This window comes from Peromyscus maniculatus, chromosome 3 (genome assembly GCF_049852395.1).
Source record: "Peromyscus maniculatus bairdii isolate BWxNUB_F1_BW_parent chromosome 3, HU_Pman_BW_mat_3.1, whole genome shotgun sequence".
Classification (NCBI taxonomy): Eukaryota; Metazoa; Chordata; class Mammalia; order Rodentia; family Cricetidae; genus Peromyscus; species Peromyscus maniculatus.
This window is the reverse complement of record NC_134854.1, coordinates 152,701,357-152,845,535: the sequence shown is the minus strand read 5'-3', so window position 1 is coordinate 152,845,535 and position 144,179 is coordinate 152,701,357. Positions and strand designations below refer to the sequence as shown.

Below are 144,179 nucleotides of genomic sequence, written 5' to 3'. Positions count from 1 at the left end.
CTACCACCATCTACCACACTCTAAGACTGCAGCTATTCCCTGAGACAGAGCCCACTAGCACCAGATGGACTAAGAGCTGCTTCCTAAGACAAAAAGTCTATCAGCATCGACTAGACCAAGAGCTCCCACTGGATCAAGAGTATCAATCAGACCAACAGAGGCTCCTTCAGACACAGACACAACTTACACCAAGTGGAGAAAGAAATGGGTAGATGCCAGTGCAAAAATACAATCAACAACATAAAAACCAATATGGCTCCATCAGAACCTACATCAGCAAGACCTGAACATCCCAACACAGAAGAAACAGAAGATATGTACCATAAAAAGGACTTTAAGAAGGTATTAGAGATCTTAAAAGAGGAAATGAAAAATTCCTTTAAAGAAATCAAGGAAAAGTCAAACAAATATGGGAAAAAATCAGTAAATCCCTTGAAAGCCAAGAGAAAGCTTAAACAAGTAAGGGAAACTGTTCAAGATTTCCAAACTGAAATGGAGTCAATAAAGAAGACGCAAACTGAGGTAATGCTGGAAGTGGAAAATCTGAGTAAATGAACAGGAACAGATGCAAGTATAACTAACAGAATGCAAGAGATGGAAGAGCAGATCTCTGGCATTGAAGATAGGGTAAAATAAATAGATTCATCAGTCAAAGAAAACATTAAAGCCAACAAAGTCATGACACAAAATGTCCAGGAAATTTAGGGCACCATGAAAAGACCAAACCTAAGAATAATAGGGATAGAAGAAGGAGAAGAATACCAACTCAAAGGCACAGAAAATATATTCAACAAAATCATAGAAGAAAACTTTCCCAACCTAAAGAAGGAAATGCCTATAAAAATATAAGAAGGTTACAGAACACCAAATAGACTGGTCAAAAAAAAAAAAAAGTTCCCTAGCCACATAATAATCAAACCACTAAACACACAGAATAAAGAAAAAAATATTAAGAGCTGCAAAGGAAAAAGGCCAAGTAGCATAATGGCAAACTCATAAGAATGACACCTGACTTCTCAGTGGAGACTCTAAAAGCCAGAAGGTCCTGGACAGACATTATGCAGATACTAAGAGACCATGGATGCCAACCCAGATTATTATACCCAGCAAAACTCTCCATCAACATAGACAGAGTAAACAAAATATTCCATGATAAAACCAGATTTAAACAATATCTCTCCACAAATCTAGTGCTACAGAAAGCACTTGAAGGAAAAATCCAACCTAAGGAAGTTAGATACACCCATGAAAACACAGGCAATAGATAGTCCCATACCAACAAATACCAAAGAAGGGAAATGTACAACATTACCACCAAAAAAAAACAGGAATTAACAATAACTGGTCATTAAATCCATCAATATTAATGGTCTCAATTCACCTATAAAAAGACACAGGCTAACAGAATGGATACGAAAACAAGATCCATCCATTTGCTGCATACAAGAAATACACCTCAACTTCAAAGACAGACATCACCTCAGAATAAAAGGCTGGGAAAAGACTTTCTAATCAAATGGATTTAAGAAGTAAGCTGGTGTAGCTATCCTAATATCTAATAGATATCTACAGAATATTCCACCTGAACACAGAAGAATATACCTTCTTTTCAGTACCCCATGGAACCTTCTCCAAAACTGACCACATGCTTGGTCACAAAGCAAATCTCAACAGATACAAAAAAATTGAAATAACCTCCTGCGTCTTATCAGACCACCATGGCTTAAAGTTAGATTTCAATAACAACAAAAATTATAGAAAGCCTACAATCTCATGGAAAATGAATAATGCCCAATTGAGTCACCAATGGGCCAAGGAAGAAATAAAGAAAGAAATTAATGATTTCCTAGAATTCAATGAAAATGAATGTACAATATACCCACACTTATGGGACACTATGAAAGCAGTGCCAAGAGGAAAATTCATAGCACTAAATGCCCACATAAAGAAGTTGGAGAAATCCCACACTAGTGACTTAACAGCACAACTGAAAGCTCTAGAACAAGAAGAAGCAAACTCACCCAGGAGAAACAGATGCCAGGAAATAATCAAATTGAGGGCTGAAAACAATAAAATAGAAACAAAGAGAACAATACAAGAGTCAATGAAACAAAAAGTTGGTTCTTTGAGAAAATCAACAAGATAGATAAGCCCTTATCCAAATTAACCAAAAGACACAGAGAGAGAACATCCAAAGTAACAAAATCAGAAATGAAAAGGGGGACATAACAACAGACAATGAAGAAATCCAGAGAATCATCAGGTCATACTTCAAAAACCTGTACTCCACAAAATTAGAAAATCTGAAAGAAATAGACAATTTTCTGGATAGGTACAACATACCAAAGTTAAATCAAGATGAGATAAATTATTTAAATAGACCAATAACCCCTAATGAAATAGAAACAGTCATTAAAAGTCTCCCAACCAAAAAAAGCCCAGGACCAGATGGTTTCAGCGTAGAATTCTACCAGATTTTCAAAGAAGAGCTAATACCAATACTCTTCAAATTGTTCCACACCATAGAAACCTCGATTTGGGGGATGTGGGGATGTGGGGATATGGGGTGGCTTGGGAAAAAGGGCTAGGGGGTGGGAGGAGGGAGAACGGGGGGTCTGTGGATAGTATGTGGAGTGAGTAGAAAATTTCTTAATAAAGAAAAATGAAAAAAAAAAAAGAAACAGGAATGGTACAGATAGATGCAGCAAGGTAGTAAAATTATCATTGTTTTTCAGGTAAAAAAAAAAGTTCTTTCCTGCCTTGGCCTCCCCACCTATGCCCAGATAAGCAGGTATATGCTCTCTTGTACTGTAAATTAATAAGGCATATTTCATAGTTTTGTTATATAAGTACAGATTTCTAATTAGCTCCATATTTCTTTGCATCTTTTGCTATTATTATTATCATTATTATTCTTTATCTAACTCAAGCTTTTTCATGGATCAGTGGTTCATTATTTTTGTTACAAAGCACTTTTTCATTATTCAAATGTTCCATAATATTTTGGCATTCATGTGTGAATAGATGGTGTGTTTCTAAGTTTTAACAATTATGAATAAAGTTCTTATGCTAATTTGTGTTAGTTACTGTGTGAACATATATTTAACTCATTTTAGTAAAATTCTAGAACTCTGATATTAGAATCTGTGTGTTTGGGGGGCAGGTGATAGAATTCCTGGCCAGTCCCCCAGCTACATGACTGCACATTTGCTGTCCAGTAGCCAAGCAAGAGGCTTAGTCATTCCTTGCCTTATGTCCTACATAATATGTGGGCAGCGTGATCATGTAATCTATGTGCATGTGTGGCGTAGCTACATAAGTTCATATGCACATGTGCAGGGGGAACCTATAAAAAAGTGGGTTCCATCTTATTTCTTCTCTTTCTTCCTGCACAATCATTTCCCATAGGCCTAAGCACCCCCTTCTGTCTCCCTCCCCTAATAAACTCTTATATTGTGTTTTGTTGTGCCTTGTGGCTTTTCTTGCATGGTAAACAGTACTGCTTAATGAATCATACAGCACAGTGTAATAACTAACGGGGCAAAACAGCTTGAACAAACAACTGCCATGACAGGCTTACAGGTTCTGTGACAGGCTTAGTGGCAGACAACACCCAGATCCAGAAGCTATGAGCTGACTCCACCCAGGGAAGGCATGCATCTAGGGAAATACCTGACATTCCAACCATTCCTTATACCCCTAGACAAAGGGCAGCCAATCAGGGTCCTGAACCCTGGCAATCCCCTCACCCCAACCTCTGCTGTGATAAAAGCCCCACCTTCTGCTCTCACCACTGCATAGGACAGAGAGACCAAGCTCTGAGCTTGAAATAAAGGCTCTTTGCTTTTACATATGGGATTCATTCTCTGTGGTGGTCTTTTGGGGGTCCCCATGATCTGGACATAACAGTGTGTTAAGTGCAGTTCATTTAAAAAGAAACTTCTAGCATGTTTCACATGCTTTACATCATCTTACTTTCTCTGCAACATGGGAGAGTTCCCTTTGCCCCTCATCTTTGCTACTTCAGATATTATCAGTGCTTTGGATTTTTACCATTGTGATGAATTGAGGAATTCACATATCTCTAAGAACTAATGATACAAACGATCTTTTTTCAAATACTTACTGGTCACTCATATGTTTTCCTTTGTCAATTATCTGTTTATATATTCTCACCTCCTATTGGCTTCATCTGTCCTCTAATAACACTGTAAGAGGTTTGTGTATAAATATAATTTGTATACATTGTATATGATAGAATTTTGTGCTGTAATATTTTCTACTGTCTAGTCTGCATGTTCTGAAATAAATCATTCAATAAAATAATTTTAACATTTTATTCAAGTTTGACTTACCACTTTTTCATGCTCTCATATTAAGTCTTTTCTTACTATAAATTTGCATAGATTTTATCAGTGTTATTTTTTCTAGATATTATATAGTTTCAACTTACACATTTAGCTCAAGGTAACATTTTTTTCATTTCGGTCTTTTATTTATATGTTTCTGTTATGTGTGCACATGTGCTGTGCATGTGTGTGTGTGTGTGTGTGTGTGTGTGTGTGTGTGATCATTTATCATGTCTGTATGGGTACTTCACAGGCCAGAAAAGGGCATTAGATCCCCTGGACCTAGTCTTTCATGAGTTTTAGCGCCACCCAAATGCTGGGAACTGAACTTAGATCCTTTGTAAGAGTAGCATGCTCCTTCCTTTTTTTGAAAAATCGTAACAAACCATTGGTTCAAATATTAAGGCACTCCATGTAGTTAAAAGGGAGGTTTATTTTGTGGGTTAACTTACAAGTGAAGGGATAGGTCACAGGGTCTGGGAAAGGTGAAGCGCAGCCCAGCGGTGTTCTCTGGAGAACTCTGCTTGGGCTACCTCCAGCATCCAGGGTTCAGGAACCAAGAGAGCAGGCCCATCAGGATCTCAGGTCTTCAGGGTCCTCTCTCAGCTCTGCCTTGTAGTTGTGACAATTACTGAAGCCTCAATGGGTGTGGTACTTCCAGGTCAAAGCTGGAACAGCTACCCACTACATCTCCCTTTTTTGTCTAAATAAGGAGGTTCTAACCTAATACAAGACTATATACAATATGGATGATTATCATATATTGTCCAGGAGTAATAAGGGATAATGACCTAAATAAGATGGAACTACAACCAACCCGAAAAATATCAAACAAGGGACACATACTAAAATCCAGAGATGTCTGGAGCATAGGTAAATGACATGTTATACAGATCATTCCAAAAGGTGTCCTATCCTAAAGAACCTAAATCTAATACTTAATATGTTCTATCTAAGACAACACACACACACACACACACATATACACACATATATGTATACACACACATATATATACACACACACACATATATATATATATACTAAGTTGTAACTATAACTGCTAGTCTTCAATCACATCAAAGACCTGGGAAGGAATAAAATGATACCTGAGAAGTGGAAGATGGATGCAAACAACTTTTGGGAGTCTTTCAAGAGTAGACAGAAACAGCTGGCAGCCTGGACAGTCACCTAATGTTTCTCAGCATTGTTGGCACATTCAAATTAGCTACATGTCTAGAGTATTTGACAGACCATTTTCAGAAGCAGGAATTCTGAAAGATCATCTTACCCTGTCTTGGTGGAGTTCAGTAGTCACTTTTCCTTGTGTCCTGCTTGTCCAGAAAGGACAACATTTGTACTGTCAGCAGTCTAGGCAAGTGTAGTTCTTTGCCCAGGAGGCCATTTTGTGCCAAGAAGACAAACTTCCAAATGGAAAGGTCTTAGAAGCCCAACATTCTCTCAGGATCAAATTGATGCAGCCAGGAGCATTTGTGTCTCATGTCAACAGAATTCAACAGAGTTATTTGAATGCCATATTCTCTAGGTCCATGAAGTGTTTGAAGATTACCTGTCCATCTGACCTATGTATCTGTAAATCCGGATAACCTAACTGACGTAACTATAGAGATGACAAGCATAGGTGACTATAAATCTATAAGTGTTATCTACCTAAATAACCTAAGGACTAAGGCTTCCTGTAAACAAGGTAACAGTCTGTAAGCAAATGTACAGTAAAGGGACAATGACTTCAAAATTGTGACAATACACAAAATATCTTTAACAGAGGTAGGAATGTATAGTGCAATATGCAATATGACAATAATCCTAAATATATATCAATATACAAAATACCCTAAACAGAGGTAGAACATATATCCATACATACAGTATGGCAAATATAAATTTATATTTGTGTCAATACACAAATATTTCAAATAAGAGTAGAAATATATGTACATTATAATAAATATAGTTCTGTATTTGTATCAATATACAAATTATCTTAAACAGAAATATAAAAATAGTTCACATTTGTATCAACATGTAAGAATACATAACAGTGCAAATTATCTAAGGCTGCTATTTTACTAAATTTGTTTACTAGTGTATGTAATAATCTATCATAATATCTTATACCTACCCATTCTACTTTTTCTTTTCTTTTTTGTTTTGTTTTTTGAGACACTTTTACTTTTCTTAAGGATAATACTGAGACTAATATTTTCTTCCACCCTCAACTCTATAACCATCATTCATAACCCTGAGAAATATGAAACCTTTGGGAGAAAGGATGTTGTTTTCTTAGACTTGCTTCCTGCTGTTTATGGGGTGATGGTATCTCTGTTGGATACTGTAAGAAAGCTCAGATAGTTAAGTCTCAGTTATACTAAGCGTAGATTCTGCAGCAAGTCTCAGAGTAATGGGTAAGATTGTCTGAAATTCTGGCTAGAAGTGTAGTATGATGATGAGTACTAGGGCATCATTCTGGACTGGGTAGCGTTATTGTTGGGGCCCCATTTTTCTTCTGGAGACATCAGAGATTACTATTGGAAAAACTTATTTTTTACCATGAAAAACTTGAACATTATTAATATATCAAAATGGAAAGTTTGGATTTAAAGATGAAATGACTCATAAGAAAGGATTCCAAGAAAATCCTTATCAAGAGTAAGCATGGAGAGAATTAGAATCTTGAAGACAATGATCCCTTTTATTGGTCTCCTTCTGTCCCACACCAGAGGACTCTTCTGATATGGGACTGAAGAATCTCTCAACCTATTCTTTTAGCAATATGCTTGGGTTTAGAGAAGGAGTAAGCCAATTCCATCTCCAAGGCCAGCTTGGTTTTTTAATTGAATTGCAACCACAACTTTACTAGATAGAAAGAGATGTAGACATTAGGCAGTGAGATTTTACCGTGTGTAAATTGGTACCAATAGATTCTTTCTTTCTGCTGTAGACATCAAGATATCCAAGGCCTTATGATTTATGGAAGATGTGTATTTCCATTATCCTGGAAAGACAAAAACAGAACCCTACCCCAACCTTTGATTGTTAAATTTTTCTTACAACTTGTAGAGATGTCACATTGGTGGATGTCCTTTTACTTCTCCTCATCAAGGGGTTTCTCCTGTTCGAATTGAATTTTTATTAATTTTGTTGGTATCCATAGCTTTTCTTCTCCTGCAGAAACAAAAGCAAAACCCCTTCTCCAGCGTAGGAGATATCCAGGTTTCCATTCTGAGGTCAACAGATCTTTGAAATAAACCAGTTGGTTTAGCTCAGGAATTTTGTCTGTTGTCCAATGTCTCTCTGCAGCTTTTGTTCCTTTCTCATCAGCATTGAGAAAATTCAAGGTTAATAAAGCACTATGCAATCTATTTCTAGGAGTCATTGTTACCTGTTGCTGTTTATTTAGCATACCCTTTAAAGTTCGATTGGATCTTTCTATGATTGCTTGGCCTGAGGGATTGTGTGGTATACCTGTAACATGCTTTATATTATAATAAACAAAAAACTGTCTCATTTTATTGGAGACATATGCTGGGGCATTGTCTGTTTTAATTTGTACCATAACTTCTAATGGGTGTGTAAACACAAGATCAACCTTTTCAGAACTCATAGGAGTTGCCCACTGAAATGCTGAATAGGTGTCAATGGTATGGTGTACATACTTTAATCTTCCAAATTCTGCAAAATGAAACACATCCATCTGCCAAATTTCATTTCTTTGTATAACTTTTGGATTGCTCCCTGCAGATAATGGAGTTTGGTTATAGAAGGAACAAGTAGGATATTTTTTTTTTCCCACAATATTTTTAGCTTGTTGCCAAGTGATGGAGAAAACCTTCTTCAAACCTTTGCTATTTACATGGTGTTTCTTATGAAAATCTGAAGCTTCTAGCACATTACCTTTTAGTAACTGATCGATCTCATCATTACCTTGTGCTAGAGGTCCTGGCAGACCTGTATGGGATCTGATAATTATTTTACATATATAGGATGTTCCCTTTTTCTGATGATTTCCTGCAATTGTATGTATGGTGATATTTTATTTGTACTGAAATGTGATTTTAATTTTATGTTAATAAATAAAGTTGCCCTGGGGTCAGAGCTATTAGAGCCATAGCAAGAGCGTGGTGGTCAGAAGAACTAGGTAGATTTCTGTGTGTTCAGGGATACAGCCGGTATTGGAGACATATGCCTTTAAGACCTGGAGGGCGGTACTTACAGGCAGTGATGAGGCAGTCATGTGGTTGGGTTTACAACCAATGAGAAGGCAGAACAGAAAGACTATTTAAACACAGACAAACAGGAAGTAGCTCTCTCTCGGGGAAGTTAGGAGCACGGCAGGAGGTAAGATTTTATCTCTGAGTTCTGACCTCTCGGCTTTCTCTTTTACATTGGCTCTGTGTTTCTTATTTTAATAAGACGATTGGATACATCTACATCTGGCGCCCAACGTGACAAGAATCCATTAAAAACTGCTTGGGGCCGGCTCCCTAGCCTGAGCAGCCGGCTCCCTAGCCCCGGCCCAGGTCTGCTTGGCCTCAGGCCAGACTAACTGTGAGCTGCTTGCTTAAAGCCAGTGCTACAAACAACTCAGGCCTGCCCTGCCAAACAGGGCCCCTGCCTGTAAAGCCAAGCCTTGACTCGGCTCAAGAGGGAACAAGTGGCTGGCTTTAAGCTTTAGCTGGCTACCCCTACGCTTTCACTTTCGCTTTTGCTTTCTCTCTTGCTTTCTCTCTGTCTCTCTGTCTCTGTCTCTGTCTCTGTCTCTGTCTCTCTCTCTATCTCTGGATTCACACCTAGGACACTAGGTGGCTGTTTTGAAATTCGCTTGGATTTCTACTGTTCTACGCAGATTTGGTAAGTCATAAAGGAAACTATTTAAAAGACAAATTTTTTCTACATTTAAAAAAAATGGGTTTTCTGTGTACATTGGAAGAAAATTGGGTTTTGTTTGAAATTTTAGGCAGTCTGACAATGGAACAACTATATGAAAAGATTAGTATTATGGGAATTATGCAGTTTATCACCATGCTTATTCTCATTTTACTATTTAAAAAGATAGTCGATTTAAGTGCCAGGATGACAGCTTTAGAAAAACTTGTTAAACCTGTAAAAATTCAGACAGAAGAAATTAACAGTGAAGTTGGTTCAAGATTGGATCATAAGGTTACAGAAAGAAAGCCTGTTTTCACACAGTCACCCTTAATTTATCCTGTAACCGTACAGCAGATGACTAATCAAATGGCTACACAAAATATTTGGGCTCCAATTGAACTGATGGATTTTAAAAGGTTTAAGGAGGCAATAGTATCTTATGGCATGCATTCCCCATATGTAAAGCAAATGTTAAACTCTTGGTCAACATATAATAGGATTGTACCACAGGACTGGTAGTACCTTGCACAAGCTATTCTGGAACCCAGCCAGAGACTTCAGTTTCTAACGTGGTTTAAGGAGGAAGCTAGAAACGTAGAAAAACAATGGAGGGATAAAGGAATACAAGTTTGTCAGGATCAGCTTATTGGAGAAGGCCAATATGCTTCAGTACAAACACAATGTTTATATGATGTTCAAACCCTAATTTTATGTCGAATGGCAGCCTTGAATGCATGGGACAGAGTTGAGGAACCAGGAAAAAAACCTGAGTCATTCACAAAGGTTATGCAAGGCCCAAAATAATCTTTCACAGATTTTTTAGAAAGACTGGCTACAGCAATACACAGAATGGTCTCAGAATCAGAAGCTAGTAAGGCAATAATTGAAGCTTTGGCATTTGAGAATGCGAATGCAGCATGCAAAAGAATAATCAGGCCATTAAAGGCAAGATCTGCACCTTTGGAAGATTGGATTAGAGAAACAATTAATGTTGAGGCTGATGAGCATGATGATAGGTTTGAGGAGTGTTAGATGTTTTGGGTGTGGAAAGCAAGGACATTTTAAAAGGGACTGCAAACAGGTCATTCCTAGAAGCAATGTTTCTTCAAGGAACAATGGCAACAGAATACCCCTTCCTTCTGGAGTATGCAGAAGGTGTGGTAAGGGAAAACACTGGACCAACGAATGTAGATCAACAAAGGACAGACAGGGTAAACCTTTGCCTCAGTTTTTGGGAAACTCCCGGAGGGGCCTCATGCAGGCCCCCATAGCAAAACCAGTTCAAACCTTTCCTGCAGCTGTAGAGGAAATCCCTGCTCTGAGCGATTAAATAACCAAATTACTATTGGAATAAATCATGCTGGTCAGGATGATGAAACAGAGAGAATAGAAAATTCAGGAGAAAACATAAAGAAAATTTTTTGGCAAACTTCTATTAATGAACAGAGACCAAAATTAACGATAAAAATAAATGGTGTGTTGTTGTCTGGTCTGGTAGACACAGCTGCGGACGTTACCATAATTGCACCAGAATTTTGGCATCCAGCTTGGCCTCTTCAGGAGGTAAACGTTCAACTGTTAGGAATTGGGACATTATCTCAGGTGAAACAGAGTGCAAGATGGCTGGAATGTATAGGTCCAGAAGGACAGAGAGGAAAATTAAAACCATATGTGGCTAACATACCTATGAACCTGTGGGGTCGAGACTTGTTGCAACAATGGAATACTCAGATTAAAATCCCTCCAATCTCAGAAACAAATCATAAACTAGCACATGTTTCTGAGAGAAATATTAAAAGGCATTATTTTGAGTGGTCACCAGCCATCCATATTATACAAGAACAGGGCACAATAACTGATGATCTTCCAAAGACACCAACAGCTCTACCTTTAAAATGGTTAACAGACAAGCCTGTATGGGTCCAGCAATGGCCTTTAACAACAGAGAAACTACAGGCTTTAGAAGAGCTGGTAGAAGAAAAGTTAAATGCTCAGCATATTGAAAAATCAAGTAGCCCCTGGAATTCTCCTGTCTTTGTTGTTAACAAGAAATCTGGCAAATGGAGAATGGTAACAGACCTTACAGCAATTAACAAAGTAATTCAGCCAATGGGCTCTCTACAATCTGGAATTCCTTTGCCTACTCTGTTACCAAAAGGATGGCCTCTCATAGTTATTGATTTAAAAGACTGTTTCTTTTCAATACCCTTACAAGAAAAAGACAAAGAAAGATTTGCTTTCACAGTGCCTACTTATAATAATTCTCAACCGGTTAAAAGATTTCAATGGAGGGTCCTCCCACAGGGAATGTTAAATAGCCCAACTCTGTGCCAATATTTTGTACAACAGCCATTGGAAGTGATACGTAAAAAATTTCCTAAATCTATAATTTATCATTATATGGATGATATTTTACTAGCTGACTCAAATGCAGATACTTTAGAAAGAATGTTTGAAGAAGTAAAGAAAATTTTGCCTTGCTGGGGATTACAAATTGCTCCTGAAAAAATACAAAGAGGAGATTCTATTAATTATTTAGGATATAAAATAGAGCTACAAAAAATGAGACCCCCAAAGGTGCAAATTAGGAGAGATAGACTACCGACTCTTAATGACTTTCAAAGATTATTTGGAGATATTTCTCATCTACGAACTATTGTTGGGGTAAAAAATGATGAACTGACTAATTTGTTCAAAACCTTAGAAGGTGACAAGGACTTAAATAGTCCAAGAGAATTATCACCTGAAGCTGAGAAAGAATTGGCCTTGGTAGAAAAGAAAGTACATGAAGGGCACGTGGATCGTATTGATCCAAAGCTGGATTGCATTTTGGTTATTTTACCTTCTAGGCATTCTCCTACTGGAATATTAATGCAGAGGGAAGATATTATATTGGAATGGATATTCTTACGAAATAAACCAAATAAAAAATTAAAAACTTATGGGGAAAAAATCTCTGACTTGATTTGGAAAGGAAAATTGAGACTTCGTCAATTAGCAGGAATAGACCCAGCAGAAATTGTCGTACCTTTAACTAAGGAGGACATTGAAAAAATATGGACAGAAAGTGAACCTTGGCAAAGAGCTTGCAGTAATTTTTTGGGAGAAATTAACAGCAAATATCCCAAAAGCAACAGAATTGATTTTATAAAGAGAGCTGATTGGATCTTGCCTCGAATTGTACGGCAAAAACCCATATCTGGAGTTCGTACATTTTATACAGATGCCAATAAACAAGGTAAGGCAGGTTACAAATCAGAAAATTTAAGTAAAGTGGTTCAAAGTCCTTATAATTCAGTTCAAAAATCAGAATTGTATGCTATTCTGTTGGTATTAATGGATTTTTCAGAACCTCTCAACATAGTAACTGACTCTCAGTATGCTGAAAGAGTGGTATTACATATTGAGACTGCAGAATTTATCCCTGATGCTTCAGAATTAACTTCACTATTTATTCAATTACAAGATACAATCAGGAAAAGGAGTCATCCTTTATATATAACTCACATTCGTTCTCATACTGGTCTGCCAGGCCATTTAGCACAAGGCAATGATGAGATTGATAAATTATTGATAGGAAATGTGCTGGAGGCCTCAGAATTTCATAAAAAACATCACGTCAATAGTAAAGGTTTAAAAAAGGATTTTTCCATAACCTGGCAACAAGCCAAAGAAATAGTAAAGAAATGTCCTACTTGTTCCTTCTATAATCAAACACCATTACCAGCAGGATGTAACCCAAAGGGTACTCAGAGGAATGAAATCTGGCAGATGGATGTGTTTCACTTTGCAGAATTTGGAAAATTGAAATATGTACACCACACCATTGATAGTTATTCAGGATTTCAATGGGCAACTGCTTTGAGTTCTGAAAAAGCTGATTCTGTAATCACTCATTTGCTAGAAGTTATGGCCATCATGGGTATACCTGCACAAATCAAAACTGACAATGCTCCATCATATGTCTCTGTTAAAATGAAACAGTTTTTTGCTTATTACAATATAAAGCATATTACAGGCATACCACATAATCCTACAGGTCAAGCAGTTATAGAAAGATCAAACAGAACTATAAAGGATATGCTAAATAAACAGAAAGGAGTAACAAAAACCCCCAGAAATAGACTGCATAATGCTCTATTAACTTTGAATTTTCTGAATGCCAATGAGAAAGGAACAACAGCTGCAGAGAGACATCGGGTAATAGAAAAAAACTACAGAATTAAATCAGCCTATATACTTTAAGGATGTGCTGACCTCAGAATGGAAACCAGGGTATGTATTATGTTGGGGATGAGGTTTTGCTTTTGTTTCTACAGGAGAAGATAAGCTGTGGGTACCATCAAAATTGATAAAGGTTCGATTTGAACAAGAGAAACCTCTTAATTAGAGGAGGTGATAGTTCATCAACCAGCATGAACATCCAATTTAAACTAACTTGTACCAGTAACACATGCCTTTTCATTTAATCAGATAATAACTTGTCAAAAGGGAATATCCCCAAAATTAGTCTTGGGGAAAGGTTTTTGTTTTTGTCTTTTAGGAGAATGATGGTTAAGGAATCTGAAGAACACAAGACAAATGAGACAACTGAAGAAAAGGGACAAATCATCTATCCCAGGAATCAGAGTGAAACGGCGTATGGGTATATATTATCTAAAAAATTTTATGTCTTATTAAATGTTTGTTTCTGCTTTTCTCTAAAGATTTAACACTATTGGTCTTCTAATAGTCCCAGTTCAATTAAAATTTAAAGCTGACTTTGGAGTTGGAGAATGGCTCTCTCCTTCTTTAAAATCAAGCATGTTGTTAAAAGGAAAATGCACACTCCCTGTATCATGCCAGAATAAAAGAGCCATCTTCTGCTATGGTACAGGACAAAAGCAAAATTAATTAAGGGACTATTCTATTACTAATCTCAACTCTTTGATTCTATTCTGATTCTTTAATTTTTTCTTAAAGTATAAATTTTATATCAAAATTTACAAGATATATATATATATATATACACATTTTAAACTTTGTTAAGATATGAATGGAGTACTAACTAATTCTAGAAAAAAGGCTTCAATTAGCTGCATATATATGTCTTTGTGTTCGAGTCTCTTATCAGTTTTCTGCAGGAAATCATGGCCAGGCCTAACATCAACTGAAGTCTCCAGGAAGAAGATGGGGCCCCACAACAACAACAATTCCACGTGGACAATAATAATATCACTAAGCTGACAAACATCATCTACAGATCAGCTTTGAACTACAAGGTGCTCAGAGCAATTTTGAGATGACTAGCTGAGATGATCCAGTCTCAAAGACTACTTGAATAAGGACTTGAGATAAACCCTGAACTTTGGCTTTATACACAGACTGGATAATAATGAAGGATATAGTTACCTTTCCTAGAATTTGACAATTAACCTAAAATTTTTCTTTCAGGATAAAGATAACTTCGCCCATACCCAACAGGAAGCAATTTTAAGAATGATGCCCATATTCCCAAAGAGGTGGTGTGGGGCGGGTGGTTTTTTTTTTTTGTGTGTTTTTTAATGGGTTTTGGGTCTGGGATAATTTTCATTATTTAGGGGGGTTGTTGTCAAGGGTTAGGAAAAAGGCTAAGCAAAGGGGATTAGATTTAAGGTTCTTGTTTAAAAAAAAAAAAGAAAGAAAGAAAAAAAAAGAAAAAGACAATTACTAGTTTTAAATACTTTACATTATTACCAACTATTAGGATATAAAGAAATGAAAGTTAGTAGTGAGACATTACAATAGAAATTGCAGTCATATTAGATATGTTTTAAAAATTGAGCAGATATATTTTAGACAGGTCATCTTCAAACCCCTCAGAGATCTACTGAATATGGCATTTAAAATGTTTTAATAACTTAGAAATTTTTCTTTTTTGAGACATGTCAGCTCCTGGCAGTACCAATCTACTTCAGAGAAAATATGGGCATTGAAGAAACTGCATATGGAGTTAACTTTCATTGTGGCAAAAGTTAGCCACTGGACAGCAAAGTATCCTCAAATCAACAGGACAAAATGGACAGACAGAACAAGAAACAAAGGACTACCGATTCCTGCCAAAACAAGTGTGGTTATGGCTTTATCAGAAGGCATCTTCTGAGGCCAGGACAATATGGCACCATCCCTGAAGTGGCCTTCACAATCCGGAAAAGGTACAGTGCCCTTTTCTTCGAAGGCAGCTGAACAGGCAGTGGGCCGATGGCTTCTGTTGTGCAATGGAACAGCAACTGAAAGCTCACGCCTCTCAATAGTTGACTGGCATTTAATAGAGGGATGTGGAGAAGAAGGGGATGCTGAGATGAAGCTATATATACACAGCCAAGAAGAATGGACAGCTGAATTCAAAAACCATCAACAATTTCCAGAATTTAAAATCCTGAATCATGACATGACACTAGTGGAATTCAGGTGTTTATGGTACATGGACTGCTCTCACCCAATGTGAGGTTGAACTGTTGACCTTGTGTACAACCTACTTCACAAATGAGTCTGTCAGATACCATAAGCCCATAGGCTGAAGATGATGCCCCAACACTGTGAAGAAACCTCAGGTGACTGTCTAGGCAGCTGGCTGTTTCTGTCAACTCACAAAATTTTTGGAAGTTGCTTTTGTGCACTTCCTGTTTTTATTTTTGTTAGCTAATATTATTCCCTTCTTGGGTCTCTGAGGGAGTTGAAGATTAGTTAGTTATAGCTGAAGATTAATTAGGATAGAAAGTGAATTAGATACATTTTGGACTTACTAAAATAGGATAGATAAGGGAATTATTTTCTCTGATTTGTCAAATACAAATGGACTAGACTTCGTTTAGGTATTTGTTACTTGTATATATTGTATATAGTTATTGTACTTTTGTATATAGTTTTTCTTTTGTTAGTTATAACCTTTTGCCTTTTTTCTTTTTATTAAAATAGAAAAGGGGAAATATGGTGATATTTTATTTGTACTGAAATGTGATTTTAATTTTATGTTAATAAATAAAGTTGCCCTGGGGTCAGAGCTATTAGAGCCATAGCAAGAGCGTGGTGGTTAGAAGAGCTAGGTAGATTTCTGTGTGTTCAGGGATACAGCCAGTATTGGAGACGTATGCCTTTAAGACCTGGAGGGTGGTACTTACAGGCAGTGATGAGGCAGTCATGTGGTTGGGTTTACAACCAATGAGAAGGCAGAACAGAAAGACTATTTAAACACAGACAAACAGGAAGTAGCTCTCTCTCGGGGAAGTTAGGAGCACTGCAGGAGGTAAGATTTTATCTCTGAGTTCTGACCTCTCGGCTTTCTCTTTTACATTGGCTCTGTGTTTCTTATTTTAATAAGACGATTGGTTACATCTACATGTATGAATAATGAAGTTAATTCTATATTATCAGGAATAAATTCAGCAGTTTCAATATGTAAAGCAACTCTCTCTGCATATTGAGAGTCAGTGACTATATTGAGGGGTTTTGTGAAGTCCATCAGTACCACAAGAATGGCATACAGTTCTGCCTTTTGGACAGAGTTATATGGACTTTGTACCACTTTACTTAAGTCTCCTGATTTGCATCCCACTTTCCCTGATTTATTTGCATCAGTATAGAATGTGAGGACTCCAGAAATTGGCTTTTGTTGTACAACAGAAGGAAGGACCCATTCAGTCCTCTTCCTGAATTCTATTCTCTTGCTTTAAGAGAATTTATGGTCATTAATGACCATTAAGAATTTATGGTCATTAATCTCTCCCAGAACGTTACTGCAGGCTCTCTGCCAGTATTCATTGTTTCCATAGTGATGACATTTCCTCATTAGTTAAATATACTTCATTTTCAGCTGGGTCCATTCCTGTCAACTGGCGAAGTCTTAATTTACCTTTTTGAATCAAATCAGAGATCTTTTCTATATAAGTCTTTAACTTCTTATTTGGATTACGTGGTAGGAATATCCATTCCAATATAATATCTTCCCTCTGCATCAAAACACCTATGGGGGAATGTCTGGAGGGGAGCATGACAAGAATGCATTCAAGTTCTGGATCCAAATGTGCTTCTCGAATTGTCTTTTCTACTAGAGCCAATTCCTTCTTAGCTTCGGTTGATAATTCTCTTGGACTATTTAATTCTTTGTCTCCTTCTAGAATATTAGCCAAATTTTGTAGTCCATCTTTGGGTATTCCCATGATACCCAGTAAGTTGGAAATGCTTCCTAACAACTTTTTAAAATCATTAAGAGTCTTCAATCTATCTGTCCTTAGTTGTACCTTTTGGTGTCTAATTTTTATAGCTCTATCTTATATCCTAAGTAATTAATAGAATCTCCTTTGTATTTTTTTCAGGAGCAATTTCCAGTCCCCAGTAAGGCAAAACTTTTTTTTTTTTTTTACTTCTTCAAACATGCTTTCTAATGTGTCTAACTTTGGAACAGCTAATAGGATATCATTCATATAGTGATAAATTATGGGTTGTGGAAACTTTACATGAATTATCTCCAAAAGTTTTTGCACAAAGTATTGGCACAAGGTAGGGCTGTTTAACAGTCCCTGTGGGAGGACCTTCCATTGATATCTCTTGACTGGCTGGGAATTGTTATAATTAGGTACTGTGAAGGCAAAATTTTCTCTATCATTTTCTTGTAAAGGTATGGTAAAGAAACAGTCTTTTAAGTCAATAACTATTATAGGTCATTCTTGGGGTAGCAGAGAGGGTAGGGTGTCCCAGTCTGTAGGGAGCCTGTAGGCTGAATTACTTTATTAATAGCTCTCAGATCTTTCAGTATTCTCCAATACCAGACTTTTTAAAATTATAAATACAGGAGAATTTCACAGCCTTGTAGATTTTTCAATGTGTTGCGTATTTAACTGCTCTTGAACCAGCTGTTCTAAAGTTTGTAGCTTCTCTTTTGTTAAAGGCCATTGTCCAACCCAGACAGGTTTATTAGTTAGCCATTTTGAAGGTAAGGCAGTTGGTACTTCTGAGAGTTTAACAACAGTCGTGCTCTGTTTGTGAACAGCCTGAATGTTTGGTAACTGATTTTTATAGCATGTCATGATATTATTCCTAGAAACATGCATTGGTCTATATTCCTTTTCTGAAAGTGTAGGAATTTTAATCTGGGTATTCCACTGTTGTAACAGATCTCGGCCCCAAAGATTACTGCTACATTTGCTACATATGGCTTCAAACTTCCTCTCTGTCCTTCTGGCCCTATGCATTCAACCCATCTTGAACTCTGTTTTATCTGAGATAGGGTGCCAATCCCTAAAAGTTGGACATCTACCTCTTGAAAAGGCCAATTTGGATGCCATGATTTTAGTGTAATTACAGTCACATCTGCACCTGTGTCTACCAGGCCCCCCAGAACCAGGCCATTAATTCAAATTCTAAGCTTTGGTCTTTGTTCATTTATGGAAGTCTGCCAAAATATTTGTTTTATAGTGTTCTTTGTAAACTGTGATCCATCTATCAAAGCTGTTTTATCATCCATTGCAATATCGGTTTTTACATTAGGCATTGGTTCATTCAGTTGTCCTGGGGAGGAATTTCTTCCACAGTGACTGGGAATGTTCGTACTACATTTGATTTGAGGGCCTGCAAGAGGCCCCCTGAGGCATTTCCTGCCAGTAAAGGGTTGCCTTGTATATCTATTTGTGGTCTGCACTCACTGGTCCAGTGTTGGCCTTTGCCACATCTTCTACTTAATCCAGGAGGTGGTTGGGGTCTCCTGTTTAGGCTATTCCCAGAAGTATTACTTCTAGGAGTACCCCACGTACAGTTTTTACTTATATGACCTGGTGTACCACACTTAAAAATTTTGGTACTACGGGGCCTTCTTTCACCTCTGGGATTTGTCTCTCCTATCCAAGCCTCATTACTGTAGTTAAGAGACTCAACACCATTAGTATATTGAATCCATTCTTCCAAATGAGCTGATCTGATCTTTAATGGTCTAAGTATTCTTCTGCATTCTGCATTAGCATTGTCTGTCACTCTGGAAGCTGACAACACAGTGGTTACTCAGTCCACAAGACTGGGTGCCTTGGTAGTCCCAGTGTGGCACCAAAAATCTTTAAGTTTCCTGGTGAGTAACTGATTCTTAGTCCATGATAGAAGCATGGAAACTGGCTCTAACATCAGCCGATTCTAATTTATGGTGAGTTGAAATGAAAGCCAACCACAGTAAAAGGCCCCCAAGCTGTTAACTCTCAGTAAACTTTTATCTAACTTCTGGATAGCGTTAATCTGCTTGCTCCTAACCGTCCCCTAAGATTTCTGATGTTCAGGTCAAGATTGCAGAATAGGTGTTAGGGTATTTTATATTCTCATCTATGCTTTTCTTTTCCTTTGTATGAATTGGCTCCTGGCATGCTTGACTTTTTAGGCTTGACTTTAAGCAACTTATAGAAAATGCCAATTAGAAAAGTATTGTCCAGTTTTTTTTTTGGTATGGAGATTTCTTTTCTGTAGTTAAATCAGCAGAACAACATTTTTCTTTACTCCTCACTTGAAGAAGCTACATCTTGTTGGTACCCAATAATCATACCTTTATTGAAAGCGTTTATTCTGCTCTCCAACCATTCTTTAAGTTTTTTTTGGAAATTCAGCACCAAGTAGGCTTTCCACACCTTAGCATTTGTTGATAGGTTTTCTTGTTCTTCACCCTTACTGCTGAGTATTGTCTTTGTAACTTAGTCTCAGGTGGACGATATTCATTTTTGTGACAATGGAAACCTTTTATTTGCCACAAAACTTTGTATACATGTGTTCATAGTAAGGAGCTGTGAATTTCAGCACAGAGAGAAGTGTGTTTTGGATGTAATGCAAAAAGGATTCTAATTTCTCACATACAATCTTGAGCATTTTATGACTCTACAGCCAAAGCAACAACAGGGACTAGCAAGAAATAATGATGAAAATGTGTCCATTAGGGTCTCTCATAATATCATAATAATTCATGCAAATACCTTTTTTTCTTTCAGGTTCTGTGCTACTGTGGACTGTGTAACTGTTCACTGTGTAACGGGAAGAGGGCAGGGAAGTATTTCCTCAGTACCAACCTGGGTCTATTTAGGAACATCTTAAAAGAGGTTTTTATTTTATATGTATAGATGTTTTGGTTACATGTATGTTTGTGTATGAGGTATGCTCTAATGCTCCTGGAGGCCAGAGAGGGCATCTGTAACCCTGCAACTGGACTTACAGATAGTTGTTAACCATTTTGTGGGTGCTGGGAATCAAAACTGCATCTGCTGGAAGAGCAGCCAGTGCTCTTACATGCCTAGCCCTCTCTACGGCATTCTATGTCAATATATATATATATATATATATATATATATATATTTTAATCAGGAATATGAATGACAGCAAAGACTATTTGAGTATCCTACTATTAGGCTTCTATGTTTTTACCTAAAACATGTAAGAGCTGTTAATGACTAAGTTGTAAGTTGAACCACAATCTCTGATTGTTTTCATAGCTGTATTCCTAGCCTTAACGGATAATGTGCTAGGATATATATTATATCAAAAAAAAAACATAATCAAAAGTAAACAGATGATGTAACGGCTGGACGTGGTGGCTCACACTGTAATCCCAGAACTCACAAGTTGGAGGGAAGAGGATCAGGATTCCAGGCCTGTCTCAGCTGCATAGTCAGTTCTGAACCATCCTGAACTACATCAAACCACTCCTCAGAAACAAAAACAATTAAAATTAAAAGAAAGAGTGCTTTGAGAAGGATGAGCTGAGTCTTCAGACTCCACAGAGGATGTAATGGAGTTGGAGAACTACTTAATGTCTCTCCTCTGAACTATGATACAGTGAGAGGACAGGAAATGATGAGGCAATAGTCTTGAGGATTGGTGCTTACCCGTTTTCTCCATAAATGAATTTTATCCCCTGATATCAAAGAGCCCAGATACTCATCTGAAGCCCTTTTAGATGTGCCTTTTATCATTATTACTGAGTTCTCAAAGCATCTTTCTCATTTCCTCAATCCCAGTGCTTTAGGCCCAGCAAGGGCTATGCAGGTAGGCATCATAATGCAGAGTGTTAGAACAGCTGTGACTATGAATCTGAGGAAATATAGGGTGTCTATGAGCACAGGAAATATAAAAATAGAGTTTGTTGCTTTTCTTAAGAGCTGTGATATTTACCCTATTTTAGGTTTGTGAAAGTTCCACTTTAAGACAGAAATACCAAGAGGTGTCAAGCTGGACAGGAGAAGCCAGTCTTCACAGCCAGTGCCCACACACATATATATTGTGTAAATGTGTTTTTCTCTACAAAAATGAATTTAGAAGACAAAATTAAAGAAAACAAACACTTCCTTCAAGTTTTTCACATTTCTGTTTTATTGGCTGGTCATGATGAAGTTCAATATTTCCTTGTTAGTGCTTTTCTACAGTGGGTGCATTTTAGGTAGAAAGCCACAACTTTAAAATCACATGTTCAGTCAGGCTGAATGATAGACCTCTGTAAAACTTTTAAAGACCAATGTCCCCTTATTTCCATGCTACACAAAATGATAATTAGTACTGGGACATGCTCTTTTCACAATGATGATTTTCTTTGCTCTGTTTTGTTGATTTAAGAGCTTTCAGTCCCCTGGCACCTCATTGCTATACCTCTGAATCCTTTATTCCATTCTTCCCCTAACAGTTGCAGTGTTGGTGACACACAGTGAGTAAATTGTGTGCATCTTTGTTGCCTTTCTGCCTAAGTAATAACTTTAGCCACTAACTAAGCAGCTAACACACTCTGTCAATGATCCTGCCTGTAATCAGAGATGTAGTCCAGTAATAGAGCATGGCCATCCCCAACATGCCACCAAACAAAATATTGTACTGAGGTTTTATTTCAACATAAACAGCACACATTTTAATGTACTCAATTTGACACATTTGGTTATATGGGCATACCATTGAAGGCATCACCACAATCAGAGGAAAATACTATCACTTTCAAAAATTCCCTTGTGTATCTCTTGCTTATACCAAGGTAAGAGTATCTAATATGGACCACAGCAAAACTCTTAGTGCACAGTAGGATGTGAAACACTGCAGGCACTGTTCATTACTGTGGATCTACAATTTCATCATACTTGTGAATGCCTCTGAGTATCAAGTGCTTGTTTTCCTGCCTTCAAGCTTCTGGTATCTCACAAGCCTCTGCTTCTCAGAGTTTGGCTGTGTTAGAACCCTCATCTGAGTGGAATCATACAATGTTTACCTTAATTGTTCTAGTATAATAAAAACTCAGGAGTCAGAAATTGATATAAAGATCTGATAAATCCAAGAACAGCAGAGTTGATTGGCTGACACTCTCTCCACATTTTGCTCTATTTACCAGTCCTAGAAATCCTCTCTTCTCTCTTCCCGTTCTCTCTACTAGACCTACACAGTCCTCCAACAACTTTATGACTAATCCTGGCCAGCCAATCATTGACTCCATCCTTTAATTCAAGGTGCCTTTATTGGCATGGTGGAATGGCTGTAAGAATAATTCTACATTTCCCTCTTTTTGTATGAATAAAAAGGAAAAGTTTTAACTTTAACATAGTAAAGTTATATACAATAAGAACAACTATTAAGTAAGAAATACATTAACAATGTTCAGTCCACTAGGATTTGGAAAATTCAGAGAAAATATTATATTATCTATCCTATCTTGGCAAGTCCAAAGTTTTGTACCTAATTGATTTTTTATCATGACTAAGGAAAACTGTAACTATAACTATCTAATCTTCAACCTCATCAGAGACCTGAGAAGAATATAATATTACTTGATTAAACAGGAAGTGCAGAGCAGGAAAATTTCAAAACTATAAAAACACAGAGACATCTCTGCCTGGACAGTTACCCCAATGTTCCTCTGCAATGTTAGGGCATCCATCTTTAGCCTAAAGGCCTAGGATATCTGATAGACTTTTGTGTGAAGTAGGAATTTTAAAGGACTGTCCCGACTTCACAAATTTGGAAGTCGTATGTGTGTGTGTGTGTGTGTGTGTGTGTGTGTGTGTCCTGCTTGTCTAGTTTGAATAGCATACTGTCAGCAATCCAGTTTCTTGCCCAAATGGCTATCTTTGTCATATTGAAAGCCAACTCAATATGGAGATTCTTCATTGGCCCTCATCTTTTTTTTTTTTTTTGAAGCAAACTGGTACTTCCAGGAGCAGATGTATCTCACAGTCAAAAAAATTTTTAGTTTATTAAACATCTTAAATGCCATATTCTGTAGATTTCTGAAGCATTTGAAGATCATCTATCTAAAATATATCTGTTTAATCTTCAAAATATACCAAATAAGACTACCTAATAAAACATAGCTAATATGACTATTATAGATACAATACCTCAAAACAAAATGGAAACATATGTACAATATTGCAGAAATAACCTTAAATTTGTATCAATATATAAAAATACCTTAAGAGTAGAAACATGTACAGTATAATAAAAATGACCTTAAATTTTATTAATATACAAAATTCATACCAATGTAAAATATTTAAGATTAGTAGTTGCCTTTTTAGTTTAATTATATATAATAATCTACCATTTTATCTGATCATTCCTATACCCCCTTTTTCTTTACAGAACAAAATCCTAGAATCTAATCTCCTTTGTCCCTTACCATGATCAATAGCAACTTGTAACTATCTACCTTAAATAATGATAAATGTCTACCAAATGAACAAAAGCCACCCACCCCACCTTTTGGGAAAGTGGATGTTATGTTCTTAAAATTACTTCCTGCTGTATGGTATTGATGGTATCTTTAGGGAACTCTCAAAAAATTGAGTTAAAGATCAAGTCCAGGGAGAACTATCTGTTGTCCAGTCCAGAAAATTGTAACTATAACTGTCTAATCATCAACCCTATTAGAGATCCAAGAAAAATATACTATTACCTGAGTAAACAGGAAGTGCAGAGCAAACAACTTCCAAAAGTATAGAAATGACCGAAACAGCTGGACAGTTATCCAAGGTTCCCCTGTAACATTGGAGTATCCAGCTTTAGCCAACAGGCTTAGAATATCTGACAGACTTTTCTGTGAAGTAGGAATTTTGAAAGACTCTCCTACCTTATCTTGGCAAGGTTTGGCAGTTACTTTCTTTTGTGTTCAGCTTGTCCAATTTGGACAGCATACTGTCAGCAGTTCCCAGTCTTACCGAGTTTGTTATCCCCAACCCTATTACTGGGGGAATCAACACCTGGCCTGCTCTGGTTGAGTGAGTTAAATGCAAAGTCCCAAATGTTTTTGGCTTCCTTCTGAAGAGCAATACACTTCAGTAATCAGATGAAATAGGATGCAGAAATCAGAAGTCTTGGTAAGAATGATGAGATCTAATAACCATCATGTTAATGGTACTCAGGCAGGAATCATCATGTAATTAAGGTATCAATGATGCAATGATGTAAGTAATTAGCAGAAACAGGAGGATCAAAGGCCTTGTGATGACTGACATCAGAGTTACTATCTAGGAGGAGCCTGAAAATGGACAAGGTGCCATTCATTTATTTTAGGTTCCCAATTTGTTGTTTTTTCTTTCAATACAGATAGATTATGTTCCTGAATGGTTTGTATAGAAATAACAATTTTCTTTTAACATGTCCTCATACCTCTTTGGTTCTGTAAAAGCAGGTTAATTATCTTATCATATTGTAGAACTATTTTAGTTAATGAATCTACTAGTTGACACATTGGGCCCACTTTCCTGTTATGCCAGTGGACATTACAGGTAGCCATTTTTTCCCCTATACCAGGACATTTCCTTTTGACTCAGCATTTAACTTGTTAAGGGCGGGCGGGCAAGGGACAGTGTTCTCTCTTCTGTAGCTGCTTTCAACTGAAACAGGGCATCAATTGTCAGGGTCCAGGAAGCCTGAGAGGATAGTCAAAGGCTGGGCAATGAGGCATTCATCAGAAGTTATCTGATCCAGCTGAAGAGACAGGGAGCAATCACATTGGCTGGACTGGTCCACCTCAGCCTTCAGCAAGTCCAGGGCTTGTAGTCAGCAGCTGATGCATGGATTTGTCTGTCAGCCAAGTGGAAATCTGCTGAGATAGATATAGACTAGGGACAGAACTAACAATTTAGAAACTTAAAAGAAAGTTATAATTTGAATTTTTTCATTTGAACTGTGACAGGTAGATTCAAGCCTTATGATGTGTTTGACTCATGGGAGGTTACATAGAATTTTAGTTTACCGCATGGGACATTAGTTTTAGATATATTAGCATTACCATTGTATTGAAATCCACATTGTAGACAAAGCAGCTAACAGGTGTCTATAGAACAGATAGAACACATTTACACCTTGAAGGCATAGTGAAAACTATAGATTTGGGTTAAAATGCATGAACATTTCTTTCTCCAATCAAGAGAGCTGGATATATGTTTTAGCCCATGATGAGTACCTTTAAGCCTATATTTAGAAGACAACCAAAGGACATTTAAAATCTTGAGTTTGTGACTGGCAAGTATCAAGACTTTATCAGAGCTAGATTAATAGTTTATCAGAACTTTATTGTTTATTGTTAAAACAGAACTTTTGAAGTCAATGTAATGATAACATAGAGAAGGAAAGAAATCTAAAATACTTTTCATATACCTTAAGATACCTTTTTATATTCTCACAAATCGCATCCAAACACCTCAAGACACCTTCTCTGACCTGCACAACCCAAACTTTCTGTCCACAGATACCCCAAAACTGTATTTACATACCTTAAGTGACTTTCCTATTCACAATTTAATCTTTTATGTCTTCAGACCTTTATAACATGCATTTACATATTTTAAATATTTTCTTAGACTCTCAGAACTCATTTAAGCTTTCATTTCTCAGATCTTTATGTATCTTATAACACTTTCCTAAATCCTCAGAACTTACAAAGACTTTTATATACTAGAATATTTCCTTAAATCCTCAAAACTTGTATACACTTTTAAATCCTAGGCCATTCTCTTTCTAACCAATCATTTATCAGAGACACAGGTAGTTATTACAGAGAACAGTCATTGCAAAGCATGATCCTTTAGTTGAATGTTTGAAACCTGTTTATCCTTTAATATGGAGCCTGTGAGCAAGAGAAACCTGTCTGCCTTTTCTTAAGAAGAGACCTAGTAACTTTAACTAATATACTGACTAGTGAACTAACAAGGTGGCAGTTAAACTGAAAAGGCTATCACTAACTTAGTCATCAATTACAATCAGAAATCTGAAAAGGATAAATTTCATTTGAGAAAGCAGAAGTGCAGACCAAACAGCTTCTGAATCTACTAAAATGACAGAGACTTACCAGCTACCTAGACAACTATCGTGGGTTCCTCTGTGGTTGTTGGGGCAGCAACAGTCTTCAGTTCTCAGGCCCACAAAATCTGACAGACTTTCTTGTGGAGTAGGAACTTGGAGGGACTATCATACCTTGTCTACACAAAGCAGGGTGGCTTCTTTGGGGGAAAGGGCCTGAGAAAAGCAAAAATGGTTCTTCTTGTGGAAAGACCCTGGAGATCCTGACACACTTGGTAAGGCCTGTGGACAGTGCAAAATCAAGGGCATGGCAATAAATAGCCTGTTTGGTTTTGAGACCTGTGTTCTCAGTGACCAGTAATTCCTCCTGAGGTATCTTCAGCTGCCTTGCACTTTGGTTTCAATATAATAATCCATATCTTCTGTATTTCTCTTCTTTAAAGTTACATTTTATTTTTAATTGCATTTTCATGCGATATATTTTGATCAGCTCTTTCAATTTATTCCAACCTCCCTACCCCATCTAATTGCATATTCTCTCTCTCAATCTCTTTCTCTTCTCCTCCTTCAAAACAAAAAATTGAAAATTGAAAGAGGACCCCCAACTAAACAAAATAGAGTCTGTTTTATGTTGGTCCACTCTGAGCTTGCTAACTTGTTGGTTTCCATAAGACCTTCTTATGCTTCCTTAAATTTGGTTAATACAAACCTTGTTCACTGTAATTCTTTGTCTTCCAGGACTAAGTTATATTTAATCCTTTAATGTTCAGAATCCACTCCTCTTGATTTCATATCATATATATTCTATTATTCCTCCAACTTATTGATCTTTTTATAAATACTAAATATTAAAAATTTTCCCTAGTAATTCTGTGTTTGTCCTTAAATAACTTTGTTCACTAGTTACACTTCATTTTAATTTTTGTTGTTTCTTGTTGTTTTGAGATAGAGATTCGTGTCAGCCAAACTGGTCTAGAACTCCTGATCCTTGTGTTTCCATCTCTCAGGTGCTGGGACTACAGACAGGTGTGACTGTGCCTGTCCTGTCCTTTTTCTATTGAAAGATATCAACCATACTTATTAAATATGTTACTTGGTGATTCTGGCATCTGAAATTTTATGGATTTAATATACTGTTCCTGCTGATTTTTGTCATGATGTCATCTTTTGTGGTATTTACTGAATTTCTTCTTCAGCAGCTGCATAAACTATTTGAGGCATTGACAGTGGTAACTTTCTCAGGAACCTTTCATTCAATGCCTCGGAAGATGGCAGGTCTACCACACTTCTACTTAAATGTGGCCCTGCCGGTATGGACAGCTAGGTTTCAAATATGCAGTAAAATAACATTCTCTATTATCCAAAGACACTGTCAAACAGGTTGTCACAGAGGTGGCCAGAGGACAGACAGCCTCACAAGACATTAATGTGTTCAAAGCACACAGAGTATTATTACTGTTACTAATTTTAATTTGTCAATAAGAAGTATAATTTCATACAAGCTAGCTGTGCTCACCCTTCTCTACCTCCCAAGGGCTAGAATTGTTAGTGTTTGCGATGAGTAGCTACAGAGTTAATGAATTTGTTTGTAGCCAGACAGAGATGGGCAGATGATAATAGAGTGAGGTTCCAGGGGCTGAGAGGACACCTGCATCCAGGGTAAATGATATTTGTAGACACTGACTATGCTGTAGAACTGTTACCCCAATGATGGTGGGATTACTAGGCCCAAACCTGAGCCTGAATGGAAGTCCAGTGGTCAGAAGGTTTCTGTGGCTTCCACAAGCATTTTCTCCAGTGGGAAGACAAAGAAGTTGTACACCTGCTTTCAACATCAGGCTGTAATGAACCTAGTAAGCAGCTTTGAGCTTCACCTGTGTTTCTTGGGTAGAAGACTAGGTGGACATCACCATGGAAGGTAAAGTTAAGAGCCCATAATGCAAAATATGTGCTCCATGTATATCTTGTGAATAGTCAGTGTCTGCTGTGTCCTTTAGTCTTTGCCTATGTTCAACACATATGCTTTAATGATTGTGCCCTTAATCAATTCTCAAGGCTGGCTAATGTGTATACTCACTGTATCTTACCTGTTTTGTCTGTGTTTCCTTGTTCTCTTTGTTACATTTATCTCTTTTTTCTTTTTCTATCATAAATCTAAATTCTCTATTTCTCCCTGGCTTAAATTCAGGGCTCAAGAAAGTAAATCTTTTTTGAAGTTTTATCACTTGATGTTCCACGATCCTAAATGACCTTGTGATAAAAAACCCAGAGCCAGGTATTGGGTTAAATGCTGAAAGATCAAAGAGACAAAGGAACAATCCACTAGAGAAATTTCTCACGAGTACCAAATCCTCAGGCAGAATGGAAGGTGAGATTCTATCTCAATGAATCCTCTGAGTGAAAGCCTGAGTCTTCAGCTAAAAAGCTCTAGTTCCTGTCTCTTTAAGCCTTATATTCCTTTCTCCACCCAGCCATTTCACTTCCTTCCTAGTGCTAGAATTAATGGCATGTGTGTGGTGATATATTGTGTGCTCTAATAAAGCTTGTGTGAGGATCAGAGAACAGAGCCAGCCATTAGATTAGACATAGAAGCTAGATAGTGGTGGCACACACCCTTAATCCTATCACTGGGGAGGCAGAGATCCATCTGGATTTCTGTGAGTTCAAGGCCACAATGGAAACAGAGCCAGGCAATGGTGGTACACACTTTTAATTCCAGTCCTGGGAAAAATAAGCCTTTAATCTCAGGAAGTGATTTCTGGGCAGAAAAAGGTATATAGGCATGAGAAAACAGGAACTCTCTCTCTCTCTCTCTCTTTAGGCTGAGGATTTTGTAAAGGTAAGAATTAGTGGATGGCTGTTGGGCTTCTCTGATCTTTCAGCTTTTACCCTGATATCTGGCTGTGGGTTTTATTTTTTTTAAATGAAAGACCATCTAAGATTCAAACAACATGTGTGTGCTTCCCAAATACTGGTAACAAAGGCACAAGATCTCAAGTGCTGGGATTAAAGGTGTGACTCCCAAGTAATGGGGTTAAAGTTGTGTGCCACCACTGATTGGCTCTGCTTCTCTCCTAGGCTGAATCAATCTCATGTAGTCCAGATGACTTTGAACTCGCAGAGATCTCTGGATCTCTGCCTCCTGAGTGCTAGGATTAAAGGTATATGCCACCACTACCTGGCCTCTAAGTTTAATCTAGTGGCTGGCTCTATCCTATGATCCTCAGGCAAGCTTTATTTGATACACAATATATCACCACATTTCCCACTTTTTTTGTCTAAAATAATAAAAAGTTATAACTAATATAAGAAAAACTATATACAATAAGTACAATAAGTATATACAATATATACAGTCAAGAATTACATTAACAATGTCTAGTCTATTAACATTTGATAGATTCAGAGAAAATACTCCATTATTTATCCTATTTTGGTGAGTCCAAAATGTTGTACCTAATTTACATTCTATCCTAACTTGTATTACCAACCCCAAATTATCTTTTGATTTCTTTCAAACTTATACATTTTATACCTCTTTAGTGAGTTTCTTTTCTGAATTTGTTAACAAGGAAAACACCATAACTATCTAGTCTTCAATTCCCTCAGAAACCCGAGAAGGAAATAATATAAACTGAGAAAGCAGGAAGTGCAAACAAGTGACTTCCAAAAAATGTGAGAAATGACAGAAACAGCTGGCTGCCTGGATAGTCACCCAAGATTCCTCTGCAACATTGGGGCATCCATCTTTGGCCCACAGGCCTAGCATATCTGACAGCATTATCTGTGAAGCAGGTTTTTCTGAAGGGCTGTCCTACTTTGTCATGTCAAATTTCAGCAGTCCCTTATTTTATGTCCTACTTGCCCATTTTGAACAGCATACTGTCAGCAGTCAAGGCAAGGGCACTTTCTTCCCCAGTGGCTAACTTTTACCATAGAGAAAATAAACTCTATATGGAGTTTCTTTGATGTCTATCATCTTCTCTGAAGTAGATTGGTGCTGCCAGGATCAGACATGTCTCATAGTCACTAAAAAAAAAAAAAAAAAAAAAAAAAACTATATTATTAGAACATTTTAAATGCCATGTTATATAGATCTCTGAAGTGTTTGAAGATGATCTGCTTATCTAAAATATATCTGTTTGACCTTGAAAACGTACCTAACCTGACAAGTTCCATTGTAATAGGTGACTATAAACTAACCTGCATTTCTTAATTACCTAAATAGTTGGTAATAATAACTTTCAAAGAGTAGCAATTTGCATTACATTGTTAAATGAGCTGCATAGGTACAATACCTTGAATAAGAGTAGAAATATATATATATATATATATATATATATATATATATATATATATATAACATTCTAACAAATATAATCTCAACTTTGTATCAATATATACAATTTGTATACAATATATAAAAATCCAATGTAATGTAAAATATTTAAAACTAGTAGTTGCTTTTTAAAAAGCAGATACAATAATCCAACTATTCATCTTATCATGTCCATATTATCTCTTTTTTCTTTTCAGAGTAGATTCAATAATCTACCCTTTTATCCTATCATTTCTATATCTCCTTTTTTCAGAGTAGATTTAATAATCTACCTTTTATTTTATAATCTCTATACCCTCTTTTTTCTTTCTTTTCAAACAAGAACCCTGAATCTATTCTCCTTTGCTTAGTTTTTTCCTGACCATTACCAATAACAACTTGTAATCAACCACCAAAACGATGACAAATATCCATAACTCATTGAATGACCGAAAACCACCCACCCCACCTCTTGGGAATGTAGGCATTATGTTCTTAAAATTACTTCCTACTGTCTGAGGACAAAGGCATCTTTAGGGGATGTCAAGTCCTTGGAGTGGTAGCTGTATCATTTGTTGTCCAGTCATTGAATAATGGGAAAGTGCAAGACCTGTCTAAGGTCCTGGCTCTAGCATTCTGTGAGGCTGGATCATCTCAGCTAGCCATCTTGAAATAGTCCTGAGACATTTGTAGTACAAAGCTGATCTTTAGGTGGTGTTTTTCAGCTTAGTTTCATTATCATAGTCCATGTGGAATCATTGTTGTGGAATCCAATCATCTTTTCAAAGACTTCAAAGGTCGCTGTTAGGTGTGGTCATAGTTCACTGCAGAAAATCTTTTTTATGTAACAGTTTTTTTTTCTGGATAATTTGTCCTTTTTCTTCAGATGTCTCATTTATCCAATGTTCTTCAGATTCCTTAGCCTTCATTCTCTCAAAAGACAAAACCAAAATCCTTCCCCAACTCTAACTTTTGAGGTTCCCTTTTGGCAAGTTATATCTGATCAAATGAAAAGTATTTGTTCACTGTATAAGTTAGTGTAAATTGAATGGTCACACTAGTTGATAGCTATCACCTCTTTTAATTAAGAGGTCTCCCTTGTTCAAATTGAACCTTTATCAATTTTGACAGCATCCATAGCTTTTCTTCTCCTGTGGAAACAAAAGCAAAAGCTTGTCCCCAATGCAGCATATTGGTTTCCATTCTGAGGTCATCACATCTTTAAAGTATACAGGCTGATTTTATTCTGTAGTTTTTTTTTTATCCAATGCCTCTCCACAACTGTTGTTCTTTTCTCATTAGCATTGAGAAAATTCAATGTTAATAAAGCATTATGTAATCTATTTCTAGGGGTCTTTATTACCCCCTTCTGATTATTTAACATATCCTTTAGAGTTTGAGTTGATCTTTCTATGACTGCTTGGCCTGTAGGATTGTGTGGTATACCTGTAACATGCTTTATATTGTAATACACACACAAAAAAAAAAACTGTTTCATTTTACCAGCCACATATACTGGAGCACTGTCATTCTTAATTTGTATAGGTATAACCATGACAACCATAACTTCTAGCAAATGCATGATTATAGAATCAGCCTTTTCAGAACTCAGAGCAGTTGCCCATTGAGATCCTGAATATGTATCAATGGTATGGTGTACACATTTTAAATTTTCAAATTCTACAAAATGAAACACATGCATCTGCCAGATTTAATTCCTTTAAGTAGATGTAATGGGTAGCCATTCCAGCTTTGATCTGGAAGTTCCAACCCCCATTGAGGCTTTGGTAACTGTCACGCCTACTAGGCGGGGCCGAGAGAGGACCCTGAAGACCCCAGATCTGGATGCGCTGGCTCTCTTGGTTCCTGGACCCTGGACGCTGGAGGTAGACTGAGCAGAGTTCTCCAGAGAACACTGCTGTATTGTGCTACACCTTTCCCAGACCTTGTTACCTGTCCCTTAACTTGTAAGTTACTCCACAAAATAAACCTTCCTTTTAACTACATGGAGTGGCCTTAATATTTTCACCAATAGTACCCTTTGTGTGACTTCCTGCAGATAGTGGAGTTTGATTGTATAAAGAACAAGTAGGATGTTGTCTTATAATTTCCTTGGCTTGTTTCCATGTTATGGAAAAATCATTTTTTAAACCCTTACTATTGACATGATCTTTTTTATGAAATACTGAGGCCTCCAGCACATTTCAATAGTTGATCAATAATATCATTCCCTTGTGCTAGAGGGTCTAGTAGACCTGTATAGAATCGGATGTGTATTATATATAAGCAATGATTCCTATTCCTGATTATTTCTTGTAACTGAATAGATAGTTAATTCTGACTCATCAGGGATAAAGTAAGCAGTTTCAATTTGTAGAATAACTCTTTCTGCATACTGAGATTTCACTCCATTTCATCCCCTTTGACACAGATTCTCATTAGGCTAATCTGGTTCAAATTTGCTGTGTTGCTCAAACCAGGCTTGAACTCCTGATCCTCCCAGTTCTGTCTTCCAAATGCTGAGACTCTATTTGTGCATCACCCCATTTGTCTGCATTTGGTATTTAGTATTTGAATGAGGATTTTCCATAAACTCACTATTCATTTTGCCCTCACTGTTAGGATAAAGAGTGGGTGCCATGCTCTGCTGATTCTCTGGGAGTCTCAGTTTAATTGAAGCCTCAGTCTGTTTAGGAATCTGCTTCCTGCCTTTTTATTAATGTATTGAATAAGGTTTTAATTATTAGTTAATATTTAACCAGGGTCTTGCTCCATAGCCAAATCTGTCCTGGTTTATAATCTTTCTAATTCAGCCACCCAAATGCTGAAGTTAAAGGCATACATCAACTTTCTTAATGTTTTATTTTTTACTCAACATTTTAAAATTTCTTTTTCCGAGGAAGGTAGTTGTGGCACTCAATACAACATCATTCAGAGGCTGCAGTTGTGTTGCATTCAAGGAAGTCAGTCAATTACCATGTTTCAATGAAGTCCCATTAGGCATGAGTTGTGGTCAGAATGAGAAAAACAACCACAAAACAGTAATAAACCCTCTTCTTTGACAATTTCAAATCTCCTTTTCCTTCTCAAGCACAGGTACATGAGGCTGTTGTCGGATAGTTGTACATTGTATGAAGGTGTATTGCTGTGTGGTGTAATAAAAGCTGAACAGCTGATAGTTAGGGAGGAGGTATAGATGGGATTCCCAGGGAAGGAAAGGAAGTGGAGAAGAAATCTAGGTGCACGGGAGACACCAGGAGACGTGAAGAGGAAATAGGAAGTGCAAGATGGAAGAGAGGTAACACCACACGATAGAACATAGATTAACATAAATGGGTTAATTTAAGTTATAAAAGCTAGTTGGGCCGGGCGGTGGTGGCACACAACTTTAATCCTAGCACTCATGAGGCAGAGCCAGGCAGATCTCTGTGACTTCAAGGACAGCCTGGGCTACAGAGTGAGTTCCGGTAAAGGCACCAACGTTACATAGAGAAACTCCATCTTGAAATGCAAACAAAAACCAACCAAACAAACAAACCAAAAACAACAACAAAAGAGCTAGTTAGTGATAGGCTAAGGTTTTATAATTAATAAGAAGTCACCATATTATTTGGGAGCTGGTAGTCCCAAAAAAGACTTATTACCTTTGGTGCCCAAAGCACCACATGAAATCCCCATAGGGTCTGAGGAATTTGGAAAAAAAAAAAGTTCTGAGTATGCTTGCTGTGGATATCATTCTATATAAATAAAACACTGATGGCCAGTGACCAGGCAGGAAGTAGATGGCCAGGCAGGAAGTAGGTGGGACAAGGAGAGAGGAGAATTCTGGGAAGCAGAAGGCTGGGAGAGAGACACTGCAGCCACCGCCAGGACAAGCAGCATGTGAAAACATCGGTAAGCCACCAGCCACGTGGCAAGGTATAGATTTATAAAAATGGGTTAATATAAGATAAAAGAACAGTTAGCAGGAAGCCTGCCACGGCCATACAGTTTATAAGTGATATAAGCGTCTGAGTGATTATTTTATAAGTGGATTGTGGGACTGCAGAGCTTGGGGAACCTGGAGAGAAGCCCTTCAGCAACAAATGGTGCCCAACGGCTCATGTTTCCACCTTAAACCTGACAATATTTAATAACCAATTCTAAACAGAGCCAAAACCAGGTTCCTGCTTTTTGTCTCATACGGGCAGCTAGACAGCTAGACAGTGTTTTCAGCATACATAGGTACAACTCTCTTAAGAGGCCCTGCTACCAAGCACTTGAATGGGGTTTATGAGTATGGGGTGGCACACTACTTGATGTCGGGAGACTAGGTAGAGGTGCCTACTGGAGCTGGGCCAAATAGACGGGCTCCATTCCAGAGCCCGTAGGCATGAGGTTCTGTGCTGATCTACCCGAAGGGGGCAGAGCCAGCTGATAGGCCATATGCTAAACAGAGCCACATGGCAGAAGGTCTAGCTGCCACTTAGCAGTTTAAGGTTTGGCTCACGCAGTCAGAGAATGCTGCAGGTGTTCAAGAAGTCAGGTCCAGACCGAAAAAACCTCTACACAGACATATGGTAAATCTGCAGCTGTGTATGTGAAAAGAGGACGGATAAATTCCCCAATTCAGTGCACAGTGGGAAGGAAAGGGAAACATGGAACCTGGTAAAAGTGCTTAAAATGTATGTTAAGAAATATGCTTAAAATAAAATATGCTTAAAAATGTACTTAAATGCTGAAGAATGACAAGAAAATGGGTATAAACAGTCATAGAAAAATTATAAATAGTTTAAAAATAATAAAGTGCAGTCTTTTTTTGTTTGTTTGTTTTGAGATAGAGTTTCTCTGTGTAGTTTTGGTGCATGTGCTGGATCTCATAGAGATCCACCTGGCTCTGCCTCTCGAGTGTTGTGATTAAAGGCCACTGCCCAGCCAAAGTGAAGTCTTTAAAGAAAGAGCAAAGTAATAAGTAATATAAAAAGGACAAGCCATGTAGGGATGGGAAATACTATAACACAGGGTGTTTGAACCTTATATAGTGTTTTGTTAATTTTGAATATTTTGAATACTAATGAACAGAAAAAGACAGCTGCTGAGAGACATTGGACTGTGGAAGGGACTGCTAAATTGAACCAGCCTATATACTTTAGGGATGTCTTATTATTTGAAGGCTGGCTGGTGGGACAGAAAAACGCTTGTTGCATGTGACCTTTTCCTGTATGCAGCCTATATTTATTATTATTTGTTTTAGTCTTTCTTCATTGCAAAAAGTATCACAAGAAAACAACTTTAGTGTAAAATTATCCTTAAGTGATACTGAAAATGTATTGTTCTTTCTGACCAAAATTTAACAGTATGGCATAGATAAGAAGATATGTTGTAATCAAGAGACCATTTTAATTTTTTTATTTTATTACATTTATTTATTTTTGTGTAAATGTATATGCATGTGCCTGCACAGGTCACAGTACATGTGTAGTTAGAGGACAGTTGAAGGAGTCACTTCTCTCCTTCTCTTGTGTGACACCTGAGGTCTGAATTTTGGTTGTCAAGTTTTGTGGCAACAGACTCTATCCACTGAGCCATCTTTTAATGCTACACTAATGATTAATTTCATAATCTGTACATTTTGGTGAAAAAACCTTTGTTTAAGTAATCATTTCCTCCATGAACATTAACTTCAAATTTTAATAACTGCTCATTGTGTTTTTGTTTTGTAGTGATTTGGCAGTGATGGAATCACTGCACGACACACGAGTCTGTGCATTTCCCAGTTCAGCAGACATAGAGAATGATGGCTGTGGTAAACTGCAGCTATGTATGTGAAAAGAGGACAGATAAATTCCCCGATTCAGTGCACAGTGGGAAGGAAAGGGAAACATGGAACCTGGTAATTTTGTTTGTTTTCTGTGACAATTTATAATTATTTTGTGACTGAACCTTTTAACCCTAGGACTCAATTGATTATACAAAAGTGTGATGAGCTGGAAAGGGAAAGATATTCTGGTATCTGACTTAACAGAGCAGAAGCCATCTTCCTTCCTGGTAAAAAGAGGCAGTTTGTTTAAGGTAAAGGGACCCTTGCTCCCAGGCCTCGAGGAATCATTTTTTTTATTTAAGAAACAACACATAGAACAAAATACAGAACCCTGATAAATAGCAAACAAACCTCATCATCATTAATATAAATATTTTCAATATCTCATTGCTCTAACATCACAATTAAGAACTAGGATATAGTTGTGGGCTTGTTTCTTTTTAGTTGATTGTTTAGTGTTTGTTATATTTTGCAGGCAGAAGAATTTGTCATCTTTAAAAAACATTTATTTGCTTAAAATATAATTTTATACATGATGAATAGTTGCCAGTATAATTCAAGAAACTCATACAGTTATCCACATCCCATATGTGTTCTCATTCTCTCTCTCTCCCCCTCTCACCCTCCCTGATCCATTTGATGATAAGTTGGCAACATTAAATGCAGTAGTATTCATTGAGGCTAGCTGGATATGATGACTCAGACTTATAATCTTATAGGCAGATGAGTTTGAGGGCCACCTATGTTACATAGTAAGTTTTTGACCATTGTGGGCTAGAGAGTGAGATATTATCTCATTAATAATAAAAATGATTGGTAATAATAATAATAATAATAATAATCCATAAATATATTTAGGGACAAGCAATTTCTTATATATATATCCTCATACATAATGATAAAACACAGGAGATTTAGTATTGATATAGGAATATATCCTATCCATAATCCATTTTCACATTTGTCAGTTTGGGAATCATATCATTGTTAATATTTCCTAATGTTGCTTTCATATTGTACATTTTTGTGCCTTCTTTGATTGTTTTTGCCTTGACATTAAAGAAAAAAACCAAGTTTTGAAATTGGAGTGTGTATGTAATATAATGTACCCAAAGAAAGTCATGAAAATTATGAGTTTAACAAATATGTGCACCTCTTCAAGCACCACTATGCAGGCTAGTTTTATGTCAACATGATACAACTAAAGTCATCTGAGAGGATGGAACATTAATATAAGAAAGTGTGCCAATAGCCTTGTGCCTGGTCTCTGGGGTTCAGGATGGTGGTGGAAGAGGAGACTTCTGCCAGAAATGTGTGCCAGGATGTAGCAACAATGAAAGCATAGGCAGGTGGGGTTATGTTGGGTAGGTACAGGTGAGGTGTGGGGGCAGTCTTACATGGGGTTCAGGTTGCTGGCCTGGCCTCTGGTGGAGTGGGAGACTTCTGGAAGGTACTTCACATGCTACCAAAAAAGAAAAGTTAAAAACCAGCTACAAACCTTTCATTCTACAATATTTACCTTCCTGCCAGATCATCTGGTTCAATAGTGGCATAAAACTTGTAGCAGTAACCAACAAATATTATTTGTGGAAGCCATATTCAACACAGCTTGGGTGGCCAAGCATCTGAGACTAGACAGGCCATGGACCCAGGGAAAACCAAATACTACTGTTCTACTAAAGGAACATAACAATAAAATGACTGTTAATGACATTCTGCTCTACTCATAAATCTGTGCCTCATCATCACCAGAGAAGCTTCTTCCTGCAGCAGATGGGAACAAATACAGAGACCCACAAGCAGATATTATACAGAAAGTGAGAGACTTTGAAATGCTCAGTTCTAAATGGATGTCTAAATCAGTTCCTTCCCCTCAAGACTCATGCAACTCTGCGGAAGAAGAAACAGAACGAGTTTAAGAAACAGGATAGAAGACACCAAAAAACAAGTTCTTTTAGATACAACATGTCTGACACACATATGAACTCACAGAAATATGGCATCATGCACAAGGCTTGCACATGTCTGGGCCTGATGTGGTCCCATTGTCAAGAGAGAAAGTGGACACAGCACACAGCCCTAACCAGAGGCTCTCGAAATTGATAACCACTTGAAAATAAAAAATGAATGCTCTAGAATCTCACTGGGTATACAAACCACTCTCAAGGCCAGTCCCCCTGCCCTTCAGTAGAAGGCCAAAGCAAAATGCATTCAATGGTATTTTTGGAGGCTCTTTGTCTCCTAATACTTTGTCAGGATTTTTAGTTTCCTTTAGGTCCTTTGGTTATGTATTATTATTTCCAGTTTTGTGCATATGGGGCTTCTGTGTGTGCGATTGTGTCTGTCTCTTTGTATATTTATGTATCTCAAGCTTTTTATTTATTTGTTTTTTCTTCTGTTTGTTTTGTGAAATTTTAACTTTTTAAAATTCTATCTAATTTCATTTCATTTTATTTTTTAAAATGTCTCTTTGTATCCTAATTAGAGAGAAAAAGAAAGGAGGTGGATTTGTGTGGAAGAGAGAAGTGGGAGGGATCTTAGAAAAAATGTTGATGGGATATCATAATAATAATGTACCGTATTAAACTTCTATTTTCAATTAAAATATATTCAAAATAAAATAAAACTGCTCTGAAAAGCAAACTCTGTTTTAAATGCACAGTACATTGAAGAACACACCGGAAGTATCAAATAAGTGTCTGTTATGATTTTTAAAAGAGAGGGGAGAGCATACTACTCATCAGAGGACCTAATTCAGTTCCCAGCACCTGAGTGGCTCACCATCTCCTGAAACTCCAGCTCAAGGGGATCCAATGCCCTCTTCTGGCCTCTAAAGTACCAAGGCACAAGGCATGTGACCATACAATCACACACAGAGAGAAACACACACACACACACAAAATCAAAATTAAAAAAAAATTACCTTGAGGTAAATGTGTAAGTTGAAACTATATAATATCTAGGAAAAATGACACTGTTAAAACCTCTGCAATTTTATATAAACAAAAACTTATTTTGATAGCATGAAAAAGTGATATGTCAAATTACAATGAAATGTTAAATTTTATATTGTTGAATGATTTATTTCAGAACATGCAGACTAGACAGTAAGAAAATACAATTATATCAAAAGTTTTGTATCCAAATTTTATATATATATATATATAATCTCCCTCTTACAATGTTGCAACTAGGAGATGAGCAGATAAGAATAGATATCTGACAAAGGAAAACATGACTGACCAATAAGTACTTGAAAAAGATGGTTGGTATTATTAGTTCTTAGAGAAATGATAATTCCTCAGTTAATCAAGATGGTAAAATTTCAAGCATTGAATTGTTCCAAGTGTTGGCAAAGATGAAGGGCAAAGGAAGCTCTCCCATGTTGCAGAGAAAGTAAGATGACATAAACTATTCAAAACATGCTATAACTTTCTTGTGAAATGAAACTGCACTTAATACTGGAACACAGAGATCAAAGATCTAGATGTTTACCAAAATAAAAATAAAATAAAATGTATTTCACACAGTGACTTACACACAAAATGACATGAGAACTTTATTTAAAATTGTTAAAACTTGAAACATATCCTATGTTTACGAGTGAATGCAGAAATAGCATGGTATATTTATGTAATACAAAAGTACTTGTAACAAGAGAAATGAAACACTTATCTGTGAAAAATGCTTGAGTTTCCTAAAAAATAATAACGATAATAATAATAGTAAAAGATGCAGAGGAAAATGGAGCCAAATACAAATCTGTGCCTAGTATATGACACACTTGACTATGTCTTACTAATTTACAGTACAAGAGAGCAAATGTCTGCTTTCCAGGGCCCAGGTAGGGTAAGGAGTAGAAATGAAATTTGGGTGGCAAAAGAATGCCCTGTTAGGGTTTGATTATTCTATTAGTTGGGGTTTCTATTGTTATGAGGAAACACTATGACCAAAAAGCAAGTTGAGGAGAAAAAGGTATATTTGACTTACACTTCAGTATTGCTGTCAATCATCAGAAGTCAGGACAGGAATTCAAATCTGGCAGGAATCAAGAGGCAGAAGCTGATGCACAGGACATGGAGGAGTGATGCTTACTGGAAGATTCCCATGGCTTGCTCAGTCTGTTTTCTTGTAGAACCCAGGACCATCAGCCCAAGTGTTTCACCACCTACAAAGTGCTGAGCTGTCCTAATCAATCACTAGTTAAGAAAATGTGCTTCCATGCACACAAATCTTATTGAGGCACATTCTGAATTGAGGTTCCCACCCCTCAGATGTACCAATTTGTGTCAAGTTGACATAAAACGAGCCTGCACAATAGTTCTTGAAGAGATGTATATATTTTAACTCATATTTCTCATGATTTACATTGGGGACATTTTAATTACATACACACTCCAAGGTCAAATTTGATATTTTTAATGTCAGATTCAAAAAACTAAGGACATCATAAGTCTATAACCATGTTAAAACTAAAGGACATTACAAGGGAAAGCACTGATAGTGAATTTGAAGAAATATCAACAGTGATATAACTCAGAAAACTGACAATTATTAATATGAATTATGTAATAGATCATATTACTAGATCAATACTAAATTTCTTGTGTCTTACCATTTTAGTATGATGCTATAATAGAAATTGCTTAGAAAATATTTATGGACAGTTAGTTTACTATTATTATTATGACCATGATTATTATAATGCTTCATGAGACAGAGTCCCTTTCTATAGCCCATGGTGGCCTCAAACATACTATGCAGCCTAGACTGCATTCAAACTCAAGTACCTATAAGATTATAAGTCTGAGTCATGACATCTAGATGGCCTCAGTGAATGTTACTCTATCAGTGGAATTTCCATTAGCCAGCAAATAGGTCAGACAGACAGACAGAGGAGAGAGAGCTGGGAGAGTGAGAGAGAGAGAGAGTGGAGAGAGAGAGAGAGAGAGAGAGAGAGAGAGAGAGAGAGAGAGAGAGAGAGAGAGAGAGATATGAGAGAACATATGGACTATGAATCGTTGTTATGAGTTTCTTGACCTAGCCTAGCAACTACTCATCAAATCTGAAATTGTGTTTAATAGAAAATAAATCCTTTCTAAACATAAATTCTTCTATCCACACACACACACACAAAAAAAAAAACCAAAAAAAACACTAACCAACCAATTGACAAATACAACCTCAAAACTGCATCATAGTTCTTAATTGTGATGTCAAAGCAATAGAATATTGAAATGGTTTGTCCTAGGGATGATGAGTTAGTTATGTGTGCTAATTATCAGCATTCTGGATTTGGTTCCATGTGTCATTCATGAAACAAAGGATGATTCCTCAGGGCTTGGAACAAAGGGCATCCATTCTCTAGATGTGAGCTGCTATGTTTAGTAGGCAGGGAGAAAGCTTCTGGTGTGTTGTTAGATTTCTGTAGAACATCTCTTCTCTTCCAGCTCATTGCTATGTTTGCTCAGCTGACTGAGTCCTTTGGTTAAGACATTCAGTCATCAAGTAGTCACAAATCATCACAGGATACCAGCAAATATGATAAAATGTTCCATTTTTACTTTTCCTTCATACTGTACATGGAACCAGGGAATTTATCCATTCTCTTTTCACAGATACAGGGGTGTTTTCTACCACAGTCATCTTCATGTATACCTCCAAAACTGAGAAATGCACAGTCTCCACTTTCCTTTAATAATTTCACCGTTTTCAAATTACTGTAAACAAAATATATAATAGGCAGTTATTAAAATTTGAAACATATTGATGTGATGAAGGCCATGATTTTAAAAACAATTTTTATTGACCAAAATATACTGAATATAAAATTAGTTGTGTTTTACTAAAGGATTTTTTGTTTTCTCTAAACTCATTTAAAAAAAGGTCTTGGGCCAGTGACACAGATCAGTGGACAGAAGCCATTGCCACCAAACCTGACAACCTGAGTTCAGACTTCGGATACACAGAGTAGAAGAAGAAAAGTGACTCCTTCAACAACCCTCTAACTACAGATGTGCTGTGACATGGGAACACACATGCATACATTCACACAAAAATAAATAAGTGTAATAAAAATGAAAAATTAAAATAAAAATATTCTCTTGATCACAATTCAATTCCGTATCTATTCCATATTGTTAATTTTCCACCTTCAAGTAAATTTAATTTTCAGTATCGCCAAAAGATCATTTTATACTAAGGTTTATTTTCTATGATGCTTTTTGGAATAAAGACATTTTAAAAACAAGAAAAAATAAATGTAGGTGGCACACAGGACAGGGTCTCATGGCTTGGGCAACACAGTGAGATTTAAACAGGATAGGCTGTTGAGAATCTGTATAAAAGGAGATAAAATAGGGAATGAAGTCCACCAAACTCCATTTGATGTCAAAGGGATAAAGCTTCAACAAAAGATCATTATTTGTTGAGCCCTAGATTCAAGCCAGGTAGAAATAGTGTGTTTACCATAGGAACAGCAAGAGAAGATAAATGAAACTAATTGGCCTTTGGGGTATAGACAGAACTAATAAGGTACAGTAGGAATGAGTATACACATTAGAGAGCCATGAGACGTGATTATGGGTACAATCAATAAAGCATATGTGTTGAACATGAGCAAAGAGGAAAAGACCCAATAGACACTTAACTATTCACAAGATCCTCATGGAGTACACATTCTGCATCATGAGCTCTTTACCTCCATGGTGATGTCTATTTGGAGCTCTACACAAGACAAGCTAATCTCACAAGTTGCTCACTAGGTCCATTAGAACCTGACATTGAAAGAGATGTCCAAGCTACTGCCTCTTCCCACTAGAGAAAATGCTTCTGGTGGTGAAAGAAATCTTCTCAACACCAGGTTTTTATACTGAATCCTCAGTTCCGGCCCTAGTAATCATACCATCATCAGGGGGCAGTTCTGTAGCACAGTCAAGGTCTACAAAGATATTTTAACCTGGCTGCAGGCATCCTCTCAGCCACTGGCACCTCACTCCAAATGCTACCACTTGCCCATCTCTGACTCTGTATGGTGCTGTAGGCTGTAAATAAATTCATTAACTCTGTGGTCAGTCATGGTGGAAAACATCACCCATCCTGGTGCTTTGGAGGTAGATGCAGAAGTGGGGCTAGCGTGTATGAAATGATATTTCAAGTAGAAAAAACAAAACTAATATACCAACAATAATAATCCATGTGCTTTGAATATATCAAACCATCTTGTAAAGATGTCGGTCCTCTGGCCACCTCTGTGACAACCTGCTTGAGAGTGTCTTTAGATGAGAGAGAGGAAATTATTTTCCTGCAGATTTGGAACCTAGCTATCCACACTGGCTGGACCACATTCAAACAGAAGTGACCAGACCTACCATGTTCCCAGGCACTGAATGAAAGATTCCTGAACCACTGTGAATACCATGCTTCAGACAGTTTCTGTAGCCACTGAAGAATAAATTTAATAAATGCCTCAAAGAAAACCACATCAAAAAAAATATCCAGCAGAAACAGTACATTCAGTTGCATAAAACTTCAGACATTAGGATTACCATCTAACAGTTGTAAAATAAGAATAGTTGATATCTTTCAAGAGACAAAGAACAGGACAGACACAGTCACACCTGCCAGTAGTCCCAGCACCTGCAAGTTGGACACACAAGGATCAGGTGTTTGAAGTCAGCCTGGGACACATGAATCGCTATCTATAAACAACAAAATAAAAATTAAGATGATATTTAAATGATATAAAAGGTAATTAAAATTATAATTAACTTTTCCATTTCTGGTGAGAGTGAAAAATTATGCAGCCACTTTGGAAAGTGACATGATTGTTTCTCAGAAAATGGTAATCAACCTACCTCAAGACCAGCTATGCAACTCTTGGGCATATATCCAAAGGATGCTCCATCCTACCACAAGGACATTTGTTCAACTGTGTTCATAGCGGCACTATTTATAATAGACACTGTTATAAATTATTGCATCTGGGAGACCCCCAAGAGTATCCCAAGAGTACAGGGAAACATACTGGGCAGATGCAGTGGTGGACTGGGCAGATGAATCCCATGAGGGCATGGTGGATGTGGCAGTGGTGCTGGCAAATAATTCACATCCCAGACACTGCATCCATGTGGAGAGTTTATTATAATAAAGAGATGAAGAGAAAGATAGGAGAGAGAGAGAATAAAAGAGAGAAGAAAAAGAAGAAGAAGGGGAAGGGAAAGGAGGAGGAGGAGAAGGAGAAGGAGAAGGAGAAGGAGAAAAGAAGAAGAAGAAGAAGAAGAAGAAGAAGAAGAAGAAGAAGAAGAAGAAGAAGAAGAAGAAGAAGAAGAAGAAGAAGAAGAAAGAGAGGGGGATCAGGGGTGCATATTCCTTGGAGGAAAAAGATGGAAGAGAGAGAGGAAGGGGCGGAGTTTTTCCTTAGAATGAGGGTTTTACATGAGGACCCCGAGGCTAGACAGTACAGAGACCCAGGACAGACTGAACATTACTGGGGAACAAAGTCAGTCCAATGATTCATAATAATATCCTGCTATACTCATGGGCTGTTGTCTAGCCTAATTGCCACCAAAGAGGGATCACCCAGCAACAGATGGAAACATGAAGAGACACACAGTCAAACCTCAGGAAGACCCTGGGGAATCCTGTAGAATGGGGAAGGAATGATTGTGAGAGTCAGAATGGCACAAGAAAACCACAGAATCAATTAACCCGAGCTCACAGGGACTCACAGAGACTGAACCAAAAACCAGGGAGCCTTCAGGGAGTGACCTAAGCCCACTGCATATATGTGACAGTTGTGTGGCTTAGTTTTCTTGTGGATCTCCTAACAGCGAGAGCAGGGGCTTTCTCTGATACTGGTGGTGACTTTTGGCACCAGTAGATGGACTTTTGTTTTGGGCAATCAGCTCCCCAACAATGACTCATTATCATTGTCATGAGACTTATTATCAATTATGAAAGCTCAACTGAAGAGCTGAAAGGAAGGAGAGAAAGAAAGAAGAGAAGACTGTGGCTAAACTGTAAAAAATTAATTAATTATTTATTTTTGGTTTTTCAAGACAGATTTCTCTGTGTAACAGCTCTGTCTTTCCTGGAACTCCTTTGTGAACAATGTTGGCTTTGAACTCACAGAGAACTGCCTACTTCTACCACCAAGTGCTGGGACTAAAGGCCTGTACCCCTATCCCCCAGCAACAAATTTTTAAAATAGAAAATAAAAGACAACCCCACCCCCCAAAAAAAACCCTGTATTTTTCGGTTTTTATTTGTTTTTGAATGGTCATGTTCTAGGAGTTAGATAATAAACGTTTTTAAATACACGCACACACACACACACACACACACACACACACACACACACACACATACACACACACACTCGCACGAGCGCGCACATGCACGCATGCGTACCAATGTTATTTTTGGACAAATACAGAATTCCTGTGATAGAAATTTCAATATTAGTATTTTTAAAACCATCAACAAGCAGGAGGAATGGTAATGTGTGATATGAAAACAGAGGGAGCAATTCTGAGACTTAAGACATCAAATGTCGATAGTACTTGGGATAAAGAACAGGAGAGGATCAACAGTGGGTTAACCAAAACTAAGGGTTTATCAAAGGCCTTATGGACACCTACTAGTTAATAAGCTTGCATATGACCAACACAAAGTAGACTCTTTGTTCCTTTGATGGTTTGGTGTGTGTGTGTGTGTGTGTGTGTGTGTGTGTGTGTGTGTGTGTGTGTGTGTTTAAATATTTTTTAACTGATTGGGTGCTTTTTTATTTTATTTTCACTTTGTTTTGAGGAGAGAGAAGGAAAGAACTTGACTTTAGGTGGGTAGAGAGGTGAGGAGGATGTGGGAGGTGTCAGAGGGTGGGAAAGCTGATCAAAATATATTCAATTGAAAAATGAAATTGAAAAGGAAAATATAACCATAAAAGAGTTAGAACCACAGAAAATATGAATTATTAAATGAAAATCAAAGTATAAAGCAGGGGATACATCCAGAGGAATTATTGGTTAGCAAGACTACATAGGTCTCCACACCAGTACAGCATATTGCCATTACCTTTGGTTACCAACAATAACTACATGGTTACATGGTAAGACCTGATTGCTGAAGACACCACACACTTTGATGTCAGAACATAGAGAAATCAATTTCAAATCAACCAGGAAACTTCTTTCTTTGAGATATTTTTTAAAGGACGAGAAGGTGATTTATAGGCCACTGGGGGAGAAGAGATATGAATGGTCTTACTCAGCACTGGGGACTGCATGGTTCAATACTGACCTGACAGGCAAGATGTGCCCAGTGGTTATAGGATAATTAAGTGTTTTCTTATTAGAATTGAGATCTTTACTACATAAGTGATTTCATCTTTGCTATTGTAATCCAAATGAAAAGCCCATGATTGTGGAGGTCAAGGGCCATAGTGTGGACACTGCTACAATCACTTTGATAAGTGGGCATGTACTCAAACTGTACTCTTAGTACATGTGTTTACGGTCTAGATCTGGGCTGCTCTCGACCTTGGTCAGAGAAGCTTCTTTTGCAGTAGTCTGTAATCAGTACAGAGTAGCACAACTAGTCAAAGTTCAGAAGGGAAGAGAAAATGTGTTTAGCTCTACGGGGACATCTTCAACTCCCTCCCCTTCAACACCATCCCAAGACTCAGGGAACCACAGGGAAGAGAAAAATGGAAAAAATGTAAGAGCCTGATGAGAGGAAAAGCTCTGTGAAATCCTGCAATGTGGACATGACAAGGCTTTCCTACTCACAAACTCACAGCAGCTGTGGTCACCTATATGAGACCTGAACAAGATCAAGCCAGCCAAAATTCCAGCATAGTTGGGGAGGGGCCCTCTATCTCTTAATGTGCTAGTATTAGGTGACTGCTACTGGAAATGAGAGACACATTCTTTATTAAGGTTGTGGCCACTGGGAAGTATCCTTGTTCCAGTAGATGGCCTACAAACATACACCAGTGGACAGCATCAAGTAAGAAAACATGAGTTAGATGGGAACACCTTAGGTACAGCCAGGGGAAGGTTGAGAGGGCAAGTAGGGGATGATATGATCATATTTCATTCTGTATATATATGAGATTTTTTAGAAATGGTATTAATAAAGAAAACCAATGAACAGTTTTCTACCAGGTCAGAAATGAACAAATTTAGAGCTTATAGACTACAGCAACCTTGAAATGAAAAGTAGATGTGCATTGCATATATATTGTGTTTTTATATTTATAAATTAACAATTAAATAAGGTAACTACAGAAACAAGTCAAGTGTATGTTTAAGATACACTCATAATATCTTTCATGATGATCAAGTTACATCACATGATCTTAAGCTTTGGTTTTTTGTGCCCTCTGCATCTTAGAACACACAACCCTGAGCTGTGTTCAGTATTACGTCACTAGCAGTCAGCTTCTAAACCGTTTCTCTTCCCTGACTAACACTTGCTCAAACACTGTCTGATGCATCTTGTCCTGACCTGTGAGCTCCATAGAAAATGAGGAAAGCCATGTGAAACGAGAGAAAAGCCTTTGCATGACACCCTCCCAACTGTGCACCAGTGTTAGAGTATGAGGGTTCAGGAAACTCACAGTTTAGATGGGACATCTCCAATCCATTGCCATTCCCCTTTGCTTCCATTATATTTTAATCCAATCCAGTATCTGTTTGTAGTAACCTGGGACTGTAAGAACTTCTGTAAGGGAAATAACACATATTTTGATAAAATGTCTGTCTGGTAAGAAAAGAACAGAGTAACAGGCCCCAGCTATTCTTATGTCAGTTCTCTGCTGTCCTGTCCTCCAGCCCTTCAGTCCCTCCAAGTTCATTTTTAAAGTGATTTCCCAGTAGTAGCTCCTTTATGTAACTCCCCCCCCATGACAGTTACATAAGTTATTTAAAATGAAAACTTCAGGTGGCTAGAGATACTGGATTCATGAAATGATTTGTGACCGTGTTTCTCAGAGAAAGTATTACTGTGTAGCCAATGTAGACATTGAACTCAGTCTCCCAGCTTCAGACCCTGGCTCCTTAAGTAAGCCCAACACTTTATGAAATTATTCAAATAGACATTTTAGAAGACCACAGAAGCATGCGGGGAGTGTTCAACTTAAGAGACCCCCTTGTCTAAAAAAACTAATTAATCCAGGTGATAAGTCCAAGTCCACTGTGAAAAGCTGTGTGCTATCCTCCATGTTCCAGCAATGAAGCCATGCTGTTACTTAGATCAAAAGTGACAGAACTTGAGGAAGTGTGAGATACTTGGAAGTAAAGAGTGTGTCTTACATGTGACACATGAGTGGAATGATACCTAATAAAATTACTGAATATATTAAGTTTAAATTTACCCATGTTTACTGTATCAAATGAAAAATTATATCATTACTTGACATTAAGATTTATTTTATGCTATAATTATTCAGACATGTATTAAATTGGTGAAGAAATTGTGCATCATATTCTAAATGATAAAGTTTTCAAGCTGATTATTCAACCATTTCTCTAGAAAAATACCCTCTATGTATTTGAAGAAACTTTTTAGTAATAATACTAAACAGTTAATGTCAGGATTCTGGCCACTTGCTCCCCTTTAAATGTTCATTTCCAAAGATAGATTTTTTATGAAATATAAGAATATTAGGAAGTAAATATTATGGGCAGATTCAGTGAAAATCAACTAACAGGAAAAACTGTTTAATTCCTGGTTCTTATATAATTTCCATTTTGCAGATTGGCCCAGAGCTCAGTTACTTTCTCTATTGTCATCCAGTTACTCATCTCAGACAATCTCACTTCTGGGTTCCGAAGAGCAAACCCTAGACCGTGGCCTCTCTTGGTGCAGTTGACACTCTATGGAGATACATAACTGTCAGTCACAAGATGTGCTATACCAAAGGACTAAACTTATTCAGGTAAAATATGCTTCTTTCCAGGATTCTTTCACAGATTCCTGGCAAAGGGAGGAGATTGCAAAGACAGGACTGTCTCCTTAGTAATGAGTCTCCTTATAACAACCTGTGTCCTAACACTAAATAGGAAGTAGGAAGGAGTGGACTGGAAAACTCTTGCTGTATGATTTTTTCCTTGAATTACAGGAAAAACACATACAACTGCTGAAGGACTCTTTTTTTTTTTTTTTAAATATCTGGGCTCACTATTTCACTATCAAGGGTAAGAGAAGGAGTCTAAGAATAAAGAAGCATGTAAGAATCTATGGTACCGGTTCATCATCATCATCTATCTTCAAAAGGGATAAGCTGCAGTCCTGGCAGGTCTGTTTACATCCGCTCCAGTGTTTATGGTCCATGTCCATGATGAAATAATAACATTTTATGCCGCAGCAGAACAAGTGTCCTTCAACATGCTTCCCTACAACAGATAAGACAATGGTGATTTTTTTTCTATCATTCTATTATTAGGACTATGGTGATATTTTGTATATGCTTGACTGAAGATCTAGGGAAGAGCTAGTCATAGAGTTAGCCATAGAGGCCAGGCAGTGGTGGCACACACCTTTAATCCTAGCTCTATAGGCAGAGGCAGATGGATCTCTGTGACTTCAAGGCCACCCTGGACTACAAGAGATTAATCCAGTCTAAAAGAGAAACAGAGCCAGGCAGTGATGGCTCACACCATTAATCCCAGTACCTGGAAGTCACATGCCTTTTATCCCAGCATTAGGAAGGTTGAGGCAGGTGAGATATGGCTGGGCAGAGAAAAGAATATAGGGCAAGTGGCGATAAGACTCAGAGGCATTCAGTCTGAGGATTCATGGAGACAGGATCTTCCCCCTTTAGCTGAGGAGTTGGTGAGGTAAAAAGTGGCTGTGGCTTGCTTCCTCTGATCTTTCAGCATTTACCTTACTATATGTCTTCGGGTTTCCATTATAAGACCTATTAGGATTTGTGCTACAGAAGAATGTATTTATTATACATCTATAACTAAGTGAAATCTCACAGCTCTCAAAAAATTGAGACACTAGAATGCTGAGACCTCTGCACACCCATTTTCTATGCAGTACTGTTCATAAAAGAGCTGTGGATAAAATTTAAGTGTTTATTATTGATGATCAATAGAGAAAAATGTATCATATACACACAAAGGATTACTATTTATCCTTGACAGGGAAGAAATCTAACCGGGCATGATGACTTATGTCTGCCTACAAGCCCAGCACTCCATAGGCTGAGGCATGAGGTTCACCTCTAGTTTGAGATCAGCCTAGGTTAAGCAGTGAATTCCAGTCCAGCCTTGGCTATATATGGTGAGTTCCAAGGCAGCCTGGGCTACAGAATGAAACCATTTTCACATCTAATCCCCTAAAGAGAAATCCTGACCTAAGTGACCAACTGTGTAGTAAGAGTCTTCCAGATGACTCCTGACTGCTGCTCACTAATTGTCAGGACTAAGTGTCCTGTTATGAGCTGATTCATTACTAATGAGACAGCAGAGCCTTTGCAATAACTTCCCTTTCTCAGAAGTCTACAAGAAAGACTTTCAGAGAAGCGTGGATGAACTTGAAGATAGAATGCAAAGAGTGACAAACTAGGGCCAGGACCATACTTTTTTATTTCACTCATATGAGGTTTATGGCACAGCTCAGTTCTAAGAAGCAGAGGGTTGTAAGATCCCTGGGGCTGGAATGAGGGGAAATGAGCACTTGCTACTCAGAGGCAGTTACATGCATGATGCAATACTAGGTCTGCAGTGATGCAGTGTGTCCACAGTGGCCCACATGCTACTCTACACATACAGCTGTGCTGTGGTCTATGTTAGATGCTCTTACCTTAATAGAAATAAGAGACAGCTAAGGAAGCTTTTGATGGTGACTTCCTGTTCTCTTGCCTTCAAGGGTACACCCACATGTCCAAAGTATCAAATTTGAATACATTAAAACCTGTCTACTTTACATAGCTACAATCTCTCAATAAGATTTATTTGTTTGGTCTGTTCTAGGGGACCCCCCACTCCGTTCTCTATTAATAAACCTTTATGTCCAACTGTTGTTTTTCTGAGGAGAGGTATCATCACTCTGTAGTTCAGGCTGGTTTGGAATTTGCTGGACACCTAGACTGTCCTCAAATTTGCAATCCTCCTGTCTCAGTGTTTTAATCACAAGCATTGCAGAATCATGCTGCCACTTAGAGATGGTAGTTATTTCATTCTAAAATAATAATATAAAACATTTTTGATGAGTCTGGGATGCCTCAATGACTATTTTTGGACTTTATCTTTTTCTCTGTCACATATTTTAGATTTTACCATTTTTAAAGATATTATTAGTCCTTGAATAATGAAGATTGTCAACCCCTGCTATCATGCACAGTGAGATCATATTCAAGAGTTCTTTGTGTACATTAACTTTTGAATAAATTCTTAATAATGAATGATAAACTGTGTCAATTAATGTTAAACAACCATGATGCAAGGAAAGAAAGTTTCCTTGTAACACTTGAAATTTTCATCTCTGTGTCATTCAGTGACAGAGATTCACCAGTATGGGCTCCATGGAGAAGCTCCCATGTGTGCTGCAGTGAGCTTCACTATGGTCAGAAACAGGCCAGCTCTCTGATACCAAGACAGAAGGAAAACACACACACATACACACACACACACACACACACACACACACACACACACACACACACACACATTTTTATGACTGCATCCATGTAAAGGCTTTAAGTCCATTTCACCCTAAGAATTTTGTAAATACTCTCTTACTGGAAACTTCCACATTCTGTCAACAAAAGAAATGGGGACTCAGATTTGACCCCTCATGAAAACGACCTGAGTTCTCAGCTGTGCTGACTGAGCTCCATTCCCTGGAGCAGTGGGAGACAGGATGGCCACTGAGTTCTAGAAACTAAGATTTTCACAATCCACACAGAGATTTCCAGGGTTCCCGGACCCTCCATGAGACAAGGAAACCCCACCCATTTGCTTAGGGATCACCAGCATTGTTAGCTGCTAACTGGTCTTCAAATCTTCTAGACAAGAATCAATACAGAATAATGCAATTCTTTATTCAATATTTCCTTCTTACCTGTGTGCTGTACACAATCTAAAACAACCTTAGTTTTCCCACAGCATCTGTTCTGTTTTCTATTGAGAGTGTCTGGGTCCCTCTGATGTTTGAAGTCATCACACCATGTAGACTTATTTCTCGAAGTTTCATTCAATCTGCTGTTATTTTGCATGGTGATATATCTTTGATTGAGGTTGTTTAGATTTTTCTGTAGTTCATCATTTTCTTGACTATACTGAAAAACTAAAATTAACAAAAGATATAACTAAAAATGGCTATAAATAATAAATATTGAAATTTATGATATAAAAAAGGCCTCATGTTGACTACATATATTATTCCTTCAATTGCTATTTAGAAAATAACAGCTCATCTGACTCATTAACGAAATGGAAACATCAATTTTCCTCTACCAGCATCTTCAGTATAAAGTAAAAGATGAAGCAGAATTAAATTATGGTGGAAGCACATTTCCTTTCAATTCCTTCATTTTTTTCTCTCCATAATACTTACACACACACACACACACACACACACACACACACACACACACACACAACTAAAGAATTCAGTCAGCCTTTAACATCCACTGAAAATGTGAATTAAGAAACATGAAGAAATGGCACAATTCTCAAAGGACAAGATGGAAAGCATAATATCCAGACACATAGCTATATTTTATCTCAATCTGTGAGTGATTTCTTCTATTGATGTAAAGGAATCTAATAGGGCTGAAGCTTTAACATCTCTGTACATTATCTAGTCTTTTTACACAACCATGTGCTCAATACAGACTGAGGAAAATGAAAAGAAGGTCATCATTTCTTTTGCACAGCTGTTTCTCACATAATGTTTACCTAAGATTCACAGTCCCTTCAGCTCAGAAGGCAGACCATCACCAAGTTCTCAGAATGAACATGACCATGGATGGGAAAGTACAAAAGCTCTCAACAGCCCCAAAGTTAATGAATGTAAGAGAAAGGGACACTGTAGTGTGGCAGGAGTGCAAATATCCTAAGAGCTGGGCGGTAGTGGGTCATGCCTTTGATTCCCAGAATGCCAAGTGAAACAAACTTGAACCAGGACCACAATTTTTGGTTTCACTCAGATGAGGCTTAAAGCACAGCACAGTTCTAAGAAGCAGGAGTTTGTAAGATTCCAGGGGCTGGAGGGAGGGGAAATGAGCACTTGCTACTCAGAGGCAGTTACGTGGATGATGCAATGCTAGGTCTGCAGTGATGCACTGTGCCCACAGTGGCCCACATGCTACTCTACACATACAGCTGTGCTGTGGTCTATGTTAGATGCTCTTACCTTAATAGAAATAAGAGACAGCTAAGGAAGCTTTTGATGGTGACTTCCTGTTCTCTTGCCTTCAAGGGTACACCCACATGTCCAAAGTATCAAATTTGAATACATTAAAACATATCTAGTTTACATAGCTACAATCTCTCAATAAGATTTATTTGTTTGGTCTGTGCTAGGGGACCCCCCACTCCGTTCTGGCAGTATGGAGGGAATGAGGTATCTGCCAGCGGCACATTACGCTATGTGGTAGATTTAGTCTTTACTAGTATTAAAAAAAATAAAAGGTTTCTGGGCTACACATGCTTTGATAAAAGCTTAGACCCATTATTTCTGAGACTCGATGACTCACAAAACTGGCAGAAAACACCATATTGGTAAGCTGAAATGGGCAGAGCCAGCAGCCATAGCGCTGGTTCAGTCTTAGAATACTGCAGTTTAAAGCAATAGATTCACAATACGTAGGTTTGAAAGAGACAAAAAAAGATAAATTAATATAAAAAAGCCACGTAAAGATGAATATTACACAGACAATCTGGATTGTGTTGTTTTTGGGATTTTTAACTGCAAAAAAACATTTGATCGAAAAAGATGTTGAATTAAACCAATATGTATATTTTAAAGGTACCTTGACTTCAAAATTTGTATTTAAGGATATGTTGCTTTGGAAAAGAGGTTCTGCTTTTGTTTCCACAGAAAACCAGAGGCTGTGGATTTGTTCCAGATTAAGATACATCAGGTTTTACCAGCCAAGACCCACTGAAAGGTCTCTGATGACACCATGACCCAGATGATCCAACATCCAGAGCGGTTTCAAGGCAACTGGTTCACACAATACAGCCTCATGGACTACCCCATGGGCCTAAAATTTTCTTTGCGTCCCCATAAGATACAGCGCCCCCCTCCAGCAGGAAGTAGTAAGAGATGCTATGCCCAAATTCCCAAATATACCAATCTGGCTTTAGAGGTAGAATTGGCTCACTCCTCCTCTAAACCCAGACATATTGCTTTAAAAAAAGTGGTTAAGAGATTCTTGTGTCCCAAATCAGAAGAGCCCTCTGGGGTGGGACAGAGATAAACCAATATTTTTATTTAAAACAGGTTGATTATAAATGTGATCTCTTTCTAAAAAAGAAAAGGGGATATGATATAGATATATAGGAGGATATAGAGATGATAAGATAAAAAGGTAGATTAATGAACCTACTTTTAAAGAACAACTTGTTTAAAATGTTTTATATTGGTTTAGATTTTAGTTTATGTTTAAAATGTTTTACATTGGTATAAATTTTAGTTTATTGATACAAACTTGAAGTTAATTTTGTTATACTGTATATATATATATATTTCTATTCTTGTTTGAGGTATTATGTTTATGTAACTCATTTAAAATTGTAATGGATAATTAAAAAATAGATTAATAATTAGTCATCTATGATAATCATATTTGTAGTCATGTTAGTTAAGTCTTCTAGGTATACATAGATATATTTCAGATAGATAGGTAATCTTCAAACACTTCATAGACCTAGAGAATATGGCATTTAAATAACTTAGAATTCTGTTGACGTGAGACACAATTGCTCCTGGCTGCACTAATTTGATCCCGAGAGAATGTTGGGCTTCTAAGACATTTCCATTTGGAAGTTTGTCTTTTTGGCACAAAATGGCCTAATGGGCAAAGAACTGCCCTTGCCTTGATGGCTGGCAGTACAAATGCAATGCTGTCCTTTCTGGACAAGCGGGACACAAGGAAAGTGACCACTGTACTCTGCCAAGACAGGGTAAGATGGTCTTTCAGAATTCCTGCTTCTGAAAATGGTCTGTCAGATACTCTAGGCCTGTAGCCAGTTTGAATGCACCAACAATGCTGAGAAATATTAAGTGACTGTCCAGGCTGCCAGCTGTCTTGGTCTACTCTTGCAAGATTCCTGAAAGTTACTTACATCCATCTACCATTTCTCAGGTACCATTATGTTCCTTCTCAGGTCTTTGATGTGGTTAAAGACTAGATAGTTGTAATTTCCTTAGTTATGATAAAAGATAAGGTAGATATAAAACCTTAAACTCACAAATATAAGATAGATAGGACATCTTCTTTAATATTGTAACTGCAATTCTTGCTCGATAATTGTTTTTTTATATGTAATTTTACCATGTTAAAGTTAAAACCTTCCTTTTTAAAAAAAGAAAAAAAGGGGAAATGCTGTGGATATCACTCTCTCTATATATATAACACTGATGGCCAGTGACCAGACAGGAAGTATAGGCGGGACAAGGAGAGAGGAGAATTGGGGAAACAGGAAGAAGGAAGTGAGACACTGCAACCACTGCCAGGAGAAGCAGTATGTGAAGACACCGGTAAGCCACCAGCCATGTGGCAAGGTATAGATTTATAGAAATGGGTTAATTTAAGATATAAGAACAGTTAGCAAGAAGCCTGCCATGGCCATACAGTTTATAAGTAATATAAGTGTCTGAGTGATTATTTTATATGTGGATTGTGGGACTGCGGGGCTTGGTGGAACCTGGAGAGAAGCTCTCCAACAACACCAGAGGAAAATAAAAAACTTACAAATACCATGCCACCTGAAATGTCACTTGGTGACAGTCAATAATGGACAAAGTATGATCTTTGTGGCATAATTAGTATCTGTTGGCATTACCTAGGCAAATGATGTATTTGAATTACTCACTGTATATCAGCCACACCGAGATTGCCATCATCAGAAGTAAGCAGAGGATCCCAAGAGCCACTGCAATGAGATGTAAGGAGACTGAGCATCCCTAAAGACATCAAAATCATCACCAGGACCATTCCATGGTCCACCACTAGCCATGACCTGGGGTATCATATGAAACAAAGGGATGGTACCTATAATGTTTTAAGTAAAATTCCAGAATACAAACCAAATCCTACACCTAAGGTTTGGGGAACCTCTCTAAACAGAGGAAAAAAGATAGTAAAATACAGAGACTCAGGACATCTTTTGCAAGACAAGGAAGCTGCACCCAGAAGATCTCAAGAATGTCATAGCCTAAGCAAGACACACCCAACCACAACCCCAGTGGATGTGCCAATATGGACAGGGGATCTCCACAAGACCCCACTCCTAGATGATGACCTACAGGCTGTGGTGATATTGAGCTCCCCAAAATATCGTGTACCCTAATAAACTTGTCTGCGGTCAGAGAACAGAAAAGCCAAGGCAGTGGTAGCACACACCTTTAATCCTAGCATTCTAGAGGCAGAAATCCATCTGTTCAAGGATGCAGGCAAGCATGGTGATTCACGCCTTTAATCTCAGAAAGTGAGCCTTTATCCCAGGGAGTGACGGCAGATAGCAGAAAGGTATATAAGGCATAAGGACCAGGAACTAGCAGCATTTTGCTGCTTAAGCTTTTAGGTTTTGAGCAGCACAGTTCAGCTGAGAGCCATTTGGATATGAGGACAGAGATGCTTCCAGTCTGAGGAAACAAGATCATTTGAAAAGTTGGCCAGGTGAGGTTATCTGTGGTTTGTTCTGTCTCTCTGATCTTCCAGTATTCACCCCAATAACTGGCCTCAGGTTTGATTTTATTAATAAGAATCTTTAATATTCCTGCTACAACAGGCAATTGATGACAGCTGAGAGAGAAAATAAATCTCTCCTCAGGATGAGCCCATAAATGTATTTCTAATACCAAGTGGTCAGCTCTAAAACATATGTATGAGCACAATGCTAAATGGAATCACAGATTACATATATATACACGTGCAAACATGTAACGAATAGTTAAAGGAAAAAGGAAACTACAGATAATACATCAAAGTAGGACATTTAGGAGGTACTGGACAGGTAACAGACGAAAGGGAAGACAGGATATTTTAATAATGGATTAAAGATGATCAGTAAATTATATGCATATACAAATGTCATAAAGAAACCTATTATTTTATATAATTGATAAATTCTAATAAACTGTAAAAGAAACATTTAAGTCTTAGATTTCTGGATGACACACACCCATTCTGTTTATAATTGATATACAGAAACAGTTCTTTAGGATATCAGATAATTTTTGCCCATTCATCCTTGAACTTTCAGGCTTCCTGACTCAGCCCCACAGGCAGCTGGAAAGACAGGCTCAAGTTGTCTCATCCAGGTGCACACAGTTTCAAAAGTTCATCTTAGAAATCACTGAAGGAATAAGCAAGATGCAGGTAGGAAACTCTAATTTATTTAGTAATTAGCAGCCCAGCAAGAGATCTCAATTCAACACAAAGAGGAAGGAAAGATCAACCAATGGGCTTAAGAAACTGGGAGCCAGTAGAAATATTCTGAACTCTATAAGGAAGTCAGCTCTTTTTTTGTCCATCAGTTCTGTTTTTCAGCAAAATAAGGTATTTATCCTTGTAATTTGAAGTCTTGGGTTCTAGGGTCCCACATCTCATTATCACCACACTAATTTAGCAAAAGTTATCAGTTTAGAGTATAAATATAACAACATTTGAAGGGCATGAAAAATAGAGAGTAGAGAATTAGATCTCCTCTTCTAACCTAACTGCTTTGCTAATGCTTGGCATAGAAGTTTGATGAGACACTTGGTATACCTTGTTTTAGTAAGAGCTGTGTTTTTAACAGATACTATTCATTTCTTTAAGATGGTGTTCCATTAGAAAATTCAGTGTTTCTTCAGACTGCAGTTTCTCCTTTCTAGAGCCCTCACAGTTTTAACCATATTTTGATAAAAACAACTGAAACTTGATGGTTTCTCAAATTTATAAAAATGTATTCAAGGCAGGCAAGGTGGCCCACAACTGTAATCCTAGAATATGAGAGGCTGAGCAGGAAGAATCAAGGATTCTGGGCCACCGTTTAGTACATAGCACAGTCAAGATTGGTCCTGGCTACTTGAGACCCTGGCTCAAAAAACAAACAAACAAAAAGCAACAATTTAAAAAAAACTAACACAAAGCAAAAAAAAAAAAAAAGCAAGATAAATTAGTAACATTTCCAAGTCTCATAGGTTATTTTTTAGAAAGCTTGAAACTCCTCACTTCTTTCCACTATGATCTCCCATTACCAGCTGACCATCAGAAGTTTTCAATGTCTGGTGTGTACAGTGAGTCGGAGGAGAGCATTTACCTTTGTGTCCAACCTCTCTGGGACCGTGAGTCTCATCAGGCCTGATTGGATTCTGTGACTCTGAGGAAGACTCCAAAACTCTTGAGTTTAAATAAGTCATCTCCTGATTGCTCATCTTGGAAGGAAGAAATGAAGATTTAAATTAAAACCTGGTCTTGGGATGATGTCTAGGTAAAGAAAAAAATTAAAATGTCCAAGTTTAGAATATTCTAGAATTTGATGCTGCAGTAGAGTAGAAGTTTATGAACTCCTTTAAAGAGTATGGACAGTAGCTAACTTCCACAAGACATGAAAAACCTTTTTTTTTTTTTTCCAGAGCTGAGGACCAAGCCCAGGGCCTTGCACTTGCTGGGAGAGCACTCTACCACTGAGCTAAATCCCCAACCCCCGAAAAACCTTTTTAACTTGTGGTCACATCAATGATTGTTGAGGGGTATGGGAAAACAGTTTGAATTGCTGAATAAAGGATTGGGTAGTGACATGGCCGTAAGTATACTTGACAAAACTGGTGCCAGCTTAGTAACTGACATGATTTAAAACTATCATTAATATGTCAAAAATTCAAAACTTGCTTAAAACTAAATCTCTTTGCTTTTCAAGTGTTTGTAAAAGTTGTGATACACACATAGATATAAAAAGATCTTGTAGTCTTTTGACCACATTTACAAAGTGTATGCCAGAAATAATGTCCAAAGGATTATATGAAAGGAATACTACAGGAAATTAAAATTCCAGATTCCAGATGTGATAATAAAAGTCTCCTGAGTAAAAGCCAAAACACCTGTATTTATAATCACAAATGATCCCATGGACATGAACATTCCACACAGAACAGTATAGTGTATGATGTTACTAGAGGACCCTATATAAAAATAAAATTTCTACAGTGATACATGCCTTTTGTTCAAACGTTCAGGAGTCAGAAGTAGGAGGATCTTTAAGGCCAGAACATCTAGATATCAAATTTCCAAATATCCAGGACTATAGAAAGGGAATTTGTCTAAAATAAAAAATGAAAATTTGTCAGTAATATCATAAATACTCATAAATTATTTATTCTTAGGATATAAATTATTAAATCATAAGTACTTATGCTTACCTTGCTTATTCCATTAAACATTATTTAAAGAGGCAACAAATAAGCAGGTTATATTAAAAAATTGTTGATGGACTCAATTCATTTATAGTACATCTAACACATTTTAATCGATGAAATTTTCTAAACTCATTTACAATTTCTCTAATTCTCTAAAAATAAAATGGTTTCCTAATATAAAATTCTACAAAGTGCATAAGAAAATATGTAAACTTCTTGAACTAATTACAAAGTAATTAATTTTACTGATCACCTTTTTTTTAATTCACAGACAACAAAAATCGTAACACATAAGAGAAGATACCTTACTTGAAGCTTAACCCCCATGGTCACAGGCAAACTTAATACAATTATAATATTATCAATTGTTCTTCCTATGTATGTGACTGTCATGCAGGCCATTTGTATCTGAATGGCACTTTTCTAGAATAAGTATGATCCTGTGATGGAGCTATCTGAAGGAATCGAAGTAGCTGTTACCTATTCCCCAGTCAGGTGGTGATGCAGGTGGAGGGAACTGAGGATGAGGAACAAGTTGTCCTTTCCAGCTCTGTATCCCCTCAGAGGCTCCAAATGAAACACGGAAGAGTGTGTCTTCTGCATGATACTTCAGCTCTTAAAGTTCTGCCCCTCCTCTTTACCAAAGTGAGAAGAGGAAATTGTATGTTGAGAGCTGATACTGAAAGATAGGAAATGTGAGCTCTGCATTCCTGCATATGAAATGATCCCACTTCACACGCAGCAGAATCATGTCTGTAATCAGTATTTGATGACTCAAAGGATGAAGGAAAATACATTTTGAGAAAACCCTGCCAGGATCTTCAGCTAAAATGTAATCTAATTAGAAGAAGCCATTGGTTAGAAGAGATGACTGGAACAGCTCTATATAATAGGAGGGTGTATAGAACAAATGGGATGACGAAGTTCTTCAGTTCCAAATTTTAATAATTTTCAGGAATAATTATAAGATAGTAAGATTTTTTTAATTATGTCTATTGAAATTAAATAGTGTATATTAGGAATGCTGTAAGACAATCACATTTCCATTGTGATTTTCTTGGTGTGTATTGAGCTACTTTTTTAATCCACACAACATTTACAATGAAAGTTGATGTCTTTCCACATTAGGTGGTTTCATTGCTGTCATTTTTATGAGGCTGGGCAATCAAACCCAAGGTCTTGTTCACACTCTTTAAGAAGAGATGGACCATGAGCTACATGCTGATCCTTTGAGGGTTTGTTTGTTTGCTTATTTGTTTGGTTGGTTGGTTAGTTTGGCTTTTTGGTTTTGTTTCAGACAGGGTCATGTTTTATAACTAATAGTGGCTTGAAACTCAGTATGTAGCCCAGGCTGAATTCAAACTCACTGTTCTCCTGTCTCATCATCCTCAATTCTATGTTACAGATATACATTATTGAAACATTTTATACTCTGTGTGTGTGTGTGTGTGTGTGTGTGTGTGTGTGTGTGTGTGATGTGATGTGATGTGATGTGTATAATGGCTTCAATGTGGCTTATATAAGCAAAAACTTAGATGCAGTAAAGCATGGTTACATACTTCTGCAATCTCAGAAAGCAGGGGCAGGAAAATACTCCAAATTACAAGGACAGCTTGGTCTACTACATATTGAGTTCCAGACCACCTAGAACTATTAAGTAAGACCTTGTCTATAAAACACCCCTCCTTTCTGACAGCAAGTGTCAAAAGGCAGGTCCAATCATTCCATCTATTTTTCTACACATGCCTATCTGCACTATCCTCTTTCATTTTGTGTCATGATTTGGCAAATTTTAGGCCTCAGCCCAAATGATGACACCTGACAATGACATTAATTTTGAACCTTAAGTCTGAACCCAAACAAGCCTCTTTTTGTTATGTTACCCAGACTATTGCTCTGTTATAGCAACTGGAATGAACCAGCTTGCAGAGTGAGCCAGGATCTCCATCCCACCATGTCACTGTGTGTGGTGGTTAATGTTACTGACATGACAAGAACAAGCAGAGGCAAGCCTTGGACACACCTGTCAGAGATTATCTAGGTTAGATTGTGCCTGAACAAGACAGTGAGGGATATCTTTGCTAGGTCAACTGAGGTGGGAAGATCCATCCTTTGTAGTTGGTGCCATTTTCCTAAGCTGGGATTCCAGACTATATAAAGGAAGAAAATTATACAAGCACAAACGCTCATCAATCACTCTCTGTTTCTTGCTACTGATGAAATTTGACCAGATGCCTCAAGTTCTAGCTATAATGACTTCCCTTCCATGAAGGACTATGAGCTGAATAAACACTTCATTCCCTATACTGGTTTGTCTATGTTTTATCATTACAAAAAAACTTAAGACACTGGGAGGCAGGTGTTCTGTTTTGTTTTGTTTTAGAATAGAGACTATAAGTGAAACTGAGGTATTGGGAAATCCACAGCAGTGAGAAACTGCTGTTTTAGAAAGCACCACTGATGACCTTAGGTCTGGGAGTCACATCAAACTGTTCACAGGAGGGTTAATGCTGTTAAGACATTTTTCTGAATTCCATCCTTGATGGGAGGCTGTCCTCCTCACATTGAGCAAGTGCAGAGCACCTTCACATGTCTGAGTGTTGTTTGTCTCCTCTCTCTCAAAGTCTTAGTACATGCTCCAAATCTTTTCCTTCCTGTTTGGAACAGCAGAGTGGACGACAGATATGGTGCCAGCAGTGTGCATGACAGACAAGGACAATAAAGTGAACAGAAACTAAATACAAGGTACAGACAGAATCATAACAATTTTCCAGCTTTAGAGACAGAATCATATCAGTAACTGGAGTGCCAAATAAAGCAGCAGCTGCAAGTTCTGTCTTCTGTTTATTATAAAACTCCAAGCTTTTGATAAAGTCTTCAAGTGAAGATGATTAGGTTAGAAGACAGAGTCTCTTCATAACTAATTGATTGACACACTGCAGTTTTTTGCACAAAGAGCAGCAAAACAAAACAAAATAAAACAAAACAAAACAACAACAACAACAAAAGGAAGTATGGAACTGCATCACAACTAGCCAAAAAACCAGAAAGGTGAGAAATTTGAAAAATGTTTTTCATTTTCTTTAATCTTTTCTTCTAATTTTACTTTTGTGCAAAACTGCACACAGATAAACATAAATATATATTCCAATATATATTGATGTCTCTGGCTCCTTACTTTGTGAACTGATTTTATTTGGGAAACCACATCATGTGCCCACTCTCCTGTGGTAAGACAGATACCAGGAAGCTGTATACATCAGTGCATTCACACCTTCAACCTCTGGTCACACCCTCAGTCCTCAGCAGAGGCTTTATCATTTCACATCTGCAAGCTGCTCTTCCTGCCCAAGGTAGGAATAGCTAACAGTCCATGGAGAATCTTGCTTTGAACCACTTCACTGGGAGGAACTGCCATTATTGACCAGTTTCTGACCTCATGGTAATTCTCTTCAGATGACAACACTAAACATCACAGTTCTTAAAAGCAAGAAAAACAAAAAGAAAAAAAAAAAACCTCTGTTTTGAAATTTCCTGTACTAATAACCAATCCACATCCCCTTGCATTTATAACCACAGTTGTGCTAATACTCTGCATTATCATGACTATCAATGTACTGCTTGCGGGGCCAGAAGCACTGAGAGAACAAAAAGAAATGTGAAAGATATTTTGGAAACTCAATAAGAGTAATAAAAGGGCCCCCCAATAGTTTCAGATGGATATCTAGGCTCTTCCATACTGGGAAATGAAATCCATAGCTAAGCTTTTTGCCTCTTCAGTCCCTGTTACTCGCTATATCATAGTTCAGAGAAGAGACTCTAAGTAGCTCTCCAACTCCACCACATCCTCTGTGGAGTCTGCAGGCTCAGATCACTCTTTTCAAAGCATCCTTTATTTTAAATGTAATTTTCCCCCCTGATTCATGGTGCAATATACTACAGTATGGCCCAGAACTGACTATGTAGCTGAGACAGGCCTGGAATCCTGATACTCCTCCCTCCATCTGTGAGTTCTGGGATTACAGAGTAAGCCACTTGTTCCAGCCCTCACATCATTCTTTTAATTTGTGTTTTGTTTTTTACATTTTGATTAGATGTTTTATCCTAGCTTGTTATCCAGTAAGCCTAGGAATACAGCTATTTAAATAATCAAAGTTATCTGTGGTTCAACTTACTTACACCTTAGCCCTTTATAACAACTCTCATACTTTTAAAGTAAAGACACACATTTCTAAGTGTTGGATATGTAAATAAGGTTAGCTATTGCTCATATTCCTGATAAAAATATTCACATAGTGGACTGGCAAGTTGCCTAAGCAGGTAAGAGCACTGGCTGCTCTACCTGAGAACCCAATTTTGGTTCCAAGCACCCACATGGGCCTAAGAATTATCTGTACCTCCAGTTCCAGGATTTCTGACCTCCTCTCTGGTCTTCAGGAGTACCAGGCTCATATCTGGTACACAAACATGCATGCAGGCAAAACATCCATACCTACAAAACATTTTTTTTTTTTGGTTTTGAATTCAAGATAGGGTTTCTCTGTGTAGCTTTGGCACCATTCCTGGAACTCACTGTGTAGCTCAGGCTGGCCTCAAAGTCACAGAGATACTCCTGCCTCTGCTTCCTGGGTGCTGGAATTAAAGGCATGCACCACCACTGCACAGCTAAAACAAAATTTAAAAAAAAACTATTCACACACAGCCCAGCTTGGCACTGATGAAATACTTCCCTGCCCTCCTTACTGTCCACAGAGGACAGAACCTGGAACATTAGAAGAAAACCATGTGAGTAAGAGATTATGGGAAAACATTTATTTGCTTAAAATATAATTTCATACATGATGAATTTGCCAGTATAGTTTGAGAAACTCATACAATTATCCACATCTCATATGTGTTCATTCTCTTTCTCCCTCTCCTCCTCCCTGATTCATTTTATGGGACGTTGGCACCCCATACATGGAGTAATATTTATTGAGGCCAGCTGGATATGATGACTCAGACTTATAATCTCATAGGCATATGAGTTTAAGGGCAGCTTATGTTACATGGTAAGTTTTTGACCATTGTGGGCTATGGAGTTAGATACTGTCTCATGAAAACTAATAATAATGATGTTGATAACAATAATACTAAACCATCCATAAATATCTTAGGAACAAGCAATTTCTTATATTTGTCATCATACATAATGGTAAAACTTAAGACATTCAGTGTTAATACAGGAATATATCCTATCCATAATCATATTCACATTTGTCAGTTTTGGGATCATATCATTATTAATATTTCCTAATGTTGCTTTCATACTGAACATTTATATGTGATTTCTTTGATTGTTTTACCTTGACATTAAAGAAAAAAAAACAAGTTTTGAAATTGTAGTGTGTATGTACTATAATGTACCCAAAGAACATCATGAGAATTATAACTTTAACAAATATGTATAACTCTTCAAGCACTACTATGCAGGCTAGTTTTATATCAACATGATATAACTAGAGACATCTGAGAGGAGCGAACATTATATGAGACAGTGTGCCATTAGCCTTGTGCCTGGTCTCTGGGGTTCAGGATGCTGGTGGAAGAGGAGACTTCTGCCACAAGTGTGCACCAGCATGTGGGGGCAATGAAAGCAGAGGCAGTTGGGGTTATGTTGAGTAGGTATGGTTGGGGTGTAGGTGCAGTCTTTCATGGGGTTCAGGTTTCTGGCCTGGCCTCTGGTGGAATGGGAGGCTTCCATAAGATATATGTGCTTGGATAAGGCACCAAAGAGAAGAGGGACACTTGGGAGTTTCCTGGCAAGGCACAGGCTAGGGGTAGGTGGGATGGGTGTGGGGTGGCTTACCTGGTTTTTAGGAAGCTGGTTTGGCCTCTGATGGGGTAGAAGCTTTCAACCAGAGGTGTGGGCATGGATATAGTGATGAGGAAAGGAAGGGCAGTTGGAATTATGCTGGGCAAGAAAAGGCAGTGTTGGAGGGCAGTCTTACCTGGACTCTAGGATGCTAGTAAGAGGCTTCCATCAAAGTTGTGAGCTAGGATGTGGTGACAAACAGAGGAGGGGTAGTTGGGGTTATGTTGGGTATGTACAGGTGAGGTGTAGGTACAGTCTTACCTGGGATTTAGGATGCTGGCCTAGCTTCTAATGGAGAGGAAGGCTTCTGAAATATTCTCCACATGCTACCAAAGAAGAAAAGTTAAAAACCAGCTACAAACCTTTTGTTCTACAAGATTTACCTGCCTGCAAGATCAGCTAGTTCAATAGTGGCACAAAACTTGTAACAGTAAACAGCAAATATGATTTGTGGAAGCCATGCTCAACACAGTTTGGGTGGCCAAGCACCTGAAACTAGACAAGCCATGGGCCCAGGGAAAATCAAATACTACTGTTCTACTAAAGGAACATAACTATAAAACAACTCTTAATGACATTCTGCTCTACTCATATATCTGTGCCTTGCTCAGTCATCACAAGAGAAGCTTCTTCCTGCAGCAGATGGGAACAAATACAGAGACCCACAAGCAGATACTATACAGAAAGTGAGAGATTTTGAAATACTCAGTTCTAAATGGATGTCTCATTTAAATCCTTTCCCTCAAGGCTCAGGGAACCCTCAGGAAGAAGAAACAGAAAGAGTGTAAGAACAAGAGAGGATAGAGGACACCAAAAACCAAGTTCTTCTAGATACAACATGTCTGACATACATATGAACTCACAGAAACGTGGCATCATGAAAAGGGCCTGCACATGTCTGGGCCTGAAGTGATTCCACTGTCGAGAGAGAAAGTGGACACAGCACACAGCCATAACCAGAGGCTCTATAAATTGATAACCACTTGAAAATATAAAATGAATGTTCTAGAGTCTCATTGGGTATACAAACCACTCTCAAGGCCAGGCCCCCTGCCCTGCAATAATAGAAGGTCAACACAAAATGGATTCAGTGGTATTTTTGGAGGCTCTTTGTCTCCTACTTTGTCAGGATTTTTTGTTTCCTTTAGGTCCTTTGGTTATATATTATGATTTCCAGTTTTGAGTGTACAGGGCTTCTGTGTGTGCAAATGTGTCTGTCTCTGTGTATATTTATATTTCTTGATCTTCTTCTTTGTTTCTCTTTTCTTCTCTTTGTTTTGTGTTATTCTGACTTCCAAAACTTTATCTAATTTTGTTTCATTTTTATATTTATTTATTCATTCATTCATTCATTCATTCATTCATTTATTTATTTATTTTTCGAGACAGGGTTTCTCTTTGTAGCTTTGTGCCTTTCCTGGAACTCACTTGGTAGTCCAGGCTGGCCTCGAACTCACAGAGATCCGCCTGGCTCTGCCTCCCAAGTGCTGGGATTAAAGGCGTGCACCACCACTGCCCGGTTCATTTTTATTTTTTAAGATGTCTGTTTGTATCCTAAATAGAGAGAAAAAGAAAGGAGTGGATTTGTGTGGGAGAGAGAAGTGGGAAGGATCTTAGAAAAAATGTTGATGGGATATCATAATAAGAATGTACAGTATTCAACTTCTATTTTCAATTAAAATATATTCAAAATAAAATAAAACTGCTCTGAAAGGCAAAGTCAGTTTTAAATGCACAGTACATTGATGAACACACCAGAAGTATCAAATGAGTGTGTGTTATGATTTTTAAAAGAGAGGAGTAGCATGCTCCTATACGGAGGACCTGAGCTCAGTTCCCAGCACCTGAGTGGCTCACCACCTCCAGAATCTCCAGCTCCAGGGGATCCAATGCCGTCTTCTAGCCTCTGAAGTACCAATGCACATAGCATATGATCACAGTCACACAGACAGAGAAACATAAATAAAAATAATAAAATAAAAAATTACCTTGAAGTAAATGTGTAAGTTGAAACTATATACTATCTATGAAAAATGAAACTGTTAAAACTTCTGCAATTTTATGTAAACAAAGACTTATGTTAAATTTTATATTATTGAATGATTTATTTCAAAAGATGCAGACTAGACAGTAAGAAAATATTATTTCACACAACTATAATCAAAGGCTTTGTATCCAAATTATATATATATATATGTATATATATATATACATATATATATACATATACATATATATATATATATTACACACACACATACACACACACACATACACACACACACATACACACACACACATACACACACACACATACACACACAAAACCCTCTTACAATGTTACAACTAGGAGGTGAGCAGATATGAACAGATATTTGACAAAGGAAAACATGACTGACCAATAAGTACTTGAAAAAGATCGTTGGTATCATTAGTTCTTAGAGAAATGAGAATTCCTCAGTTAATCAAGATGGTAAGTTTGAAAGAATTGTTAGTATAAAGCATTGGCAAAGATGAAGGGCAAAGGGAACTCTCCCATGTTGCAGAGAAAGTAAGATGACATAAGCCATTCCAAACATGCTATAACTTTTTGTGAAATGAAACTGCACTTAATACTGGAACATATATATCAAAGCTCTAGATATTTACCAAAATAAAAATAAAATACAATGTATTTCATACAGTGACTTACACACAAATTGACATGAGAACTTTATTCAAAATCGTTAAAACTTTGAAACATATCCTATGTGGGGACATTTTAATTACATACACACTCCAAGGTCAAATTTGATATTTTTAATGTCAGAGTCAAAAACAAAAAGACATCATAAGTCTATAACCATTTTAGAACTAAAGGACATTAAAAGTAAAAGCACTGATGATAGTGAATGTGAAGAAATATCAACAGTGATATAGCTCAGAAAAGTGGCAATTATTAATATGGATTATGGAATAGATCATGTTACTAGATCAATACTGAATTTCTTACATCTTATCATTTTAGTATGATGCTATAATAGAAATTGTTTGGAAAATATTTATGGACAGTTTAGTACTATTGTTATGATCATCATTATTAATATACTTCATGAGACAGAGTCTCTTTCTGTAGCCCAGGATGGCCTCAAACATACTATGCAGCCTAGACTGCATTCAAACTCAAGTACTTATTAAGATTATAAGTCTGAGTCATGACATCCAGATGGCCTCAGTGAATTACTGTATCCATGGGTTTTCAAATTGCCAGTAAATAGGTCAGACAGACAGACAGACAGAGGACACAGAGAGAGAAACAGAGAGAGAGAGAGAGAGAGAGAGAGAGAGAGAGAGAGAGAGAGAGAGAGAGAGAGAGAGAGAGAGAGAGAGAATGAGAACACATACGGACTATGAATGGTTATATGAGGTTCTTGACCTAGCCTAGCAACTACTCATCAAATCTGAAAATGTATTTTATAGAAAATAAATCCTTTCTAAACATAAATTCATCTACCTGCAAAACAAAACAAAAAACCCCAAACACTAACCAACCAACTGACAAATAGAACTCCAAAACTGCATCATAGTTCTTAATTGTGATGTCAAAGCAATGCAATATTGAAATGGTTTGTCCTAGCGATGATGAGTTAGTTATGTGTGCTAATTATCAGCATTCTGGATTTGGTTCCATGTGTCATTAAGAAAACAAAGGATGATGCCTCAGGGCTTGGAACAAAGGACATCCATTCTCCAGACATAAACTGTTGTGTTTAGTAGGAAGGGAGAAAGCTTCTGGTGTGCTGTTAGATTTCTGTAGAACATCTCTTCTCTTTCCAGCTCATTGCCATGTTTGCTCAGCTGACTGAGTCCTTTGGTTAAGACATTCAGTTATTAAGTAGTCACAAATCATTACAGGAAACCAACAAAGATGACAAAATATTCCATTTTTACTTCTCCTTCATTCTGTACATGGAACCAGGGAATTTATCCATTCTCTTTTCACAGATACAGGGGTGTTTTCTACCACAGTCATCTTCATTTATACCTCCGAAACTGAGATGTGCACAGCCTCCACTTTCCTTTAATAATTTCACTGTTTTCAAATTACTGTAAAAGAGAACATACAATGGGCAGTTATTAAAATTTGAAACATATGGATGTGACTTAGGCCATGATTTTAAAAACAATTTTTATTGACCAAAATATTCAGAATATAGAACTAATTGTGTTTGACTAAAGGTTTTTTGTTTTCTCTAAATTCATTTAAAAAAGGTCTTGGACCAGTGATACAAATCAGTGGATAGAAGCCATTGCCACCAAACTTGAAAATCTGAGTTCAGACTTTCTTGTGTAAAGCTCCAAATGGGCATCACCACGGAGGTAAAGAGCTCATGATGCAGAATGTGTGCTCCATGTAGATGCTGTGAATAGTTAATGTCTACTGGGTCTTTTCCTCTTTGCTCATGTTCAACACACATGCTTTATTGATTGTACCCATAATCATGTCTTGTGGCTGTCCAATGTATATACTCACTCCTACTGTACCTTACCTGTTCTGTCTATACTCCAGAGGCCAATTAAATTCATTTATCTTCTCTTGCTGTTCCTATGGTTAATTTAAACACACTATTTCTACCTTGCTTGAATACAGGGCTCAACAAATGATGACCTTTTTTTCAAGTTTATCCATTTGATATCACAGCCCATGGAGTTTGGTGGAATTCCTTCCCTGTTTTATCTTCTTTTATACAGATTCTCATCAGTCTTGCCTGGTTAAATCTCACTTTGTTGCCCAAGCCAAGAAACCCTGTCTTGTGTGCTACATAGATTTATTTTTTTCTTGTTTTTAAAATGTCTTTATTCCAAAGAGCATCATAGGAAATAAACTTTAGTGTAAAATGACATTTTAGTGATACTGAAAATTAAATTTACTTGAAGATGGAAAATTAACAATATGGAATATATACGGAATTGAATTGTGATCAAGAGAACACTTTTACTTTTATTACACTTATTTATTTTTGTGTGAATGTATGCATGTGTGTTCCCATGTCACAGCACATCTGTAGTTAGAGGGTAGTTGAAGGAGTCACTTTTCTTCTTCTACTCTGTGTATCTGAAGTCTGAACTCAGGTTGTCAGGTTTGGTAGCAATGGCTTCTATCCACTGATCTGTGTCACTGGCCCAAGACCTTTTTTTTTAATGAGTTTAGAGAAAACAAAAAACTTTTAGTAAAACACAATTAATTCTATAATCAGTATATTTTGGTCAATAAAAATTGTTTTTAAAATCATGGCCTACATCACATCAATATAAGTTTCAAATTTTAATAACTGCCCATTGTTAATCTCATAGCTGCTCATTAGGTCCACTAGAACCTGACATTGAAACAGATGTCCAAGATACTGCATCTTTCCACTAGAGGAAATTCTTCTGGTGGTGAAAGAAATCTTCTCAACACCAGGCTTTTATACTCAATCCTGAGTTCTGGCCCTAGTAATCACACCGTCATCATGGGATAGTTCGGTAGCATAGTCAGGGTCTACAAAGATATTTTAACCTGGATGCAGGCTTCCTCTCAGCCACTGGCATCTCACTCCAAACGCTCCCACTTGCCCATCTCTGACTCTGTATGGTGCTGTAGGCTGTAAAGAAATTCACTAACTCTGTGGTCAATCATAGTGGAAAACAGCATCCATCCTGGCACTTAGGAGGTAGATGCAGAAGTGGGGCTAGTCTGTATGAAATAATACTTCAAATAGAAAAAAACAAAACTTATCACAACAATAATAATCTGTGTGCTTTGAATATATTAAAACATCTTGTAAGACTATCTGTCCTCTGACCACCTATGTAACAACCTACTTGAAAGTGTCTTTAGAGGAGACAAAGGAAATTATTTTCCTGAAGATTTGGAACCTAGCTGTCTGCACTGGCTGGGCCACATTCAAGCAGAAGTGACCAGACCTATGTTATTCCCAGGCACTGAAGAAAAGATTCCTGAGACAGTTACCACTGTGAATACCATGCTTCAGATAGTTTCTGCAGCCAATGAAGAAGAAATTTAGTAAATGCCTCAAAGAAAATGACATCATGAAAAAAATCCAGCAGAAACAGTACATTCAATGCATACAACTTCATATATTAGGATTACCATCTAACCCTTGTAAAATAAGAATAGTTGATATCTTTCAAGAGACAAAGAACAGGACAGGCACAGTCACACCTGCCCAGTAGTCCCAGCATCTGCAAGTTGGAAACACAAGGATCAGTGTTCAAAGCCAGGCTGGGAAACATGAATCTCTATCTAAAAACAACAAAATTAAAATTAAAATGATTTTTAAATGTTATAAAAGGTAACTGAAATTATAATTAACTCCTCCATTTCTGGTGAGAGTGAAAACTTACGCAGCTTTGAGAACTTTGAGAAGTTTTGAGAAGTGACATGGTTGTTTCTCAGAAAACTGGTAACCAACCTACCTCAAGAGCAGCTATTCCACTCTTGGGCATATATCTAAAGGATGCTCCATTCTACCACAAGGACATTTGCTCAACTACATTCATAGCAGCATCATTTATAATAGCCATTGTTATGAGTTATTGCATGTGGGGGGGACCCTCAAGAGTATTCAAAGTGTACAGGGAAACAAACAGAGGAAATGCAGTGGTGGTCTCGGCAGATGCAGCAGCGGAGGTGGGGGGGGCAAATAATTTGCAACCCAGACACTGCATCTATGTGGAGAGTTTATTATAATAAAGAGATGAAGAGAAAGATAGGAAAGAGAGAGAAAAAAGAAAGAAGGAGAAGATGAAGGAGAAGAAGAAGAAGAAGAAGAAGAAGAAGAAGAAGAAGAAGAAGAAGAAGAAGAAAGAGTGAGAGTGAGAGAAAGAGCACATCTCATAGAAGAGAAAGGTGGAAGAGAGAGAGAGAAAGGGGGAGGAGTTTTTCCTTAGAATGACGTTTTCCATCAGGGCCCAGGTCAGTACCATGGGGTTGGTCAGAATACTAACATTGGTTTCCAAGGGGCAGGTCAGAATATTAACAGCCATAAACTAGAAACAACCTAGACATCCATCAAAAGCAGAATGGATAAAGAAAATGTGGTCCATTTACACAATGGAATATTAAGGAGCTGTTAAAAACAATGGCACCATGAAAGTTGCCACCAATTGGAAGGAACTAGAAAAGATCATTCTGAGTGAGGTAACCCAGACCCAGAAAGACAAACATGGTGTGTACTCACTTATAGGTGGATATTAGCTATAAACAAAACGATAGCCATGCTACAATCCCAAGACCCAGTGAAGCTAAGTAACAAAGAGGGCTCAAGGGGGGGCAGGGTCAATGAATCTAATTGTGAAGGGGAACTAGAGTAGACATTGTGGGTGGAATGAGGAGGGTTCTGGATTGGGGAGGTTGGGCATGGGAACAGGAGGGGTCAGGTGGGTGAATATGGAGGAAGAGAGTCCAGGGAAAGACTACTGGAATGAGTGTCATCTCTGGGATGAGCTAGAAACCTAGTGCAATGGAAACTCCCAGGATTCTAGGAGGGTGACCCAATCTAACATTCCCAACAATGGGAGAAACAGAATCTGAACAGGCCATGTCCTTTAACTAGGTAAGACATCCAGTGGATGGATTGCCACCCTCAACCCAGCTGCAAAATCTTCAATCTACAGTTTGCCCTACCAACAAAGAGATACTAGGGTAAAGGTGGTGTAGAAATTATGGGAATATACAATCAGTGACTAGTCAAGCTTGAGACCCATACCATGAGAGGAGCCTACCCCTGACACTGCCTGGAAATCAGAGGCCAGACAGCCCAGAAATCTAGGAAAGACTGAACATTACTGGTAAAAAAAAAGTCAATGAAATGATTCATAATAATATTCTGCTACACTCATAAATTGTTGCCTAGCCTAATTTCCACCAGAGAGGGTTCACCCAGCAACAGCTGGAAACATGAAGTGACACACAGTCAAACCTCAGGAAGACCTCGGCGAATCCTGTAGAAGAGGGGAAGAATGATTGTGAGAGCCAGAGTGCTACAAGAAAACCCCAGAATCAATTAACCTGAGCACATAGGGACTCAGAGAATGAACCAAAAACCAGGGAGTCTGGATGGAACTGACCTAAGCCGACTGTATATATGTGACAGTTGTGTAGATTGGTTTTCATGTGGATCTCCTAACAGTGAGAGCAGGGGCTTTCTCTGACTCTGTTACCTGCTTTTGGGACCTGTAAATGGACTTTTCCTTTTGGCTACCAGCTCCCCAACAATGACACAGAGACTTATTATCTATTATGAAAGCTCAGCTGATAGTTTAGGTTTGTTTCTTACTAGCGCTTACTTAACCCATTTATATTCATGTACATGTTGCCACATGACTCATGGCTTTACTTCTCCTCCTGCATGCCTATTCCCTCTCTGTTTGCTGATGCCTCATTGTGTCTCCTCCCTTCTTCCCAGTGTCCTTTGTGTCTGGGAATACTGCCTAGCTATTGACTGTTCAGCTTCTTATTAAAGCAGTAACAGTGTACTTCACAGTGTTCAAAAAGAGGGACCCTTCTTCATACTGGGTTGCCTCCTCCAGCCTCAATAGGAGAGGAGGTGCCTAGTCTTACTGCAACTTGATATACCATGGCTGGCTGGTATGTCATGGGAGACCTGCCCTTTTCAAAGAGAAAACAATAGTGGACTAGAGGGTGGGAGGAAAAGGGAGGAGAGGAAGGAAGGAAGGAAGACTGTGACTGGCCTGGAAAAAATTAATTAATTAATTACTTTTGGTTTTTTGAGACAGGTTTCTCTGTATAAGAACTCTGCCTGTCCTAGAACTCACATTGTGGATAATGTTTGCCTTCAACTCACAGAGAGCTGCCTGCTTCTGCCACCAAGTGCTGGGACTAATGGCCTGCACCAGCAACCCTCAGCAATAAATTTTAAAAATAGAAAAAAAGGACAACCCCCCCAAAAGAGAACAGTATTTGTTGGTTTTTGTTTGTTTTTGAATGGTCATGTTCTAGGAGTTGGATAACAAACATTGTTTTTAAATACACACACACACACACACACACACACACACACACACACGCACCAATGTTATTTTTGGACAAATACAGAATTCCTGTGATAGAAATTTCAATATTAGTATTTCTAAAATCATCAACAAGCAGGAGGAATGGTAATGTGTGATATGAAAATAGAGGGAGCAATTCTGAGACTTAAAACATCAAATGTCAATATGCTGGGGATAAAGAACAGGAGAGGATGAAAGGTGGATTAACCAAAACTAAGGGTTTATAAAATGCCTCATGGACACACACTAGTTAATAAGCTTGCAGATGACAACACCAAGTAGACTCTTTGTCCCTTTGGTGGTTTTGGGTTCATGTGTGTGTGTTAATATTTTTTATCTGATTGGTTTTTTTTAAATTCTATTTTCACTTTTGTTCTGTTTATGGAGAGGAAGAAAAAACTTGACTTTAGGTGGGTAGGGAGGTGAGGAGGTTGTGGGAGGTGTTAGAGGGTGGGAAATATGATCAAAATATATTCAATTGAAAAACGAAATTGAAAATGAAAATGTAACCATAAAAAGAGTTAGAACCACAGAAGACATGCATTATTAAATGAAAATCAAAGTATAAAGCAGGGGATACATCCAGAGGAATTATTGCTCAGAGAGACTACAGAGGTCTCCACACCAGCATAGCATATTGCCATTACTTTTGGTTACTAAACATAACTACATAGTAAGACCTGATTGCTAAGACACCACACATTGTGATGTCAGAACATTGAGAAATCAGTTTCAAATGGATCAGGAAACTTCTTTCCTTGAACTATTTTTCAAAGGATGAGAAGGTGATTTGCAGGCTACTAGGGGAGAAAAGATATGAATGGTTTTACTCAGCACTGAAGCCTGCATTCTTCAATACTGACCTGCTAGGCAATTGTGCCCAGCGGTACCATCGTTGTAGGATAACTAAGTGTTTTCTTATTAGAGTTGAGACCTTTACTATATCAGTGATATCAAGTTTGGTATTTGTGGGGCATTTACCCACCACCCCCACAGCTTCCCAGAGTTTTCTTGAGTGCGAGCAGCAGGAAATATTAGATAGAAGGATTTATAGCGGAGAATCTTGCAGAGATAAACAGATAGAAAATAAAGGATAGCCTCGAGAGGGCCTGGAACCTATTCCAACTGGCCCGGACTGTCTCTGGTCCAGGGTTTTTATAGAGACGCCAAGGGGTGGAGCAAAAGACCTCTTCCCCCAGCACAGCCAAGTGCAGACCATCTCAGACACCTGCACTCAGGCCCGTGGTCCTGATCATCCTCTCTATGAGGACCTGCTGGGTAAAGCCACGAGGAACCCCAGAACGGGCTCCCACAGGTCCCCCCTTCTTAATATATAAAAAAATAACTATTAATGGCTTACAGCAATCTCCATAGCTGTTACACCTCCCAGTATGGGAGTAGAGGATTATATAGATGGCATTTCTCTTTTGAATTAGGTCCAAGGTGACTACAGCAGTCTTAGCTGCCTCAAGCCCTTTCTAAACCAAAAACTCTTAAGGCAACTACAAACTTAAAAAATCCCTTAGCTTCATCATTACCATTAACAGGTTAACATAAATATTGCTATACATAGTCACAATTCTCTCAATCTTACAACTCAAAGCAAACTCTTAACAGAGCCATTTGAATTAGCATATATGGTGCTATATATAGTTAACAATTTTCTCCGTCTTACAACTTTAACTCAGTCATTTTTCTTGTTAACAGAACATAGGAAAAACTTCGATGTATTCACATCAAACTTAAACATTTCCTTAACTCCACAAAACCAGGGTGCATTAATATCAATAGGTTTCTGTGAACATAATTCAATCTCATAACTCCTCCTTTTCTTTATGATTTTTAAACAAAAACTCAAACCTAGTTAGAGGAACCCAAACTTATACAATTTCTACAAACCCATATTGAAAAGCAATATTTTTGATCTAACCATTAATACTTTGAAAACTTAGCAAAGCATCCAAAAGCAGTTTCTTAATAAAACTCTTTACACACTTTAAAAGTAGTCTCTTAGTATACCCCATTTGCATTTCTTACTAACAAAACATGACATTAATCCACTCAAACAACAATTTAAATTAAATAGACTAAGGAATATTAACTCTCCCTTTTCTTTATAATTTTAAGCAAAATCTCAACCCTAGTTAGAAAACCCAAACTTTTCTGTTTAAACAGTTCCATTTGTAACACAAAACCAGTTCCATAAATAATTCCATTTTTACATAAACAGTTCCACAAAACAATTCATAAATCTCCAGTTAATAAAGCATATATGCATACACAAAATTGCATCTTGATTCTAAGTAGAAATACATTTCTTCATTTAAACAGTTCCATTTTTAACCCAATTTCAGAAAACTGTTCCTAGGTCATTACTATAAGTAAGCTCAAAATTGTCCCATTGCAATGAAATCTCTATTGTTCATTTCATTTAAGTACCAAAATTCAAATGATAAATATTGGTACTAGCCTTCCAAATTTGAAGAAATCCAAAACCAAAATCTTTTTGTAATTTATCTCATTTTAAGTTCAAAAAGTTCAAACAAGAAATAAATTCTGGTACCAGGCTTTCACTTCCAAATATGAAGAGACGTTTTTCAAACAAAACTTTTTGCAGTTAGTAATTTTTATTCAAACAAGCATCTCTACAACTTTTGTTCTCACAGACAGACCTTTTTAGTTATAGTAATATTTTAAACCGCACAGCTTTTGCTGTTAGCTCAGGTTTTTCTGTGCTGTGTTGATATTCCACGGATCTCAGCTGTGGATGCCTTGTGCTGGTTCTGGCATCCGCCATTATTAGCTTCTTAGTGGCTTCTGGAGCTTTTGAAACCATTCAGACTGTCTACTTTGCAGTCTACTAGGACACTATCTCCTGTGTCTCAGGTGTTTTCACCATATACATTAAGAATAGACTCACACTTAACATTTACACTTTACAAACCCACATAACATGTGCTTAAGCATAAACTCATTCAACATTTACACATTTTTACAAACTCACATATAACATTAACATCTACTTATTTATACTTTAAGGAAACTATAGAACTATTTTAGCAAATATATTTCATATTCTTATATACTTATCTTATTTCTTATTTTAAACTTACATTTACAACTAGCATCTTACAAGCTTATTACTACATGTCTTAAGACTACCTTAGATACTTCTTACAAGCTTATATTCTTAAAGGAACTCTATAGATCTATTTTATAAACTTATATAGGTTACCATTAGCATATATCTAACTTAGCAAACACCTAAAGATTTCTTAACACAGATCTAACAAGACAGAATTTTTACAAACTCACATATCTTATATTCGTCTTTCTACTTCTTAATCTTAATTATTATCACCATCTCTATCAGAAAGATTCTCTTAACTAGACAGGAAGTACGTACATCATTTCTAAAGTTTACAGTTTATAGTTAGCTTTGTTATAAAGCACTGGGATTTAGTGAGTGTTGTCATTATAGAATTGTGATACTTGTTGCTAGGGGATTGTAACATTCTTAGGACAAAGCCACACCCCAAAGTTGTGAGTGGGCCTTTTCGAACTGGCAGAGATGCACTGTCAGCGGTAAACAGTTTTTAACTAGAGGCTATCCCTTCACCCCAATTCATAATAGCTCCCCTAAGAACTTCAATTCAAACAAACGTTTCTATCACAGCAGTACTTTTGGTTTGTTCTACTGAAAAACTTTACGCTGAGGGTGAAATTACTGTATTTAGCTGCTGTAAAGCTCTTCGCCAATACTGCACAGCTATTAGGTGATATAAGGTATTTTTCTAAAGGAGCTAGTAAAGCCAAAAGCGGCACAGCTCCGAACTCTATTTCCTTACTGTTTGCATTTAACCAGTGACAAACCTCAGAAATACTAATTGAGCCACTTTCATTCTGGTTCCTTTATAGGAAATGTCATTGGAGCTGACTTTTCTTAGTTCCAAGCTCCTTACCAGACGCTCCGGTAACCACCGAGCTTTATTCTCCTCTTGTGAAAAAACACAAACATATTCTCGACCCCATATTAACACAGGATCGGGACCCTTCCATAATCCCGAGCATGGATCTTTCCATTTCACTTTAGTTTCAGGATTTAGTATTTTCACTTCATTAGCTTTAACTCCTGATGTTATTAGCAGCGGTGATATTTAGCATTGATTTCTTATAAGGAACTTTCAGGTAAAGCAACTATTTTGTAAGACTAGATTTTCTGAAGTTTGTTTCCCATCTATAAAGCAGTCATTTCTTTTTTGAATGCCTGTTTCTTTGTCTCCTTATTAGATTTGCAAAGGAATTACTCATTGTAGGCAGTTTGTTCAAAAGGCAAAGAACTTTTTAAATTTCAACATAAGTTTCTTCATATCTAAGACAACATTCAGTGTATAAACTGCTTTCCCTTGTTTTAAGGATTTTAAAGTGGCTTGTTTGCTCTTATAGGTAGCTTTTTGTCATCCAACTACCGTAAAAATTTTCACAGCTATTAGGGTAAATAAGGCATTTTACCAATGGAGCCCCAAACCGCGAAGCACCTAGTTCCGTATCCTTTCAGTCTTTCATTGGAATTGATACTTAGACTTAGATGACTTTCCTTCTTCTTTTAAAGGCTGTATTTTAAGTTTACCATGAACGTATTTTCGAGCTGACAAAAGTGTTTCAGGTCAATGTTGCCATCTTTAGCAGAAAAACTACCTTTCCCAGAATGCATTTTCCTTATCAGTCCATAATAATATCAGTCCCATATCAGTCCCTTATATCAGTCCCTTATATCATTTCCCATATTTCTTATCGGGTTTGAGAGTCAACTTCTAAGTTCTTTTTTACCAGACTTGCTTACAAATTCTTGCCCGGGAGGTTTGAACAAAGTTTTTTGCTTTTGCAATGGGAGATTTGAACAAGCATTTTACATTTTCAGCTATGGGACATTGGGAGGTTTCTGGTCTCTCAGCTGGCTTCAACAAGTGTCTCTCCTTCATCAGACACTGGCCCCCAAATCAGAACTGCACCTGCCTCGTTAGCGTACATTGAGGCTGGCATTTCTGATAGCAACTTTCCTCGGGGCTTATGTTTGTTTTAGCCAGTCAGTGAAAAACAAGATCATTTACAACAGCTTTTCCATAGCTCTTTCAGAGATTTTCTCCCACTGATCTTATTTTCATTTTGCTTGTTCCTCCCCCCCCCCCCACCAGATGCAGAGCTTCAGGGTATCTGTCTGCGGCTCTGTACCTCTGCTAGCTGCCTTTGGAGGTAGGGGCTTTTTTTTTTCTCCCCCTGAATCTGCCTCAAATTCTAGCAGCTTTGTTAGGTCATGCATTTTCTGGGGAGGAATCTGTCCCCTCTGTTTCTTCAGAGTCTTTCTCCCAGACAGTTCCCAGTTTGGTCTCAGTTTATCCCCTCTACCACAGAAACAGTTTCCGACACTACAGCGGCGGCTTTCCCTGCTACTGAAGGTAGGGGTTTTTTGTCCCTTTGTTTTCGGGGTCTGTGTGGTTTGCGTACACACTGAAAATCTAACAAGGGAGGCTTTTGCCATCTCTAAACTCCCATTAGGGCAGGTGCTTTGCCTCATCAGGCCTTCACCTGGCCCAGTCCCCCAGTGGGTTGTTTTTGCTTGTCTGGGTGCTAAAGGACAGAGCTTATGCCAGAGGCAATCACCCCTCAGGTCTACACTCCCTCATCTCACCAGGAGTCAGTTGAAACAAAGCTTGTCTCAAAGAAGTGCTTTCTCTGACAGAAAAGAAAGCTTTACTCCTGGATAGTTCTGTTTTGTCCAGGCTGGGCTCTTTCCCGAGACAGCGTTCTGACTCGGCAGCATGACTGCTTCAGACCCAGTTCAGCTTTACTGTTTTCCCAGAAAGGTCCTTACTCTGATAGGAAAGCTTTTCTCAGATTTCTTTTTGCCATTGTGGACCTATCAACCCAGGACTTGTAGGAAAGTGGAAAACTGTGCCGTTCCCACTGGCTTTAGTTTTGTTTGTTCATTAGCAGTCTTCCCCTGCATCCTGCACCTTCCTGCCTCAACTCGGTGCTCCAGGATGTTTACAATGCAGGAACCCCAGTATCCCCGAAATGCACTCCAACTCAGAGACGCTGGCCAGTCGCCTCTGGGTTTTTGGTCAGAAGCGAGGATACAATGCTAACAGTTTGCATTGCTTCAGGGGATCTTTGCATTAGGATGATTAGGAGCACCTAATTTCATTCTGAAATGCTCACTCAAACAAAATCCTTGATGGCTGTAACCAAAAAGCTTAGCTTTTTTGCTTTTCTCAGGTAAAGTTTCCTGCCCTCTTGGGCTCTCTGTAGCTCTTTACCCTTACTCTCCCCAAGCGTCTCCCTCAGGGTACTCTGACCCACTGTCTTTTACTAGCTTGAAGAGACAGAGCTTAGAAGAGGTTTTTAGAAACTTGTTCCTGCCTCCTGCATTGCAGGGAGGATTGTTAAAGCTTGAAAGAACTTAGGTTTTGCTGTCTTAAGAGGTTTGTTGTTTTCCCTTAGAGCTAATCACAGGTGATTCCCATACTAATATCTTCACATGATTCTAATTTTTGTCCTTCTGAGCAAGTTAAAGGCTTTAGTTTCTAAGTTTCTTAAGAGAGAAAGATTAAGGCTTTTTAGAGAGTTTTTTTTTTTTCCCCCCAAATTTTTCAAGACAAGCTTTAGAGTTTAAGAGAAAGATTTTTTTTTCCCCAGGAGAAAGACCAACTTTTCCCAAAACTTCCCAACTTTAAACTTTGACTTCTCACACCCCCATTTTTGCCTCAGGGAGAAAACACTTTCTCCTGCCGCTTGGACTTAGCATTTCAGCTGTCCCCAGGTCAAAAGCTTCCATAGGAAACTTTTTCTTCCCCATAAGCTCAAAGAGCTTTTTTTACTACCCGAAAAGCCCAAAGAAAGATTTTTTTCCCCAGTTTGCTTTCAAAGCCCCCAAAGTTAGAAAATTGAAGAGTTTTTCGGTCTAGTTGCCTTACTTATTTTTTCCTACACAATCTTACACTTCTAAGTTTTTCCTAAACTATATTACTACCCTATACCTTATACTTATCACAGATAGAAATTGAGAAAGGGATAGAAGATAGAAAATTTTGACAGAAGAGAATTTCGCTGCAGCATCGGACATCCTTCCAGTCCGCTTTCCTTTTCTCTCGAGAATAAAACCCCTGCCTCACCAAAAAATATATATAAGAAATATATATTTTTTCATAACACTGGCATGCCTTTCCACTGGCAGGGCTGACTCAGCACTTTCACCAAAAACTCTGTAATAAAACTATTATTTTCCTTTATCTTTAGTCCCTATTACTTTTTCTTTAGTCCCCTTTTTTCCCTTTTTCTTTAGTCCCTTTTTTTCTTTAGTCCCTGTTCACGGCGCCATTCTGTGGGGCGTTTACCCACCACCCCCACAGCTTCCCAGAGTTTTCTTGAGTGCGAGCAGCAGGAAATATTAGATAGAAGGATTTATAGCGGAGAATCTTGCGGAGATAAACAGATAGAAAATAAAGGATAGCCTCGAGAGGACCTGGAACCTATTCCAACGGGCCCGGACTGTCTCTGTTCCAGGGTTTTTATAGAGACGCCAAGGGGTGGAGCAAAAGACCTCTTCCCCCAGCACAGCCAAGTGCAGACCATCTCAGACACCTGCACTCAGGCTCATGGTCCTGATCATCCTCTCTATGAGGACCTGCTGGGTAAAGCCACGAGGAACCCCAGAACGGGCTCCCACAGGTATTGTAATCCAAATCAAAAGCCAATGATTGTGGAGGTCAAGGGCCTTAGGGTGGAAACTGCTACAATCATTTTGATAAGTGGGCATGTAGTCAAACTGTACTCTCAGTACATGTGTTTATGGCCTAGACGTGAACTGCTCTTGAACTTGGTCAGAGAAGCTTCTTTTTCAGTAGTCTGTAATCAGTGCAGAGCAGCAGAACTAGTCAAAGTTCAGAAGAGAAGAGAAAATGTGTTTAGCCCTATGGGGACATTTTCATCAATTCCATCCCCTTCAACACCATCCCAAGACTCAGGGAACAACAAGGAAGAGAAAGTGGGAAAAATGTAAGAGCCTGATGATAGGAAAACCTCTGTGAAATCCTGCAATGTGGACATGACAAGGCTTTCCCACTCACAAACCCCAGCAGCTGTGGTCACCTATATGAGACCTGAACAAGAACAAGCCAGCCAAAACTCCAGCAGTTTGGGGAGGGGCCCTCTATCTCTTAGGGAGATGGTATTGTTAGTCGACTGCTACTGGAAATGGGAGACACGTTCTTTATAAATATGTGGCCACTGGGAAGTATCCTTGTTCCAGTGAATGGCCTACAAACATTCACCAGTGGACAGCATCACCTAAGAAAACATGAGTTAGATGGGAACACATTAGGGTACAGTCAGGGGAAGGTTGAGAGGGCAAGTAGGGGATGATATGTTCATATTTTATTATATATATATATATATATATATATATATATATATTTTTTTTTTTTTTTTTTTTTTTTTAAGAAATGGTATTAGCCGGGCGGTGGTGGCGCACGCCTTTAATCCCAGCACTCGGGAGGCAGAGCCAGGCGGATCTCTGTGAGTTCGAGGCCAGCCTGGGCTACCAAGTGAGTTCCAGGAAAGGCGCAAAGCTACACAGAGAAACCCTGTCTCAAAAAACAAAAAAAAAACAAAAAAAAAAAAAAAAAGAAATGGTATTAATAATGAAAATCAATGAAGAGTTTTCAACCAAGTCAGAAATGAACAAAGTTAGAGCTTATAGACTACAGCACCCTTAAAATGAAAAATATGCATATGCATATATTAATGTGTTTTTATATTTATAAATTAACAATTAAATAAGGTAACTACAGAAACAAGTAAAGTGTATGTTTAAGATACACTCATAATATCTTTCATGATGATCAAGTTACTTCACATGATCTTAGGCTTTTGTTTTTTTTTGTGTCCTCTGCATCTTAGAACATACAACCCTGAGCTGTGTTCAGTATTACGTCACTAGCAGTCAGCTTCTAAACCATTCCTCTTCCCTGTCTAACACTTGCTCAAACACTGTCTTATGCATCTTGTCCTGACCTGTGAGCTCCATAGAAAATGAGGAAAGCCATGTGAAATGAGAGAAAAGCCTTTGCAACCTTCCTCACAACTGTGCACCAGTGTTAGAGTGTGAGGGTTCAGGAAACTCACAGTTTAGATGGGACATCACCAATCCATTGCCATTCCCCTTTGCTTCCATTATATTTTAATCCAATCCAGTATCCGTTTGTAGTAAGCTGGGATTGTAAGAACTTCTGTAAGGGAAATAACACATATTGTGATAAAATGTCTGTCTGGTGAGAAAATAACAGGATAACAGGTCCTAGCTATTCTTAAGTCAGTTCTCTGCTGTCCTGTCCTCCAGCCCTTCAGTCCCTCCAAGTTCATTTTTAAAGTGGTTTCCCAGTAGTAGCTCATTTATGTCAAAACTGATGACAGTTACTTAAGTTATTTAAAATGAAAACTTCAGGTGGCTAGAGATACTGGATTCATGAAATGATTTGTGACCGTGTTTCTCAGAGAAAGTATTAATGTGTAGCCAATGTAGACATTGAACTCAGTCTCCCAGCTTCAGACCCTGGCTCCTTAAGTAAGCCCAACACTTTATGAAATTATTCAAATACACATTTTAGAAGACCACAGAGGCATGTGGGAAGTGTTCAACTTAAGAGACCTCCCTATCTAAAAACCTAATTAATCCAGGTGATAAGTCCAAGGCCTCTGCAAAAGCTGTGTGCTATCCTCCATGTTTCAGCAATGAAGCCATGCTGTTACTTAGATCAAAAGTGACAGAACTTGAGGAAGTGTGAGATACTTGGAAGTAAAGAGTGTGTCTTACATGTGACACATGAGTGGAATGATACCTAATAAAATTACTGACTATATTTTATGATATAAGTTTAAATTTACCCATGTTTACTGTATCAAATGAAAAATTATATCATTACTTGACATTAAAATTTTTTTATGCTATAATTATTCAGATGTATTGAATTGGTGAAGAAATTGTGCATCATATTCTAAATGATAAAGTTTTCAAGCTGATTATTTAACCATTTCTCTAGAAAAATACCCTCTATGTATTTGAAGAAACTTTTTAGTAACAATACTAAACAGTTAATGTCAGGATCCTGGCCACTTGCTTCCCTTTAAATGTTCATTTCTAAAGATAGATTTTTTTATAAAATATAAGAATATTAAAAAGTAAATATTATGGGCAGATTCAGTGAAAATCAACTAACAGGAAAAACTGTTTAATTCCCGGTTCTTATATAATTTCCATTTTGCAGATTGGCCCAGAGCTCAGTTACTTTCTCTATTGTCATCCAGTTACTCATCTCAGACAATCTCACTTCTGGGTTCTGAAGCGCAACCCTAGACCGTGGCCTCTCTTGGTGCAGTTGACACTCTATGGAGATACATAACTGTCAGTCACAAGATGTGCTATACCAAAGGACTAAACTTATTCAGGTAAAATATGCTTCTCTCCAGGATTCTTTCACAGATTCCTGGCAAAGGGAGGATATTGAAAAGACAGGACTGTCTCCTTAGTAATGAGTCTCCTTATAACACCCTGTGTCCTAACACTAAATAGGAAGCAGGAAGGAGTGGACTAGAAAACTCTTACTGTATGATTTTTCCTTGAATTACAGGAAAAACACATACAGCTGAAGGACTCTTTTTTAAAAAAAATATCTGGGCTCAATATTTCACTATCAAGGGTTAGAGAAGGAGTCTAAGAATAAAGAAGCATGTAAGAATCTATGGTACCGGTTCATCATCATCATCTATCTTCAAAAGGGATAAGCTGCAGTCCTGGCAGGTCTGTTTACATCCACTCCAGTGTTTATGGTCCATGTCCATGATGAAATAATAACATTTTATGCCGCAGCAGAACAAGTGTCCATCAAAACGCTTCCCTACAACAGATAAGACAATGGTGAAATTTTTTTTCTATCATTCTATTATTAGGACTATGGTGATATTTTGTATATGCTTGTCTGAAGATCTAGGGAAGAGCTAGTCACAGAGTTAGCCATAGAGGCCAGGCAGTGGTGGCACACACCTTTAATCCTATCTCTATAGGCAGAGGCAGATGGATGTCTGTGAGTTCAAGGCCACCCTGGACTACAAGAGATCAATCCAATCTAAAAGAGAAACAGAGCCAGGCAGTGATGGCTCACACCCTTAATCCCAGTACCTGGGAGTCACATGCCTTTAATCCCAGCACTAGGAAGGTTGAGACACGAAGAGATATGGCTGGGCAGAGAAAAGAATATAAGGCAAGTGGCGATAAGACTCAGGGGCATTCAGTCTGAGGATTCCTGGAGACAAGGTCTTCCCCTTTTGGCTGAGGAGTTGGTGAGGTGAGAAGTGGCTGTGGCTTGTTTCCTCTGATCTTTCAGCATTTACCTTAATATATGTCTCTGGGTTTCTATTATAAGACCTATTAGGATTTGTGCTACAGAAGAATGTATTTATTACACATCTATAACTAAGTGAAATCTCACAGCTGTCAAAAATCGAGACACTAGAATCCTGAGACCCCTGCATACCCATGTTCTATGCAGCACTGTTCATAATAGAGCTGTGGATGAAATTTAAGTGCTTATTATGGATGATCAATAGAGAAAATGTATCATATACACACAAAGGATTACTATTTTTCCTTGACAGGGAAGAAATCCAACCGGGCATGATGACTTATGTCTGCCTACAAGCCCAGCACTCCATAGGCTGAGGCATGAGGTTCACCTCGAGTTTGAGGTCAGCCTAGTTAAGCAGTGAATTCCAGGCCAGCCTTGGCTATATATGGTGAGTTCCAAGGCAGCCTGGGCTACAGAATGAAACCATTTTCACATCTAACCCCCTAAAGAGAAATCCTGACCTAAGTGACCAACTGTGTAGTAAGAGTCTTCCAGATGTCTCCTGACTGCTGCTCACTAATTGTCAGGACTAAGTGTCCTGTTATGAGCTGATTCATTACTAATGAGACAGCAGAGCCTTTGCAATAACTTCCCTTTCTCAGAAGTCTACAAGAAAGACTTTCAGAGAAGCGTGGATGAACTTGAAGATAGAATGCAAAGAGTGACAAACTAGGGCCAGGACCATACTTTTTTATTTCACTCAGATGAGGCTTACAGCACAGCCCAGTTCTAAGAAGAAGAGGTTTGTAAGATCCCAGGGGCTGGAGGGAGGGGAAATGAGCACCTGCTGCTCAGAGGCAGTTACATGCATGATGCAATACTAGGTCTGCAGTGATGCACTCTGTCCACAGTGGCCTACATGCTACTGTACACATACAGCTGTACTGTGGTCTATGTTAGATGCTCTTACCTTAATAGTTATAAGAGACATCCAAGGAAGCTTTTGATGGTGATTTCCTGTTCTCTTGCCTTCAAGGGTACACCCACATGTCCAAAGTATCAAATTTGAATACATTAAAACATGTGTAGTTTACATAGCTACCATATCTCAAGAAGTTTTATTTGTTTGGTCTGTGCTGGGGACACCCATCCTTTATTAACAAACCTTTATGTCCAACCCTTGTTTTTCTGAGAAGAGGTATCATCACTCTGCAGTTCAATGTGGCTTGGAATTTGCTGGACACCTAGACTGTCCTCAAATTTGCAGTCCTCCTGTCTCAGTGTTTTAATCACAAGCATTGCAGAATCATGCTGCCACTTAGAGATGGTAGTTATTTTATTATAAAATAATAATATAAAACATTTTTGATGGGTCTGAGATGCCTCAATGACTATTTGGGGACTTCCTCTTTTTCTCTGTCACACATTCTAAAATTTTCCATTTTTAAAGATATTATTAGTCCTTGAATAATGAAGATTGTCAATCCCTGCTATCATGCACAGTGAGATCATATTCAAGAGTTCTTTGTGTACATTAACTTTTGAAAAAAAATTCTTAATAATGAATGATAAACTGTGTCAATTAATGTTAAGCAGTCACGATGCAAGGAAAGAAAGTTTCCTTGTAACACTTGATATTTTCATCTCTGTGTCATTCAGTGACAGAGATTCACCAGTGTGGGCACCATGGTGAAGCTCCCATGTGTGCTGCAGTGAGCTTCACTATGGTCACAAACAGGCCAGCTTTTTGATACCAAGGCAGAAGGAAATCACACACATACACTTATTTTTATGACTGCATCCATGTAAATGCTTTAAGTCCATTTCACCCTAAGAATTTTGTAAAAACTCTCTTACTGGAAAATCCCACATTCTGTCAACAAAAGAAATTGGGACTCAGATTTGACCTCTCATGAAAACGACCTGAGTTCTCAGCTGTGCTGACTGAGCTCCATCCCCTAGAAGCAGTGGAGACGGGATGGCTCTAGACTAATATTTTCCTAATCCACACAGGGATTTCCAGGGTTCCCGGATCCTCCATGAGACAAAGAAACCCTACCCATTAGCTCAGGGATCACCAGCATTGTTAGCTGCTAACTGGACTTCAAATCTTCTGGAGAGGAATCAATACAGAACAATGCAATTCTTTATTCAATATCCCCTCCTTACCTGTGTGCTGTACACAATCTAAAACAACCTTAGTTTTCCCACAGCATCTGTTCTGTTTTCTATTGAGAGTGTCTGGTTCCTTCTGATGTTTGAAGTCATCACACCATGTAGACTTATTTCTCAAAGTTTCATTTAAGCAGCTGTTATTTTGCATGGTGGTATTCCTTTGACTGGGGTTGTTTAGATTTTTCTGTAGTTCATGGTTTTCTTGACTATATTGAAAAACTAAAATTAACAAAAGATATACTTCAAAAATGGTTACAAATACTAAATATTGAAATTTAATGTATAAGAAATGCCCACATGTTGACAACATATATTATTACTTCAATTGCTATTTTGCCATTTAGAAAATAACACCTCAATTAACTCATTAAAGAAATGGAAACATTAATTTTCCTCTACCAGAAACTTCTGTATAAAGTAAATGATAAAGCAGAATTAAATTATGGTGGAAGCACATTGCCTTCCAATTCCTTTGATTTTTCTCAGCAAAAAACTTACAAATAGATATCTAATTAAAGAATTCAGTCAACCTATAACATCCACTGAAAATGTGAATTAAGAAACATAAAGAAATGGCACAATTCTCAAATACTAGATGGAAAGCGTAATATCCTGGTACATAGCTATATTTTAGCACATTCTGGGAGTGATTTCTTCTAAAGAGGTAAAGGAATCTAATAAGGCTGAAGTGTTAAGGTCTCTGTACATATTGAGTCTTTTAACACAACCATGTCCTCATTACAGACTAAGGAAAATGAAAAGAAGGTCATCATTTCTTTTGCACAGCTGTTTCTCACAGAATGTTTACCTATGATTCACAATCTCTTCAGCTCAGAAGGCAAACTATCACCAAGTTCTCAGAATGTACATGACCACGAATGAGAAACCACAAAAGCTCTCAACAGCCCCAAAGTTAATGAAATAGGTATGTAAGAGGAAGGGACACTGTAGTGTGCCAGGATTAAAAACACCCTAACAGCTGGGCGGTGGTGGCTCAAGCCTTTGATTCCGACACTCAGGAAGCAGAGGCAGGCAGATATCTGTGAGTTCCAGGCCAGCCTGGTCTTCACAGCAAGATCCAGGACAGGCACTAAAACTTAAAACTACACAGAGAAACTCTGGCTCTTGAAAAACATATATATATATATATATATATATATATATATATATATATATATGTGTGTGTGTGTGTGTGTGTGTGTGTGTGTGTGTGTGTGTGTGTGTGTGTGTATGTTCTAAGTGCAGAGCTATGTGGCACATCCCCTGATTATAGGCAGGACAATGGGCAGAGTGTGAAAACTGCATAATAAGTGACTGAAGTTATTACTTAGGCAGAAAGGCAAAGAAAATATATACCAGTTACTCACTGTATGTCACCAACACGGCAACTGTCACCAGCAGAATGGAACAAAGGACTCCCAGAGGTATCACAATGAAGCGCCAAGGGACTGAAGATTCTCAAATTAAGAAAATAATCACCATTAAAAAAGCAAGTCCCAATACTAATTATAATTTTGTATAGCATGGAGATGATGGGATATTAGTCTCTAAAATTTTACAGAATTCTGTCATACAAACTTAATGAACATTGCCTTCAAGATTATATTGCACCCATTTTTGAAATCTTACATGTGCATATTTTCACAGGATATCAAACTTTTTTCACCTTTGGTCTTGTATTTTTAATCCTCCTGACTCAGTCTAGAAATAGCTGTATGACAGGCACATATCCCTCACCCAGTTCTACAGGATCAAAAGTGCATCCTTCAGAAAGCACTGGAGGCACAGACAGTTCGGGTAGATGATCCCAAACTGGAGCGAGCAGTCCACCAAGGGAGCATAACTGAGGATGAGGAGGAAAGGAAGAGGGATGGATGTTCTTGAGAACTGTAGGGAACCATGGCACTTCTGGAGCTGACTTGTATTCAGGGTCATACATAAAGGAGCTTAGAAGTGAACTCTTGATTTTTTATTTATATAAGTTATATTTTTCTCTAGATAATACAAAACATCTTTATGTATCTGAGGTGTTGGGAATCTGAAAGTCAAGCTTCTGACTATCAGTATGTCAAAGAAGTTAAGTTTAGGGTTCATTTGTGACATTATAGGAAGAGTGAGCAGAAAAAGAATAGAAAGTTTTCATTAGTAAACTTAATTATTCTGCAAAAGCATAATGTGGTTTAGTGACCCCCATCCCCACTACCATCTGTCATCCCCTCTCTTCCTCTGCAGCTTCTTCCCAGGAAGAGACTCTGTCATGCAGTAGATGTTGAGAAATACTTAAGACAATAAAAACACCTTTTGTTAGAATAAATGTTTTGTTTATAAGGAATACTTTTCATTTCCTTAAGATTTTATTTCTCTAAACACACTTGGTGTTTCTTCAGATTCTAGTGTGTTACTTTTAAAAGTTTCAGAATTCTTCTTCATGAAATTAAAAAAAAATTTCTTAATTGTTTCTGAAATTTGACAGAATATATTCACTTCACCATTCTCAATAACTTTTTCTTACAGGCTCCCATCATTCTGATCTGACCATCCGGCTTTCTTTGGTTTCTAGCTAACACCTAGAAATAGGATTATTGCTGAGTGGTGATGGCACACACCTTTAATCACCATGCTAGGCAGGCAAAGGCAGGAGATCTCTGAGTTTGAAGCCAGCCTGTTCTACAGAGTATGTTTCAGGACAGCCAAGGCTACACAGAGAAACCTTGCTTCGAACTTCCCAGGCAATTCTCCGGAGGAAAAAAAAAAAAAAAAAAGCAAAGCAAAGCAAAGCAAATGAAGCAGATTTTAGCCAGGCATGATGGTACATGCCTTTAATCCAAGCACTTGGGAAACAGAGGCAGCAGAATCACTTTGAGTTTAAGGCCAGCCTAGTCTACAAAGGGAGTTTTGGGACAGCCAAGGCTATTAGAAGGAGAAACAATGTCTTAAAAAAGAAAACAAACCTCCAAAAGTAGAGATATTGTTTCTAATGGCAGCCGATAGGATATTGTTTTCAAAATTAGAAGTTTTTGATGCATCAAAAATAGGTGAATTTAGATGTTTAAACACTTACCTCTGTGGCCAGCTTCTCTGGGCCCTTGCTTCTCATCAGCCCTTCCTCGATTCTGCAACCCTGAAGACTTATGGAATCTCACAGTTGTGTAAGTAATCTCTTCATCACCCATCGTGGGAGTAAATGAAGTATGGTCTGTGTTAAAATCTGCCCTTGAGTGATTTCTAAAGAAAACTTTAAAATGTCCACATTTAGGAAGGTACCTGGATCTGATGCTGCAGTGGGGTGGGAAGGAGTAGAGTCTGATTCATTCCCCTAATGATCCAAACACCCTCAATCACATGGAATGACCATGTTTTCTGCTGGAGGTGAGAAATCTTTGAAGATTTTTTCCATTTATACATCTAATGGCCTCAGAACTTATTATTAGGAGATACAGAAAGGATTAAAAATTTACTAATAAGTCATTGTAATATTGACAGAACACATATATAAAATGTTAGCCAAAATTGGTACTACAACAAACCATTGAAATACTTTTAAACTATCAATTGAAATAAAAAAATCAGTTTTCTGAATAAAGAAAAATTTTGCTTATAATTATTAACATGTTTTGATAAACACATGAATGCAAAAATGTTCTTATAGTCTTTTCCATCATGCATGTCAATCAGTTTCCTAGACAAAGCCTTGAAACAATATATGAAATTTAATACTGCTGCTGATTAACATTTTGGGCTGGAAATACAAAAATATCTCTCCTGAGATGTCCAACCTCTCTACTCAGTCACATCCTACACATTATTCTCCAGAGTCAAGCCTGATAAATGCATGAAACTAGAGAATACCCTACTGAGTGGGGGTAACCTTGACTCAAAAAGACAAATATTACATGTTTTCTCACATCTGATGCTCCTTGCTTTAAGGCTTCAGACATGCTACAGAACCTGGAGTGACTGCAGCAACCAGGAAAGTAGAAAGGGGTATTGCAGGGGTGAGGTGTGAGAGCAATAGAGGGGCATAGCAGGGTACAACCAGAAGTTTTAATTTCAAATCATTCCATGTACATGATTACTTCACATATTATATTCTAGTATATGATGTTGCCAGAGACACCTATATGAAAATAAATTCTGTCACTATGCAGCAATCATCAGTTAATGCCCATAAGGGATCCAATCTGATAATAGATATCAATGTATTACTGAATAGTAAATATTTGTAACTTACCTTACCCCTGACATTAATAACTGAGATGACAGCCAGCAGATAATATGAAAAACAAGCTTCACATGTGACAGCATTCTCTATTTTTTTAATTCATGAAGTTTTCTGAAATTACTTATATTTTGCCTTATTTCTTGGGAGAAAGGAATCTTTCTGTTACAGAATTCTTTTTCAAAATCATTACTTATTATTATTGCTGTTGAGGGTGAGGGTACTTGAGCCATGGTGCATGTGTCCAGAGGATAACTTTACAGAGTGAGTCCTCTCATTCCACTTTATGAGGGTCCCATGGATTTAACGCAGGTGGTCAGTCTGGCTTGTGTAGCAAGTACATTGAGCCACCTTACCTGGCTCCAATTATGACTTCTTCAAGATGGATAATATATAAACATTTGATCCAGTGAAAGAGTAATGAACTCCATAGAACCCTTTACATTATTATTTTTTTTTTCAGCACACAGCAGAAGTCACAGAACACTCAGAAAGAAAACCAGTGCAGAACTCCAGTTTTCACATGCTGTCAGAGTCAACCAGATCACACATAACCAACAAGGCGTCCCCGTTTATCCTGCTCTCAGGTCACACCATCTGAAATTCTCTAGATAACATAAGATCATGTGATTGAAAAATAATAAAAGCAGCTGTTACCTGTGTTTCAACCCGAAATAATTATTGCTGAAGGAATTGATCCCCAATTGGGGGACAGGTTGGTGTTTTCTGTTCTGTATCCTCTCAAGGCTCCAAGAGAAAAGGCAGAACTGAATCACCTTTGAGTGATGTTCAAGCTCATGATTTTCTGCCCCTCCTCTTGACCAAAGAGAAAAGAGGAAATTGCATGATGAAAGGTGATGCTGACGGATAGGAAAGAACCAAGCTACCATGTCAGATGCTGCAAATCATGTCCATAATTGATATTTGAAGACCGAGAAGATAAATGTATCTGCTAGAAAGAAAAAACAGTAAGTGTCTTTTTCAAAAATACTAGTAAAAGATTACTGAAGTTCCTTCAATCCTAATTTTGTATTAGGTTGATTGAATATTTTCTTGCATTACTATTTGAAAAAAAAATTAAAATTACTTTCTGTTTTTGAATTATGTTTATTAGAGTTAAATGTGTTTTAGGAATTACTTTTAAGCACTCACATTTCCACTATAAAATTCTTACTGTATGCTCTTCTAGCTTTTTATCATAGAGAATGTTTAAAGTGGATGTTAATGTCTTTCCATTTGGAGTGGTCTTCTGGCTGATGTTTTCATGGTGCTCAGATGTCATACCTAAGATATTATGCATGCTCAGCAAATACTCTACCACTGATTAACAGACTAAGACTTTTGGTTGTTTTGTTTTGAGTTTTTGATGTTTTTTCTTTTGTTTGATATAGCGATTGTTATATCATACCTATTATGTAGCCCAGACTGGCCTCAAACTCTGAGTCCTCTTGACTCAGTCTCTTCAGTGCTGGGAGTTTAGCTGTATACCACCACACCAATTTAACACCATGTTTCTACTTCAACTTTTCTAATAAATAATAAGCATTTTTTCATTTTATAAATATTGATCTATAAGATTTTTAAAGATATATAATTATTAATCAATTCTATACAGTACAAATTAAGTAATTAGATAATCTCTTACTGTTGAATATTTAAACTATTTACACTATTTCATTGTTAATTTAAAAACTATATGGGCTATACTTTAGAACATACTTAGACATTTTATGCATGAAGTCATGTGATCAAAGGAGATAGACATTTAAGGAACTCTAATATTGATTACCATACACCCTCTAGTTCATTTATAGTCTACCAGCTGTATGTGAAAATAATCCCAACTGTTTATGTTTTGAAGCTAAGATAAGGTAAATTTTTCTTGCAAGAGTTTTGCCCATGGATTTGTGATGAGAATTCCTGCAAAGAAGCTTTGTCAGCAAAGAGTGATTTACTGATCACTGATTGAAAACTACATTGAAGTGGAAATGTTGGAATGTTGTAGATCCAGATGCTAATTACTTTGCTATGTGATAGCTTTAGCCCCCTTAATAGCCATTCCTTAGCTCCCACCTCCAATACTTCCTCCTAACTGTTTCACAATTTGCTCCTGTCCTCACCACTAGTTTATGCTGTCTCTGTCTTACATGGCCAGTTTCTGGTTGTGTTTTTTTTTTTTTTTTTACATTATTCCTTTTGTAGACTTAAAAAAACTTTTAAATTTATTATTATTGTGTCTAATGAGTGTTTGTGAGATTGAATGCATGCATGCCATGAGTTGCAAGTGAGGATAAGAGGACAACTTTGGGAATTAGTTAGTTCTTTTCTTCCATTTTGGGTTCCATGGATCAAATTTGGGGAGGTCATCAGGTTTGTGGCCAGGGCTTTTACCAATGGAGACATCTCACAGGTCCACTTCATGGTTCTTAAACCCTGATATCTCTGAGTCATTACACAACTCTACCATTATTGTATACCAGATGTCTCTTGAAACAGTTCACAGACATTATTTTATCTTAACAGTGTGAGACAAGTTTATTGAGTTCAATGTGGATGCTTCCAGAATAACTCTAGTTAGTCATTTTTATCTCCATTCCCACATCCTGGGGCATCCTTCTATCTCTTGTCTACACACACACACACACACACACACACACACACACACACACACACACACCTTAAGACAAAATAAATATAGCCTGGGTTTTAGCTTGCCACAAAGTATGGATCTGGGAGCTAGAGAGACTTGAGTGGAAAAGCCTACAAGCTCCTGTGACTTTAGGTAAGTCAGATCATTCACAAAGTCTTTGAGCACAGCAAAACAGAATTGCACTTTTCCTCCAAGATTCCTGTGAAGTTTTAACAAGATATACAGACACACAAACAGCTTTTTGTTTTGTTTTACGTTTTCCTTGTTTGTTTAAGACAGGTCTCACCACATTGGCCTCACAAGTGATTGGATTAATGTGTGAGCCCAAGTTTCACAAAGTTTTTAATCATAACTGGCCAATAGGATGGTAAACTTGCATTCAACATTCAACATTATTATTTGTAGTACACGACTCCAATCTTTCCTTACTACATAAATTTGAGCAAAACACTGAATCTTCAAACCGTTTTTTCCCCACAACGTCATTAAGTGTGTCAAATACTCCCTAGGGTTGGAATAATTGCAATCAGGAAAATAGCGAGAAGCTCTTAGATTTCAAAATAACAGGGTTTTTTTTTTTTTTTTTTTTTTTTTTTTTTTTTTTTTTGAGCTTTCTAGAATGCAGAAGCTTCTCTCAGCCACAGGATATGCTAGGTTTTCTACCTGACCTTGTCAAAGAGTGAAGATGTTTGGAAGACAGAATAGGATGGTCCATGAACCAACACAAAGAACTGAGAGAACTTCAGCAGTGAGCCAGTGCTGCTCCTGAAAATTCACAGTTGCCCTAGATGAGAGTTGGGGGTTGTATCACACTGCTCATGGAAACACGAATGGTTCTTTTTACATCCTTATCTCTGCTGAGAGGAAGTCATCTTTACTGGGGGGTCTAAGCAAGCACAGGACACGCTTCTTTGTGCTTTCTACATACTGTTTGCTTCCTCTAACATCATGCAAAGTCTGTGAGCAAGAACTCCAGACCTGTTTTGTTCATTATTGTGACCAAAGCATGAACAGGAGATGAGGTGCCTACCAGTTCACTTGATGAAGAAGGGGAATAGCTAACAAAAACTGACCACACATTGGGTAATTTTCTGGTTTTGGACAGAGACAGAGGATGTCAATAACTTTAAAGCTAAAAAGCAGCAGCTTCCTCTGAGTTCTGTACAACCAAGCTCTAAATTCTAGAAAAATGTAAATTATTAGTGAACATAAATAGCATGAGAAAACAGAGCCACTTCAGATCAAATTGACTGACAATTCCACTGTGATTCTTTGACCAATGTGCAACACAAAACAGAAAATGCTAAAATTCATTTCAACCTACTAATGAAACAGTAATGTTCGATTCTTGAAGAAATTTTCTGCTTTCTTGAATTTTGTCTTGTAAATTTATTGTTTTTGTGGCAAAATCCCACATATACACACCCAAATGTATATTTATTTTTCTGACTTCTTTGCTCTAAAAGCCTGTGTTTGTGAAACCACAACTTCCTGTTCCTTTATGTTGAGACACATATGTCTGGTCACACATTCAAACCTTCCAGTGGGACCTTCAGACCTTGGTGGCATTATCACTTCACAGTGCAAATCAGTCTTCCTGTCTGAGGCTGAGGTGAGGGACACTTTTAGTAGCCACCAGCCCTCAGGGAAGGATGGGTTGACTCATTGTTTTCATTGGGAAGACTGACTGGTCCTGGCCAGCTTCACACCTCTTGGTTCTTTTGTCTTAAGGTGAAGCTTTCACAAAACTGAAATATGGTAAACTTTACAGCTCTTACGAAAACTGAAAAGAACTCTATTTTGAGGTTTCTTGTGACCATAACCACCCCATGTGTCCTGGCATTTATAATCACAGCTTTTCTAATACTCATTTGTGAACAGCATAAGGAATCAGTTAGTAGTTACGACAAACAGACTACCAAGCCAGGACCTACAAGTGTACTGAATAAAGCCATAAACCATCTGTATAGCTAAATTAATCAACATTAAACAATGCAATAAATGAATGAATGAATGAATAAATAAATAAATAAATAAATAAATAAATAAATAAATAAATAAACTAACTCTACTAATACCAGATAAGTGAAAAATCAGCAGCACAGAATTATTGGATGGATTGGATATCAATGCCCACAATTGTTTTGAATTTTCAGTTTCTCAATTAAAATGCAAGGAAAAATAATTGTAATAGCATTATAAATTCAGTTACACTAGATACAGATGAAGTGATCAGTAGCTATCACACAAATGGCAGTGGCTCTCCATATGCCTGCACCTATATAGAACTATTCTGTTATTGCAAAATATTTAATGAACAGAGCTACTTTGCTTCTATCTGCTTACCAAAGTTTTTAGCCTTCTAAACTTCCATCCTGAAGTCAGTGCTAACTGATTGCTTCAACAAGTAGATTATAACTACCAAAACAGCATAAGCTTGTACTGTGAATTCAGAGAGAGACTTAAACGGGACACCAACAACAGAATTAATAATAATAATGAAAGATGAATTCAAGAGGAACGAAATTCAAAGAACTGGGAAACATGAGTAGGACTTGTTTTCATTAGAAGTAAAAAATATGTGTAGGTACTGTACTAGTCTGATTTCTGATACTGTTATAAAACACTGAACCAAATAAAGTTGAGAGGGAGGGGTTTATTTCATTTTACATGTTACTACTCAGTATTGGAGGAATACAATACAAAAATTTAGGTGAGGTCTCAGATCAGAAACCACAGATCAACTCTCTCATTGGCTTGATCCACATCTCAGGATTAGCTATTTTTCTTATTTAGCCCACAAACTGCTACCCAGGGTTGGTACCATCCACAACTGGCTGGGTCTCCTACATCAATTAGCAATTAAGAACCTGCCCCCACAGACACGTGCACAGGCCAATGTGATAGAATAACTTCTTCTAGGTGTGTCAAGCTGACAACCAAGATTAGCCATTACAAGTGCCACACATTTACAACTTGGGAAATCACTGCTGAACCACAACTTTCCTTTCTTTTCCCCAACACTTCAGGTTACTATAATAGAACACACTTTACCACTTTGAAGAGTTAACAGTCTATACAAATATTTCCAATGATTTAAAAGTCCAAGTGTTTTTAAAAAATTCAAAGTTCTTAATTGTGGCAGATATTTAACAAAAACTGTGTTACATACCTTCTTATTGAAGAAATGAAGATGCATGAAAGGAAAAAAAATAGATCTAAGAAAAATCAAAATTCAGCTATGTCAATCCATGTTCTACAGCTGTGTCTGGCTTCTGAAATTTACTCATGATCTTGTGGCTTCAGACGGCCTGGGCATAACACTTCTCTATATCTCTGCATAGCAAGTATCAAGCCAGCCAGTGCCACACAGTGATACCTGTCTCCAAAACCAAAATAAGTAAACAGGGAAAAAATAATTTTAAGCTGCATGAACCATTTAGAAAAAAAAAAAAAAAACCTGTACCACAGGTAACTCATAGGCAGGTCACTCAGGAGACTTTCGCAAAGCCTGTTGTTTACTAATTACTGGAGAGGGGAGTCTCTAAAAGGTTTCTTTTCTTTGGGGCTCCTGGGTCCTATGAGCATTCTTGAGCATCCTTAATATCTCTCCACAAAGGAAAGCTAATGGGTAAGACTCATGAGAGTCTTCTGTGGGTGATCACAGCTTCTCTGATTCAAGTGATGGCAATGGTCATGCCCAAACCAAATGGTACACATCTGGATTACCAGGTGGAGCTTGGTTGCACACCTGTAATATTAACACTGAGGAAGTCAAGGAAGGAGGATCAACAACTCAAAGCTATCCTCCTCTGTAGAGTGAGTTTGAAGCTAGGCTGGGATATGAAATCCTAACCCCACAAAATCAACAATAAATGAGCAAACCAAAATCTGGACTCCACACAGTATGAGAATTGTTTTTCCTTAAGCCACAAGTGTGTGCTCTTCATTAGAACAGCCCTAAGACACTAACACAGTTAGAAAAATAATAGAAATTTAATAATTTTAACAAAAGTCACAAATATATTTAAACATGAATTTACCAAAATTAACAGAGGGAAATGCCTAAATTGTGTCACATCCATTAAATAAATGTTGTTCCTAATCTAGTAAATACCTTACCCCAAAGATATCTTCAGGCCAAGATTATCTCTTGGTGATCAAATATTTAAGAAAAAAAAATACAAATCCTTCTAAAAAGTAAACTTTCAAATATACAACAATGACTTCAAAAAACTCCAAATAGACATTTAAAGCCAGTGTTTTCTCCATATCCTAAACAGAAAAGGGCTAGGTGTGATGGCACACACCTTTAATCCCAACATTCGGGAGGCAGAGGCAGGCAGACTTCTGTGAGTTCAATATCAGTCTGGTCAATATACTGAATTCAAGGCTAGGCAAGGCTCCAGAGTAAAAACATATCTGAAACAAAAAAGCAAGCAAACAAACAATTAATTATGTTTTTAAAGAAAATTATATCACTCACATTCAGAATTGTAACACTTAAGAGACTTGAACAGGAGTATTGTCAAGAAATCAAGGCCAGCCTGAGCTACATACTGAGTTCTAGGCCAGTGAAAGAAACAGTGGGAGACCCTATCTCAGAAAATAAAACAAATGAAATGGGAGGAGAAAGAAAAGGAGAGAAAGCTGCAGGCTCATCTGTTACAAATATAAACACAAGCACTTGTTTAAAACATTATCCAAAGAGATAGACAATGGGGAGGATGCCATGATAGACTTAAGGGTATCACATGGCTATGGCACTCATAAAGTCACAGCATATTTGGTTGCTTGCTTAGTATATGTACACGATTGAGCCCATGAACAATCAATCATAGATTGGAAGGGGCTCATGAGGCCCAATCTTCCAAAGGGAACTATGGGGTCTCTATGGCTTTTGGAGGAGAGTAAGTCATTGCTTTCAGTGATGTAGCCACTGGTGAGTAACTCTGTCTCCAGTGGCTAGTTTCACATCCATGTGCCTGTGAATGTCCCAGTTTAAATTCTTTGTGTTGCAAAACAAATACATAACCACAAAAAAGACATGAAAGTGAGGTAGAACATTGACTCTACTCTGAGAAAAAAGATAAAGAAATAATAGGATAAATTGGTAGATATTGAATTTATTCTAAAAAGGAAAAGGGGAAGATATAAATATGACAAAAGGTAGATTATTGAATCTATTATGAAAAGAAAAAAGAGAGAATATGGATATGATAAGATAAAAAGGGAGATTATGGAATCTACTTTTAAAAAGGAACTACTTGTTTTAAATAGGATAAGTAATCCTTTTTTTTGTCTGAGTTTATCAAATGTTACTGGACTGGACATTTTTAATATATATAATCGAGTTTTTATCTGAATATGTCAAATGCTAATGGACTGGACATTGTTAATATAATCTTGACTGTGTATATTGTATATACTTATTGGATATATTTTTTCTTGTATTAGTTATAAACTTTTTAAAATTTTAGACAAAAAGGGGAAATGTGGTGGTATTGTGTTCCCCAAAATATTGTGCACGCTAATAAACTTATCTGGGGTCAGAGTCAGAACAGCCACAATATTAAACATAGAATATAGGCAGTGGTAGTGCATGCCTTTAATCCTAGCATTCCAGAGGCAGAAATCCATGTGTTCAAGGATACAGCCAAGCATGGTGACTCACACCTTTAATCCCAGAAAGCAAGCCTTTAATCCCAGGGAGTGATGGCAGAAAGCAGGAAGATATATATATAAGGCATGAGGACCAGAAACTAGAAGCATTTGGCTGGTTAAGCTTCAGGCCTTTGAGCAGCACAGGTCAGCTGAGATTCATTCTGGATGAGGACTCAGAGGCTTCCAGTCTGAGGAAACAGGATCAACTGTGGAACTAGTGAGGTGAGGTAGCTGTGGCTTGTTCTGCTTCTCTGATTTTCCAGCATTCACCCCAATAACTGGCTTCAGGTTCAATTTTATTAATAAGTACCTTTAAGATTCATGCTACATGAAAGTGGGATGAAGATATCACAGGAATAGAGTTGTTGGTGATGGGGATGAATAAATGGCCAGGGGGACTAAGTGTAGTGGGTAGCCATTCCAGCTTTGATCTGGAAGTTCCAACCCCCACTGAGGCCTTTGGCAACTGTCATGCCTACAAGGTGGGGCCAAGGGTGGTGCCAAGAGACCCAAGATCTGGATGGGCCAGTGCTCTCTCTGTTCCTGGACACTAGAAGGGGGGAGGTTGACAGAGCAGAGCTCCAGAGAACACTGCTGGATTGCGATACACCTTCCCCAGAACCCATGACCTACCTATCCCTTCATTTGTAAGTTATCTACTAAATAAATTTTCCTTTTAACTACGTAGAGTGGCCTTAATGATTTCATCAATAACTAAGTGTGGCCAGAATGTGTTAAATTCATATATGAATTGTCAAAGACTAAATTAAGTTGTATAAACACACATATTCCAAGCAGGCAAAGCTATATATATAGTGGATAATAAATATGAAAATACCAAATGTGATATCTTCATGAGATCATTTAACAGTCAAATAAGAATGAATGCATTTGTCTATGGGCATAAACATAAATATTGAAAAGATAGATTGGTACTATTTCAATTGATCTAAATAATAGTATTTAATTTCCTCTCCCTTGAGAACATGACCTGTGTATCAATGGGTTTTGACCAGATTCTTAGTGCCAGCTATGAAACCTCTTTTTAGTGGGCCTCAAATCCAACCAGAGAGTAATAGTTTGCCTCCAGTGGGCACATCTATCCTGGGATGCTGGTATTCCCTTACTCAGATTATCAGTTTCATAATAATGTTGGTGGCTTTTTACCCTCCATAGCTTATAAGTCACCTTCTGGCTCTGTGTACACTAGCCAGTAGATTGGAAGCTTCCAGATATGTTCCAACTTGATTTCTCTATGTGCTGTAACCCAAATATTCAACAATAGTGTCTTTTTTTTAAAAGTATTTATTTCTTTATTTTACATCCTGGTCATATTTTCCCCTCCCAACTCTCCTCCCTGCCCCTCCTCCGAATCCCTCTCTTCGCACCCCTAATCCACTCATCCTCCCTTTCTGTTTAAGAAAAAGTAGTTCTCCCATGAATATCAATAAAACATGGCATATCAAGTTGCAGTAAGACTAAGCACCTCCCCATGTACTAAGGATGGGCAAGGTGACCCAGTATGAGAAATAGGGTCCCAAAAGCCAGTAGAACAGCCAGCCCCTGTTCCAACTGTTAGGTGACCCACAAGAGGACCAAGCTACACAACTATAACATGTGGGCATAGTGCCTAGGTCATTCCCAGGCAGACTCCCTGGTTGTTGGTTTGATATCTGTGAGCTCTTAAGAGCCAAGATTAGTTGATTCTGTGTTTTCTTGTGATATCCTTGACACCTCTGGCTCCTAAAATCCTTTCTCTCTTCTGCAGGATTCTCTGAGCTCTGCCTAATATTTGGTTGTGGGTCTCTGCATCTGTTTTCATCAGTTGCTGGATGATGCCTCTCTGATGACTATTGGGCTAGGCATCACCAATCTATAAGTAAAACCAGATATTGTAAGGCATCTCCACACTGACATTTTCTCCCCTCCAGACATGTTTGCTTCAATCCTAGGACTTGGGATCACCCAGTCTGTGAGTCCTGGTGCTCCAGACAGTGTCAGTGGTGGGCTTATTATCCTGGAATGGGATTTAGGGTAGACCGATCATTGGTTGGCCACTCCATTGATCTCTAGGCCACCCTTACAGGCCAAAGTTTATGTGGTTGGGTTGGTTTCCCACTCTCTCTACTTGCAGTCTTGCCTGGTCACAAGAGAGGGCCAGTTCAGGCTACATATCCCCTATTTCTAGGAAACTTAGCTGGGGTCATCCTTATAGATTCCTGGGAGTTTCCCTTATACCAGGTTTTTACCTGATCCAAAAATACCCCCTCTTTCCAGTAGTCTCTTTCAGTATTCTCCTCCTCCAACCCCCCAACCTGGTTGTTCATGTTCACATCTCCACCTGTCTACAGTCCACTCATGATATCTTTTCTATTTCCCCTTCTGAGATCTTGGTGTCCCCTTTTGAACTCTCCTTGTTACCTAATCCTTCAGGGTCTTTGGATTATAACATAGTCATCTTTTACCTTACAACTAATCTCCATTTATGAGTGATCATATATCTTGTTTATCTTTCTTAGTCTGGGTTATCTCAGTCAGGATGATTTTTTTCCTAGTTCTATCCATTTGCCTTCAAATTTCCTGATGTCATTGTTTTTAAAAGGTGAGTAATATTTCATTGTAAAAATGTACCACATTTTTCTTTATCCATTCCTCAGTTGACGGACATCTAGATTGTTTACACATTCTGGTTATTACAAATAAAGATGCTATGAACATAGTTGAGAAAGTGTCCTTGTGGTATGATTGAGCATCCTTTGGATATATGCTGGTACCAAAAACAATAAAAGGTCCAGCATTTATTGTCTCCTACGGTCTATGAAGAGTATAACAACCAGCTGAAGATTTCTAATCTGAGGGATATCAAATGAATCTAAGCACACTGAGCTCTTTAGTCCATTTGCTTTGTTCTTCTACGTCAATTCTATCTATACAACTTCTTTTCTGTTCTCACACTTAGCTCCTCTCAGTCCCTCCTGCTCTCAGTCTCTTCTGCTGTTCTCTCAACATTTTACCTAGTTCTTTCCATCTCTGTCCTCATCCTTGTGTGTGTGTTCATTAACAACTTGTTAGTAAAAACTACAAACTAAGCTCTCAGGGACAAGTATTCTAATAAGAGTCACACTTGACAAAGACCTGATCAGCTTGACTGATGACTGACAACAGATGTAGGTTGTAAAATGTTCTGACTATCTCTTAAAGGGATAACTACAAAGGTTACAAGGGAAGGAATTAAACCAACGAGAGATTTAAGGAAAAAGCAAAGAATATGTGTACTATTTAACATGATTAATAATATCCAGACATTATTAGTCCGTTAACAGCCTTATCTATTAGTCACCTGAATCTCAGGACCTATATATAATTAGTCTACTGAGCCTAAAATCTTGCATTAAAAACTGGTGTAGAAATAAATACAAAGTGTTAATTGTTATTTGAATCAGAGTAGGGAGGTGCTAGTGGAGGAAGCTTAGGACAACATAGGTGCTATTGATCTCTTGAAGGACTAAGATATACCAAGGCCAGACACCTGCACTATCACTTCTGGTTCACTATAATTCTTCTGAGAAGTTTTGATCTAACAAGGCCAGGCACCTGCAATTCCTCTCTGTGAAAGTTCTACATGGACACTTTGTCTGGCTAGTATTTACCTTGTTAGTGGCTAAGGATGGAGAACCAGATCTCTAAGTGTCTACAGTCCACATGGAACAATAGATCTAGCATGAAGCATATTTTAGTATATTTCTATTCATAAAAATTGTATAGTTAAATAAGAAACCATCTTCTAGACTATCCACAATTACATGTGCCCATAAGATTGAGATGTAATCGTAAGATTACATGCATACATAACATGAGAATGCACAGTAAATGGGGAGATAACATAGCTATTACTGCAAAAGAAGTTTACAACAAGAAAGAGCCAGTTGATTCAAAGGGCAGTAATTCCATAACGCCTTGCATGATGTTTTCCTCTAACAGCATCCTTAGTTCTGATATGCTGTGGGACGGTCTGTATGTCAAATTGCTCTGATTGGTCAATAAATAAAACACTGGTTGGCCAGTGGCCAGGCAGGGAAGTAGGTGGGACAAGGAGAGAGGAGAATTCTGGGAAGCAGAAGGCTGAGGGGAGAAACACTGCAGCCGCCGCCATGACCAGCAGCATGTGAAGATGCCGGTAAGCCACCAGCCACGTGGCAAGGTATAGATTTATGGAAATGGATTAATTTAAGCTATAAGCACAGTTAGCAAGAAGCCTGCCACGGCCATACAGTTTGTAAGCAATATAAGTCTCTGTGTTTACTTGGTTGGGTCTGAGTGGCTGTGGGACTGGCGGGTGACAAAGATTTGTCCTGACTGTGGGCAAGGCGGAAAACTCTAGCTACAAATGGCGCCCAACGAGAGGGCAAGAGTTTCCACCTAAAACCTGAGAAAAGATTCTAAAACGGAGCTAAAAACAGCTTCCTAATTGTCTCTCTCAAATGAGCAGCAGCTGCCGGTTTGAGTTACTGGCGGGTTCCTGGCATGTGCGCTCGATCTGCAGTATGGCGGGAATGAGGCCTCTGCAAGTGGCACATTAAGCTGCGTGGTGGATTTAGCCTTTGCTAGTACAAAACGAAAAGAGGTTTCTGGGCTACACGCTGCTTTGATAAGAAGCATAGACCCACTATTTCTGAGAGTTGATGGCTCCCAGAGCTGGCGGAAAACGTACCACCGCCATGTTGGGAAGCTGAAGTGGGCGGAGCCAGCAGCCACAGTGCTAAGAAGACTGCAGTTTAAAGGAATAGGCTCAAGGTAATATAAAACATAAGCCACATAAAGATGGCTACCACACAGAGAATCTGGATTATGTTCTCTTTGATATTCGTAACTGAAGAAAAACATTTGATTGCAAAAGCTGTTGAGTTATGCCAAAATGTATATTTTAAAGGTACCTTGACTTCAAAATTTGGCTATAAGGATATGTTGCTTTGGAAAAGAGGCTCTGCTTTTGTTTCTACAGAAAGCCAGAGGCCATGGATTTGTTCCAGATTAAGATACATCAGGTTTGACCAGCCAAGACCACCTGAAAGGTCTCCGATGACAACATGGCCCAGATGATCCAACATCCAGAGCGGTTTCAAGGCAACTGGCTCAGACGATACAGTCTCATGGACTACTCCATGATCCTAAAATTTTCTTTGTGTCCCCATAAGATACAGCGCCCCCCTCCAGCAGGAAGTAGTAAGAGAAGCTACGCCCAAATTCCCAAATATACCAAGCTGACTTTGGAGATGTGTAAAAGTTAAAACCTTCCTTTTAAAAAAAAAGAAAGGGGAAGTGCTGTGGGACGGTCTGTATGTCAAATTGCTCTGATTGGTCAATAAATAAAACACTGGTTGGCCAGTGGCCAGGCAGGGAAGTAGGTGGGACAAGGAGAGAGGAGAATTCTGGGAAGCGGAAGGCTGAGGGGAGAAACACTGCAGCCGCCGCCATGACCAGCAGCATGTGAAGATGCCGGTAAGCCACCAGCCACGTGGCAAGGTATAGATTTATGGAAATGGATTAATTTAAGCTATAAGCACAGTTAGCAAGAAGCCTGCCACGGCCATACAGTTTGTAAGCAATATAAGTCTCTGTGTTTACTTGGTTGGGTCTGAGTGGCTGTGGGACTGGCGGGTGACAAAGATTTGTCCTGACTGTGGGCAAGGCGGAAAACTCTAGCTACACTGATAGGTTGACCTTCTGAACTCTAGTTGCCACTGTTGTATACTACCATGGACTTTTGCTACTAGCAGCTCTCAATATGCCCCAGAGAAGTATAGTTAGGTTTTGTGGTAGGTTGATTATTAGTTTTTCTGAGGAACTGTACTGATTTCCAAAGTGGCTGTACAAGTTTGCACTCCCATATCCAGGCCTACAACTTCAAAAGCAGACTTAGCAGCACAGGGTAGATATAAGGACTCCAGCCCAGGCAGTTTATTGGAGGCCAGGCTGGTCCCAGGGACCCCAGGTAGGACACTGACCACCTCCCACTTTAATCTCTTTAAACCTGCACAATAACCCCAACTGCACCCCTACATCTGGGCTCCATATCCCAGCCTATTACTTTAGAAGAAGTTTTAGGCTTTATCAGAGGCTAGGCAGGATCTAGGAACCCCAGGTAAGACACTGCCCACCACCCACTAACATTCTTTAAAACCAGCCTAACAGCCCTGAAAATGCATTTCCTCTCCTGGACTCCACACTAGGGCCCACAGTCCTGACAGCCTTTTCAGAGGCCAGAGTGGTCCTAAGGACCTCAGGTAAGATATTGCCCACTGCCCAATAAACTCTTTTAATCTTGTCCAACAACACTAGACTGCACCCCCTTCCTTGGGCTCCATAACCTGGCCTACAACTTTGGAAGAAGACTTTCACTTTACCAGAGTCCAGGCTATATCTAGGGACCCCAGCTTCCCCAAACCCTAGAGGGGACACCCTACTGGACCTGAAGACTCACTAGTCACCAGAACCCTTAGCCATTTAGGTCAGAAGACCAGAGAGGAAAGAGAAATAAAGAGAAAAAACACCCATTCAACAAAGACAAACACAGGAACCAACACGTAGAATTACAATCATCCAAAATTCAGATGCCTAAATATCACTGTAAGAACACAACCAATAACAGAAAGGGTAACATGGCACAATCAGATCTTGTAAGAACACAACAAATAACAGAAAGGGTAATATGGCACGATCAGATCCTAGCAACCCTAAGACAGAAAGACCTGAACAATCCAACAAAGTGGAAACACAAGAAACAACCTTAAAAAGGATTTTATGAAGATGATAGAGGTTCTTAAAGAGGAAATAAAAAAGTCTCTTAAAGAAATTGAGGAAAAGAAAAACCAAAAATGGAAGAAATTAATGAATCCCTAAAAGAATGCCGAGAAAGCCAAAAGGAAACAAAGAAACAGGTGAAAGAAACCGTTCAAGACTTGAAAATGGAAATAGAAGCAATAAAGAAAACACAAATGAAAGGAATCCTGGAAGTGGAAAATCTGGGTAAGTGAACAGGAACTACAGATGCAAGCATCACCAACAGAATACAAGAGGTAGAAAAGAGAATTTTACACCTTGAAGACACAATAGAGGAATTAGATTCATCAATCAAAGAAAATGTTGAATCTAAAAAATTCCTAACACAGAACAGGCAGGAAATCTAGGGCACTATGAAAAGTTTAAACATAAGAATCATAGGAATGGAAGAAGAAGAAACTCAGCTCAAAAATCCAGAGAATATATTTAACAAAATCATAGAAGAAAATGTTCCCAACCTAATTAAGGAGGATCCTATAATGGTTCAAGAGGCATTAAGAGAACCGAATAGAAGCCGGGCGGTGGTGGCGCACGCCTTTAATCCTAGCACTCGGGAGGCAGAGGCAGGCGGATCTCTGTGAGTTCGAGGCCAGCCTGGACTACCAAGTGAGTTCCAGGAAAGGCACAAAGCTACACAGAGAAACCCTGTCTCGAAAAATCAAAAAAAAAAAAAAAAAAAAAAAAGTAAAAGAGAACCGAATAGAGACAGATGGTGGTGATGCACGCCTTTAGTCCCAGCACTCGGGAGGCAGAGACAGGTGGATTTCTGTGAATTCAAGGCCAGCCTAGGCTACAGAGTGAGTTCCAGGAATGGCGCAACACTACACAGAGACACCTTGTCTCAAAAAACAACAACACCAACAAAACAAAACAAAACAAAACAAAACAAAACAAAACAAAACAAAAAGAGCCCTGAATGGACTGAACTAGAAAAAAAAGTCCCCTTGCCACATAATAATCAAAACATTAAACATATAGAACAAAGAAAGAATATTAAAAGTGGCAAAGAACAACAGAGTTTTATAATACAGTTTGATGAGCAACCAGAATCAATGGAAGTATCCCATGTTGTTTTGGAGGCTTCTGAGACCTTCCTGACCAAAACCTCACTGGGACATACTGAACTTCTGGTACTGAGAATTTTCTTTCCAGAATTGTCATTATGAACCATCATGGGGTACCTCCATTCAGCTGAAGTTGACAGTACTGGCCTTATTAAAAATTTCAATCTGTTAACATCAGTCTTGTGTAGTGAATTGATTCATGAAACATCAGCCTCTTTCTCAGAGCCCATTGGCTATTGATAAATGCGGGGGAAGGGTAATTGCTGTCTTCATTTGTGTCCCTACCGGGGAGCACACCAGACTGAATGGATATAGTTCTCCGCCTACACTCTGCATGGCTCCAGAGATTGACCTAACCTGAGCAGTGAGCAAGTAAAGGAAACACAGACACATGGATGGGCATAGAAAAGCTGTGAGGAGTTGACTGGGTGGGGTCTCTAATGGACAAAATGCAGCACCCTGAAAGCACTACATATCTATTATATAATGTTAAACAGAGAGACAAAGTTATTGTATGTGCCTGAACAAGTAGGCAGAGCTTATGGTGTACAGGGAAACAAGGAGTCGAGTTTAGTTTATCTCAGTAGGAGCAATCTCTGTAGGGGAGCAGTCTTCAGCCCAGTAAACATCTTAGGGAAAAAGCTACAGTGGACATTTTCTGCACATGCTGTCAACATACACGCTCAGACCTGAAGAAGGCTTTGTCATCCCTCTGAACTTCACCTGGGGAAGGTTTTGCCACTCATAATGTGCTGGGGATTGGACCTTGACATGACCTTTCCCAAGTCAAATAATAATATTCTCTTAGGACTTTATTCCCTCCCTACACTCACATAGTCACTTGGATAGCACCGGTAAACTTCAGTGAGACACAGCAGAGAGATAGTGGTTCACACCTTTAGTCCCAGCACTCAGTAGGCAAAGACAGGTGGATCTCTGTGAGTTCGAGGGCAGCTCCATCAACAGAGTGAGTTCCAGTACAGTCACAACTACACAGAAAAACCCTGTTTCAGAAAACAAGCAAGCAGCACAAAACTAAACAAAAAGACATCGATATGGGGAGGAGACATGTAGAAAGAAAAGGGTGATGATAGGGGATGGGAAGGAGATAAAGGAGTGAGGGTGAATGTCATCAAAAGCATTCTACACAGATAGGAAATAGAAAAATAAATTTAGTTTTAAGACATTAAAAGAGAAACCAATCAATGCAATTTACCAGTTTAAACTAATATATCAGTTTTCTGTTGTAATAAAACACATAAGACTGGGTGATTTATGAAGAAAAGGGGTGCACTAAGCTCACAGTCTGGGAGGATGTAGGTACAAGACTTGGCAGCCCTATCTGTTCATCAAGATGACAGGTGGCACTATAGAGGAACTGCATGGAAATAAACGGAAAAGGCACAAATCACATGGTGAAGAGGGGAAGCCAGAAGAGGAGAAGGACCCTCCATTGTTTTCATAACAGCCAACTCTGGAGAACACAGTCATTCCTCAGGAGCAGCATTAATTCACCCCTAGGGCAGAATTTACAAAGATCTAGTAACTGCGAGTTGGCAGAACTTCCTGTAGATTTGATTACATTGGCACTGTGCACCTGAAGAGTAAGACTTCAACACAGGAACTTATGAGAGACAAAATGGTATGTACTACTTAAAAGTGGATATTAGCTAGAAAGTAAAGGATAACTATGCTACAGTCCACAGACCCAGAGAGGCTAAGTAACAAGGAGGGCTCAAGGGGGTTGTTGGGATCTCCCTGGGAAGGGGAATTAGAGGAGATTTCAGAGGTAGCCTGGGGTTGGGTGGGGTTGGAAACATAAGGGATTAGGCGGGAGTGGGGGGAAAATACAGAAAGAGATAACTGGAAGGGGGAGGGCATTTCAGGGTCAGATAGAAACCTGGTCCAAGAAAAACTCCCAGGAATCTACAAGGATGACCCCAGCTAAGACCCCTAGCAACAGGGAATATGTACCTGAACTGGTCATCTCCTGTGACTAGACAAGACTTCCAATGGAGGGATTGGTACACCAACCCAGCCACAAAGCCTTTGACCTACAGTCTGTCCTGTCTAATAGATATGCTGGAACTGGTGCTTATGTCAATTGTCACCAGAGAGGTTTCATACAACAACTTGTAGAAAAAGATGCAGAGACCCTTAGCAAACATTAGGTTGAGCCTGGGGAATCCTGTTGGAAAGAGAGAAGAAGGATTATAGGAGCCAGAGGGGTCAAGGGCATCACAAGAAAACCCCCATAATCAACTAACCCGGGGTCACAGGAGTTCACAGAGTCTGAACTGACAACCAGGAAGACTGCCTGGGACTGACCTAGGACCTTCGCATATATGTGACAGTTATGTAGCTTGGTGTTTTTGTGGGTCTCCTAACAGTGGGAGCAGGGGCTGTCTCTGACTTTTATACTGGCTTTTGGGACCCTTTCACACAGGCCTGCCTTGCCCAACCTTAATAAAAGGGGAAGTGCTTAGTCTTACTGTAACTTGATATGCCATGTTTTGTTGATATACTTGGGAGGCTTGCCCTTTTCTGAATAGAAATGGAGGATGGGGGGGCTCAAAGGAGAAGTGGGGGAAGGGACTGGGAGGAGAGAAGGGAGGGGGACCTGAGATCAGGGTGTAAAATAAATAAATAAATAAATAAATAAATAAATAAATAAATAAATAAATATTAAAAAAGAAAGAAAGAAACCAATTGAATTAAAATGGAGTTCAGTTCTAAACAAAGAATTCCCCAAAGAGGAAACAAATGGCTGGGAAGCACTTGAAATGTTAAACATCTTTCTAAAAGTAAAATATCATTTTGTTTTAATGTCATTTTATTGTATTTTTGTCCTTCAAAACAATTTTTAAATTTAAATATATTTTGATCATATTCTTCTCCCTCCTGTCCTTCCAGAGCTTCTCCCGCTCCTACCCACCCAGCTTTAAGTTCTTCCTAAAAAAAACAAAAACAAAACAAAAACAAACACACACAAAAAAAACCAAAATCCCAATACCAAAACAATGGAAATCAAAACTACTTAGAGATTTTTATCTTACACCAGTCAGAATTTGCCAAGGTCAATAAAACAACAGCTTATGGTGGTGACGATGTGGTATAAGAGGAAATCTTCTCCACTGCTGGAGAAGTACAAACTTGTTCAGTCACTGTGGAAATCCTCGTGGCAGTTCCTCAGGAAGATGGGAATCAATTTACCTTAATATCTAGCTGTACCACTCCTGGGCACAACTAAAGGATTGTAAATCCTACAGTACAGACACTTGCTCAACCTTAGTCATTGCTGGTCTATTCATAATCTCCAGCAATAAGAACAGACTACATGTCCACCATCAGATGAATGGACAGAGACAGTTTTGTTTCACAATAAAATTGAGTGAAAAATGTAGTTTCTGTATCCTTAACTGCTTAGACATCTCTTCAGGTTCCCCAAGTTAATATTTTTGAGCAGAGTTTAATGTGACAGTTACTCTGTGGGGTCTACTGTGGGAATTCTGTTTTGTCTCAGTGGAATTGTCCACGTGTGGAATGACATGGGTCTTTACATTTCTAGCACCCTTACTGGGAAATGCACCTATGTTCCATGTTCAATGTTTGTCGATCTCTCTTGGCTATTCCACCTCCCTTCACTCTCTCAAAATTGCTTCAATAATGCCTCGTGGGAATGTACTGTATTGATAGCATGGTAGCTAGTATCCTGTGTTTTCATTCACCGTTTGGTGAGATCTTCATTTCTCCCAGTATTTTGACATATGAATTACACATATTGATAATTTTAATAATACTTCATTATTTAATTTTTTGACATCTGGTAATTTACAAAACTAAAATTAATGTTCTTTTTTTCAACCTGCCTCCTATGGTTCCACCTTGGCAAATTACTCATTATTTTCAGGATTTTTGTTTGGATTTTCAGTAGATCCCTTAGGATGTTTCTTCACTATGCTACTAACCACATCTTCTCACATATAGTCTTGAGCACATTACCACTGTGCACCCAGTGCCACCACACAGAACAGCGAGAAAGACTGGTGGAAATGGTGTGTTCACCATGCTCTCCCATAATCTCTTACTCACTTGGTTTTCTTCTAACGTTCCAGGCTCTGGCCTCTGTGTACAGTGAAGAGGGCAGGGAAGTATTTCAACAGTGCCAAGCTGGTCTGTATGTGAACATTTTAAATTTTTTTGTTTTATATGTATGGATGTTTTACCTGAATGTATGTCTGTGTACCAGATATGAGGCTAGTATGCCTGGAAGCCAGAGAGGAGGTCAGAAACCCTGGAACTGGATATACAGATAGTTCTTAGGCCCTGTGTGGGTGCTGGGAATCAAAGCTGGGTCCTTGAGAAGAGCAGTCAGTTCTCTTACCTGCATAGGCAATTCTCTAGTCTACTATGTGAATAGTTTTATCAGGATTATGAACAATAGCTAACATTATTTGCATATCAGCTATTAGAAACCTATGTCTTTACTTAAAATATATGAGAGCTGTTATAAAGAGTTAAGGTTTAAGTTGAACCATAGATCCTTTGATTGTTTCAATAGCTGAATTCCTAGGCTTACTGGATAACAAGCTAGGATAAAACATCTCAACAAAATAAAAAAATACACAAAGTAACAGCATGATGTGAGGGCTGGAACTAGTGGCTTACACTGTAATCCCAAAATTCACCAATTGGAAGGAGAAGGATTAGGAGTCCAGGTCTGTCTCAGCTAAATTGTCAGTTGTGCCATCATGTACAATATCAGACCACATATCAGGAAAAAAATTAAATTTAAAAGAAAGGATGCTTTGAGAAGGATGATCTGATATGGGGGCCCACAGAGGCTTCTTAGTGAAACCTTACTCAAGGTCAGAGAATCTGAGCTTGCTCTACCATGCAGGGCTTCATAATAGGATGATTGGGCAAGGTTTACTAAGTGTTGGGAAGGGTCTACACTGGCTGTACAGTGTTCTTTGATTTTGCAAAGGGGAGAACTTTTTCCTCTCCCCTTGGCATATTATAAAAAAATCCTCATTGAATAAAGCTCTAGGTGACTGGGTATTAACCCAGGGCCTTCTCGAAGCCATCGGTGTCCCCGTCTTTCTTATTGTCTCTATCTTTCTATCTGTCATTTCCTCATTCCTCTCTCCTACACCCAAGAACCCATTGAAAGGTGGGAGCAGGTTGGAGCTGGACTCCAACAATCTCAGCCTGCAGACTCCACAGAGGATGTGATGGAGTTGGAGAGCTACTTAGGGTCTCTTATCTGAACTATGATATAGTGAGTGGACAGGGACTGAAGAGGCAATAAGCTTAGTTATGGATTTCCTTCTTCAATACGGAAGAGGCCAGATATTCATCTGAAACCTTTTGGGGCCCTTTTATTACTCTTTCTGAGTTCCCAAAACATCTTTCTCATTTTTTTTTTTTTTTTGCTCTCATTACTTCTGGCCCCACAAGTAGTATGTGGATACTCATGATAATGCCGAGTATGAGACAACTGTGACTGTAAATACCAGGAAACATGGGGTGCTTGTGGGCACAGGAAATCTGAAAATGGTAGGGTTGTTTTTTTCTTGCTTTAAGAACTGTGAAGTTTAGTGTTGTCAATGTTTGACATTTGAAGAGAATTACCATGAGACCAGAGGCTGCTCAAGACTGGCAGTTCCTCCCAGCGAAGTGGTTCAAATCAAGCTTCTCCATGGGCTGTTAGCTCTTCCTCACCTTGGGCAGGTGGAGCAGCTTGCAGATGTGAAATGATAAAGCCACTGCTGAGGACTGAGGGTGTGACCAGAGGTCTGGAGGTGTGACTGCACTGATGTACACAACTTCCTGGTAGCTGTCTCACCGGAAGTGAGTGGGCACATGATGTGGTTTCCCAAATAAGAGCGGCTCATGCAGTAAGGAGCCTGGGACTTCAATATATATTGGAATATATATTTATGTTTATCTGTGTGCGTTTTTGCACAAAAGTGAAATTAGAAGAAAAGATTAAAGAAAGTGAAAAACATTTTTCAAATTTCCCAACTTTCTGTTTTTTTAGCTGGTTGTGATGTAATTCCATAATTCCCTTTTTTTACACTGCACTTTGCTCAAAGAACTGCAATGTGAGGGTCAATCAATTAGTTATGAAGAGACTCTATCTTCTAATGTATTTATTTTCATTTGAAGGCTTCTCTTTATCAGAAGCTCAGAGCTATGTAATAAACAGAAGACAGAACCTGCAGCTACTGCTTTATTTGGCGCTCCAGTTACTGCTAAGATTCTCTTTCTAAAGCTGAAAAATTGTTACGATTCTGTCTCCACCTTGTACTTAGTTTCTGTTCACTTTATTGTCCTTGTCTATCGTGCACACTGCTGGCACCACACCTGTCGTCCACTCTGCTGTCACAGACAGGAAGGAAAGGATTTGGAGCCTGTACTAAGACTTTGAGAGAGAGGAGACAAACAACACTCAGACATGAGCATGTGCTCTACACTTGCTCAATGTGAGGATGACAGCCTCCCATCAAGGATGGAAATCAGAAAAATGTCTCAATAGCATTAACCCTCCTGTGAACAGTTTGATGTGACTCCCCAGACCAGAGGTCATCAGTGGTGTTTTCTAAAACAGCAGTTTCTCACTGCTGTGGATTTCCCAGGACCTCAGTTTCACTTATAGTCTCTATTCTAAAACAAAACAAAACTTCTGCCCTCCCAGTGTCTTAAATTATTTCTGTTATGACAAAACATAGACAAACCCGCATAGTGAATGAAGTGTTTATTTTAGCTCACGGTTCAAAGTTATAGTCCTTAATGGTAGGGAAGTCACTATAGCTGGAACTTGAGGTAGCTGGTCACATTTCATCAGTATCAAGAAACAGAGAGTGATTGATGAGCATTTGTACTCAGCTTGCTCTCTTCATTTATACACTCTGGGATCCCAGCTTAGGAAAATGGCATCAGCTACAATAGATGGATCTTCTCACCTCAATTTACCTAGAAAAGAAAATCCCTCATAGTCGTGTTCAGAGGAAAATCTAACCTACATAATCTCTGACAGGTATGCCCAAGGCTTGCCTCTGCTTGTTCCTGTCAAGTCAATAACATCAACCACCACACCCAGTGACATGGTAGGATATAGAACCTAGCTCATTGTGCATGCTGGTTCATTTTAGTTGATATAACAGAGCAATAGGCTGAGTAACTTATAACAAAAAGAGGCTTGTTTGGGTTCAGATTTCTTAAGGTTGGAAATCTCATGGTCAGGTGTCATCATTTGGGGTGAGGCCTAACATTTGCCAACTCCTGACACAAAGTGAAAGAGGATAGTGCAGATAGGCATGTGTGGAACAATGAACAGATGGAAGGACTTGCTTTTTGACACCTGCTGTCAGAGAGGAAGAGTGTTTTATAGACAAGGTCTCACTTAATAGCTTTCGGTGGCCTGGAACTCAAAATACAGTAGACCAAGCTGTCCTTGAACTTCTGAGTATTCTCCTGCCTCTGCTTCCTGGGATTGCAGCAGTGTGTTGCCATGCCTTGCTGCATGTAAGTTTTTGTTTATATAAGCCATGTTAAAGCCATCATATGCATCATAAACATCACACACACACACACACACACACACACACACACACACACACACACACACATACACACAGTGAAAATTGTTTCAGTAACGTGTATCTGTAACATAGTAACACAGAACTAAGGAGGATGAGGCAGAAGAACAGTGAGTTTGAATCCAGCCTGGGCTACATTGTGAGTTTCAGGCCACTATTAGTTATACAACATGCTTTTTGTCTTGCTTTGTGTTATTTTTTAAATTGTTGTTGTTGATTGTTTTTTGTTTGTTTGAGCCAGGGTCTCAAGTAGCCAGGACCATTCCTGACTGTGTCATGTAGCAAAAGGTGACTAAGAATCCTTGATTCTCCTATCTCAGCCTCTCAAGTTCTAGGATTGCAGTTGTGAGCCACCTTGCCTGCCTTGAATACTTTTATATAAATTTGAGAAACCATCAGTTTTCAGTTATGGAAATGTTATTGTCTTACAGCATTCCTAATATACATTTACTTTCAATAGACACAATTCAAAAACAAAAAGTATTTCCTCTAAAATAATAATGTAAGACAAATTTCTGAAAATTATTAAAATTTGGAACTGAAGACCTTTGTCATCCCATTTGTTCTATACACCCTCCCATTATATAGAGCTGTTCCAGTCATCTCTTCTAACCAATGGCTTCTTCTAATTAGATTACATTTTAGCTGAAGATCCTGGCAGGGTTTTCTCAAAATGTATTTTCCTTCATCCTTTGAGTCATCAAATACTGATTACAGACATGATTCTGCTGCGTGTGAAGTGGGATCATTTCATATGCAGGAATGCAGAGCTCATGTTTCCTATCTTTCAGTATCAGCTCTCAACATACAATTTCCTCTTTACACTTTGGTAAAGCGGAGGGGCAGAACTTTAAGAGCTGAAGTATCATGCAGAAGACACACTCTTCCGTGTTTCATTTGGAGCCTCTGAGGGGATACAGAGCTGCAAAGGACAGCTTGTTCTTCATCCTCTGTTCCCTCCACCTGCATCACCACCTGACTGGGGAATAGGTAACAGCTACTTTGATTCCTTCAGATATCTCTACCATATGATCTTACTTATTTGACAGAAATGCCATTCAGTTAAAATGGCCTGCACGACAGTCACATACATAGGAAATACAGTTGATCATATTAGAACTGTTTTAAGTTGTTTTGTAACCATTGGAGTTAACTTCAGAAAAGGTATTTTCTCTTATTGTGCTACAATTTTTGTTGTCTGTGTTCTAAAGAGTGACTAGTAGAATTATTTACTTTGTAATTAGTTCAAGTGGTTTGCATAGTTTTTTATGCACGATGTACAATTTTATAATAGGAAACCATTTTATTTTTAGAGAATTGGGGAAATTGTAAATGAATTTTGAAATTTTCATTAATGATGATGTGTTAAGATATACTAGAAATGAATTGAGTCCATCAAGTTTTTTTAATATTACGTATTTATTGGTTGCCCCTTCAAATAATATTTAATGGAAGAAGCAAAGTAAATCATAAGTAGTTATGATTTAATAATTTATTGGGTTCATTGTTACCCTAAGAATGAATAATTTGAGTATTTATGATGCCTACTGACAAATTTTCATTCTTTCTAAATTTTGAGACAAAATCCCTTTCTGTAGTCCTGGTTATTTGGAAAATCAATATCTAGATGTTCTGGCCTTAGAGATCCTCCTGCCTCTGACTCCCAAGTGCAGGGGGACAAAAGACATGTACCACTGTAAAAAAATTTTACTTTTATATAGGGTCCAAGAGTAAGATCATACACTATACTGTTCTTTGTGGAATGTTCATGTCCATGGGATCATTTGTGATTATGAATACAGGTGTTTTGGTTTTTACTCAGGAGACTTTTATTATCACATCTAGACCCTGAAATTTTAATTTCCTGTAGTATTCCTTTCATATAATCCTTTGGACATTGTTTCTGGCATACACTTTGTAAATGTGGTCAAAAAATGACAAGATCATTTTATATTCATGCGTGTATTGCAACATTTACAAAAGCTTTAAAAGCAAAGAGACTTGGTTTTAACCAAGCTTTTTATTTTTGGTATGTTAATAATAGTTTTAAATTATGTCAGTTACTTAGGTGGCAACAGTTTTGTGAAGCATGTCACTACCCAGTCCTTTATTTGACAATTCAAGGCGGTTTCCCATACATCCTGACAATCATTGCTGTGACCACTAGTTAAAAAGGTTTTTCACTGAGCCTAGGCAGGTGCAAGCCCCTTCCCACAGCACCAAGGCTGTGCAAGATGTCACATCACAGGCACCGGGTTCCCAAGTCTGCCCATAGACCAAGGACAAATCCTGATCCCCCTGCCTGGGTGCCCCCCAAAGAGTTCAAGCCAAACAACCATCTTCTGTATCCAGATGGCCTAATCCAGTCCCATGGGGGCTCCACAGCCACCGGTCCACAGTTCATGGGCTTCCACTAGTATGGCCAGTCATCTCTGAACATCCTCCCATCATGATCTTGGTGTACTGGGCTCTGCTGACTCCCCATGGGAGACCTAGATTTGGGGGAGGTGGGGATGCCAGGTAGCTTGGGAAAGAGGGCTGGGGATGGGAGGAAGCAGGAGGGGGGATCTTTGGATAGTATGTGGAGTGAGTTGTGGTGGTATTGTGTTTCCCAAAATATTGTTCATACTAATAAACTTATCTGGGGTGAGAGACAGAGCAGCCACAATATTAAACATGAGGATAGGCAGTGGTAGCACATGCCTTTAATCCTAGCATTCCAGAGGCAGAAATCCATCCGTTCAGATACAGCCAAGCATGGTGACTTTAATCCCAGGGAGTGATGGCAGAAAGCAGAAAGGTATATAAGGCGTGAGGACCAGAAACTAGAAGCATTTGGCTGGTTAAGCATTCAGGCTTTTGAGCAGCAATTCAGCTGAGACATTCTGGATGAGGACTCAGAGGCCTCCAGTCTGAGGAAACAAAACCAGCTGAGCATCCAGTGAGGTGAGGTAGTTGTGGCTTGTTCTGTCTCTCTAATCTTCCAGCATTTCACCCCAATACTTGGCTCCAGGTTTGACTTTATTGATAAGATTCTTTAAGATTCTTGCTACAGTGAGTAGAAAATTTCTTAATAAAGAAAAAAAGAAAAAAAAAGTACACATACATGAAAATGAAAAAAAAAAAGGTTTTTTACATCTGTGGAAGTCAGCCATCATCCACCCTCTTTAAAGAATTCATATCTTTAAAGAAGTTAATAAACTTCTACCCTGCCCCAGCATCAAATTCTAGAATGTTCTAAACTTGGACATTTTAATTTTTTCTTTACCTAGACATCATCCCATGACAAGGTTTTAATTCAAACCTTCATTGCTTCCTTTCAAGATGAGCAATCAGGAGGTGATTTATTTGAACTCAAGAGGTTTTGAGTCTTCTTCAGAGTCACAGAATCCAATCAAGCCTAATGAGACTCAAGGTTCCAGAGAGGTTGGCCACAAAGGTGAATGCTCTCCTCCGACTCGCTTTACACACCAGACGTTGAAGATGGTCCTAGCTTTACTGCTGATGGTCAGCTGGTAGTAGGTGATCACAGTGAGAAGTAAAGGCTTAAAAGCTTTTTTAAAATAACCTCTGAGACAGGAAAAATCAACAGTTTAATTTGTTTATCCTTTTGCTGTGTGTTAGTTTTTTATTATTATTGTTGTTGTTTGTTTGAGCCAGGGTCTCCAGTAGCCAGGACCAGTCCTGATTGTGTTATGTAGCAAATCGAGAAACCTTGATTCTCCTAGCACAGCCTCTCAAGTTCTAGGATTGCAGTTGTGAGCCACCTTGCCTGACTTGAATACTTTTTTATAAATTTGAGAATCCATCAGGTTTCAGTTATTTTTTAATAAAATATGGTTTAAAATATTTGGCCTTTAGAAAGAAGAAGCTATAGTCTGAAGAAACACTGAATTTTCTAATGGAATAAAATGTTAAAAACATGCAAAGTATGTGTTAAAAACAAAGCTCTCGGCCATGCATCAGTGGAGTACACTTTTAATCCCAGCGGAGTTAGGTAGATCTCTGTGAGTTCCAGGCCAGCCTGGTCTACAGAGGGAGATCCAGGACAGGTAACAAAACTACACAGAGAAACCCTATCTCGAAAAACCAAATGAAAGAAAGAAAAACAAAAAACAAGCAAACAAAAAAAGAGCTCTTACTAAAATAGGATATTTCAAGTATTTCTTCAAACTTCAATGCCAATCATCAGCAACAGCCAGGTCAGAGGGGAATGGAAATTTTTTGCTCTCTACTTCTCTTGCCCTTCAAATATTGTCACATTTAAACTCTAAACTGAACACTTTTGCTACATTAGTATGGTGATAATCAGATGTGGTACTCTAGAAGTCAAGACCTCAAATGCACAAGGATAAATATCTTATTTTCCTGAGAAAAACAGAATTGATGGACAAGAAAAGAGCTGACTCCTAGGAAGTCTTCAAGGATGGAGCCTTATAGAGTTCAGAACATTCCTACTGGCTCCCAGTTTCTCAAGCCCGTTGCTTGATCTTTCCTTCCTCCTCATGCTGAATTGAGATCTCTTGGTGGGCTGCTAATTGCAATTTGGAGTTTCCTACCTGCATCTTGCTTATCCCTTCAGTGCTTTGTAAGATGAACTTTTGAAACTCGGTGAACCTGGATGAGGCATCTCAAGACTGTCATTTCAGCTATCTGTGAGGCTGAGAGTTCAAGGCTGAATGGGCAGAAATTTTGTGAAGTCCTAAAGAACTGCTTCCATACATAGGCTATAAACAGATGGGTATATGTCATCCAGAAATCTAAAACATAAAGTTTTCATTTTACAATTTATTATACTTTATTAATTATATAAAATAATGGGCTTTATTAAGACTTTTGTATTGCATATAATTTTAAATCCATTATTATCCTATCCTGTTCCCCTTAACTCTGTTACCCTTCCAGTACCTCCTAACCCTCCTACTTTAATGTATTGTTTGTATTGTTTCCTCTCTATTTCATTATTAGTTACATGTTTGCATGTGTGTATATATGCAATTTGTGGTTCCATTTAGTGTTGTTCACATGAGTATGTTTTAGAACTGACCAGTTGGTATTAGATATTCACTTATGGGCTCATTCTTAGGAGAGATTTGTTTTCTCTCTCACCTGCCATCACTTGCCTATAGTTCTTCATCTAGGAGTTGGGTCATGTGGAGATTTTCCATGTCCATATTGGCATGTCCTCTGGTGTTGTGGTTTGGGTGTGTCTTGCTTAGGCTATGAGATTCTTGAGATTGCCTGGGTTCAGCTTCCCTTTCTTGCAGATGTCCTGAGTCTATGTATTCTACAATCTTTTCTCCTTCTCTTCAGAGATGTTCCCCAAGCCTTAGGTGTAGGAGTTGGTTTGTATTCTGGAAGTTTATTTGAACCATTAGAGGTATCATCCCTTTGTTTCATATGATACCCCAGGTTATGGGTGGTGGTGGACCATGGGATGTTCCTGGTGATGATTTTGATATCTTTAGGAATGCTCAATCTCCTACCATTTCGTTGCAGTGGGTCTCGGGATCCTCTGCTTACTTCTGATGATGGCAATCTCAATTTGGCTGATATACAGTGAGTAATTCAAATACATCATTTGCCTAGGAAATGCCAATAGACACTAGTTATGCCACAAAGATCATATTTGTCCATTATTTTGACTGTCACCAGGTGACATTCCAGGTGGGCTGTAATTTCTAAATTTTTTGTTTCCCCCTGGATCCTTGAACTCTTGGACATTACAGTGACTGGGGCTGCCTTTGACTGTCTATTTCTGCCTTACTCATGATCATGTTCCATCTGATAATAGATATGTTGTTGATATTCTGGTTTTTGGAGCTCAGGTGATTATGAATCTGACATATACATGCTGTAAGAAACAGCTGTACAAAATGAATTGTATCATTTTGTGGATTTATCCCCAGCTCATATTGAGGACATGATTAAGTGGAAAGACTGAATCTGTACACAGAAGTATTTCTGGAGCTTCAGTTTTATCTTTAATAAACATCCTTACAGAAAACCACTGGGCTCTAACACAGCTGCATGTCTGCATATTATTATCTTCCTCCTTTGGGTAGTTCATATTCTCCAGTGTTAACTGTACTGTTATTTTATGTTTCTTGGTTCAAATTTTCATGTTGTGTTAGGTTTTTCTGAATATTTTACTTAAGTATTTATTTGTTAGTGTTGTGCTTTGAAAACAATGAATTAATCAGGTCATATGGTGTTTTCATCAAAATATTATTTAACTATATCATAGACTTTACACTGAAGTTGCCAATAGAGAGAATTTAATGTTTTAATTCTTATAGTGAGTTAATTGAAGTGTTACTTTTTAAGTGCCAAAATAGCAATTAAAGTAATGATCTGTGTTAGTTGTTAATATAAAGCTTTTTCTCTAATTTTAAATTAAATATTTACTCTTTATGAGCATTTTTGAGTTATATATGTTACTAATTTTAGTTTTTCAGTATAGTCAAGAAATATATAAATTGCAGAGAGCTCTAAATAATCCCCATCAAGAGAACAGCACCATGCAAAATGACAACTACTTAATGGAAGAAATGTTGAAAAATAAGTCTATAGATTATGATGCCCTCAAACATGATCTGGACACACTCAACAGAACACTGAACAGATGCTACCAGGAAACTAAATTTGTTTTAGATTCCAAACAGCACAGAGGTAAGGAGAGGATCTTGAATAAAAAAATGTTTTATTTTCTAATGTTTCCTCCCCAGAAGATTTGAAGTCCAATTAGCAGCTTAAAATGCTTGGGGTTAATGGCTTGGGGTTTTGTTATCTCATGGAGGGGCCTGGAACCCCACATATCTGTGTTTGAATTTGGAGAATCTTATAGCCTCTAGAAACTCAGTGGCTGTTCTGGCTTCTACTGCTCTATGAGGATGTAATTGTAAGTCAGCATAGCTGACAATTCAAGTTCTTTTTGTCCGTGGGCAAGGTTGAATCTCCAGCTTTGTTGCTGACAGAACATGGAAGTTTCCATTAAGAGTGCATTCACCAAATTCTTAGGCTGAAATGGACTCAGAGAATTTATATGGATGCAGTCATAAAAATGATTGTGTGTGTGTGTGTGTGTGTGTGTGTGTGTGTGTCTGTGTGTGTGTGTCTGTGTGTATTTTCCTTCTGCCTTGGTATGAGAGAGTTGGCCTGTTTGTGACCACAGTGAAGCTCACTGCAGCACATTATGGAACTTCAAAACAGTGTCCACAGTTGTGTAACTGTCAGTGACATAGTGAATGAGGCCAGAAAGATGAAAATATCAAGCTTTACAAGGAACCTTTCTTACCTTGTATTGTGACTGGTTAACTTTAATTGACCCAGTTTATCATTCATTATTAAATATTACTTTCAGAATTTAGAGCTTACGAAGAGCTTTTGCATATGATCTCGCTACACAATGGTAGGGATTAAAAATCATTACTATGTAAGGAATAATAATATCTTTCAAATTGCTGCATTATAAAATATGATAGAAAAAAGTGCCAAAAATTTTTGAAATATTTCAGACCCATAAAAAATATTATGTCACATTTTTAAAAATAACTTTATCTGCTGTAAATAGTAGCATATTGCTGTAGTCCCTGTCCTTAGGAGGCTGAGACAAGAGGATTATAATTTTAATGACAATCTGGACAGCTCAGCAAATTCCAGGGTAGCCTGAGCTACACAATGATACCTCTTCACAGGAAAACAAAGGTTGTAGATAAAGTTTGATATTAGAGCATGGCCATCCTCAGTCCCTCACTAAACAAAATAATCATATTGAGGTATTATTGCTACACAAATCGCACACATTTTAATGTATTTAACTTGACATGTTTGGGTATGTGGGCATATCACTGAAGGCATCAACATAATCAGGAGAGTAGACTAACACCTTCAAAAGCTCCCTCATGTGTCTCTTATTGCTCTTAAGGCAAGAACATTTAACACGGACCACAGCACAACCTTAAGTTCACAGTATGAGAGGATGAACTGGGACCACAGTACATTACCACAGGTCTAGAATTCCATCATCCTTGTAACTGCCTCTGTGCAGCAAGTGTTTGTTCCCCATACTCCAGCTCTCACAAGCCTCTGCTTCGGATAGTTGGGCTGTGTTAAAACCTCATCTGAGTTGAGCCATAAACTATGGTCCTGGGCCTGACTTTTTCACTTTGCACTCCATCCTCCAGTTCATCCATGTACGTCATTGGGTTGAGCACCTCTCTTTTAAGGTGTTTAGGTGTGAGACATGGTTTCAATCTGTAGCCCAGGCTGTATTAGAATCTACTGTATAGCCAAGGTTGACATGGAAGTCACTACTTAGCCTAGGCTGGCCTCAAACTGGTAGTGATCCTCCTGTCTCACTCTGTGTAGAGCTCAGGTTGTAGGCCTAAGTCTTCATGCCCAGCCAAATTTAAAGGATAAATAGTTTTTCTTTGTGTGCATGTGCCACATTTTTTCTACTGATTTATCCACAGTGGACACATCATTTGTTTCTATATATCTACTGCTATAAAAAAAACACCCCATAGAGCATGGGTGTAAAGGCGTCTCTTAATATTCTGGAATTTAAATTTCTTAGAGCTCTGAAATTTTACTTAGTTATTGATGTTTAATTAAAACAGTGATCTAATAACAGAATATTAGAAAATAAAAATTTTCACCATCTACCTTCTCTGTTGTAGGCAAACGTGTTGAAGGACACTGGTTCTGCTGTGGCATAAAATGTTATTATTTCATAATGGACAATATACACTGGAATGAATGTGAACAGACCTGCCGGGACTGCAGCTTATCCCTTTTGAAGATAGATGATGATGATGAACTGGTACTGTAAACTCTTAACATGTCCATTTCTTCTCTTAGACTCTGTCTCTAACCCTTGGATAGTGAGATACTAAGTCCAGGCAGGTTTATTGAAAGAGAGACCTCTAAGTGTTGTACATGGTTTGCCTGTAATGTGAGCAAAAACTGTGCAGTAAGAGTATCCTAGGCTACTCCTTCCTGCACCTGGCTTAGTGTCAGGACACAGGGTCTGTTATGAGAAGACTCATTAAAGAAACAGCCATGTCTTTGTAATCTCCTCTCTCTTAGAAGTCTGCAAGAGAGTCCCTCAGAGGAGCATGTTTTCCAAAATAAATTTAAACCTTTGGTACAGTACACCCTGTGAGTGACAGTTATGTATCTCCATAGAGTGCCAGCTACACCCAGTGACGTCTTGGTCTAGGGCTTGCTCTTTGGATCCCACATGTGAGACTGCCTGAGATGAGTAATTGGATGACAATAGAGAAAGTAACTGACCTCTGGGGCAATTTGCAAAATGGAAATTATATGAGAACTGTGGAACCAAGTAGTTTTACCAGGTAGCTCCAATGTGATTGTCAGCGAAACTCTCCATAAACTTTACTTCATACTATTTTTTTTGTTTTTTTAAAAAGATATCTATTTTTAGAAATAAGTAATTAAATGAAAAAAAAGGTGCCAAGATGTGGACATTTTCTATTTAAATTATTCCTAACAAAATCTCTTCCAATATGAAGACAATATTTTTCTAGAAAAATGCTTGCAGGATCAGCTTGAAAACTTTGTCATTTAGAACATTTTACATAATTTGTACACCAATTTAATACATGTATAAAAATTACAACAAAATAATTTTTAATGTCAAATAATGTGATTTGCCATTTGATGTATTAATCATAATTAAATTTATAATTAAATTTAACCCATATTTTAAATATGTTCAAAAATTTAAGTAGACATCATGCCACTTGGATGTCTCATGTAAGGCATTAAGGTTTTCCAAATATCTGTCCCTTTCCTCCTCAATTTCTCTCACTTCCAGGTCTGAACTTCAGAATGGCTTCCTCTTTGGAGCATGGAACTTAATGCTTTTCACATAGTACTTTTCACTTAATGAATTTGCTATTAAGACAGGGTGTTACTTACCATATGAACACTTCCCACATGCCTCTGTGGTCTTTGGGAACGCACAGTTGAATAATTTAATACAGTGTCAGAAATTATTTAATGAGCCATGTATGCAGTGTGCTGGTTTATAGGAGTCACAGCAGTAATATTGTGAATTCAGGGTCAACCTTGGTTATATAGTGAGACTTGGTCTAAAGACATAAATCATTTCATGAACCTAGTATCCCTAGACACCTGAGGTTTTAAATAACTTACATAACTGACATTGGTTTTGACATAAATGAGCTACTCTTGGAAATCACTTTAAAAATGAGCTTGGAGGGAAGGAAGCACTGGAGGACAGGACAGCAGAGACCTGACATAACAATAGCTGGGGCCTCTCATGTTGTTATTTTTTCACCAGCCACAGGGAAATTTCATCATCAGATGAGTTCTTTTTTTTTTTTTTCTCTTACAGAAGTTCCTTCAGCTCCAAATTAAGCCAAACACTTACTGGATTGGGTTATCATATGACACAAGAACAAAGAAATGGCAATGGAGTGACGGTGGCCCATCTAAACTGTGAGTTTCCCAAGTCCTCACACTCTAACTTGGTGCAGAATTGGGAGGATTGTGTGCAAAGGCTTTTCTCTCATTTCACAAAGCTTTTCTCTTTGTCAATGGAACTAACAGCTAAGGATAAGATGCACAGGGCAGTATTTGAGCAAGCATTAGACAGGGAAGAGGAACAGTCTAGAAGCTGACTGCTAGTGATGTAATAATGAACACAGCTAAGGATTGTGTGCTCTAAGATATAGAGAACACAAGCAAATCAACAACTTAAGATCATTTGAAAGTCACTAGATCATCCTGATAGGTAGTATAAGTATGAATATTTGAAACTTTCAGTTCATTTGTTTTGGTAGTTAGTTTATATAAATTGCTTCTTATTTATAAATATAAGAACATTTTTGCATATGTATATGTATATATGTATATCTACCTTCCATTTCAAGATGTCATATGTTGACTCCAAATTTTATGTTAATTTATAATCTGGTAGAAAACTATTCATTGATTATCTTTATTAGGAATATTTCTTTTTCTTGAATATATCTCATATACATAAAATAAAATATGATCATATCCTTCCCCAAAGCCCCAAGATTCCTCTGCTTCTGTTTAACATGTGCCTCTCTAACTCCTGTTTTCTTAATTGCTGCTGTCCCTAGGTGCATGGTAGGGCATCCACTGGAGCAAGGATACATACCGGTGGCCACACCCCCCCAAAAGAGTGAATCTCCCTTTTCCAGCAGCCACCACCTAACAATAGTCATTCCTTACATGGTCGTATATGCCTCCTCATCTGTGCAGGAATTTTGTCATGTCCAGAACATGCTTTTTACAGTACTTTTTCCGTCTCTGGTTCTTACATCCTTTCTGTTTCCTCTTCCTTCCTATTTCCTGTGTGGGAGTGGTGGTTTTTGGGGAAAGAGGTTCATGAAGATGACCCCTTTATGGCTGAGCACATACTCTCTTCTCCTAAGCACTTTGACCAGTTCTGCTTCTCTGCAATGACCACTGACCACTGCCAAAGAAACTTCTCTGATGGAGGTTGGGAGCAATGCAGGTACAGACCATAAACATAAATATTAAAAATGAAACTTGACCATGTGACCACTTAGCAAAATGATAGTAGTTGGTTCCATACTAGAGCGCATGACCTCTGCAATCGTGGGCTTTTGATTTGGATTATAATATCAAACATGACATATTGCCCAGCAGGTCAGTATTGTGGCATGCAGGGTCCAGTGCTGAGTAAGACCATTCAAATCTTTTCTCTCTTTGGAACTGTGAATGTAATTGGCCCACATAATCTCATAGGGAGTGGAACTATTAGTAGGTGTGGCTTTGTTGGAGTGGGTGGGGTCTTATTGGAGGAAATATGTCACTGTGGGAGTGTACTGGAAGAAACATGTCACTGTGGGACTGGGCTTTGAGGTTTCCTGTGCTCTGGAGACCACTGAGTGTGTCAGCAGAATTCCTGTAGCCTGCATATCAAGAGGTAGCCAGCACCAAGTCTGCCAGCACACTGCCATGTTCCCCACCATAATGATAATGGACTGAAGTTCTGAAACTGTAAGTGAGGCACCCCAATTAGATGTTTTCTTTATCAGAGTTGCTGAGGTCATAGTGTCTTTTCACAGCAGTAAAAACCGTAGCTAAGGCACTCCCCTAGTAACCTGCACAGGACCTTTTGACCCATTGAAAGATCGCCTAAGGGAAGATATTTCCTCATTGGTTTGAGATTGATTTCTTCATGTCCTGACACCAAATGTGTGGTGTCTTCAGAAATAGGGTGTTTCCATGTAGTTATGGTGGAAAACCAAGGGCACAGCAGCAGCTTGGTTGTTTGGAGGCAGCTGTGGTCTCCCTGACTGGTGATTCCTTTGGAGGTATCCTTTGCCTTGCACTTTGATTTTCACTTAATAACTCATATTTTCTGTGGATCTAACTCTTTTCTAAATTATAATTTTGATATTTTTAAATTATGTTTCCATAGAATATATTTTGATCAGGTTTTCCTCTCCCCCTTAATACCCAGTTCCTCACCTCCTCCTTTCCTATGCACTCAATTTTGTGTTATTTTTCTCTCTCTCCCCCAAAACAAAAACAGAAAATAAAATCAAACTAAAAAAAATCTAGCAAGACAAAAATTACCTAAAATAAAGAAAAAAAGCAACACACAAAACTTCCCAAACCATACACACACATACACACACACACACACAAAGGAGTCTGTTTTGTGTAGGTCAGCTTCTGGGTCTCCCTAGGCCTTTTATACATTCTTAGTTTTGGTTGACCCTTCCTTTATTCTCTCCTGTCCATTATTTTCCAGTACTCATTCAATTTTATCCTTTAATCCTCAGAACCCCTTCTCTGCCTTCATATCACATATTCATCATTTTTCATGATTATTGATTTTTTTAGAAATACAAATTTAAAAAAAAATCCCCTAATAATTCTGTGTTTGTCCTTTAAAAACTATTTTAGCTAGTTACATTTCAAGTTGCCTTTTATAATTATTTAAAAATAAATTTAATTTTTATTGTTTTGTTGTTGTTTTGAAAGAGATTTGTGTTCCCAGGCTGGTCTTGAACTCTTGATCCTTGTATTTCCATCTCTCAAGTGCTGAGACTACTGGTAGGTGTGACTATCTTTTATCCCATTAAAGATATCAACCATACTTATTTTACATGTGTTAGTTGGTAATCCTATTGTCTGTACTTTTTTGGGCTTAATGTACTGTTCCTGCTGGATTTTGTTCATTGTGACATTTTCTTTGTGGTATTCTGTGAATTTCTTCTTCAGCTGATATAAAAACTATCCGAGGCATCAACAGTGGTAACTTTCTCAGAAACTTTTCATTCGGTGCCTTAGAACATGGCAGGTCTGGCTCACTTCGATTTAAACGTGGTCCTGCCATTGTGGACAGTTAGGTTCCAAATCTGCAGAAAGATAAATTTCTCTTTTATCCAAGGGAATTCTCAAGCAGGCTGTCACAGAGGTGGCCAGACTGTCACAGAGGTGGCTGGACTGTCACAGAGGTAGCTGGACTGTCACAGAGGTGGCCAGATGACAGAAGACCTTACATAATGTATTGATATGTACAAATCATACAGATTATCACTATTGTTATTAATTTGTTTTTTCTAAAGGAAGTATCATTTCATACAGGCTAGCTCTGCTCCTTTGCATCTACCCCCCAAGCACTAGAATTTTTGGTGTTTGCCATTGTGAAGACCACAGAGTTAATGAATTTGTTTGTATCTTACAGCACCAAACAGAGTGATATGAGCATGTGGTAATATTTAGAGTCAGGTTCTAGCAGTGAAAGCATGTCTGCATCCAGATTAAGTGATCTTTGTAGACCTTGACTATGTTACAGAACTGTTCCCTGATTATGTTATGACTACTGGACCTAAACATGAGGCTTCTGTCAGGACGTCCAGTGGTCAGAAGGTTTCTGTGGCCACCACAAGTATTTTCTCCAGTGGGAAGACACAGAAGCTTGTACATCTGCTTACAATGTCAGCTTCTAATGAACCTAGTGAGAAACTGTGAGCTTGTGTTTCTTGGTAGAAGTCTATGAAGGCATCACCATGGAGGGAAATTTAAGAGCTCATGATGTAGAATATGTGCTCCATGTGTATCTTGTGAATAGTTACTGTATCCTGTGTCTTTTCCTCTTTGCCCATGTTCAACACACATGTTTTAATGATTGTACCATAATCATATATTATGGCTGACTAATGTATATAATCATTCCTGCTGTACCTTACCTGTTTTTTATATGATCCATGGGCCACTTAGTTTCATTTATCTTCCTATTGTAAATCTAAATCCGCTATTTCTACCAGGCTTAAATCCAATGTTAAATGAAGGCGATCTTTTGTTAAAGTTTTATTCCTTTGCCGTTTTAGTCCCATGGAGTTGGGTGGATTTCATTCTCTGTCTGGTATTCTTTGACAAAGAGTCTCATTAGGCTAGCTTGGGTCAAACTCACTGTATTTCCCTAACTGGCCTTGAAATCCTTATACTCCTGGATTCATTATTTGGTGTTTGAATGATCATTTTCTGAAGAGTCACTAATTATTTTACCCTGCCTATTAGTAGAAAGATTGGCTGTCATGTTTAATGATGTTTTGGGAGTCTTAGATTTACTGAAGCCTCAGACTGTATAGGAATCAAATTTCTGCCTGTTCATAAATGAACTGAATTCAGTTTTAGTTGATCAGGGTCTTGCTCCATAGCCCACTCTATTCTGGTTTATAATCCTCTAAATCAGCTTCCCAAGTGCTAGGTTACAGTCATGTATCATCTTTCTTTGTTTTTTTTTCCTTTGGATTTTTCAATAGGGTTTCTCTGTGTAGTCTTGGCTGTCCTGGAACTCTCTCTGTAAACCAGGTTGGTCTTGAACTCACTGAGATCCACCTGCCTCTGCCGCCCAAGGGCTGGGATTAAAGGCATGTAATCCCACCACCTCCCGGTTAACATTTTGAATTATCTTTCACAGGAAGTTAGTTGAGGATTTAGTATTCATCGTCCATCAGAGATGGCAGTTGTGTTGCACACAGGGAAGTCAGATGATCACCATGTTTAAAGGAAGTCCCAATAGCTCTGAGGAGGGGGAGGAAAGAGAAAATCAACCAAAACAACATTTAATAACGCTCTTCTATGACTATTCTACAAATGTCTCTTTCTTCTCAAAATGTGTGCATATAAGACCTTGTCCTGTATGCCACATGCATTTATTTCTTCTTGTTAAACTGTCTTATTGTAAAAAAAAAAATCAGAGGAAAACATTTTAGTGTAAAATTGTTCCATGGAAATACTCAAAATTAATTTAACTTGCTCACACAAAAAAAAATTAACAGTGTGAAGTAGATAAGAACCTAAGTTGTGATCAAAAGATCATTTTTATTTTTCATTTTATTCCATTTATTTTTGTGGACGTATTCACATGTACTGTGACATACAGGTCACAGCACAGGTACAGTTAGAGGAGCATTGAAAGAGTCACTTCTCTCCTATTGTGTGGGATCTGAGGTCTGAACTCTGGTTGCCTGGTCTGATGCCAATGGCCTTCACCCACTGAGCCATGTCATTGGCCCAAGACAAACTGTATGCATTTAGAGAAATGGAAATCTTTTATTGATATTCTTATGATTAATGCCATATTCTGTACATTTTGGTAAATAAATCTTGTTTTGGAGACTTTGGTCTGAATCAATATAAGGTTTGAATTTAAATATTTCCCATTATATTTTTCACTTAATAGTGATTTGACAGTAATGGGATCACCACGTAAGACAGGAGGCAGTGCATTTTTTTAGTTCAACAGGTGTTTGAATGATCATTTTCTGAATGATGACTTTTTTAGAACTCACTCCTGTATCTGAGGACAAAAAGTGGATAAATTATCTAATTCAGTGTGCAGTACATAGGAAAGTTAAAAATGGAATGTGGTCATCTTTGTTGGTTTCCTGTGGTGATTTGTGACTACTTAACGACCAAATGTTTTAACCACAGGTCTCAGTTGGCTGTGCAAACAGGGTGATGAGCTGGAAAGGGAAGAAACGTTCTTCTGAAATCTGACTTAACAGAGCAGAAGCCATTGTCCTTCCTTGCACAGCACAGCAGCTTGTGTCTGTAGAATGGATGCCTTTGGTCCAGGGCCCTGAGGAATCACTCTCCTTTTTTCCTGAATGACACATGGAACTTAATACAGAACTCTAAAAAATAACACACACATTTCTTCATCACTAGAAGAAACCGTTCCAACATCCATGGCGTTGACAGCACAGTTAAGCACTAGGGTGCAGTTGTGGATTTTTGTTTGTTTGTTAGTTGATTGGCTACTGGTTGACACTTTTTATATGTAGAAGAATTTATCATCTTTAGAATGCATTTATTTGCTGCAAAAAATAATTTCAGTAATCCCAGCACTCGGGAGGCAAAGCCAGGAGGCTCTGTGAGTTCGAGGCCAGCCTGGTCTCCAAAGCGAGTTCCAGGAAAGGCACAAAGCTACACAGAGAAACCCTGTCTCAAAAAAAACAATAATAATAATAATAATAATAATAATAATAATAATAATAATTTCAGTCTTAGTGAATAGTTTCCAGACTAATTTAAGACACTCATACAAACTTCCACAATTCATATGTATTCTCATTCTCTCTCTCTCTCTTTGATTCATTTGATGATGAGTTGAAACTGTAGATACAGTAATATTCAGTGAATCCAGATGAATGTGAAAGTTCTAGACTTACAATCATCTTTTCTTTTCTTTTTTATTAAGAAATTTCTATTCGTTTTTCATACCAACCACAGATCTCCTCCCCTCCCTTCTCCCACCCTGTTTCCCCCCATTTCAACCTCCATTCCCAGGTCATCCAAGGCAAGGCCTCCCATGGGGAGTCAGCAGAGCCTGATACACTCAGTTGAGGCTGGTCCAAGCCTGTTCCCCTGGTCCAAGGCTGTGTAAGCTCTCTCTCCATAGGGAGTGGGCTCCAAAAAACCCACTATGCCCTAGGGATGGATCCTTATCCCACTGCCAGGGGGCCTCTTAAGCAGATCAAGATATATAACTGTCTTGCCTATGCAGAGGGCCTAGTCCAGTCTCACAGAGGCTCCACAGTTATGGGTCCACAGCTCATGAGTTCCCACTAGTTTGGTTTGGTTAAGACTTATAATCTCATAGGTAAATGAGTTTGAGGGTAGCCTTAGGCTACATAGCATGTTTGAGGTCATTGTGTGCTACAGAGTAAGATTCTGTCTCATGAAGCCAATAGCAATAATGGTATTATTATTAATAATAATAATAATAATAATAAAAATAATGATAAGCCATCCACAAATATTTTGTAGGGACAAGCAAATTCTTTTACATCATACTGAAACAATTAAACTAAATAAATGTAGATGATTTATTAATATGTTTTAATCAATAATCCATAGTCTTATTAGTCACTTTTGTCAGTTTTCTGGATCATGTCACTGTTGATATTTCTTTGTATTCAGTATCATGCAGTGCATTCACGTGTAATGTCCTTAGTTCTGAAATGATTTGACTGGTGATTGTTTTCTTCCTTTTTTCCTTTCCTTCCTTCCTTCCTTCCTTCCTTCCTTCCTTCCTTCCTTCCTTCCTTCCTTCCTTCCTTCCTTCCTTTCTTCCTTCCTTCCTCTCTCTTTCTTTCTTTTTCTTTCCTTTCTTCATTCCTTCCTTCCTTCCTTTCCTCCTTCATTTCTTCTTTCTTCCTAACTTTTTTCTTTCTTTGTTTCTTTCCTTCTCTCTTTCTTTTGTTCATTCTGTTGACAATTATATTTTAAAAAAATCAAGCCTTGAAGTTAGAGTGCGCATGTGATAAAATGCACCCACTGTAAGTCATGAGAAATGAGTTTTCGAAAATATGTATACCTTTGCAAGCACCATTCTGCAAATTAGTTTTATGTCAACTTGACAAAAGCTAGATTCCTCTGAGAAGAGGGAACCTCAAGTGATGAAGTGCCTCAATAACAAACATCTGGCTGTAGGCAAACCTGTATGTCATTTTCTTAATAAGTGACTGATATGGGAGGCCCCAGGCCATTGAAGGTGATATCAATGCTAGGCTGGTAGTCTTGGGGACTATAAGAATGTAGGCTAAGCAAATTTTGGGTAGCAGGCCAGTAAGCTGCATTCCTCTGTGATATATACATCTACCACTACCTGGGGTTCAACTTCCAGCAGTGTAGGTTTTCAAAGAAATCCACAGAGTAGGCAAAATTCAACTTTTTTTTTTTTTTTTTTTTTTTTTTTTGGTTTTTCGAGACAGGGTTTCTCTGTGTAGCTTTGCGCCTTTCCTGGAACTCACTTGGTAGTCCAGGCTGGCCTCGAACTCACAGAGATCCGCCTGGCTCTGCCTCCCGAGTGCTGGGATTAAAGGCGTGCGCCACCACCGCCCGGCTCAACTTTTTTTTTTAATCTGAGGGGTAAAGAGAAAGACATTCACATACTCTATTGATAGTTTTCTTCTTCTTTTTTCTTTATTCTGGGTTCTCTGTTCTGTATTCTATGATTTTATATTTCCTCTACAGCTTATATACTCCTACAAAATTTTCCAGGCAATATAAAAATTACAATGTGGTTACTATAGATGGATAACTTTCTCCTGCCTGCCTGTTCCTGAATAACTAATTAGAGGCTTAATATTAATTACAAACTGTTTGGCCTATTGCTCAGGCTTATTTTTAACTAGCTCTTACAACTTAAATTAACCTATTTCTATTGATCTACATTTTGCCACGTGTCTCATGGCAAATATTTACTATTTCATGTGTTCTAGCACATCTTGCTCCTCCGGTGGCTGGATGGCATCTGTTTCAGCTCTGCCCTCCTTTCTCCCTGTATTCAGTTTGTATTTTCAGCCTAGCTGTATTCTGCCTGACTATAGTTCAAATAAGCTTAATTTATCATCCAGTGGGAACAACATATATTCACAGCATATAAAAATACATCCTATAGTATTTCCCCTTTTCTGCCTAATCAAAAGGAAGGTTTTAACTTTAATATAGGAAAATTACATGTAACAAAACAGTTATCAAGCATGAATTACAGTAACAATATCTAGTCTATTTGTATTTGGCAAAAATTAAAGAAAATACTCTATAATATATCCTATTTTAATGACTCTAAAGTTTCACCTCTAATCTACCTCTCATCATAACTAAGAAAAACTACAATTATAACTATCTTGTCTTCAACTCCATCAAAGACCCCAGAGGATATTTACCTGAGTAACAGAAAGTATACTGCAAGCAACTTCCGAAATTTTAGATATAACAGAGACACCTGGCTGCCTGAACAGTCACCCAAAGTTCTTGTGCAATGTTGGGGCATTCATCCTCAGACTATAGCCCATAGTATCTGGCAGACATTTCAATGAAGCAGAAAATTTGAAGGTCTATCTTGCCTATATTGGCAAAGTTCATCAGTCGCTTTCCTCTGTGTCTTGCACAATGTCTGTAGTTTCTTCTGTGAAGCTGGAACCTGAAGGACCATCCTGCCTTGTTTTGGCAAAATTCAGTGGTTCCTTTCGTATAGGTCCTGCCTGTTCAGTTTACACAACAAATTGTAAAGCAGTCCAGACAAAAGCAGTTTCTTTCCTAAATGGCTAGCCTTTGCTACATTGAAAGCATCTCCATAAGGAGTTTCTTTGATGCTCATCATCCTTTTTGAAGTAATTGGTGCTGCCAGGAGGAGATATGTCTCAATGTCCAGAAAAATCTAAGTTCTTAAAACACTTTAAATGTCATATTTTGTAGGTCTTTGAAGTGTTTAAAGATTACTCTATCTATCTGAAATATATCTCTGCATATCTAGAAAACCTAACTAATATGACTATAAGTTTGACTATTATAGATGACTACTAATTTGCATTTTTAACTATATATTACCTTTTTAAATGAGTTGTATAAACATAATACCTTAAACAAGAGTGGAAATATACATAAAGTACAACAAAATTGACCTCATATTTTTATCAATAAACCAAAATCCATACCAACGTATTTTGAGATTAACAGGTTTTTTTTTTTTTTTTTTGGATTAAAGTAGATTCAATAATCTACCTTTTTCTCATCATTTCTATACCATAGACCCCCTTTTTCTTTAGAGAGAGACTGACTATGACCATTAACTATTTATAACAAACCCCCTTTCAATGAAAATAAACATTCATAAACAATAGTTTGGGAATTAGGACATAGTTTTCTATACTACTTCCTGCTGATTGAGGGCACTGGTAATCTTATGAGAATCTTGAGAAAATTTGAGATAATGGTCAAGTTCTGGGAAGATCAGCTATAACCTTTGTTGAATATACCATCTGTCAAGGTTCAGGAGGCCTCCCTTGATTAAATCTGGTCCATCTTAACCTGAAACGAACCCACACCCTCTTGCTTCCTGTAGAAGCAAAAGCAGAGCCTCTTTCCCAAAGTAATGTGTTCTTAGACCCAAATTTTGAAGTCAAGATACCTTTAAAATATTTTTTGAGCATACTGTGACCCATTTAGAGGTTTTTTTCAACTGAATTTGTCTTCATTGCATATCTGTAATCCTTTTCTGGCCACTACTTTAAAATGTTAAGCACTAGGACCAAAGCAGCAACTTTGGTGGCTGATTTTCTTCCATTCTTTTGTTCTCCGAGTACCTAGCTTCATAGCAGAGGTACCGGTGGGAGCCACATTTATTGTCCCAACTCTGGAAGCAGTATTAAGTACCATGCAGCTGTGTCCTTAAGCCTGCAGCTATTCTCTCAAGCCTGCAGGCAGCAGCAGAAGCAGCTTCTTTATACCTCAGCCTGTGAGAGACTGTGGGAGTCCACGATGTTCAGCTGCAACCCACCATGGCCAGGGGATGCAGTTCTGTCCCTCGGCCTGTATTGAGAAACATGAACTAGGAAACCACTTCTGGCTCTGTTTTAGAATCTCTCTTTTTTAAAGCTCTCTCGGGTATTATGCAGAAAAACTTGCCAAACACCTGGGCACCAAATGTAGACAGATTAATCTCTCCTGCCTGCCTGTTCCTGAATACCTATTCAGAAGCTTAATATAATTACCAACTGTTTGGTCTGTAGCTCGTGCTTACTACTAGCTAGCTCTTACATCTTAACCCATTTCTATTAACCTATGTATCACCACGTGGCTGATGATTGACTGGTACTTCACATCTTGTTTCTTGGGCAGTTCACTGGCTTCTCCTAGACTCTGCCCTCTTCTCCCTTTATCTCTGCATCTTCTTTATTAACTAATGGTAATAAAACATATTCACAGCACACAGAAAGAATTCTACAGCAGGATACATTCTATTTTTCAAATAAATGATTATATTGAATACAGGAAAAAAGTTTTTCATCTCTCTTACACAATTAAAACAAAGTCATCCCAAGAACTCACATACAATTACATCTAAGTAACTTGTTATAGATTAACAGGATATGAGCAACCATGGTATTTTTCTCAGCCAGTTTTTTTTTTTTTTTGCTGGCAGGCTGCATATTGTGGATACAGAGAAAGAATCAATCACTTTTATTACTTATATTAAAAGATAATTTTTAAAGAAATTTTAAAAAAATCACAAACCTAAGCTTTTACATATGGAAAACAATTAGCCCTACTTTAAATATTTAGGGTACATATCCACTCATCAATAGTTGTTTTTTTTTTTTTTAAATCAGGAGATTGGGGGTAGAAATGTATACAAGGAATTATCTAACATCTTTGATCAAAATCAAGCCTAGCAAAGAAAGTACTTCAGCTAGTAATAATCGGGCTGCTTTGTTTTTTAACCACTATGTTAGCTATGTGTCCTTGTGTAGCAGGAATCTTAAATGTTCTTATTAATAAAGTCAAACCTGAGGCCAGTTATTGGGGTCAATGCTGGTAGATCAGAGAGACAGAACAAGCCACAGCTATCTCACCTTGCCAATTCCTCAGCTGGTCCTGTTTCCTCAGACTGGAAGCTTCTGTGTCCTCATCCCAATGGCTCTCAGCTGAAATGCTGCTTAAAAGCCTGAATGCTTAACCAGCCAAATGCTGAACCAGCCAAATGCTTCTAGTTTCTGGCCCTCATGCCTTATATATCTTTCTGCTTTCTACCACCACTCCCTGGGATTAAAGGCTGGCTTTCTGAGATTAAAGGCGTGTGTCACCATGCTTGGCTATTTCCAATGTGGCCTTGAACTCACAGAGTTCCAGAGGGATTTCTATCTCTGGAATGCTAGGATTAAAGGTGTGAGTGCCACCATTTTCTAGCCTTTGTATCTAGTGGCTGTCTGTTCTCTGACCCCAGATAAATTTATTAGAGTACACAATATTTTGGGGAACACAATACCACCACATCCTTATGAACTTTAGATTGTTTTCTAGGGTTTTTCATTTCAAAGCTATTATCAAAACATCCACTTTAACCTGAAGTTATTTTAAGGCTTTGTTTCAGCTATGATGCAGTCTGAAACCTGTGAACCATCTCTCTACATTAAGATGAAAAGAATTTAAGTTATCTGGGCTACTGGGACTCATTTTTTTTACTTAATCTTAACCTTAGCCACAGTCCATATGGTTCCTCAATCAAAACTCATGTCATTGGCTGTGTGACAATTTCTTGTTTTATTTCTTTTTTCTGTAGCCCCTGCTTTATCAGAGGCAGGGGCAAGCAACATTTTATCCTTCCTTGACCTATGTTAATTTTTCCACTTAAATAATCTCCATCATAATGTCTTCCTATATTTATTAAAGACCCACAATCATCAAATTCCCTTCAAATTAACACTATTATTGTATAAAATCATTACTTCAGTTAAACAGTACAGTTTAGGAGGATATCATCTCCAAAATAATCCTCAGGTAAAAATGCCCAGTGAATGGGATATTTCCAAGAGATGATCATACTGCATTAAGGGAAGTGGGAATCTCCCCATGCCCATTCATACCATGCCAGATACCAGAGAATCATGGTAGTAGCCAACATGTGAAGGTCCAGCAGAAGCAAAAGACGTCCTGGGGTCTGTGGTCTCGTGGTCTTTTCTATCTGAAATTCACCCATCAAGGTTTTGTTTCCTGATGGTCAATCCCCTGAAGTCAATTGCTATCTGCTGCTCTTCTGTCATCGCCAATGGCAAGCATGAGATTGTGTTCCTGCTCTTTTTGATTCTTCCCTGACTTCCTCACTCTACATTCATCCCTGTTCTACACATCCCTCTTTCACATATCTCCTACACACATCTTTATGCAGATATTGCTCCATCTCTCTACACAGCTCTTTCTTCTTCATCACTACTCATCTTCCCGTCCACACAGCTCTCTCTTATAGCTTTCTCTCACAGCTCCTCTCAAAGCAGCAGTTCTCTCTGAGAAGAAAATTCTGAACAAATATATGAGCTATATTATGAGAGTCAGAGTCATTCAATAACATATGAGAATCATAGTTTCTTTCAGGCTAGTAATGTAACATTGACCAGCCAGCCAGTGAGTGGCAATACTTGGCTGTCAGCCAGTCTCCTTGGTGAACAGGCAGGAGGCACATAGGCTGAGTGGTCAGCATTTCCCAACAGAAAGTGACACTGAAATTCTGGACTTAAACAATAAACAATTCGATGGCTGAACCTTGAGTCTTGTGTCATAAACTGAGGTTGGAAGTATGTTCAGAGAGTCAATTGCTGAGAGAATTATATGTACTAAAGTTGCTTTGTGCTTGATTTTAGTTCAACAATCACTTGGGAATTTGTCCTTGTGCCTATTTTGCAGGGGCAACTAGTTCATTTTGAATTTGCTCTAATGTTTAAAATCAGCTAAAAAAATTTGTTTTTGCAGCTGAGAATACTGTTACCTTCCTATGGAGTCTGAGTTATGAAAAATATGCTGGTATTATTTCTAGTCATTAAAATTATACAGCTATATGTGCCCATAAGATTGAGATATAATCATGAGATTAAATATATACAACACATGAGATTACTCATTACAGTGCAGGTATTAAGGAGATACCACAGCTGTTTTTGCACATGTAACATTACAGACAGAAGTAATAGTGTTCAGAGTTTGTGGCACCATTAACTTTGTGCTGTGGATATCGCTCTATATAAATAAAACACTGATGGTCTGTGACCAGACAGTAAGTATAGGCGGGACAAGGAGAGAGGAGAATTGGGGAAACAGGAAGAAGAGGGGAGAGACACTGCAGCCAGTGCCAGGACAAGCAGCATGTAAAGACGCCGGTAAGCCACCAGCCACGAGGCAAGGTATAGATTTATAAAAATGGAATAATTTAAGATAAAAGAACAGTTAGCAAGAATCCTGCCATGGCCATGCAGTTTATAAGTAATATAAGCATTTGAGTGATTATTTTATACGTGGATTATGGGACTGTGGGGCTTGGTGGAACCTGGAGAGAAGCCCTCAAGCAACAGCTTTGCTTGAACAGGGTTCTTCCATTAGAAAATTATTCATCTGGCCGGGCGTGGTGGCGCACGCCTTTAATCCCAGCACTCGGGAGGCAGAGCCAGGCGGATCTTTGTGAGTTCGAGGCCAGCCTGGGCTACCAAGTGAGCTCCAGGAAAGGCGCAAAGCTACACAGAGAAACCCTGTCTCGAAAAAAACCAAAAAAAAAAAAAAAAAAAAAAAAGAAAATTATTCATCTGGTGTGTTAACACTTGAACTATCAGTTGCTATCTGTTGTATAATGGCATGGCTCTTAGCATTCACAAACCTTTGATTCATTCTTTTTGTTGTAAAACACTTTTGTATTACACAAATATACCACAATATTTCTCCATATGTGAACATATAGTGTGCCTCTAAGTTTTGACAATTATGAGTTATTGCAATTATGAAAGCTATCATGCCAATTTGTGTATAAGTCACTGTGTAAGCATACATTTTTCTTTTTAGTAAATATCTTTTGTGAACAGTTGATATCTTCTGTGTCATTTCTTCTATTTACACATTAAATATATACACATGATTTCCTGACTGTACCCATGAGCATGTCTCATGGCTGTCTAATGTATATTCTATTCCTAATGTATCTAACCTTGTCTATCTGTGTCCCAAAAGCCACTTGGTTTCATTTACCTTCTTTTCTTCTAAATTCCTATGGTAAACTTGAATACTCCATTTCTCTCCTTCTTAAATCCAAGATTCAAAGAACATGATTTATTTTGCTAAAAAATGATTCCTTCAAATTCTCAGTTCCATGTACTCTGAGTGGGTTTAATTCTGTCTTTGTCAGAATCTTATTATTCCACACTAGCTTCAAACTCCTTATGTATTGATGTGTGCCTCAAATCCCTATGTCTTGAACTGTGATTCTCCTACCTTCATCTCCAAAATACTGGAACTATAATTGTGTTCAACAATGCCAGGCTGGATTTATTATTGAGGATCTCCATTTTGAATTCATTCTGTAGTCGGCTTCCTCTATCCATTAGGGGTAAAACTGACTACAGTTCTTCGATGACCATTTGAGATTTTTTTCCAGCATCTGCTAACACCTCAGCCTGAGCAGGAATCTGACTTCTGTCTGTCAGTTTTTATAGGATGATCTTAATTATTAATTAATTATTTTTATTTCTGGTTTTGATACATAGCTCAGGTTAAACTGGAAGTAATAGTCCTTCTGTTTTAGCTTATGTACTAATTTTCTCTGTTTTAAAATTTTTTTAATATGTTTTAATTTTGCATTTAACTTTTTTTCACAGAAGGGTAGTTATGGCTTCTAATATACAATCCTGTAGAAATCATAGTTGTGTTGCATACAGGAAATGCAGTAGATTACCATGTTTAAGAAAAGACCCATTAGCTATGAGGTGGGGGAAGAAGAAAGGGAAAATAAGACCAAAATATGAGTTACAAGCCTTCATCTGTGCCTGTATTCCAAATCTTCCCTCCCTCCTTAAAACACAAGCATATGAAACCTTGTTCCATGTGCTACACATATTTGTTTATTACCTAGCACATTTATTGACAAAATATAGGTGGGAAAGGAGGTTTAGGATAAAATAATTCCTTGGAAATATTAAAAATCAGTTTTACATGCTGATCAAAAATTGCAAGTGGGAATAAAATGAGGATTTTGGTATGATCCAGAGATCATTTCTTTTTAATGAGCTTAGAGAATAAAAACATTTTAGTGATGAACTTATGATTAATAGTTACATATTCTGTGTATTTTGGCAAATAGAAATTTTAAAATCATGACATTTCAGTGAATGTTCAAAATTAAGTAATTGCCTATTGTTTTTGTCTTTAGTGACTTGAACACAGCGAAATTCGATCATAAAACTGGAAGATGTGCATTTTTATCTAGAGCAAGACTGGATAATGATATCTGTGATCAATTCTACCCCTGTATCTGTGAGAAGAGACTGGATAATTTCGCTGATTCATACCGCAGCAAGAGCTAAAGACAAAATGGAATGTGCTGATCCTCATTTGTTTCCTATAATAATTTGTGACTCCTTATGAACAAGTGTTTTGATCACAGGACTTGGTTCTCTGTGCAAACAGAGAGATGAGCTGGAAGAGGTTGAAAATATTCTCTGAAACCTGACTTGGCATAGCAGAGGCAATCTTTCTTCCTGGAAGACACAGACCACATCTTCTCTTGTGCATCGACACCCTTTGCCACAAGCTCTGAAGAATCTGCTCTTTCTGTTTACTTAAACACTCATAGAACTAAATAAAGAACCTTAAAGAACAGCCTGAATATTTCAATATCAATAGGATAAATCATCTCAATTGAAAGCACAATTAAGAACTACAGTGTAGTTATAAGCTTCAGTTTCTTAGTTGTTAGTTGATTGCTGTTCTGTTTTATTTTTTATGTTTTGTTTCATGTAGAAGTTTTCTTCATTGTTATAAACATTCCACTTGCCATAAAATTTAAGTTAAAATTTGGTGAACATTTGCAACTATAGTTCAAGGAACTACTGAATACATTTTATGCAAGGCATCAGTTAATCCCATCCTTCTTTAAACCATCTATGATAAGTTGAGGCCTTATAGAAATGGTGGTAATAACTTAGCTAGATGTAGTGGCTTACCCTACATCTTATCAATTAGGAGGCTAAGACAAGATTGCTGAAAAAAATTAATACAGTGAGAGCCTGTGTCAAGGAACCAAACAAACTAACAAAATTGAGGCCCAAATTTCCTAAGTATTTTCCAGGGACATCACTTTATCTTATACAACTGTACCCAAGTAATCAAACTTAAGACATTTAGTATTGGTACAGTAATTTAATCTAATCTAGGATCCATGTATTCATCTAATGACTGGATAATGCCACTCTAAGTATTTCATCCATGTTCAGGTTCACATGCATTCAGTGCTGATGTCATTGTTGTGTTCTTTAGTCTTGAAGAGTTTTTTATATTTTCTGGTGGTGGTAGTTTTTTTGTTTGTTTCTTTCTTTTTTCCAAGACAGGGTTTCTCGGTGTTACCCTGTCT

General features: G+C 38.1%; 2 protein-coding genes across 3 annotated transcripts; one reads left to right on the top strand and one right to left on the bottom strand.

Moving 5' to 3' along the window:
• Positions 1–42,150: 42,150 nt before the first annotated feature.
• LOC102924096 (uncharacterized) lies at positions 42,151–93,680 on the bottom strand. Its single transcript, XM_076566115.1, has 14 exons — positions 93,558–93,680; positions 91,743–91,906; positions 90,049–90,138; positions 88,676–88,900; positions 85,911–86,059; positions 84,291–84,394; positions 69,981–70,136; positions 64,940–64,958; positions 59,101–59,215; positions 56,668–56,727; positions 52,685–52,909; positions 49,859–50,007; positions 48,231–48,334; positions 42,151–42,330 (listed from the first exon to the last, which is right to left on the bottom strand). The coding sequence occupies exons 2-14, from the start codon at positions 91,852–91,854 to the stop codon at positions 42,171–42,173; spliced, it is 1,668 nt and encodes a 555-aa protein (XP_076422230.1). The 5' UTR covers positions 91,855–91,906; positions 93,558–93,680; the 3' UTR covers positions 42,151–42,170.
• Positions 93,681–117,553: 23,873 nt separating this feature from the next.
• On the top strand, positions 117,554–143,736 carry LOC102923788 (T-cell surface glycoprotein YE1/48-like). 2 transcript variants are annotated; one of them, XM_076568073.1, is made up of 7 exons: positions 117,554–117,712; positions 119,995–120,161; positions 122,222–122,281; positions 123,173–123,394; positions 125,404–125,546; positions 127,107–127,210; positions 142,980–143,736. In XM_076568073.1, exons 2-7 carry the CDS (start codon positions 120,047–120,049, stop codon positions 143,131–143,133), a joined length of 798 nt encoding a protein of 265 aa, XP_076424188.1. In that variant the 5' UTR covers positions 117,554–117,712; positions 119,995–120,046; the 3' UTR covers positions 143,134–143,736. The 2 variants fall into 2 exon arrangements, with proteins under 2 accessions (XP_076424188.1, XP_006995744.4); XM_006995682.4 differs by lacking the exon at positions 122,222–122,281.
• Positions 143,737–144,179: the final 443 nt, after the last annotated feature.

Bases quoted from the DNA above. Each gene is read 5' to 3' on its own strand.
- LOC102923788 (XM_076568073.1), top strand. From the start codon at position 120,047: ATGAGCAATCAGGAGGTGATTTATTTGAACTCAAGAGGTTTTGAGTCT. The intron at 122,282-123,172 runs GTGAGTAATTCA...TACTAATTTTAG, and splicing joins CTCAATTTGGCTGATATACA to TTTTTCAGTATAGTCAAGAA. The intron at 123,395-125,403 runs GTAAGGAGAGGA...TCTCTGTTGTAG, and splicing joins AGATTCCAAACAGCACAGAG to GCAAACGTGTTGAAGGACAC.
- LOC102924096 (XM_076566115.1), bottom strand. From the start codon at position 91,854: ATGGGTGATGAAGAGATTACTTACACAACTGTGAGATTCCATAAGTCT. The intron at 84,395-85,910 runs GTACCATAGATT...TTTCCCTTACAG, and splicing joins TAGATGATGATGATGAACCG to AAGTTCTTACAATCCCAGCT. The intron at 52,910-56,667 runs GTGAGTAATTCA...TGTTAATTTTAG, and splicing joins CTCGGTGTGGCTGATATACA to TTTTTCAGTATAGTCAAGAA.